General features: G+C 36.4%; 1 long non-coding RNA gene across 1 annotated transcript; it reads left to right on the forward strand.

Moving 5' to 3' along the window:
* The first annotated feature begins 43,634 nt into the window (after positions 1-43,634).
* Positions 43,635-119,249, forward strand: LOC117030891 (uncharacterized). The gene is made up of 4 exons (XR_004424451.1): positions 43,635-43,751; positions 107,598-107,766; positions 118,080-118,199; positions 118,833-119,249. It is a non-coding gene; the product is annotated as an uncharacterized LOC117030891 (long non-coding RNA).
* Positions 119,250-121,896: the final 2,647 nt, after the last annotated feature.

The following is a 121,896-nucleotide window of genomic DNA, read 5'->3' on the forward strand; positions in this document are numbered from 1 at the left end:
AGTTGCTGAAAGCCAGACTTTTAAACCACTGATTTTCTGGACAAGTAAATTTTCTGTTGATACGTGAGTTTCAAACTCCAACTCTTCTGTCATTCTAGAAGTCAGCTCCCTGCTCCAGACTGCATGCTGCCCCAGGCAAAATAAAAGACAAAGGTTATCTCTTTTAACTGGCCAGCTCTTGGTATTTATAAAGCTGGTTGTACTCCTGCAATTGCTCTGCCATGGAAATCTTATTTATATAAGAGCTATCACCAGCTCACTTTCACCAGCTCTCTAGTTATTTGCAGAGGAAAAATGTTAGCTAGTTTACACTTTATAGTTTCTCAGAAGTTTTATGGTGAAAACACATTTTGCTGTAAGTACATTCCTCTGTTTCTCTGGGTTTCAAACATAACACTTTAGATGTGATCAGTGGCTTGGACCTAGAAGCGCTACGCTGTCTGCTACTCCTGGCCAGTGAGGCCTGTTTGCTCAGCAGCCGGAGGCCAGTTGCAGAGCCATCCTGAGTTCCTCCAAGCTCACGTGGACTAGAAACCCAATGCATTCTCAGTTGTCCTCATTTTGAGTAAAGCAGGATCAGTTCCCTCTGTGCCACCGGTGGGAAGTGGGTCTGAAAGTTATGGACAGAATTGAGAGGGAGACAAAGTAGAAAAAGACTTTTTCTCTTCTGAGTAGTTAAAATCCTGCTAATCAGAAGCTTCAATCAAACAGAACTTCCTTTCATTTCAGTATCAAGTGCTAAATCCTAACAAGACACATTTATTATAAAAGCAATTAAAAAAAGAAAACCTGACAATGCCATAGTTTCTATTAGAGTGTAAGAATTTGAAATCAGAAGTGGTCTTTATTCATCTTTGTATCCTTCTCACCTAATACAGTTCCTAGAGTATATTTGTATTTAATATATTTGTCTTAAAATTTATTTTTATTGTCATCAAATAAACACATGCTCGTATTTTTTTAAAAACCTGACATACTTTCAAGATTTATAATGAAAAACATCAGCCTCCAGCTCTCTCTCATTACACCCTTGTTCCAATGTCTAGCAACTTTAAAATATTTTGACGATTTTTTTCTGATACTTTGTATTTCTAAATAATACATTAATGCTGATTTTTCTTCACATCAATTTTTGAGATTATTTATTTACCTATTATCAATTTTAGAAATGGTCTATTGACCTATTATAATATATGAGGATTTAGTTGCGTGTAAGCTCCATTTCTCCTGACTTTTCTATCCCTATTCTCCCTTTGAGCACAGTTATGCCGTAATTTTAAGTACTCATTTACATTATTATGTTCATGTAAATATTATTTGCTGCTGAGCCAAGTAGTGTGCTATGATTATATTTTTGCTTGTATGTTTTGTTTTCTTGCTCAAGTTAATTTGCCTGCTTTTGTGTTTATTTCTTTTCCTTTGTTGAAATTGTCTATCAGTTGTTTATCTTCTCTCCTTGAGTGTTGGAAGAATTTATTTTTATTTAATTTATTTCTTATTTATTTGTTTGTTTGTTTGTTTATATATCACTTCTAACAGAATATGGCAGAAATGATGGGATGTCACATTCCAAATAAAAAGGCTATCTATGTTTCCTACCTGGGAAACTTTGTCTTGGCACTTGGACACTCTCTCTCTCTCTCTCTTTCTCTCTCTCTCTCTCTCTCTCTCTCTTTTACTCTTGCTCTTTACTCATGCTTTCTTTTTATTTCATGGATACAATATCTTCTTGTGTCTCTGAGTTCACTCCAGTTGGTGATTCCAGGTATGGGGACAGAGTGGAAGTTGTAAATAAGCAACTGAATCCAGACTATGAACACACTCTAAAGCTAAGGATATTCTGTCGATAGTAAGAAGATCAAATGATATAAGTCATGTATAGTCCTTAGCACTTTAAGAGTCATGTACATATAATATGTGTAGTTCTTATGTGCTAAGAATATTTACTACATAAGTGTTCCAGAAATATTGGAAGTAGAGAAGAGGGAGAAGAAGGAGACATTGTTTTAATTACTCAGATAAGAAATAGTTTGAACAGTAGCATTGGATATAAAATAAAAGGATGGATCCGAGACATCACAGAATAGATGGAAAAACATCTTGTGTGTTGATTAGTTTATCTGTTGTTTTCTGATTATCTGTTAATGTAATCTATTTAATTAGATCATTAGCTTCTTAAGGGCAGAGAGGAATCCTGATATAAGTTGATTATTTGAAGTTTTCAAATTAGAGCCATGCATTAAGTGTCATCAGTATTTATCTCTTACATGTCATCACCCACCGCTATCCTCTCCTTACCTCATTGCTCAAGCCCTTGCAGTTCTTTCAGAAAACTGAGCTCATTAAAACTCAATTATTATTTTTTTAACCTTGAATGAGGGATATTCAATCTATGCCATTTTTCTCTAGTTACTTGGAGCATTGGAAACAGAATGCCATTCATGGAGTAGGACTTACTGGGAGGAAAAGAGAATAAATGACAAGCTAGTGAAATATTTCCACTATCAATACCACATTAAAATCCACTGCTTCTTCAAAAACAATCATCTATTCCTCTCTTTGAAAAGAAGTATTTTCTCTTAAACCAGAAATATAATAAGAATACTAAGTTTCCACAAATTAAAATTATGTTAATTATATAACATCTAAGCAGTTCATGGAAATCAATGAAAAAATACTCTCTTTATAGCCCTTGCAGGGATCCATATTAATTGCAATTAGACATACAACATAGGTTTGCCTTTGCCCTTCATATATGCCATCTAGCTCATACCAGATAGTGAAGAATATTTTGGACAGATGCTCAAGATACCTACACAGACGTTAGACAAAGAGGGAAGAGAGAGTAACATTATTCTCTGTAGCATCACCAGCATCATACTTCATGCTAAACCCCTAGAACACTTACTCAAATGGTCTAATTTCCTACTGGGTAAATGTGTTAAAAGCATATATGCATGGTTTTAGAATGGATAATTAAAAATAGGATGCACCATTTCCTCCTTCCCTCTCTCCCTTCCTTCCTCCCTTTCTTCTTCCAGTCTCCTCTTCCCAGCTCTCTCTCTCTCTCTCTCTCTCTCTCTCTCTCTCTCTCTCTCTCTCTCTCTCTCTCTCTCTCAATTGAGTAACTGTTATGTTCCATCCCCTGGAAAAGGCACAATTAGGAAGACAAAGCCTCTGTTATGTTAGCTTCTGACCTGGGAATAATTTCTACCATTAATCAGGCCTTAGGAACTAAATTTAAAGTAGTCTCTCACAATCTAAAATAGAGTTCTGCCTGGGACCCGAAGGCTGGTAACTTCCATGTCCAGCCTGTTAAGCTCTTTATTCATGCCCACGTATTATTGTGTTTTGTCTGCTTTCCCTCCAATCACCTCCTTCGGCTCTACCTGACTGTGATCTCCTGGTAGGGTGAGAGACTAACTTTCATTTGAATCCCTTTTTCCCTGCCTTCTGTTCCTCAGCTTCCATGCCTCTCCTAGCCAGAAACATTATTCTTCATGTTGTTGGGGCTCCATAAGTATTGTTAAAATAAAAATTCTAAGTAAACAAAATTTACCACCAGAGGGGATCAGAGAAATTGCTGTAGGAGTTTGAAGAAGAAATTTCACACAGCTGTATTGTGGAGCAAAATCAAGGCATGACTAGGTAGAACACTGGAATAGGTGAGCTGGAAACATGATTGAAAATCTGTTCCCTTTGGGGACTCTGAGGAAATTACCTACCTTCTCTGAGCATTGTACCCTGGTCTTAGTAAAATAGGCATAATAGTATCTTTCTTTTTCTACCTCTCTGGATTGCAGGAACATAAATTGGATAACACGTGTGAAAGCAACCTGAACTTCTTGGAAGTCAGGGGTGACAGACCCAAGGTGTGGTATTACGATTTCTTCCTGAAATCTGGCATTTAAACCATGACTTAAGTAACATTATTTGAAGTTAAAACAATTAATACATTTCATTTATGATAATCTTTTAATTGCTAGAACCTACAGGCATATAAAACATTGGTTCAGATGACCATTAAAAATGGGGTCAGATGTTTTTTTTAATCAAAGTAGTTGCCTTACTTTATTAGTCAGGAGAGGGTAGGCTTATGCTGTGGTAACAAATGAGCACAGAATCTCAGTGGTTTAACACCTCAGGTTATTTCTCACTAATGTAAAATCTGCCTGGAGAGGTCCAGGCACTTCTCCAAGGCAGCTGCCAGGGCACGGATATAGCAGTCCATTCTACTTTGGTCTCGGGTTCCGCCATCACAAATTGAGACTTTCTCCATGATTGCTGAGACAGAGGAAAGGGAGATTGGAAAGACAGGCAGAGCTTTTCACAGACAGCCTGGAAGTGCCACATCACGTTCCTACTGCTATTTTATTAGTCAGAACTAGTCACATGACCCTCCTTCCCCTTGAAGTGCTGGAAAGTGCTGTGCCCCCTATATCCACAGAAGAATAAGAGAACTGGGTATCGGGGAGCATTAATAATGTCTACCCATACTACCATACTTACAAATACTGCTGAAGCATGCTCACAATTCCATAGATAATGGATGTAACCGTAGTAAAGATGAATGGCAACCCAGCAATAACAATTCATTGTAGCGCTAGGGAAACTAAGGGTTAATGCCCAAGATCATGAGGGCAGTAATGATGAGTCAGGACTAGAATCCAGACCCCCAGCCTCCCAGTCCAGAACTCATTCTACTCCAACAGCATTCCCCAGGTGCTTTCCCTGGGAGGTTAATAGGTATGTCTTACATGCAAAAGTGATTCTATGGTCCAATGAATATGCAAAGGCAGGGTTAAACGTTAGGATAAATTAGGTTAAAGAGGTTTTTTTATAGCAGAACTTCTCAGACACTTTAACACAAGAAAATACATTATGAATCTTAAAGTGCCAGAGTATTCAGAAATTACTGGCCATTTTTGAATGCAGACAGGAACTATCCCCTTCTACTCCCCTACCGCCCATATTTATTTTCTTCAGTGTACCTCGTAAGTGAGAAATACTGCACTATCATATTGCACTTGCAAAATTGCTACACGGGCAAAGTTAATTTTTGGAAGTAAGCCTATCAATATTGATTGATAAATACATATTTTGTCTCTCCACCCTTCCATAGACACCCGTTTCTTTCATACCCTGATTTTCAGAGCCATATCCTACTGACGCATGTTATTGTTCTTATATTCATATATATCTCCACTCATATGACAACTATTTACTGAGCATATATGCTATGCAAAGTATGATATTGATATTGGATATTTAACGATGAGCAAGATGTAATCTCTGTTTTTATATTGCACATAGATGAAAATGGGAAACAGTTTTCAAATAAACCATGTAACAAAATGTTCTAAGTAGTATTATAGACAGAGAAATGATATTCCATGGAAGCATAAAATAGATGTGGCCAAATCCTGCTCTTTTTAGTGAATTAAAACTTCCACGAGGTTTTCACAGGAGCTATTATTACATCTTTCCTATCCTTTATTTGAACAATGATATCCTGGATCTCAGTGCTGGACTTTACTCTTATACCAGCAACACTATATCTTATCTACTTTGGTCTACTCGGACAATTGGACAATGTAGTTTGGAATCTTGGTTTAGTAACTCCTGAAGTAGTTTTCCTTCCCTTCTCCTGTCATTTACATTTTCATCCAAGTCCCTAACAATGATTTTGCTCAAAGTAGGGCCAATGACCCAGGTGGAGAACTACTCCAGTATTAGAAAACTTCATGCCACCAGAGAACTATCTTCTGTCCTTAAACCAATTTTAGCCCAAATTAAACCTCAAAAGAAATAGGAAACCTTTAAATTGTTCCAAAGGGGCCATTGCCCGCCAAACACTTTTCTTCTAGATTTTTATATCAGAGAAGAGAATCTTTATAGATGTTACTGATCGTTATTTTCATCCCCTTTTCTAAATGATAATTGAGCTCCTACTAGGTACAAGACCTGGTGACAGGCATGCTAGGGACAGTCAGTTTAATCCCCATAGTGACCTTCTAAATTAGGTATCCTTAGCCTCATTTTACAGATGCAGAAACTGAGGCAATGAGAATTTACATGCCATGCCTAGGGACTCATATCCCATAGGTAGACGCACTGGAACTGAATATGGGTTTATCAAATTCCTAAATCCAACAAGGTTTTATTTATAACATACTGTGCCTTCTCCTGAGGCCTCACTAGTCTCTGAATGTAAATATGCCAACCATTCTATTGATGCTTGAATCCTTTGCCTTATTACTGCCAGGTCTCCTCCAGTTCTGTCTGGGAGTCCACAGGGATGTCTTACATGTATTCTGCTCCAGTGGTTCCTGACCCTATCATCACTAGAATGATCTGGGAAGATCCTGGGCCCCACCTTTGGAGAATTTTTTTTCTATAGATCAAGAGAAGGGCTCAGGAACATATTTTTAAAGAAAGTGTCCAGATGATATGATGACAAGTTCGGTTTTGGAACACTGGTTTTTCACATGTCGTCATATTCTGGGATTGGCAAGTGAGGCCCAGATGGAGAGTAAATATTCAGCAAAGTGTCCTGGGATAAGGAAGTTCAGAAAATTAAATAAAACTTTCAGCCCTCTCTTGGTGGTCCCTGCTACCATCTTTCCTCCTGGGAAGTACAGTCCAGGAATGAAAAAACTAAGCTTTGGTCCTTTCTCCTTCTTTATTTGCTAAAGAAAGATAAAGAACCATGATAACTACATCTCCACATTGTATTTGGAATATGAACACACCACCCTACTTCACTCAAAAGTTTAGCACGAGCCACCATCATCTCTCCATGGGGCTACAACATTATCCTTTTAACTTGGTCTCCCTGCTTCCATTCTTATCCCCTGGCTCTAGTCACACTGACCTTCCTGCTCTGTATTGAACAAGCTAAATTCACTTAGGCCTCATTATTTTTATCCTTGTAGTCTCTGGGTGAAATAATTATGGGATAATTCACTTGTGTTTGTTTTTTCCATATTCTTTAAACTTTCTCACCCTCTGCGTTGCTTCTCTAATTTCGAGTGGATAATCAATCTTTGTAATGCCTTGCTTCAAGTATTTTCAAAGGATAGAAAAGACAATCCGCTGAAGAAATTGTGCAAAGTGTTTTGGAGGCAGCAAGAAAAGGAAAATTATCTTTGAGGGGCATTATATCTAAGAAGAGATAATTCCTCCATTGCAAAGGTCAGAGATGTTGGTGAGACTTAAGAACGAAGGTTAAGGCAAGCCTCTGAGTAGATGGCTTGGCGGTACTAATGGTAGAAAAGATACCATATTTAAAGAAAGTATTACAAGCTATGCCAGTGGTGTGATATGTTGTGCCCATGATAGACTGGAGATTAAAATGCTTTGTCTCCCACTTTTGGGAGTACCATGTAAATATCCAAGATCCTAAACACTTTGGGAGGGGGAGAGTTTCCCAAAATGACAGATAAAGAAGTGCACAGTCTGTGGGATATGGTGCAGTGTATTGACAATGGATGTTGATAACAGGGAAGGGTTGACTTTGGAATTAATTTAATTTATAGAAAATAAAGTCACTGTGTTTTGCATACCGGAGTTTGTCATCATCAGTATGTACCATAGGAGAGAGATGGGAATATTGATAAAGAACATCTGATTTAGCACTTGGAGTCAGATTGGTTGTTATCAAAGACACCCTGGGAGAATGAGCCAGGGACGTTCACATGCAATGCTATTCTGTCTCTCAATATACTTGCAAAACGTTCTGTAATTACAGGCAAACTGTTTTACTGACAGTAGTGCAGACCAGGAGTAAATTTCTGATTAAGTGCTACTTCTAAATCTAATTGGCAAGGCTTTATCTGATAAATATTTTATTTAAGGGGTATTTTTGAATAATCACAGTCTTGAACTTGAATGTAATAATCTGATCTACTTAATTGGTGAAAATATGTTTCATGCTTTCTCATCTACAGCAGGAGACTGTGACCTTGAGTGCAAGTCTGTAGAGTTTTAAATTTTAATTATTTATTTTTGCATTGCATAAAACAATGTCTGACACTAGTAGGTGAATGGCAGCACTGAAAAAGGAGATTGATAAATATTAAAAGAGAAGGAGAAAAAATATGTGAAAGAGCTGCAGATGAAGGAAGAAGATGACAGTAGAGAAAGGGAGAAGAAAATAGAGGGAAGATGCAAGGAAAAGGAAAGTGAGGAAAGGACTGTGAATATTTGACAGGGAGAAGGAACCAGGGAACAGGCCAAACAAAGTTGTTAGTCAATTTCTCCCATTTACCCATCAGATCAGAACAGGATGTGGCTCCCAGGGACCTTTAAGCTACACACGAGGACAGTTCTGCCTCTCTTGGGAAGGGTTAATCTACGTAGTGAGCATTTTGATAAAGCCTGGAGGAGACCCGCATGTAATTCTTCACTGACGAGTTTAGAACCCTTAGTGCAGAGTACACAAGATTCAGGAGAACATTCTTACTTCTTATCCTGTTGTTTAAATATTGGGCAAGGTCACATTGTGTTCAGGAAGAGAGAGGGGCTTAATCTATGACACTCCTCAAGAGCTGCAGCACAGAGCTGAGCTGTTCCAACTGGAAGGGTATTCCAAGGATATCATTTTTATGATTGAGCTTGATTAGAAACCTTAAAGATATGGCAGGTTTTCTCCTAGAAATATGAAAGTTAGTCTTCCCTTTTGCTTTCTGGGAAGACTGGCTTTTCTCTAAACACAGTATTGACTTTCCTCTATTTCTCAAGCATAAACCCAAACAATTGTATCTTGTTTGCTTTTCTCTTTTCATTTTCATCATCCATGCCATTAGGAAATTTCAACAAATCGTGCTGCTAAAGTGGACGCTTTCATGCTAATGGACATGAGGAAACATAGCCAGGAATTGGTTCATATGGCCTTGGCAAAGTCACTATAGAAAGAAAAGAGGAGGAAAGATAGGTATTTATTGGAATCACACAGAGGAGTAGCCAAAGAATGCCATTGGGCAGATGTGTTTCAATAGTCTCTTAGAAATGAAATCGTTCCAGCCTGTCAGTGTATTACATTTCCTTAGAAATGTACAACAATGCTCTTTAGGCTAGGCCCCTTTACAAATGCCACTCTTGCGTATAAACATGTTTTTCTTATATTTGAAATTGTTCATTTCTAGTCCAAGACTGAAAAATGTTAAGAGATATTTGTGTCCAAAAGTGTATTCTCTCTTCCTTTGCCTTCTTGAACAGGGAATACTGAACTTGTAACAATAATTTTCCTGATAAACTGGAACTCTACTGTTGAATGTGATGATAATTTGTGTTGTATGAAGTTTACTGTCTTCTTCTATGTTAAATAATACATTGTGATTTTTTAAAAAGTTCTCTCTCTCTCTCTCTCTCTCTCTGACTCTCTTACCCTTAGTCTTATTCTATTAGGTTGGTGCAAAAGTAATTACGGTTTTTACAATTATTTTTAACCTTTTAAACCGCAATTATATTTACACCAACCTAATATAAACCTGTCAAAGCTTATGGTTTTGGTGCATAAGCTTGGTGTAGGCTATTTCAAGGCGTATTTGGAGGACTGAGTTTGTGAAAAACAAGACCCAGGGAAAATAGAATATTGCTTTATCTAAATTCACACATTGCTTCTTAACCACTGCAGGAAACTCTCTAAATAGTCAGTTATTACTTTTAATCACAGAGGGTTTTTATAATTTAAATTGCTTATCAAACTACTTTTTTCACTTTCTGCCAAATTATTACCTTGTACCAATAAAAACTTTTCATCCCAGAAAAATACACTGGTCAACTCCTGAGCTACTGTGTGTGTGTGTGTGTGTGCGCGCGCGTGCAATCACACTACAGGGAAGTTTATTTTTCAATTGATCCTACTTTTAAAACAAATAAAAAACAAGTTTTGCTCAAATAAATTGAATTCATTAGGATGTTTTTGACTTAAACTTATTTTTTAAGACCACAATTTGAAAATAACTTGGGATATAATCAATTTTGCCTTTGTATTAGGTGTGGCATGAATGCCTTCTCTATACCAGTCACAGACATTCTGGAAACAAGGCTGATGTTTAGCAGAAGGAGATTGGAATGACATCAGCTACAAGCTGAAGTTTTACTGTTTGTCAGCAGTCATCAATGACTGTCCTGAGACTCAGTTGATTCTGTCCCACAAACACAAATGATTATAGTTATTATAATGGGTTATTATATTCACAGTCTCTTAATGTCAGCTGTTCTTATGTACTGACTATGACTAAAGAGTAGTTTTAAGAAATCGTCCTGTATTTTAACGGCCTCACATGATATTCCCTCCTCACCCATGTTGTATCATAACATGATCCCCCGTTGCCATGTGTGTTTCCAGTATAAGGCCACTATACCTTGGCTCCAATTTGACCAAATTCAGCTGCTGCTAGAACACACTATGACAAATTGGAGAGAGTCTATAATCAGTGGAGGATTTTTGTGGCTCGCAAAGGCACCCCAAAATGCCACTAATGAATATTCCATAAGCAAAAAGGTTTTTTTCAGTTCCAAATGCTATTAGGGAAGCAAAGATTCTGTCAAAAATACTTACTTTACTAAATACTTTCAAACTTAGCAAATGACTTTAGAGATTAAGCAGAAAGACTCCAAGCAGGAGTGCCACTTACATCCAAAGTGGGATGTTCATGTACAAACTGACTTCAGATGAAACCTCTCAAAAGCATACTTATCGTCCAAAGGAAATGAGAAATTTGTTCATATTTTCCAAAGGCTCAATCTCGAGATCCAATCAAATTTGTTTATATTACTGGAAGATTTCTATTTATGAAAGGTTGGAAAGTGTTTCTGCCAGTGATTAGGAAATAAATTGTTCACCGTTTGGAAAACAGCTGGCTTTCTTCTCAGGTGGCTAGATGACTTTGTATGCTTTGGGGTTTGCTGCAAAAGTAGAACCACATCAAACAATTTGATTTCAAACAGATATTTTGGAACATTTTAGAGCTGATGGGGCCTCTGAGAGTACCTAGTTAAGAAGCATGATTTTAAAGATGAGAAAACCAAAGTCTAGAAGTGAAAGAAACACATCTCAGTTTATGCTGTAAGTTAGATTGATCTAGCTCTTCTGAGTGTCAGTCCCTCAGGTATTCCATCACATGGATGTATCATCATTTTCTCCTCATCTGTAATTTTGTCTTCACTGTGTTAGCCACTATCCTTGCTAAGGTCTTTAATATCGTCCATTTGGATTGTCATAGAATCTTATTCTTTTTTCTTCCTATTTGTGATTCTCTCTCCGAGTGACCTATCTATATGATATATTAATTCGAGACTGCTTTTCTTTTAATATTTTCAGCTTATGACTTAGCAGCTTGCTAGAGCTTAGCCAAGTCACTTTAAGTCTCGAAACCAGTTTATCCTTCTTTAAAATGTGGCCAATAACACAGCCTTCCAGAGATGTAAGAAGTAAAGGAGATGAGGTATGGGAAAGACTTTCACAAACTGCAAATCATTATATAAATATTAGATATTTTATTCTTCCTAATTTTTATTACTAAATATTCTATCCTGTTATGCTAAAATTAAACAAAAAAAATCCCTGAGCGTTTAGATTCAACACATCTTCTTAGCTTTAAAAGGCCACTGCAGTATTCTGATTCCAGAAGCCCTTCATGGCACTATATATTCCTGATCCTCTCTGATTCAGCTCATCTGTTCAGTACACTCTGATTACTGACCCTATTAAGCCAATTTCCACTTGATAATTCTCATCTTAAAAAATACTCCCCCTTCATCTTCAGCTACCACCCGTTTCCTTTGCTTACAGTTAGAGCACAATTCCTCAAATATCTCTATTAGCTGTCTAAACTTTCTCGCCTTCTTTTCCTTCAGAAGCATTTGACACAGTTACTCACTTGTTCCTTTCTGATATGCGTACCTTCCTTCCTTGAAATCTAGGGCAACACTCCTCTTTTGGTTCTTCTTATGATCCAATTCTTGCTCCTACTTAGTCTTCTTTTTTAAGTCCTTCTAATCTTGTTATATAAACATTGGAGTGACTCCGAGCTCAATGTTGGAACATCTTCCCTATCTCATGTGCTCCCTTGGTAATAAGCTCATTCTGTACATGACATTAATTATCACTTATATGCTAATAAATCCAACATTTACCTCCAGCCCCAACTTGTCCTGTAAACACCAGACTCACATATTCACCTTCCTTCTGAACATCTACATTGAGAAATCTGATAATAATTTCAAACCTAAGATGTCTAAAACCTCCTTATTTTTTTTCTCTCCAAATCTGTTTTTTTTCCTCAGACTTCCCCATCTCAGTAATTGGAAACGATATCCCTCCCCTTATTCAGGTCAAAATTGCTTGAAGTTATCCTGACTCCTCCCTTTCTTTTATGTATCACATCAAGTCTGTGTTAGTTTCATGGGGCTGCTGTAGCAAATTAACTCAAACTGAGTACCTGAAAACAACAGAAATTTATTCTCTCACAGTTCTAGACGTCCAACATCAGTTTAACTGAGCCTAAATTTAGGTTTCAGAGGTTCCAGGATAGAATCTGTTCCTTATCTGTTCCAGCTTCTGGTGGCTCCTGGAATTCCTTGACTGTGGCTGCGTTGCTCAAACCTCTGCCTCCAGGGTTATACTGCCTCCTCTTCATTTTTGTGCCTAGTGAAGCTCCCTCTTATCTCTTTTTTATCACAGTTAGTATGCTTAGGATTACATTTCCCACCTGAATAGTCCAAGATTATCTTCTCATCTCAAAATCCTTAACTTAATCACATTTGCAAAGGCCCATTTTCCAAACAAGGTAACATTTTTAAGTTCCAGAGACGAGGACCTGATATTTGAGTGGCCATTATTCAACCTACTCTAATATCCATCAGAAAATCCTAATAGTTGTGTTTTCAAAATATATCCAGAATCTAATATTTCTTACCACTTCCACAGCAACTACCCAAGTCCGTCATCTCTCACCTGGGTTATTGCAATTGTCTTCTCACTGGTCTTCCTGCTATAGAGCTTGTCTTCAGTTAATTGTCAACCCAGCAGTCAGTCAGGGAAATCCTTTCAAAAGTTAAATCAGAACCTGTCACTGTTTCTACTCGTAACATTTCAAGGATTTCCATCTTCCTCAGTGAAAGACCCAAGGTTTTAACCAGGATTTACAAGACTCTCTTTGGTTTGGCGTCCCAACACCTCTCTGACTCATCTCTTATTACTAATTCTTCTAGGTTACTCAGTGAAAACTGGTAGACTGCTGCTTCCTTGCTACTCCTTGGAGACACCAAGCATGCTCCCCACTCAGGCATTTTGTTCTGCCAGGAAGGCTCCTCCTCAAGTAATCTTCATGATTTGGTCCTTCACTTTATTTCAGTTTTTACTCAAATATTATATTTTCATAGTGATTTTGCCTGATCACTCAATTTAAAGAGCAACGCTCCTTCCTCTATCACATTATAATCCCTTACTGTGCTTTATTTTTTTTCCCTTTAAAACACTTATCACCACATAATATATCATATGTTTGTGTGTTTATTGTCATGCTCCCACAATACAATTAAGCTGCATGCCGATTTTGCTTCTTGACTGGCATATGGTTAGCAGTCACATTGTTTGAAAGGGCCTAGAAAACACTATCAATGTGACTGTAATATATAAAATAAGATACTTAAGTATACCCTACTAAAATGCTTTCCTCTTTAATCTATACCAAAGGATAAACTATGCATATTTAACAGAATGTTATCCTGAGATTCCTTCTGTTTTATTATTGACTGATACCCCAAAGTCAGAGAACAATACAAGAAATTCTAAGTGCTCGCACATTCTTGAGTGAGATGGTGATTGTCTATGTAGATCCACAAAAGTAATCGTTCAGAATCGATTTTGTAATTCCCAGTTCAACAAATTCCTCAAAGCTTGAAAGATTGGGAGGCATTTTGTTGGAGATAGTGGTTATGGAGAGGGCTGTTGGACTTGAGCAATGTGCTACTTTGCCCTACCCAATCCCATTCTTCTCAAATAGGGTTGGATTGGGGGCATGGAGGGGGTTCTTATCTTTCATCTCAAGCCAAGGAAAATGGCTTCAAAAGAATCATGCATGGAGCTTGGCTTGTGTCCTGGAGTTTGTGGGATCCAGAGACTGCTAGTAGCCTGATACCCAGAATACTCTAAAGATTATGACTTTCTAGTATCTTAGAATAGCTGTATTGTGAAATAACTTCACTTCTACCAATATTAAATCCTAGATGTGTTTTACTGATGATTCATTTTGGACTCTATTGATGGAGCCAACCTGTGGTCCTTTGGATTCTTCTCTAAGGAAAGTCTAAAGAGGTCATGAAACCCCTATCCCAGGCTAAGCTGAAAACCCTTATATTTTAGGCTTCTATAAGAGTTCATTGAATAATTTTGGATGGTTTATAACAACAGCTTGATATCCACTGATCTGTTGGTGATGAAAAACAAAAGTAATCCGTGCACAATGTGACAATTGTGACATATTTGGTTGTTATAAGGTGTTAATGCCAACAGAGAGGTGACACAATGAACTCTTCCTTAGGAGGACTGACAAGGTATTCCTAAGGAAGTAAGCTTCGACCTGGGTTTTGAAGAGCGAGGCAGAGAAAGGAGAGTGGCATTTGGAGTAGAAGAAATACTGTGTGTAAGGGGTCAGAGGAAAGAAAGAGGTTGTAACATTGACAAAAAACTAAGAAGTATAGGGTGTATGGTTGTGGGGTTGAGAGAGTAATAGGAGATGAGGTTAAAAAGAAGCTTCCTGGAAAGAGTCACAGATGAACATGCCATGAAGTGAATTTTTCTCATAGCTAAGTTCTAGAGAATTCATCGGTACTATTGCATTAACCTCCTAAAGCATCTTCTGCCATGTACTCCTAATTCTTTTGAATCTGTCAGTGCAAATACAACAAATGACATCTTTTTGTTCAAATCAAGCTTGTTATATAACCCTCAGGATGAAACAGAAAAAATTTTAACATGGTCCGTATTATCCTGCTTGGCCTCCCTTCTGCCTACTGCTCCAACCTCATGCATCCCACAATGCTCTCTGTTCCCTGTACTCCTCCCACAGTGATGCTTTCTTTTATTTCTTTAATATATTATGCCATAGAGCTTCTGTTGTTCCTTCCGCCAGGAAGTCACTTTCTTGTTGCTTCCTTCTCCTGACCATTGTCTCTATGACCCTTGGCACCTAAATTGACTGCTGTATTTCCCTCCATGTCTTACCCGTATCATCACCTCCTCAGGATGACACTTCCATAAAATTTCAAATGCTCATAACGTAGAGTCTCACTGCACCATTTACATTTTCCATAGTTGCCATTGCACATTAGTAGTAGTACAATTTCTGTAAGCTCCCTCAGGAAAACTGACGTTTATTTTCCTGATCACCATTGCATCTTAGTGCCCAAGGTACAGCCCCAATACTTATACATACTAGGTGTTCAATAAATGTTTCTTGAATGAATTAATAAAGTATTCAGTTGCACATAAGGTGATTATGGGCAATCATTTTTGACTCTTTAAAACAAAAATATGAAGTGATAAATGTTGGTTAATCTAATATATCCTCCGAAATCTGATTCTGATTTTCAGTATCCACATTTAAAATGTTTCTATTGATAAAAGTGAACCAGCATCTTAAAATGACTAACCATAGAGCTGGGAGCACTTTGGGCGGAGCTGGGCCACTTGTTAACTCTCTAGTCTTTATTTCCTGTTTAAACTTTGTGGAACTTCCAGGGAAAGGATTCATTTATATTGAGGCCATCTAGGGAAGGCTCGTTTTTGTTGTTGTTGTTTTGCACATGGACTGCTGAGTGTATGGGCTCACTGCTGTGGTAGTTTTTCGCTTTTTCTTTTTTCCAAATGAACGCTCCTTTTGGCAGACTATCTAAAAGGCTATTTTGTCCAATTAACACTATTCTCCTTATGTAGGAGGAAAAACATTAAACTGTGCCTAAAGTAATCTTCATGAATCAAAATTGAGTGCGTTGCAAAATACATAATAGAGATGATCTGCTGTGACAATAAAAGTATATACTCCATTATGACTTTGAGTAATTCCAGATATTTTTGTGTGGCATTTTTATGAAAGTGCTTTCTAAATTACCAGTGCCAAAAATAGTTTGCTTTATATAAAGCTCCTGTATATATTGCACCTGAACCATACAAAAAAGAAAATTGCATTGGTTTATTATGGCAAGTTTTGTAAATAAAATATAACATATGGTTTTAGTAATTGAATAGAAGACTTTTTATTTCAAAACCTGAACATAATGCTAAGAGTCCAACCATCTTCTTTTTAACGAGGGGAAAATGCCATCACTTATTGCTAATTCTTAATATTTTGTGAAATTTAAATATGTGACTATTTTAATTCTGTAATGGTTTTAGTTCAAACAGTATGTCCTCTCCTATTTGTGGTCTCTTTTCCAGAATTGTAAAGGGTTCATAAAAATAAAATGGAACAAACTGAGGCCACTATATGATCCTTTAACTTATTCATGTGGTCAACAAACACAATAAAATTCCTTTAATTAGATTACAGTCTAAGAGTAAACAATTGAGATTCAGTCATCTAATTAACTGACATTCCCTCTTCCAGTCCCCATTGCTGGCTGCAACAGTGCCTCTAGAATTTACTTTGCATACTAATCACCTTGGAAATCTTGTTAAAATGCAGATTCTGATTCAGTTGGTCTGCAAAGAAGCTAAGATTCTGCATTTTTAACGAGCTCCCAGGGGACTCAAATGCTGTTGGTCTGTGGATCGTATTTTGAGTAGCAAGGAGCTAGAGAACACTTGAGACCACAGGGCCACAGAAGACTGAAGCTCTTTTTACTTTTTACTGGAGCTCTGAGATCTTCTGGGTGGACTGTATGGCACTAAATGTTTGTGTTGGAAAGGTGAGATCGCCTTGTACAATGTTTTCTAAAAGTCTCCACAATTTTTTTTTTTTTTTTTGCTTTTCAAACTTGACTTACCAGGGCTGGTTGCCCTGATTCTATTAATGGCACCACCATTCTTTCATTTATAAACACTTGAAAGTTCTAAGTTTTCTTTGACTGCTCCTTCAGCCTTTTTCTCTGCCTCCTACATTCACTCCTATGGCAAGTCACATTGCTAAGAAGCCTGTGCCTACCATTTCTGTCTCCTTCATTTCCCCATCGTTAATCACCATCAACATTTAGAGGAACTTGCGATATGTTGGGCTCTACATGTATTACCTATTTTAAACCTGAAAACTACCACGAGTCAGGTACTTTTACATTTTTTAATCCATTTTATTAGTGAGGAAACTGAGAGCAAAGTTTGTTAGTTCACATTAGTGATAAGTAATAAAATTGGGATGTAAACCTAAGGCTTTCTGACTAGAGGCATTGCTTCTAACCAGTGTACTTGTTGCTTTCCCATTCACAGCTCTTCCCTTAATTAATTTTCACTAGGATCTAAGCAGATTTATTATTGCCTATCATAACCTTAACTGCTGCAGGTATGAGATGCTAAGGGTATTAAAAGTATTTACATCATTGTCATTGAATCTATTATACACACCAGTGTCAGAGTGTCTTCCAAATGCTCATTTCTGATGATGTCTCATTGCTTCCCCCAAAGTCTCAGTTGCCTTTGAGCTCCCATGCCATATGGTCACAATCTACCTTTCTCCACAAATTTTCCACTCCAGCATAATTGAGGTGCATTTACATCTCAATGCCTTTTATCAGGGCTGTTCTCCCCCATCTCAACAATTAAAATTATATCACAGAGTCAAGGCTAACATATTAAACATCGTCTTCTTCATGAAGTATTTATTGGTTTTTGGACTAAAAACATTCTTTAACTTCCTTACTATACGTAGCACTTTTACCTTCTTTTGGCACTTCTTGTAAAAGAGGCAAAGAGCGGGTCATGATGTAACTTCTTGTCAAAACACCTGACTTCAAGACAGATTCCTAACTCAAGGCAACTCTTTGGGCCAGTGTGTGCAATTGTGCCTATGAGGGAGAGAACAGGGGCTACAGTCAGTCTAAATCTGAGTCCAGCAATCTTTCTCGTTTGGAATTCTATGAAAGAATCAAGCTCTAACGCCCCAATGTATCTGTTGTGTGCAGTGTATGAATGTACCTGCTCTGCATCTCTAATCGTACCATGTATGTACCATCCTTGGGAGAACTGAGAAGAGTCACTGAAATTATTTTTGGTATTCTGTGGTTCAGATGAGGAACTCTGAGACAGGCTGGGAGGTGGAGGTACACTTGTATAATTCATCCATCTGGAAGAGACACTTTATTATAAGTTGCACAAGGGCACTATAGGTGTAAGCAAAGGCCTGGGGTGCCAGAGCAATTTATAAGGTTAACCACTGTAGAAACTCAAGGGCTTACTATTATTATAGTTATTATTGGTATTTCTCCTGGTGAACTCTAAGTTCCTTGAGACAGAGGCTGTGTTGTGCTCATTTTGGTATTTGCCTGTCATCACCCTCTCTGACCCTACACGTGTATTCAAACACCTCATTCATACCCCATCCTTTATAACTAGTCTTTTGTATTTTCCTGTGGCTTTAAAAAAAAAAAAATTGGTTTTCCTACATCTGTGCTTTTTCTTAAGGTATTATAAATTCTTTTCAAAATTTGATAGGACAGAAAATAAAAAAAGAAGGAAAGGTAGGCAGGAAGCAATTATAATGATTGAAAAAATATTGCTGTCTTTATGTAATTTCTACTGTAGACTTCCCATGCAAAGGGGATTAGAGAGCATTGCCCTCTGGCACTTGGGCACTAACTATGATTATGTTTCTCCTCATGGAATAATGGAATTTCTGCAGAGCTACCCAGTTTCACAGGGGTACTGGGAGTTATAAAGAATTATTAATAGGTGTGATCCCAACGGACTGAGACCGAGAAATTGCTTGTTTCCTCTGTTTCTGGGGCTAAGTGCTGGATATTCTTTTACCACACTGGGTGTAGAGGAGGGTGAATCTTAACAACAACAACTTTTTGCCAACCTTGATGATGGGCCTCAATTTGGATTTAATTTAACTTTGACAAAAAAATGGAACATTTCTTATAGTTTGTGTATTTTAGAATACCTTATATACAGAAGGTGCCAAAAAAATGTATACACATTTTAAGAAAGGAAAAAACTGTATTAAAATTGTAATACTCAATATACACTGATAACAAAAGATGAATATAAGTCATGTGTACTGTGTACATGTTTTTGTCATCCCCGGAATATAACAGAAATAAGGAAGGAAATGAGCAATGGAGGCTGAGTTACCTTTATATCTCTTGTAGTAATTTAATTGGTTGCTAAATAAATAAAATAAATTAACTTGTTTACCATTGGAGAAGCCTATACCGATCTCCTTTTAGGTTTCCTCCCTTCTTTTAGACAAAAAAGCCAAACACAGCCCTACTATCTGAGTCATTGTCCTGAAATGCTGTAATTTCTCATGTAGCAGATAACAGAACAGCCCCACTTGAAAAACCAGTCATGCCTGGTTCTTCCTCTCTCTGCACTCTGAAGCCATCCTTTCTTACTTGCTCATTGGCTGGCTCTTCTCTCCATCGCTTCTGGTTTTTGATGTCTGCTTCTGATTCCATGATTTTGAAAACCCACTCAAAATTCACTCTCCAGTGTCCTGGATGCAGATTTCTAATGAATGCTGAGATCTTATATTTCCCAACTCTGCTATTTTTTGCATCCCCTTAAACTTTGAGTCAAAGACTCCACCAACTTTGCTCCTCAGGACCCCACAGCAGGACTATAGTTAGGGAAAGGTATTTATTTAATAACTACAAAATCTGACAATTAAGTTTGCGAATTCATCCTAGAAAAAGTGCTACATACCTCAGTGCTGAATATCACTACGGTCACCTTCGAAGTACTCCGGTGGGGAAGCTATGCACTGATGCCAGTGCCTAGTCTGTCTTCAAAGCAATTTTGGAACTCTTTTTCTGGAATGGCCATCAGAGCTGTCGTTGTGTTACCCTTGGTATCCTGAATGTCATCAAAATGTTTTTCTTTCAATATTTCCTTTATCTTCGGGTAAAGAAAGAAGTCATTGGGGGCAGATCAAGTGAGTAAGGAGGGAGTTCCAACACAGTTATTTGTTTCCTGGCTAAAAACTCCCTCACAGACAGTGCTGTGTGAGCTGGTACATTGTCGTGAGGTAAGAGACATGAATCAATCGTTGGTGAAAACTTCAGGTCCTCTAACTTTTTCAGGCAGCCTTTTCAGCACTTCCAAATGATAAACTTGATTAACTGTTTGTCCAGTTGGTACAAATTCATAATGAATAATCCCTCTGGTATCAGAAACGGTTAGCAACATCATTGCAACAAGTTCGCTAACCTAATTGTCAGAACTCATATAGTGTTTCTTATTTCTCTGCCTATTGTTTTTCTTGGTACAGATGCTCATCCCGGTGTTAAAACATGTGTATATTTGAAAATCAGCAATATGTAGAGGAAATATTTGGGTAGTCAACTGAAGATTTGCTTTCAACCAGAAAGCTTAAGAATCATGTATTATGAATTATACTTTTAAGGGAGGGATCTTCCTCCCCTTCTTTTTCCGTAAACTCTAATATTAAAATGTCCAACACCAGAATCTCCTGTGTTATATAATTCCTTGCGAGGCTAACAATCTCTGGTTGACACGGTTTGCTAATATCACTGTTTTGTATGATAGTTCACAATTCTTTGTTGATAAGTCAAATAAGAATCACTTCATTCAGAATCTGAACTTCTGTCACTTTTAACCACTGATGCTAGTTCTGTATCCCAAAGCAAGTTCTTCTTTCAGATGTTATTGTTTCAAATGGTTGAAGAAAGTTATAGTTCTTCCCCTTATTTTAACCAAAACTCAATGTTTCAGTTCTTTCTACTTTGTACTGTCCTTCATATAACTGCTTCTTCATATTTGATACTAAAAGTATTGCCTTCCATTTACAGGCTCTAGAATTGGTCTACCTGGGTTGAATCCCTGGTCTGCGTCTACTATCTTTATCTCAGGCAAGTTGTTCAGTGTTCTAGTGTCTGTTTCTTCATTTGTAAAATGGCAATAAAAGTAATACTTACCTAATAGGTCTTGTGAGAATTGATTGAGAATGTATATAAAATGTTTGCACTCAATTAAAAAAAATCAACCCAATGCGTGAAGTATAGTTCAGACGAGTTCAGGACTAAAAAATGAAAATATCACTTTTGGTATACAAATTTTACTATTATCCAAACTTTATCCAAGAAATAAAGATTCCATTGGCTAATTTAGGTGTTTCATTATGTTATTAGGTTATATGGCTCTTGCAGTAAACTGAAAATCCTAGAAGAGTTCTTGTTAAACCAAGATTCCCTTAAGCTGTGGTTAGACAATTAACTTTTAGAACCAAAATGCAGGACTTTACATTGATTCTTATTACATTTAGCCTGTTTTTGTTCATTGTTTCAGAATTTTGAGTTTTCTGTGGAACTCAGAATATTTCCTATTTTTCTTGATTACGGCTAGCCACTTTAAACTAATACTGGCCCCTAGTTTTGTTTATGGCATTGCTTTAATGTTCTTTAACTACAAATGAAGACACCAGAAACCTTTAAAGGAAGGGCTCTTTTTCCCAACGAGGCCCTGAGAACACTTATCACCATAAAACTCATGCAAGTTTATTGTCTGTTAAATTTCTCCTCTTATAAAACGTTCTTAAAGAGTGTAAGTAACTGCTTTCCAATCAGCAAAAAGTCGTATTTTTCCAAATGGTGATGCTATTTGGAATAATCGATTATTTCCAACTGGTCAAAATGTCTTCTTCAGATGGCTGCTGACGTAAATTTGACTGATATTCTTTCTACAGCTCTACATTAGAGTGTAGTGCAGGTATTGCTCTTAGCAGTTCTTTAAATAGGGAGTTATAAAAGCAGTAACTTGATTTCTGATGTCTAGACGTTCTTTCCCACATGACTCCATCAAGGAAGGCTGAGACTCAGGCTGTCCCAACCTGCATAATTTATATAGTTGAGGCCTATTTTCACTGTCAAGAAGCCAAATCCCTCAGGCAGCCTTGCCAAGGAACTGTTCCACTCATTTTTTTTTTTTCATCCCCCAGGCCTTTATTCTAACATCAGTTTCCCTTATTAACAAAAAGCAGGAAACAAGCTCCTATTTGGGACACAATGTCTTTTTCATCAAGTTGAATCCTCAGAAAAAAAGTTGTCCCTCTTCAAGTTGTTAGCTTTCCCAGGAAGTTGACTACTTATATGTCTAATGCTCATGACCTGCTATTTAAGTATGCCTTCAAATGCATTTGTTTGGTTCAAGTGACTGAATTGATAGCGTTCCTGGTAAAAATTACATCTTCCTCCTGGGTCAAATATTTCTAAATGGCAATAAAATTTGAAGATCGGCAGGGTACTTTCTCCGTCTAATTACTTCTACACTAGCCTTGTGAGGGGTGGAAGTGGGAGGAGGCTAAAAGTGAGATCCCCATATTTCAGTTAAAAAAATATTACAGCATAATTAAAAATTATTTTTATATGATAGGTCATATGTTAACTCATATATATTTTTTTTCCTTTACTCGAGACATGTGGGTGGTAGAAAGAAGGCTTGGCTGAAAGTTAAAAGACCTGGGATTTTGTACTGGCCAAAGTATAGTTTTGTGAATTTGATCTAATGAATTTTCCTTCAGGATTCCAGATTTCCTCATAGGTAAAAAGAGGAATCTGGACTGAGATAAATTCTACAGCTCTTCCCAGCTTCAATACTTTAGATGATATAGGCTGAGTCTTCACGTTGAATGAATACAGTACAGGGAGTTTAGAGAGTGAAAAAAAGAAGGAAGAAGACATTTCATGGCATGGAAATGTTTTCAGATTATGAGGATCAGGAATGGAGGAGAAGAAATGGGTAGGTTATATAAACACAGATCAGCTTTGCCTGTAGCGTCTACTTTTATACAATAGAAGAGCAATGAGGACTTTTATGCTTAGAGATATGAGGAGAGGGTATATCACCTACTTGCCTTCCAATCTTTTTCCTTTTCTCATTTCCCACCCATCAGAGAGCTCTGATTTCTGTACCTGAACAATACGACTAAAATACGGTGAAATGCTGGAGGTATAGTGAAGGTTCTGTGGTGTACTTGATGTTGAGAGCAGCAAAGAGCATGGAATGGCTGGTGCTAGTTTTCCATGATTTAAGGGACCTTACAGATAATTCAAAGTTATCATGTTTTTGCTGCCAAGGGAAGCCCTTCCAAAGTGTGTTTTTCTTGTGGTCACATGGTATAAAAGAGATGATGTATGTGGCTTTCCAAATCTTCCAGCACCATTTATTGAAGAGGCTGTCTTTTCTCCAATGTATGGTTTTTGCTTCTTTGTCAAAAATTATCTGTCCATATTTATGTGGGTTTATTTCTGGGTTATCAGTTCTATTTCATTGGTCTGTGTGTCTGTTTTCCTGCCACTACCATGCTGTTTTGATTATTGTTGCCCTGTAGTACAAGTTAAAGTCAGGGAGTGTGATACTTCCAGCATTCTTCTTTTTTCTTAGGATTGCTTTGGCTATTCGGGGTCTTTTGTGGCTCCATACAAATCTGATGATTTCTTGTTCTATTTCTTTAAAAAATGCCATTAAGATTTTGATGGGGATTGTATTAAATCTGTATATTGCTTTGGTTAATACGGCCATTTTAACTATGTTGATCCTTCCAATCCATGACCACAGAATATCTTTCCATTTCTTTGTGTCTTCTTCAATTTCTTTTTAAAAATGTTTTATAGATTTCAGCATATAGTTCTTTCACATCCTTAGTTAAGTTTATTCCTAGATGTTTTATTCTTTTTATTGCAATTGCAAAAGGAATTGTTTTGTTTTTGTTTTTTTTGTGTTTGTGTGTGTGTGTTTGTGTGTGTGTGTTTTAATTTCTTTTTCTGAGATTTCATTGTTAGTATATTGGAATGCAATGGACTTTTGTACATTGATTTTGTAGCCGGCAACTTTACTGTATTTGTTTATTGTTTCTAATAGCTTTTTGGTGGAGTCTTTAAGGTTTTCTATATACAGCATCATGTCATCTGCAAAGAGTGACAATTTAACTTCTTCATTCCCAATTTGGATGCCTTTTATTTCTTTCTCTTGCCTGATTGCTCTGACGAGGACTTCCAATACTATGTTGAAAAACAGAGGTGATAGGGGACAGCCCTGTCATGTTCCTGAGCGTAGAGCAAAGGGCTTCAGTTTTTCACCATTAATTATGATATTAGCTGAGCGTTTGTCATATATGGCTTTTATTATGTTAAGGTATTTTCCTTCTACACCTATTTTATTAAGTGTTTTAATCATAAATTTATGTTGTATCCTGCCAAATGTTTTTTTTGCATCAATTGATATAATCATATGATTTTGGCCTTTATTTTGTTTATGTGATGTATCACATTGATGGTTTTGCATATGTTGAACTATCCTTGTGCCCCTGGGATGAACCCCACTTGGTTGTGATGAGTAATCTTTTCAATGCATTGTTGCATTTGATTTGCTAGAATTTTGTTTAGGATTTTTGCATCTGTATTCATCAGAGATATTGGTCTGTAGTTTTTGTTGTGTGTGTGTGTGTTATCCTTACCAGGTTTTGATATCAGGGTAATGTTGGTCTCATAAAATGAGTTAGGGAGTATTGTCTCTTCAATTTTTCGGAAGAGTTTGAGTAAGACAGGTATTGGATCCTCTTTGAAGGTTTGGTGGAATTCACTAGTGAAGCCATCTGGTCCTGGACTTTTGCTTAAAGGGTTCGGATGACTGATTCAATTTCCTTACTGGTGATTGGTCTATTTTGATTTTCCAGTTCTGCATGATTCAGCCTAAGAAGGCTATATGTTTCTAAGAACTTGTCCAATTCTTCTAGGTTATTGAATTTGGTGGCATATAGTCCTTCATAGTATTCTTGGATGATCCTTTGTATTTCTGTGGCATCCATGATAACATCCCCTCTTGCATTTCTGAGTTTGTTTATTAGTGTCTTTTCTCTCAACAAGACAAATAGTAACAAGTGTTGGAGAGGCTGTGGAGAAAAAGGAACCCACATACACTGTTGGTGGGAATGCAGATTTGTGCAGCTATGGAATGTATTTTGAGAAGCTTCATTGATTTCTGAACTTTGACCCCTCATTTGTGCACCATTTGGCTCAATTTCAATTTCATCATAACTTTAAACCTATTAAAATTATACTTTAAGGAAATCATTGATAAAAATTTGAGTTGAGCTCTTGAGTTGAAATGCATTTCAGGAATAATGACAAAATTTTACAAGTTGGCTTCCCAGGAATCTGTTCATTAAAAAAAAAAAAAAAAATCTATCAGATAGTATAAACCCATGATCTCACAAACCTAGGAAAATGTTACTGCAATTCCGAATCTCAAATTATCTGTGGAATATGACACTTCATAATCCTGGGTCTCCTTGAATATGCTACATGTTACACTAATTGTAGTCTATTTTACTGATCATCATTTTAAGTATTCTGGGCTCAACCAGAAATAACACACTGTGACAAGTGTACTTGCATTTGCTGAGGCATAGCATAGCACTTAAACGAGGAATCAGTCCAATCTGATTGGTGGAAGGAATAGCCAAACAAGTTGGGCATCACTGAGCTTCACTAATTGGCACCCGGTCTAAAGTTTTTACTTTTTAGTTTACTGCTGCTGGCACATGGGTCACGTTTTGAGTACCACGAGCTGTGGCAAAGTCAAACAAGTGACTTTAATCTCTTCTTCTCCTGAAGCTGGAAAAGTGCCAGCTGAAACTGGTCAGTTTTTTGTCAGCCTTGGCAGCTTGGGAGATGATAAAGCAGAGAAGGTTTTTGCTGATGCCAGTTGTGTGGCCCAGGTCACATGTGCAGAGACCTTTGTGTTTCTTGACAATCAAAGGAGTGCTACCACTTAGGGCCACTGAACAGGTGGGCCTGAGAGCCACTGATCAGGCAGGTAAACCCTGCAAATAGAGAAAGAACAAACAGAAGACATAGAACATATAAGTCTCAGAGGAATGCAGACAAATATGTATATATATATGCATACACATACAAATACATATATATTTATTTAATGTAAATATATACATATTTAATGTATATATACACATATATACATATATACATATGTATATTTGTAAATATATATATATATATTTACATATTTAATGTAAAAGATACTCTATAAGGAGTCAAACAAAAAAACACCCCACCTTTTTATATTTATAAACACTGAGAACTAAAAAAGTACTAGTCAAATAAAATAAGAGGAGGATCATGGCTGAGACCTTATTAGGGCTTGGAATGGATATCTCAAAACAAATGAAAAATACCAAGAGATGGAAATTATTATGGAAAAGAGTCTTGGAGAATAGATCAAGGAAACCAAGCATGTTAAAATAATGAGATTTCCAAAGGAGGAAAGAGAATAATTGAAGGAAAACAACATATAAATTAATAATTTATTATGAGCATAGAAAAGTACCCACTGAATTTTAGATGGTGGCTGTGAGAGGAGATAGGAAAAAGGTTTTGGTAAAAATATAATATGCTTACAAAGAATTAAAAACCAAATCAGCTCACGTAGTGACTCTTACATACATACATACATACACTCCCACAGGCATACTAAACCTCAAGGTTTAAATCACATTTCAATGGGTAGTGAGTGTTCAGAATCCTCTCTTCTTAGGTTTTAATGCTTTGGGAGACAATAATTTCACAGTTTAGAGCTTAGGCTTTCAGAGCCCAGTTACAGGATCCTAATCGAATTCTTACTTACATTGGCCCTGGGACAAACCACTTAGCCTTGCTAAGCATCATTTTCTATATTAGTAAAATAGGAATCAGAGGGTGGTTGTGAAGATTGCTTAGCTCTCATCATTATTATCTATTGTCGCCATGAAGAAATGGAGGATGTCCTGGGAGAAGTACGAGGGTTCAAAGGCAAATCATCTCCCTTTATCTTAGTATCTTAGGAAGATTTTTCAGGTGGCAGACTTAAAGAAGAAAAAAAAAAAGGATGTTTATGTTAAAATCAAATAAAGCCTCAGGACTACCAAGATGAAAAATAGGGGTAACTTTTGAGAAAATAATGCAAAATAATGCAAAATTTTGCTACCTTAGCACACTAATGATAAAACAGCCATATTTTACTAGATGGAACAAAAACTTGATTATTGTAATTTTTAAAAATCTTTTGAATATATATCATATTTACCTATATTGAGTGAGCTTTGAAATCAGATAGGCTTGATTTTGATTTTAACTCTGCTACTCCCTAGGTCTATGAGGTTAGCAGGTAATGCACAGAAGTGTTTCTAGACTTCTAGAAGCTGGCAATGACACCAATGACTCTAAGGGACCACTTGCTATCCCAGTCAGTGTGCTAAGGGCTTATGATGCTGTCTCATTTAATCATTATAATAACCCTACATGGTAAATTCTGTCGTTACCACTGTTTCGTAGGTAAGGAACTTAAGGCACTGAAAAGCCAGGAACTTGCCCAAGGTTTTTAACTAGCAGGTGAAAATTAGGATTTGACTGCAGAAATTCTGATTCCAGAGCATATGTACTATAGTCCATGTTAGACTTGGGGGGAAAAAAAGAATATGAAGAAAACCATGTAAAAGAAGAAAGCATATTATGAAGCACCATTTTGTGGCTTCATCTTTAAAACTCTTAACTGCTGGCAAGGCAGAAAAGACTGTTGAAGCCTAGTCTAAACAGGAAGACTTCATGAAAGAAGTGACTCAAACTGACGCCTATCGGAAGAACCAGCATTTAGATAAGCAATCAAAACAGCGAAATAACATGATGTGAGTGGAAAGACACGCAAGAATGCACTGTTACCACTTGTGGGGATAGATCTCAGCAATGAAAAGAAACAAGGCCTTGCCCAATCAGATATTTTGACCCAAGTTACAGAGAGCCAGTAGAAGTAGGCCCAAACTAGCCACTGACATTTCCTCCTGTCTTAAAAGGAATGCAATGCCCCGATTCAAGTCGTAAGTTTTTCTGGCTAAGCTCTCAAGAGTAATAACAATAGTTGTTGCGTGTGCATATTTAAGGGACAAACAACCATTTCTCCCCAAATGGGAAATTATTTAGAAATCATACAGTAAGGCAATGGAAGGATCTGAGCCAGGGTGTGCCAAATCAAACTTCAAGGACTGTTTCGGTATCAAAGTTTACCTGTACTTTTCCCTGGCAGAAAAGCTGTTATTGAGATATATGAGCCTGGTTGTAGAAGAAGGAGTTCTACCAGTTCTGGGGAAATCATGACTCACAGTAATTCCGTCCTCAGGAGATGTTGGCAGAAATCAAGCGTTACTTCACAACAGCTGTGAAATCTGCCTGGGATACCCCTGTGAATGGTCAGTGATGAATGGCCAATGGGAACATGGGGCTTTGATTTAGTTGAAAGTGTTCTAACTGACATAGCACACCTGTGAGTACTGCTCTGTATTTTAGGGATAGCAACAAATGTTTTTGATTCTTTGGTCTCTGAACTTCTTAGTTATATTTATTGACTGGGTAACTGAAACAAGACGACTTTGGCATAGGAAAGCATTGTTGAATTTTGAGGATTTTTTTTTTCTTTCCAAATTTCAGAGCCAAAACCATCACTTCATTTGGAGCACCAAATGAGTTGAATATAATATTTAACCTGACATTGATCTTTAAATGTAAAAGTTGAAACTATCTGTGTCTTTGTTGACTCTACAGTCATGCCAAGTGTTGCCACCTTCTTGAGATGCCTTGGGTTTCAATGCAGAGTAATTTGTGGAGCAGAGTGTCATTAGAAATGTGTGGTTTTGCTTTTAAACTACATGACTGGACTCCTGAAACTAGAATATGATTCAAATTCTTATTCATATCTGTCTGGATCGTGCCATTTTCATAAATTCTATCAAGAGTCAATAAAAGTGCACAGATCTTTTGGTTCTTGAATTAAAGAATTTTAGGACCTTAGAGATTTTAAGTCCAATTTCCTTTAATGCCATTTTCCCCTACTTAGGGTGATAGTTGAACTATTTAACAACTGGGATGGCTGCACATTGACCAATAAGAGACAAGAAAAGCATTTAGGCTAACCATAACGTAGTAACAGACAGTAAGTTAGTTTATTGTCTGAACATCAGCTATCTGGTCTACTCCTCTGGTCAAAACAATCCCAACAATTAACAGCAAGAAAATTAACATCCAAAGAACTTACATATAATACAGTGAGTTTACGTAGCTAGTTGTTAGCTGATGAGTACAGGAACCATGGTATTTTAGCTTCCTAACGTGGAGAGGTCCAGTGGCTCAAGAAGAGTTTGCTTGTATATCCACGGTCTACGACTCTGTATAATGATAACATATGAGCCAGTGAGGACTGTGATTATGTATTTAGTCGTTCATTCACTAAATATTTATTAAGTATCAACAGGTACCTGAATTTTGAACTAAACCTTGAAGGATAGGTCAATAAGCACATTCCAGATAATTAATACATATTGGTTAAGTGACTTGATTGTTGAATGACTACATCACCTATTTCATAAAGGTTAGGGAAGGTTAAATGAGGAAGCATTTGTAGTACCTAGAATACAGTAGGGCCTCAATACGTATTTATTAATTTATTTAATTTCTCCATATTATTGTATTTTTTCTCAATATATATCTCAATTTTAGCACATTCAAGATATTTCTTCAGCACACAGAGAATTTTGAATAGATCCTCTCTCTCTCTTTTTGGGTGTGGGATTCAATAAACTGATTTATGGTTTCAATAAACTGACATTCATATATTTAAACTTCTACTTTAAATTCCTATATTTTAGATTTTTATCATTCAGTCAATTAATGTTTATTAAACTCTTACTCTTAGCTCTAGCATTTTCTAAACTTTGTGAAAAACAAATATAAAAGGCATAATGATGTCTTTGAATTACTGCCAGTCCTGAGACAAGTAAAATTTACATGTACGGCTAGTGTAACACTTTCTAAACTGTGTACTGCAAAATGCTGGTGGGTTTGCAAGATGTTCATGGACAAATAAGTTGAAGGAACTCTGAGTTAAACATTTTTTTTTTTAAATTATAGGGCTTCAGTGACCTTTTAATATCTTGTGAAATTCTAAAGGCAATGGTAAAATTATATTATGCAGTGTTTCTCAAACACATTTGATTTTGGGTCATTTATTTTTATCAGAGTACCTATTCACATATATCAGGACACTAGTATTCCACAGAACTGATTTTGGGAAATGATTTAAGGGCCAGGAATAAAAACTACCTGGGCGCTCATCATTTTTCTACCACCACTCTATGACATTAGTGAAGTTGCTTAACTTTTCTGTGCCTCTATTTCCTCAACTCTTAAATGGGGGAAATAAGAACAACACCACCATCCTCTAACTACTTTATAGAAGAGGACGTAGGAACACAAATATGAAAGTAGTTGTGAAACGTTACATTGCTATACAATTGCATGCCCTTGTCAGTCAACTGGAAGAAAACAAAGACGATCTTTAGAATCATACTAGAAATTGTGATTCTGCTAACGCACTTCCTATGAGCGATCATGAAAATCTTTAAAAAATGCTTTTCATCAAAAATTTAAGGAATAGCAAGGATTGCACAGTTTATAAATTTATCAATGTCTTCATAAAAATGATTCTGTTTTCTGCACTATTACTCTAGCTACTTGATAGCATACCTTCAGAAGTAGATAGCCCATAATTTCCAAATAGTTTCACACAAAATTGTATGCGTATGTAGAAACAAGCAGCATGTTGTAATTTTTGGATTGCCTTCGTAAAACACTGTTAAAGTGTTTCACTAAATTCCCAATGTATATGCAATTACAAGATCTTTTTTTGCTATCAAAAGACAATGTGTAATAGTTTTTAAATTCTTTACAGAATCATCAAATAAGGCCAAAATAATTATGCATCAGTCCTTTGAAATACATGTGGAAATATTCAGTGAACAGTTTCAGAACAGATGTTTCTGGTTCAGTATGTTACAGGGAAATTGCTTATCTTTATTGTTACTATGGGTTAAAGGGTCCACAAAACATTACAGGTGTCTTGACTTGGGTTTTTAATTGTCTCTGTGATTTTCCTAGAATGCTGTCATAGCCAACAAGGCAAACCAGGAAAAGGATGGTGTACTGTTTCCCAAAAAATTAAGAGAAAGAAAAGGACATAAAGAAGGCTAATGGGAAGGGTCAGGAATGCTCAGCGACTAGAATGAGTGTAAAGAGAGTAGGAAGTTCAGCCTTGTGCTTCTCCCATAGTACAGAAGGCAATGCTCTTCTGTGAGAGGCAGTCAGGATGCTTTAAGATTTAGGATGAGTTAGATAAGGATCCTGGCTTTTTCACTTTCTATCTGTATGGTCTTGGGAGCAAGTCACAAGATGCTTGAACCCTACTTTTCTCTCTTGTAATGTGGGGATTCTATTATTTACCTCAGAGGTTGAAAGAAATATTAAATAAAAATCAATCAATCAATAATAGTAGCTGGTGTATAGTAGGCACTCATTATATATTCACTTCAGAACATAAGTTGGGAAGAGTTCTTTCACCAACTCATGGTAACAATATTCTCATTATTTCTAACCCTTATTTTATACGTACCATTTTAATGAGAAACCAATCTCTTTCAAATCCTTGGAAGCAACTGAAAAAGAATGTAGCAGTGGTGTTTACTATGAATACTCCAAACACTTCCCTTGCACACATGGGACCTCCCTCCAGATCATATCAGGAAACTATTTGGTTCTACCTTCTGAGACCACCAGAAGCTCCAGCTGGAGCAGTCTTCTGTGGCTAATTTTCCCTGGAGTGGGAGCCCAGAGGAACCTATTATACATCTGCTCTGCTCTCTGTTCTGAATACCTAGTCTCTTTATAGTGTAGCTCTAAGATGTGGACTCAAAGTCTGAGCCACATGCCTTGAAGATCATCTGTCTTTGTGTGCTTTTTCCTCCCGTCTCTAGCCAGGGACACCTGACCTTCTCAAAGCTCTATGAATCACTTTTTAAAATTCTGTCTGTAATCCATGTCTACTTAAGTATTTTTCATTAAATCAACCAATCCAGAAATGAGTTAATATGTTTCACAATGCTGAAAGAATCCCCAAATCTTTGCTATCTAACATATTAAATATCTTTATATATCTTTGCTATCTAACATATTAAAGACTCTTCATATTCAGCTACCCCACTGATTTATTGAAAGCAGTAATAACTCACTGGTAACGACCAGAATGCTGTATCATGCAATAAGTCAGATTGAGACGACTCTGATTCACTACAGATCTGAGCTCAAATTGTAGATTCACTAGTTACTACTTTTATGACACTGACCAGGACACTTGGCTTCTCTCAGTGTCACTTTCCTAATCAATAACATGAAGATAACAGTATCTGCCATAGAGTTGTTATGAAATTTAAATGAGAAAATGCATGTAGAGGGCAAAGGAAAATGCCTTGGTAATAGTAAATCTTTAATTACTGTTACCTATTCTTATAATCATAATTATTATTTTATTTTTATTAAAAATAAAAATGAGGCATAGGAAGACAGTCAAATATAAAATTGGCTTTGGATAAGTTGAATTAGGGAAAGGAGACGGTACAGCCTAAATCTGAAATCAATTAATAAATAACATATTTTGGGAAAATAGATCCAGTTTTGGAAAAGAATTCAGAAGATGCAAATTGATATACAATGAGATGTAGTCAGCTAGTTCCCAAAAGAATTCTCCAGTTTTCCTTTGTATCTCCAGTGTATTAAAAAAGCACTTTTAAACAGAGGACTGTTCTCTAATTCAGCCACTAGATATATTTTGCTCACTGAGTTATATCAAAGATAGTTTAATTTGCATTTTGTTGAATTTTTTAGGTTAAAAATTACTTCAGTGACTTTTTACAATCCTCCCCCCCTTTTTTGGTATGTGTGTATAAAAATTGTTTTTCAAGTTATTTGTCTTTTTTCCTGGATTTAAGAAAATTTAACTTTCTATTGGTGAAATTTGAGAAGTGAAATGAGGATGTATTTTTACTTTTTTTATATTTATTGAATGTGTTAACATAATCAGAAAATTCTTTAACTTGGTTTCTTTTTAAGTAGATTTCATTCAAAATATGCTGCTTTTGAAGTTAAATGTTAGTCTAGCTGCTAAATTGAACATACCTGTTAGTGTGTCTGAAATGCCACCTTTATAAACTTTTGTTCTTTACTGCAACTGAAAATGACAAATTTGTAAAACTTGTTCGATACTCTCATATACAGTCTTTTTCTTCAAATCCCACAACTATTTAACTAAATCTAAAAGTTCATAAATATTAACATAATGTAATATTTTCAAGTTTTCCATAGTTAAGTGACAGTGTAGATACATGATCCCATAATCACAGTTCCTGGATCTCTAATTATATAATGATTGTGGTTAGTGAAATGGAGATTAAAACAATTTTTTACACTGCAGCTTAGAAATTGAATGCTTTCATAGATATTCAGTGTTGCAATATGTCCAAGGGTAAAGAAAGCTATTTGGACATTATGTACTGAGAATAAGACTTCACTGAATATCTTCAGATATACTGCAGCTAATTTTTCTGTATCTAATTTCTTTTAATTCTCCAGTTTGCTGTATCTTGATAAAGATACAATCAAATATCTAATTTTGCTGAAACTGTTCTTATGTGATAATCATAAGTACGTCAGACCAATTTAGGCCATGTTAAATCCATAGACTTTATTTTTTATTCTACATTTTTTTAAAAATGGAATCCCTAATCTGGATGTATACTGAAGGTGTTTTCCTTTTTTGCCCTACTTCTTTCACTATATTTATAACCAATGTGACGAGAACTTTGGGAATTATATGATTTGAAAGATATAGATCTACTTTTTTCTAATTTCACATTGTTTATCTGTGGAAAGTAGGAAATAATCAGTGAGTAATGTAGTCATAAATATAATCCCATCCTTATAACAGGAAGTGCCTAAAATTATAATCTATGTCACTTTCGCAGGGTTTTTGTGAAGAATTTTAAAAGTATTCTATTGTCAATTGGCACAACCTCTTTTAAAAGTAATTTGATCTACGTATTAGGAGACACAAGACTTTGCATCTTTGTAAGAGACTATTTTTTAGTCTCTTAGAAATCTATATCTTACATAAGAGCAAATGATACTTGCTCAAATATTACTGTGGAATTACTTACATCAGCAAAACTTGGAAAACATGAAAATTCCCAATAGTAGAGTAGTTTAGATGATCCATGTGCTTCAATTTGATGAACTATACCGTCTCTAAACATGGTAATCGTCCAAATTATTACAATACCTAGAACAATGCCTATATCAATGAGAAAATGTTTAATGTTTGATATGGATTCATGTTCACAACTATAAAACTATTTACATAGAGAAGAGAATATGATAATTAAAGATAGGTATAGCGAGCGTTTAAGTTATGGAATATACGTAGTTAGCTTTTGTCCCTTCCTTCCTCTCTCCCTTCTTTACTTCTTTTATTATTATTAAATGTTATTTGTAAAATATATAAAAATTAGAAGAGAAATAAAAGTATCATCCTTTCTCAAAATATCTGTATTAGCAAAAACAAACAAACAAAAAACCCCTTTCTATTATACCTGCACATGAAGTGGATAATTGATTTTCTTGATAATATCAGACAGTAGCAACTTTTCACCTCAGATATTAAATATTGATGTGAACATACAAATATATTTGTTTAAATTATTCATATAGTTATGTTCATTTCCTAGGCCAGTTTCCCTGGATAAAAAAGGCAGCAATCAGGAAACCATGTGCTATTCTGATTAAGCAATTGATCAGGCAAACTTTCTAAATTAAAGGTTTCAAAGAGTGCATAATGCTAAATCAAACTGGATAATACAGTAAATCCAATTAATGAATTAGTCTCAGAGAAGATAATCATATTTAAGATTGGTACATATTTTCCAGACCAGTCAGTAGGTACTCAGTCTAAGTACTATTAAAAAGTATTTTGAAGGCTATATTCCAAACATCTGCAATGTCTTATGCTAAAATCTCCTAATTCTCTATATTTTGTAATCTTGTTAGAAATCCCCAGTTTGGCAGCAGGACATTATGGGAAATCTGTTTAATACGGGAGCCAACGACCTACATTCTAAACCCAGTCTGGCACACACTGTTTCACTGACCTTGGGCCACATAATAAATCTCTCTGGAACTTGGGTTCTTCAACTGTGAAATTAAAGAGATAAGTCTATAATCTCCCTGCAGGTTTTAGGATACCAATATGCATTAAGAGGACTCCAAAAAATAAAGGCCTTACAGTATTTGAATCTGGTTTTTCCCATGGATGAAGTAAATGTTACCTATTTAGTTCACAGAAAGGACTCTGGGACAAAAAGAGTCTCTCCTTACAGTCTTAGGAATGAAAAGTTTCTTAAGGACTTTAGCTGATCAAGGCATATTATTTTTCAAGAGACTCATTAGTTAATCAGAATGTTAGCAGGTGTGAGGTTTCTGATTCAGCTGATTTCCTCTCTTTGTCCGTTAGTATGAGTTTGGGACTCTGAGATCCCCAATGAATTTTGGTGGTAAACAGAGACCCAGGGTAGAAGGCATTGGCAGGCTGATAGCAGACCTTCTGATGTTTAAGGAAATGACATTTCATAGGGAATGTGATTGGGAAGAAGTGGGAGCAGCCAGACAATCCAGTTCTTTCAAAAATGTTCATTCTACCAGCTCTTTTTCAGTCTAAGAGAAAAATCAGCGAAGGAGCCTGGTAATTTTGAGGGATAGCCTCTGAATAGATCAGATTAAGAAAAATGAATTAGGAATTTGTAAACATGAAGGCCTTCTCAGGAATTTTCAAAACAAGAAAGATATACTTAATTAGGTAAATTGTTTGTCTCCAAAATAAAGTCACATAATTCTTTGCTTGGCCAGAGTAATTTTCCTTGTGTTTTTTTCCATCCCAAACTAATATATCGCTTTGAATCTTCCGGAATACGTTTTATTTCCAAATTGTTTGAAATTGTGTTGTAGAAACATTCCCACAACTTGCCTTCTTCCAACTTGGCTTCCTTGTAAAGCAAACAGCCCATTTTACCTTAAATGACTGTAATCATAAATGCTTGGTAGGCTTTAAAGAACAGCCGGGTTGTATGAGAAGGTAGTAATTATTCCCCAACTACTGTTTTCTTTTCCTAAACCTTCATGGATAAAGCATTTAAGAACCCTGATAGAAATAATAGATTCTATGAAATCTTTCTTACTTTGCTCAATATGGTATTAACCAGGCATTCTGGAGTCAGGGAACGTATTAAACTTTTAGGATTTAATTCTCTCCATTTATGCTTTCATTTCTTATTTATCATCTACCTCTAATTTTTAAATTTACCTGAAAACCAGACCGGAAAGCAAACTGAGAACTGGAATTTCTGTTCACTGGAAAAGGTTTCACAAGAAAGTTTGAATTGCATTTAATTGCTCCAGCATTGCTGTTACTTAAATTTATTGGGGGAAAAAGATCTAGGTAAGGTAAAAGTCCAATCACCCCACCAGCTGTTTTGTTTAAACAGAAGCATAGAATTTAAATGGGTAAATTATAGTTTATTGGTTTTTCTCATGGTTGATTTGAGTAATTCAAAAAGGATTTTCCTCCCTAAATTACATTATATATGAAATCTATAACATTACCAGATAATTATATTATTTTCTAAGTTTCTGTCTACATATACAACCAGCTCAACTAAAAATTTACACTGCCTAAAATGAATAGTACTAGACTGTTATAATTAAGAATCACATCCAACTATTTAAAGGATAAACTTTTATAGAAAGCAATTCAAACCAAATTCACAAAGGCAAATTTCAAAACTATATCATGAAATCATTCTGTTTTTGTAAATTTACATTCATATAAAATATTTGAATAATAGGATTATGAGTGGTTTTAATTTTGTTTCTGTATTCTAAAATGTCTGCATTGCAAATATATCAATTTTGTAATAAAGAATTAAAATGTTCTTTCAAAAACTAAGTAAGATCATTACAATGCTTGTGAATTTTTTCAGCTATTTTATATTTCACTATATATAGTATAGTCTTGAATAAATTAAGCAAGCAGATCAGGGAAAGAAAAGTAGCAATTTTTATTTATAAATCAAAATAGTATTTGTCACTTTCATAACTTTGTAAATGCACTGCTGCATCTACTGCTCTTTAGTTTTTTAACTTGTACTTTTTAAATTCTTCACAAGCATATTTGATATCAACACCTTTATTACCACTAGGCTAAGTGATCAATACTGCTGGTCTTTTGACTGAATGAATGATGTTTCTCCTAGGACTTTGATCTAGGAGAATTAAGTTGTAGTTCTACACAAGTTTCGCCAAATGTTTTCCCCACTGATCAAGATGGCTGTCCCTACAGGGGTGGACCATAGGGAAACGATCTTCTCAGAATAGGTCTTTCTTCTACTTATCATGTCATGTACTCCTATGTCATGAAATTATTATGCCAGCTACTTTTGGTTTTGCACTTCTTTTTAAACAAGATATGCATTTCAAATCCAATGAAAAGTATCCCTTTAAAAAATGTTTTCTTTGGAAATAATTTCAAACTTGTAGAAATGGTGCAAGAATAAGAATAGCATATTGGATATCCAAATGCCCTTTGCCTAGATTCACCTATTGTGAACATTTTGCCCCATTTGCTTTATCATTTGCTCTCTCTTTTCCCCCATATGAACCTAGGTTGCATATACCATGTCCCTTCACTCTTAAAAACTTCAGTGTATATTTCATGAAGATTAAAATATTCTCATATGATCACACAGCTTCGGTAAATTTAACTTCAATACAGTATTTTTTATTTATCGCATGAATTCCAATTTCGTCAATTGACTCAAAAATGATCTTTATACACAGTGAACTGTGGTACGTCAGTGTTAGCACACTGATCCTCGTTCAGGAGGAATGAGGAAAATTATCATAAACACAATCAAATGAAGCTTTCTGTAATATCTACAATGACGATGTTGTCTGCTGTATTCCAAGGTGTTGCTGTTATAAGATCCATATCGGAAACTTGGGTTGAGTCCTACCACCAGAAATAGCTGTGTGCTTCCTGAATACTCATGGACATTGATCATGCTTTCATGTTTACCTTGGCTACCAAGAAGTCTAAAGCCAGAAGTAGGTGGCAACTCTTGCAAGAACATGTAGTGGTTTGTTTTCCTTTGTACTATTACCAGATTTATTATTTGTTTTCTCTTACTGTCTTAGTCAACTCAGGTGGCCATAACAAATTACCAGAGACTGGGTGGCTTATAAACAACAGAAATATATTGCTCAGAGTTATGGAGGCTGGAAAGTCCTAGATTAGGAGGCCAGCATGGTTGGGTTTGGGTGAAAACCTTCTTTCAAGCTGCAGATTGACAACTTTTCATCATATTTTCATATGGTGAAAAGAGAAAGAGCTAACGTAGTGATAGATTAGAGCACTTCTTATAAAGGCACTAACCTCACTGAGAAAGGCTCCACCCTCATGACCAAATTACCTCCCACAAGCATTACCTCCAAATACCGTCACACTGGGGATTAGATTTCAACATGCATTTTGGTGGGACACATTCGGTCTGTAACACTTACTTTCCTTTTGTTCCAATTTCCTCATCTATTTACTTTACCCTTAATACTAATTTTAAATCTACCTTATTTCCTTCTAGAATAAAGACCAGGTATAAATAAACAAATAAACGGGCTGAATACATACATACATACATACATACATACATACATACATACATACATACATAACTGTGGAAAGAAAATGTCGTGTATATAAAATTATAATTAAACTTAAGACAAAGAGTCTCTGTGCTCTAACTAGATGTCTGTGGGTATCATCACTTCACACACCCCTTTCTCGATCAGCTGTTTACATTTCCAACAGAGAGTCAGGTGCCCAAATCACATCCTCTCAAAAGGATATCCCTCTGATTGTATTACCAATCTCAGGATTCCGGCTACTCAAGCAGAGATTCTAATTGTGGCCGACCATTGACAACTCTATGAAGACACATATGGGTGACATAGATGTGTAGGCATACCAACTCTACTTGACAGCTTCATTAAACATCCAAATATCCTTTACTCAGATTCATCTATTGTTAACATTTGTCGGAAGGTTTGGTAGCATTTTGGTAGCATATTATTAATGAATTTAATTCACTTTCAGTCTAGACCTCTTTAGGTGCCTGGCATTATTCATACCCTAAGCTGCTCAATAAAGGCTGAAGTCACACATGTCAGTCAAGGGTAGGAAATAGAAATTTTTTTCAGGCTTCCATAACAATGACTTTTGTTTTCCTTTTTCATTTGAAACTTTTTTCATTTTGAAAATCCTAAGTGAAACTGGTTCTATCCCAGAACACTTTGGTAGTAAAAAATTAGAGACTACTGGGTCAGGTATAAAAATGTGATACTTAGAGACATTTTTCTAGAGATTTCTTTTCTAAACACCTTGTCTTCAAATAGGTCAGGATGTAGTGCTATACGTATGTGGGAAGCCCCAGGCCAAACTACATAGAGTTACCTCTAGAGGTAAAACGGGTTTGAATGGTTTTATCGATTCCTCACTTGAGGATGGATTTGACAGTTTAAAAAATATAGCCATACTCATGACTTTGCCTGATTTTCATAGCAACCCAGTGAGATAATCACAACATAAATTATGATGCTTATCTTATAGATGAGGAAACTGTGGCCCAGTGAGTTTTGTGGAAGAAAAAGAGGCCGCGCACTAAACCTGACAAGCTCAGGGGAGGCCTGCCCGGTGGGCCTTACAAACTCAGAGACTGAAAGTAACCACATAGATGCTCTGAATATAAAAATTCCTAATTAAAAGCAAGTCATGGCGGGTAGTTACATCCTAGGCCTGTGGCTTCCTCAACGAAGGCCAATCTTTACCTTAACTAAGCTTGTCTATTGTCTTTTTGGATCTAAGATAACATACCATTTAAATGTCAGAGTAATCTTCTTTTCCAGACCCCTCAAGGCACAACCTCTGGCACCAGAGCACGGGGAGAACACAGGATCTTTCATGGTTATCTTGTTCCCCGAATACCATCTCTGTGCTGTAAATGTCAATTATTAGCTATACTATACCACCAATGTACTATACCACCAATGTACAATAAATACGTATTTATCCGTTCTGTTTTTTATCCAATCCCAGAGGTTCCCCTGCTTTGCTTTCTTCTGCCTCCTTAATCTACCCCCAGTGAATTTCACCCCCAGTAACCCACCTGAGGCCTCCTCCTTTGATTCTAGTGTATAAAATAAGCTGCAAAACTGCCACTCTCTGGGGGCTTTTTCTCAAGCCATTGCAATTTTGCTTCCCGGCAATTGTCAGTTTGGCTCAAACAAACTCATAAAAATTCTCTATAGATTTGGGCGTTTCTTACATCAATAGTTTAAAGCTGCCTAAGATCAGGAAAGAGCTGCCTGCACTCTATTTGTTCTATTGCAAGCCCCAAACCAAACTCCTCATTTACCCATTTCACTGATGGCATCACCATGCTTCCAGTCTTCCAGCATAAATAGCTCAATCTTCAATTTTTCCTTCTCTGGAATTCTCCAGGTTTTGTGAAGAAGCCAAGCCCTGTTGTCTCTGCTCCTAAATGTCCCTGCCATCTGTTCCTTCCTTCTGTCACTTCATTACCCTCTGACTGCTATTACTGTGTTACTGTGAACCTGAATTATAGTAATGCTTTTCTAACTGTCCAGCCTGCTACCAGCTTCTGTCTGATTCCAATACAAATCTGTTTGCAGAGTGATCTAACATACATAAAATCATGACCCTCTTGCTTCGGAATCTACAATGGAATTTTACTGTAAGAAAAATTTTCAGATTGCTCAAGCTGCCAAGCAGAGTCCTCACCTATTTCTATCCAACTTTATTTATAATTTTATTTTCCACTACAGCACACATTTTCAACACGTAACTTATATTATAACCACGATATTCTACTTGCTGCTTTCCAAAAGCACTATTTATTCTTAAGCTACTCATGCCATTCCCAAAACCCATCCTTAAGGATATAACTCAACCATGCCTCCTGCAAAAAAAGCCCCTATATTTCTCAAGCTGAAATTCATCTCGTTCTTCCACATAACTCCCATGACTCTTGGTTCAACTTCTATTTTAAAATTCATTGGAATCCAATCTTTAATAATTATTCCTGTGTGTCTGTCTTCCACACCAGACTAGCATTCTATAAGAGCAAGGCCCAAGTCCTTATTCTTTGCCATTCCCTTCATCGACTTCAGTGTTTTGCATTAGTAAGCATTCCATAAATGTTTGCCGAGTTACATTGCTTGAGGACCTCAGGACTTTGGGTTAAGTCACCTATTAACTTCTTTAACAATAAAGTGATTGAGACTCAAAGAGATTTAGTAAATTTGAACCCAGGTACATCTGACTCTAAAACCTATTGTGTTCTCTGCCAGGTTGACTTGATAAGATGGACGCTTGGGAGGGGATCAATAGAGGTGCTAACAGACACAAATAGAGGATGGACTATCAGGTGCTAATGGGCAATTTCTATTTAATTTATCATTTTGCCTTTGGTTTATTTTTTGAAGAACAAAGGAAAGTATATCCTGACAGGAGAAATAGACTTCGAATCAGATTTCGAACTCATATCTCATTAAGCCTCTGCTCTTTTCACCATATAAAGCCTTTTCATTTCCAGTTACACATTGTGCAGCTTGTCTGGGATCTGGGGAGAAGGGGGAAGGTAAACATAGGGAGAGAGGTGGCTTTTTATGTAATCACTTTCTTTTATGGAATGAACTGTGGTTTGAAAGTTTGACTTGCATCTTTTAGACCATAAATCTGAGTGGGGCATGCTGTCTTGGCAAAAACCAGTAGCAGTGTGCTAAGTGTTTATTGCCAAAAGCAATAGCATCATGACAGCAGATAATTATGAACAGGGCTAAGGAGCAGTCCTGGGAAGAGATGGCTCAGAGAAAAGAAAGTGGGGGCTCTGCTGAAACCCATCTGATTCTCAAACCCTTGCCTCCGATGCACCTTCAAGCTCAATTCATTCTCTTTCTTAAAGAACAAGAGCAAAGGGTTGGAGTAAAGAAACCCCTTGCTGGAAGCCAGAATGAAATGATGACCAAGAATGAGAAGGGTTCTTTTTTTTTTTCAATACTAAGCTAAAAGCGTCTTTACACCCCAAACCTGTAAAAACTATTGGTATTTCAGTGCAGGTTCCTGCGGACCCTTGTTATTTAGAATTTTTCATCCAATTTTTGCTCCTGATTTCCAGTGGACACATTTTATTAGGTGTGATTGCTGGATCTTGCTGTCTCTTTCTCTTGGTCTGGAGTCAACTTATGAATGAGGGCAATTCAACCTCCACAGCATGGTTAGAAGAAAAAAAAATCTAATGAATTCAGGCTGTGAGGGAAAAATCTGCTCTGGGTCTCTTTTTCATGGGGAAGGAAGGAGAAAGGATGCAGTCAGGCTACTACCTGGCAGTGTCTGGAAGCAGGGTGCTTCTGGGCGTAGGATTTCCTGCTGGAGTTAAAAAGGCTCTCTGTTGCCTAAGACCCAGATGGCATTGTTCTTTAGGCAAAGCTACTCTCATAAGGCCGCACCCCACTCCTGCTTTCAGTAGCCTTTGCCTTGGTGTTTCAATGCATAGTTCATCTCAACAAAACATTCCTGTTTACAGAGCTTCATTGATTCTGAACCCATGCCCTTCCTATGAATAAATTTCCCCAAGAGTTAATGAAGCACATCTACTACCAGAACATTTTGTGGATCTAACCTCATGAGGGATTTCAGTATTCTAGCAAGTGAATTGTCCACAAAAATCAGGACTGACCGTTTGATCTGCAGTAAAGACATTTATTCAAGGAGGATCAAGACTCTCTTTAAAAGTATTACCTACTTTTTTAGAACATTTTGAATGTAACTGTACACGTTCTTTGATGGCCTGAGGTCATAGTTAAAGCTGTTGATTTATTGCATGGCACGATGCAGTGATTTTTTAAGGCAGAAGTGAGAGGCAAAATATTTAGCAATGGTACATAATGGAACTAACCAATCAGAAGGAATGCTGGCCGTGAATAACCCAAGTGGTATAATTAGTGAGCTCTTTGAGATTATCAGGCCTATCCTTGGGGGTCAATATCCTTAAACTAAATATCCCCGAGCACTCTGGAGTTTATCAGGTACCTACTTTATTGATTTTAGCTAATTGAATCCTCAAATGACATTAAATACAGGTAAAAGTATTTACATTTTAAAAAGGAAAAGGATTTAGAAAAGCCAAGCAATGTGTTTAATGTCACACTACAAGTAAGGGGCCAAGTTAATATTTGAACACTCCTTGCTGGTCTGACACCAATGTCACCTACAACAAACTTTCTGTCTTGTTCATTCCTCTTGTCCTTAATTATCTTCTGTAGTAAAAGTACACAGTCAAGCATATTAAGTTAGTAGTTTTATTTGAACATCACACAATCCTCTCTCCTTTATAATTTCAGTAAACAAGCATTGATCGAATACCTACAATGTGCCAAGCACAGAACAACCAAATGGCCCATGGAGTGAACAAGCCCTGAATACTGGTTTCATTAGTACCATGTTCTATATTCAACCTACTCAGGTAATCTTCACCACTTTGGCCAAATATGAGTGCTGCAACCTTTTATACAAGGTAAAATTGTTCTTCTTTGGCCTCATGGAGATCCATTGGGTTGTTTTTCAATTTCATGTTTAGTGAATGAGACAACTAGAAGGCTAACTCTGGATAAGCAGATTATTGATACAAGTTCTACCTTGTTCCCTGCCCACCTTCATGATTCCCCTCAACCTAAAACACACAATAAAGGAGAATGTGCTGGGCAATCTATATCCACTGGTACCAAGAGAGTGAGAGATAAAAGTCTCTCTGGGCCTTAATTCTTTCCATGTATATTTACTGAATGTAGACTTTGTGTCAGACACTCTTATGGGAACCAATCCTGATCCTTATTTCAGGTCTCACTGTGCTACCCAATCACTGTTCTTTCTATTTGAGGCAGCATTTATACTTGAGTATTTCATATGACTGCTTCAAGCCTTTTCCCCACTTTATAAGCCAAGAGCAACATAAAATCTTTGAAACAGAGTTTACAACCTTGTTTTTCTATTACTAATAAGGCATGCTGTTCTCATCATAGGTCTGATTTGGCTATTGACATGGTGACATTTTGGAATGTTTTCTCAGAGAGCCAACAGTAAAAAAGGAAGCAACAACAACAAGAAAAGCACAAAGAGTTCAGAACAAGTTGGTTCCTCCCAGAAAGTCTACATGAAGGAATTTTCTTTCTTCAGTGCCCTAAAATCCAAGAGTTTGGCACCATAGAGCAGGTCTGGCTATTTTCTGAGAAAAGTTACTGGGGAAACCTGGGAAGAAGAGGAGCTTGACCCTCTCATTCCTTCTTTTAGCTCTTCCATGACTCCTTGCCATCTTTTGGGTAGATATGAGCTCCTTAGCAAGACATAGGAGGCCTCCTGATTCTTTAACTCTTCATCCTTTCAGAATCAGCTCAAGAATCACCTCTTCCAAGAGTTTTCTGGATATCCTCACCCCAATAAAACTGGCCGGTACTTCTTTGTGTTCTGACTCTACTATGCAATAACATTTATCATGTTGAATTTCAGTATTGACCTAGCACTTAGGCTCCACAGTCAGACTGCCTGGGATTAAACCCGATTTCCACACTAAATTATTTGACTTGCAGCAAATTTCTCAATAGCTTTGAATGTTTGGTTCAAAGACGTTAAATCTGCCTACTAGTAGAATAAGAATTGTAATAACAGTATCTTTCTAACAGGTTTGTTATAAGGATCAAACAAAATAATGTGGATAAAGTGGCTATCATTATCTTATATCACATAGTGTGTGACATATCGATCTCAACAAATGTTATCTTTATAATTATCACATGCCTATTTTTCCTACTAGACAGTGGATTCATTAAGTGCAAAATCTGTGTCACTTACTTTTGTATTTAGTGTCTGATGATGTTCTTATTTAATTTATGGATAAAAGCTTCATATAGTAGGTATGACTAATTACAGACTGTATTAGTTAGGATAGCACTTTCAAGTTGGCTCAAATGGTAAAAAAGAGAGATGCATTATGGGGAATCACATTTGGTTGTAAGGATAATCAGCCCATTATATGATAGGAAAGCAAGGAGAGACTACAAATTCTATGGACAGTTGTTTTCTATAGTGTAGGCCCTTTTCAGAGCTAGTGCTGAAGGCTAATTACAATTGACTAGTTCAACTTGTTAAATGATTCCAAACTTAATTTTCCTGGGAAGGTTCTGATTTTCTCCTAGACCAGGCTATACCTCTAATGCAAGCCAGTTATCTTGTAAATGTATATAGTACTAGTAATACTAATACCACTATAGTAACACTACAGTGTTACTATAGTAAGAGTAATAGAAGTATTAATAGTAGTAGAATCTTTATTGATCACTTATTATAGGACAGCCATTTTTACAATTATTTCATATGAATTATCTCATTTTATTTTAATAAGATAAACTTTGTCACAGAGAAGTTAAGTAACTTACCCAAGTCTACACAGCTAGTAAAGGGGAAAGCCCTGGCCACTGGATTAAGGATTGCTGTTAGCCAGCAGGTAGGAGTTGCCTGCATTAATGAAAACTACTCCTCTACTGGGACAATGACTCAAAGTTTTGACTCTTCCATACTGAAGCACAGGCTTGGAGTGAGCCAATGGACTTAGGTTCAAATATTGCCTTTGACACTTCCTAAATGATGGTTTGGGTAGCCTGTTTAACTTCTCTATACTTTAGTTTCCTACCTATAAAAGAGAATTATGACGGCCACTTTAAGGGTTATAGTTTAAAATTAACTTATTTTATGCAAAGAACCTGATATAACAGAGATACTCAATAAATAGTAATCAATTTTGTTATCATAAATATTCACTTCCATCCAAACTGGCTTGTATATATTTGTCTTGTCTTTATAGAAAAGAGGTCCTGATGTTCACACATGTGGATCAAATAGAAAAAAAAATCACTATTATTTTTCTACTTACTCTTCATCTTACGAGTATAATATCTTATATATTGTAATATCTTAAATAAACTATATAGAGCAACAGATATCACTATGAAAACAAATATCACTGAGAAATAAAAGAAACCAAAAGCTAAGCATTCATCAATGCTTGTTAGTTCAGAAGAATCATGATATTCTTTAATTTGTTTTCTAGTGGAATGGCCATATCTATCTTTCCTTATAATGACTTAGGTACTTATTTCTACCAAATACATTTTAAAAACAATGCCATTTCTTGATGGGAAATAGGAGACTATTGTTTTGAAAAGAAAATACTGAAATGCTGATATCACACTCAAAAAATTACATGGCATCTACTCTTTGTTTTGAGAACACAACATATACACACTGGTCTTTGTTCCTTTGGTTGTGCTCTTCTCCTTGCCTCTCCTCATGTCTGCATATCTACCCATTACTCTAATCCCTGTTTCAAGTTCTATCCTGCAGGTCTACAGAAAATAATGCTAGTTATCTCTGAGTGCCCAGCCCTTTCTGATCAATCCCTTTGCCAAATTCATGTAAAACTTAGTCTTTCCAATAATTTATGTTACATCATGCTATTTTGCAAAATCCATACAAATAAAGCTGATTGGTAAGAAGAGCATGGAGTTTAGAATCCAAATCCCTATTGTTCTGCTTCCAGGGAATTAAACCGAGTCAGTCTTGTTTACCTTCCCCATAACAAACTCAGTGTTGATGCATTAGAGACATTTAATAAGGGTTTGTTCAATCAATAATTATCACAAAAGGTAATAAACATGCGGCAGTAGCTGACACAAGTAGATGCTGAAAGAATTAATCTGTTTCCCAATTTTATAATAGCCATGCTCCTTACATGACTACACAAGCTCATGGATCCCTGATTGGGTATTGAGCTGGACTCTATATAGGCTCCCAATTAGGCTGGCCCTGCATTCTAAAAACTGAGCATCTAAAACCCTACTTCTAACTGCTTTAAAAAGTCCTTAGTCAACCAATTGACTCTGATTTTGGATATTAAAAAGCAGTCATCATGAGTAAAATGCTACAGATTTTTTTTTTTTTTTTTTTTTTTAGAGATAGAGCTTCTGGAGGAAAAGTGGGCAAATTGTTTTCCAAAGATAACTGTTCAATACATTCATTTTACAATGTGACCTTGATGGATGTCCAACAAGAAGCAGAGGTTATGCCTTCTCCCCACTCTTTGAACCTGGGTGAGCCATTATAACTGCTTCAACCAATAATACATACCAGAAGCGACATTATGTCTTCCTAGCCTGGCTCTGTCCCTCTTGGGACATGCACCTTCAAAGCATTAAGTCAACATATAAAAAGTCCAGTTATCCTCAAGTCCCTATCCTGAGTAACATGAAGAGGCCACACATAGAGAGAGAGCTGCCCAAGGAGCCCCAGCTACGACAGCCTCCAATGTTCTAAGATCAGGTATCAAAACATGTGAGTGAAGAAATCCTCACTCCCAGCCCCGGCCAATGTCTAACTACAGCCTCGTTGGAGACCCCCAAGTCAGAAGGCCTATACGGGCTGCTGTAGGATTCCTGGCCCACAAAATTGAGAGAGAATAAATAATTACTATTGTTTTAAACCACTAAGTTTTTAGGGTGATTTGTTGTGCAGCCATGGTAACCAGACAGGACAATTGGGAAAAAAACATTTTTTTTCTTTAGTCCAGTTAGGTCCAAGCTGTCAGACAGATGAGCCATGTCTTAGAACATTCCATCCCTTATTCTAAGTGACCACTGTGATGGGCAGGCAAGGACTCTGCCCAATTTGTGAGGTTTCCGTTGATTCTGGGGTTGTGGCAACGGAAGAAATCTAAGACAGTTCTGTCCTAAAAAACAAAACAAAACACAACAAAACAAAAACCATGGCTCTGGAAGAATAAAATATACTTTTTTCTTAATAACTTTTCCAGTAATTAAAGTTTTATTTCCACATCCTTTTTAGTAAGTATAAAAATATATTCCAAATCATTCTGTCCCTCAAAGTGGGAAAAGGATCGGGGGAGGGAAAGCAGAGACCATATGTCTCCAAATAAATGTAATTACTGGCCCTGTCTTCACTGAGGTCACACACCTATACTGTGGAGGGCATAGGATGGTGGAGGGAGATTTTCACATCTGGATTAAATCAAATAATATTGGTTGCAGCTTGCAGACTGCAATTTCTTGCCAATTTTCATGTTATTAATCCCTTGGTACTATGAAAGAAAAAAAAAATACGGTCTAAACTCTTCATAAACTGGAATTGGGCAATAGCCATGGTGGACAATAGGTAACCCAGACTTGCTACATGTTAACAAAGCTCCTCTGTCACTACCATAAGATGAACCAAACTGTGAGGTCTATTCAAGTGGAAAGAAGTAAATAGGATGATGGTTTTGCTTCTGGCCATGAGTGATGTGACTGAAAACAAAGCGTGCAAATCATAAAGAAGCTGAGAGCAAGAAGTCCCTCACAGTCCGTTGGGGGGAAACAGTGTTGACTGGTCACTGAGTCTATTTGGAATTCCCCTAGAGGTAATGCTTTCCTGAGGGTTTCATTCTGGGAATGTGGACACAGCATTACTGATGGATGATTGATTGTAGGCCTAGAAATAAGGGGAAAAATTGAGAAGGGCAAATGGGGAAACTTTTTTTTTTTCCATGTGTTTTACCCAGCCAGTAAGGAGAGTCAGGAAAAGAGAAATCATGATTCTCAAACTCAAATTGGGCTCTTCCATCAAGAGTTGGCATAAACTCTTACAAATCTAAAGACAGAATTGACATGATGGGGAAACAAAAACTAGGTCCTGCTTTCTATCTCTTAGCTCCAGTGAGTAAATATCTTTGGTTTATGGTTATTCAGCGTTTTGCTTTATCCTTAATTTAGAGTCATGTTTAAGAGGAGACATGAATAAAAGCACTGATTTGAAAAGTGTAGGCAGGGGATATGGCAAGGGCTAGTGTGTTCGCTTGGGACAGCAAGAGCAGGAGAACTAGGACTATGCATTGATCTGAAGAGACCAGGAAAGAGAAGAGTTATGAGGAACCAGAAGGAAGTTAGCTAGCTGCATGGAAGGAAAGGCTCGGCAGGAGCTACAGGTCTGACAATTAAGTTCCCAAGGTGTTGCAGCGATGTTGCTAAACTTTTTTTGAGATCAGAGGGATTATACATTTTGAATTTGTACCAACTGGACAAACAGTTAACCAAGTTGACTATTTGGAAGTGCTGAAAAGGCTGTGTGAAAAAGTTAGACGACGTGAACTTTTCACCAACAATTCATGGCTCTTGCATCATGACAATGCACCAGCTCACTCTGCACTGTCTGTGAGGGAGTTTTTAGCCAGTAAACAAATAACTGTATTGTCACACCTTCCCTACTCACCAGACCTGGCCCTCAATGACTTCTTTCTTTATCTGAAGATAAAGGAAATATTGAAAGGAAGACACTTTGATGACATTCAGGACATCAAGGGTAATATGAAGACAGCTCTGATGGCCATTCCAGAAAAAGAGTTCCCAAATTGCTTTGAAGGGTGGGCTAGATGCTGGTATCAGTGCATGGCTTCCCAAGGGGAGTACTTCAAGGTGACTGTAGTGATATTCAGCAGTGAGGTATGTAGCACTTTTTCTACGATGAGTTCGCGAACTTAATTGTCAGACCTCTTATGTCCTTGGTAGTAGAACACAGGCAACCTGGAGAAAACTGGCAGGGAACCAACCAAGGAAGTGAGTATTTTCCTTATTGCCTCCCTGCCTCGGTTTCCTGCTGGTGCCTCCCATTGGCAGAGCATAACTGCAAGCCAGAGGTTAAGGGAGCCCACACTAGAATCCCTTAGGTTTAGGCTCCCAGAGAACAAACAAAGGAGAGAGAAGTGTGCAGCCTGGTCTGGGGAATCAATGGGAGACCTCCAGCCCTGTGTTGAATATTGCCATCAGTCGCTTCTATGCTGTGTTTCTTCAAATCCTCTAACCCTAACTTTTCCCACTTTACCTTCAGGCACTCAATTTTCTCCGTTTGTCCTCCAAGAAATACTCAGTGATCAGAAAGTCACAGCTTCAGTTATTCCAACAAATACTCATGAAACAAGGGCAAGCTAAGTAAGTAATAGCTCTTGCCCTCCTGAAGCTCTCACATGCTTGAGGGGGAAACAAGCCTGTGAACAAATAACTGCAATCCAACATAATAGGTGCCAGGCAGGATAGAGTTGGCACTAAGCACTATGAGAAATAAAGAATGACTTACTTTTTCTTTTATGGTGAGAGGCAGGGGAGGTCAAGAAAAGTTTTACAGATCAGGTGACGGTTAAAGTGGGACTTCAAGAATAATTAAGTGCCATGGTCCTAGGGTCTTTATTTTAAGTCTTATTTCTAATTTGTATCTTAAAACTCCCTCCCTTTTTATGGTAAGCCGCTTCTAAGATGGCCTCCAATAATTTGTATCTCCTGATATTATGTCCTTGTGCAATCTTTTCCCTGTGACTGTAAGCTGGACCTAGTGGTTTGCTTCTGATGGACAGGATGTGGCAAAAGTTATGGAAGGTCACTTCTGAGACTAGGTTACAAAAAGAGTCAGGCTTTAGTCTCTCTGTCTCTCTCTGTCTCTCTCTGTCTCTCTCTCTCTCTCTCTCTCTCTCTCTCTCTCTCTCTCTCTCTCTCTCTCTCTTTCTCTCTCTCTCTCTCTCTCTCTCTCTCCTTCTCTCTCTCTCTCTCTCTCTCTCTCTCTCCCCTTCACCCTCCTCACTTGCTGTGAGAAAAGCCAGCTACCATGTTGGAGATGCCCATGTGGCAAGGAATTGATGTCTGCTGGGCCAAGACCCAGTGAGGACCCGTGGCCTAACAAGAGCCACGTGACTGAGTGTGGATACTCCCCTACTGAGTCTTGAGATGACTGCAGCCCCAAATGATACTTTGACTGCAGCCTTGTGGGAGACTTTGAACCTAATGATTAATAAATAGGCACTATTTTAACCTGCTAAATTTCTGAGTAATTTGTTATACAGCAATATATAACTAATAGACTTCAGGATGATATTTCAGGTATCATTCATTAGGCAGAGAATGGAAATGCAAATATACTGTTGAATTCAGTCTGCTAGTATTTGTTGAGGATTTTTGCATCTATGTTCGTCAGGAGTATTGACCTCTAATTTTCTTTCCTTTTCCTTTCCTCTCCTTTCCTTTCCTTTCCTTTCCTTTCCTTTCCTTTCCTTTCCTTTCCTTTCCTTTCCTTTCCTTTCCTTTCCCTTCCCTCCCCTCCCCACCCCTCCCCTCCCCTCCCCCCCCTTCCCCTCCTTTCTCCTCTCCTCTCCTTTCTTACTTTTTCAATCTTTCTTCCTCCCCCCCCCCTTTTTGTAGTGTCTGGCTTATGTATCAGAGTAGTACTGGCCTTTGGAAGTGCTTCCTTATCTTTAATTTTCAGAAGAGTTTGAAGATTGGCATTCTTCATTAAATGTTTGGTAGAAATCACCAGTATAGCCATTAGGTCCAGGACTTTTCTTTATTGGAGATGTTTTTCATTAGTGAGTCATATGATTCAGTGTTGGTTTGTTCCTAGGAATTTACCCATTTCTCTTAAGTTATCCAATGTGCTGGTGTATAATTTTTCATAGTAGTCTTTGATAATCTTTTCTCATTTTTGTGGTATCAATTGTAATGTCTCCTCCTTCATTTATTTATTTAAGTCATAATGTGATATCTTTTTTTTCTTAGTCTATCTAAAGGCTTGTCAATTTTGCTTATGTTTTCCATAAAACAGCTTTTAGTGTTGTTGATCTTTTCTATTGATTTTCTGGTCCCCTTTTATTCTGCCCTGCTCTTTATTTTTTTCTTTCTTCTGCTAACTTTGGGCTTAGCTTGTTCTTCTTTTTCTAGTTCCTTGCACTATAAAGTTAGGTTGTTTACTTGTGATCTTTCTTTTTTTTTAAATAGATATCTATTGCTATAAACTTTCTTCTTAGAGCTATTTTTGTTGTGTCCACTGTTTTCAGCAAACCAGGATACATTTAGGTCTGTGTGTATTTATTTCTTCATAAATCTTTATTTATAATATTTTAAAATAATATAAATATTATTTATAATTCTTTATAAATTGTTATTTATTTATAATTCTCTGCTTTTTGGATCTGTGATTTCATGTGTTTCATTATTTCTGGAAAATTCGCAGCCATTATCTCAAAATTTGTTGTCCAGTTTTATGTCTTTTTTATTATAATTGTTATTTTTTATGGCATTCCAATACACTTATGTTAGACTAGTGATATAATCCACAACAGTCGGGTGCTTTGTTCTATTTTTTTTCACTCTTCTTTCTTTATGTTTTGGTTTGGATATTTTTATTGACCCATTTTCAGTTAGTATAAATTTTGAGGTCAATATCAGTTGTTACGTGCATCAGTAGTTCATTTATTTTTATTGCTGAGCATTGACCTATTTTTCTAATTGATGTAAAATTAGTATACAGCATACTATTAGTTACAGGTATACATCATAGTTATTTAACGTTTATATTCATTACAAAATGATCCCGCAATAAGTGTAGTTACCATCTGTCACTATAAAAATTTATTAAATATTATTGACTATATTCATTATAACCACATGACTTATTTATATTATCACTGAAAGTTTGTACTTCTTAATCCCCTTCACCTAATCACTCACCCCCTAACACCTCCTCTCTCTAGTAACCACTAGTTTCCTACATTTATGACTCTGTTTCTATTTTGTTTTGGGTGTTTCTTTATTTTGATTTTTAGATTCTACATATAAGTAAAATCAGATTCATTGATTTTTTTTTCCCCTCATCTATCTTAAATCTAGTGATATGCACCATAAGGTGTTTTTTCATCTCCGATATCATGTATTTTATGTTAACATTTCTATTTGACTTTTTGTTACAGTTTTTATCCCTGTGCTAAAATTTGCCATCTTTCTATTCATATTGCTCAGGTTTTCAACTAGATCTTTTAACATGTTCATCATAGCAATTTTAAAGTCCCCATCTGATAATTCTCATATATCTAATAAGTCTAGACTTACTAATTTCGTTGTGTATTGACAATGAGTTTTTTTCTTGCTTTTTTATATTTCATGGGTTTTTGTTTGTTTGTTTGTTTGTTTTTTATTGAATCATGAACATGACAGTAGAGACCAAGATAAATAATATTTACATCTGGAAATGGTTACATTTCTCCTTTCAAGTCACTGGTATGATGGTTGAGACAACCTAGATAGGAGTTGATTTAGGTGTGCGTTTTATTGTTGCTTAAGTTGCCTTTAATGCACAACAGTGTTCAAATTCCTTTACCAGAAGGCTGACTTTGTGATTCGGTTGGGGTTGGGATACCAGAGAGTTTTCCTCAGGTTGTGTGTTTCACACTTAGTTTTCAGTCATTTCTTTATACTTCTTCCATGGGTATAGATCCACACACTTTCCCTTTCTCCTGCAGAAAACTGCTGTTATTTTTTACTCAGTAATAAGTAACATTGGTGGGAACATTGATTGTTCTCTGTTATCCTAGACCAGCTTCCGTCTTAGATAAGCCCTGTATGTCTGAGCTTTGGGTTAGGGTTTTATCATCACCCCTGCCTTCTGATCAATAACAGTAAACTTCTTCTTCTAAGTGTGGTTGGGTTTGGGTGAAAAATGTTTCACTCTCCCCCAATGGTAACTCCTGTCGCCTTGGTGTCAACCTGGGCCAGGTTGTCTTTCTATATTTCTACCAAGTACTGAAGATTTTACCTTCTGTCATTCTACCACCTGCAATTGTCTTTTCCTGTGTTTTGGAGATGACAGTAGTTTTTTTTCTCCTTTAGAGTCTCACATGAGAAAAGGTTCTCAAAAGAAATTTGGAGTTTCTTAACTCTCTTACATCAGCAGCTGATCACGTTTTGAAAGTCTGCATTACCAAAGTGGCTTCTATCTTTTAATAGCTTGTGCTACCCTTAATCTTTCACATTAGTAGGTTCACAGAAAAGAGCCTGAGAGTAAATGTGAACTCCCCCTATGTCTAGACTCTAGCTATTCTAGACTGATACTTGACCTACATTTGTCCTTCAAAAATTTATTAGCATTTTAGCTGATTTCTTCTTGGCCACTTTTATGGTGACCACCCCTTTGACCCATGTTCTGCTATAGTTTGCATGTACCATTTCTTGTTAGAGGAGCTTTGCTTTCTTTGGAATCCAGGTTATTTGACAGCTTTGCAAGCTCAGTGCTCCAATAGCTCAAGAAAAGTGATGTGGATGTACTTTATCTGAACTTTTCTCATTTTGGGGTTGGGAGTGATGCTCTTTTCTAGGCAGAGAGAACTTCATCTTAAGTAAAAGCAGTAATCGAACAATACTTTCTTGAGGGTCCCCATGTGTGTATCACCTCCCTTTCGATTTCAGAAAATACAAATATTGATAGAATATTTATCCTCCTTTTGAGGACATTAAATTTTGTAATTTAGGTAACTTCATGAAGAGCACGACACTTAATTTCTAGGAATATTAATTAGTAACATGAGGATTTTTTTTAATAAAGCCAGTGAAAAAGTAAAATTAGACCGAGATCAGAGATGGAATCATAAGCTAGACGAGATCCAGTCATAGTATCCGTATTTATGTAGGACGTTGCTTCAAAGAAAGAAGAATTTTAATGCAATGTCATGTAAACTTATGGGTGTTCCTCTTGCTCTCAAATATCTGAGAATAATCACAAATTCTTTTGTTGAATTTCAGGTATAACCTATTCTATTTAATTCAAAATGTCCTATTGAGTGACTAAACATCTCAGTGGCCAGTGCCATAAATTCCATATCCCAGAAAAATCCCTCAGTTCCAGGCAAAATGGGTAGGTTAGTCACTCTATGACAGAGACCTCAATATTGGTGTTACTCGGGAGCTTGTTAGTCATGCAGAATCCTGGCCCCATCTCAAACTTACTGAATAAGAAGCAATATTGTAATAAGATCTGCAGGTGATTCATAGGCACATTAGCATTTGAGAGGACTATCCTAAAAACAAGAGTTGAAGATCTGCATACCTGAAATCCTAAATTTCTGAGATATTTTAGAAAATGTTTTCCAATGTCTTTATTTTTCACTCTCTTTATACAACACTAGCATTAATCAGTATATGGACAGATATTCATATGTGCCCCTCCAGGACTTAGTTTATTATAATTATTCTTTGGAAGCACAGAATGTCAATTGGGTATCAGCTGTTTTAGATCCACTAACTTTCTGTGTGTGTGTGTGTGTGTGTGTGTGTGTGTGCGTATGCATGCGTGCTTTCTAATTCCTTTTTTTCAAGATATTTTTAATTCAGATATATTTAGGTCTCTGGAGAGTGATAATTAAACTAATCAAAACACATAGTAAGCAAATCACTGTGTTAAAGAACTAGCTAATTAATAAGACTAGGAATTTTCTCCTGTATTTGGATACTTTGGGGTTTGAAAACTGTATCATTGAACTTATATGGACAAATGGCTGAAATTATTCTAGTCTACTTCTGACTTCTTTGGGGATAACAATACCATTAATTTTCATTTTTGTGCAAATGATTATATGATAATTATATTTAAACATTCATGAAACACGTAATCAAAATAATATAATTTGCATATAATAAAAGATCTTTGTTATGTAAGTCCTCCCAGTTCTACATGTAATCTAACTGTTCAGATTCCTTCTTCCCTTTTGGAAAGCAGAATCCATCTTGCAGAATAGTAGAAAATTTAGTTTTTCATATTTTGATTTTGTCCTCTCTAAATACTTTTCTTCCACATTGTGGATTTTCCATCTCTGCTCTCGGATCCATGGAATACTCTTCTGAACCTCCAAAATTTGTTTAAGTTGGCATAAAATCCTAGAAAAATTCCAGCAAGCCTCCCTGTGGTCACCATCCAGAAACAAAGCCCAGATTCACTACTGGCCCATTACCTGAAACCTTGACTGCTAAGCAAAACTGCAGGGTTGACTTCAGCTCAGGAATGAAAGTATGGCTTTGTGGAGTAATTAGGGTTTCTGGCCTTTGCTTCCCTTCATTCTCATTCCAGTTTAACTAAGGTATTATACAGCATGACTTTGTTAGACAAACACCCACATTTCTTTCCAAGGAAAATGGTATTGCCAACATAATATAACATTTGAATCAGGACAGACCCGAGTCTGCCTTTACACTGCCATTAAGAGCTAAATGACTTAGGGAAAAGTCATAGGAGTTCTATGAGCCTCAGTGTCCCTATTCATAAAATGAATAATGATAAATATTTTGCAGCGTTATTGTGAGAGTTAAATGAACAGCGCAAAGCATAATGCCTCAGCATATGCTAATTTTCTCTTTCTAAATGTCACCATGGTGGATCTCCATGGTATTTTTAGAATGATAGTACTTGCAGAACTGAAAATAAAAATAAAATAAATCTATAATTCTGTACATATGGCTAGGCATATGTATTTAAACATGTTCATGTGTTTTCCACAACTATAATTTATTTGCATAATTTTTTCCTAGTCTCCTGCCCAAAATATTAAATGTCTTTGGGGAAAGGATATAAAACAACACATGCTCGGACTTGTCCCAGGCCAATTCCTTAATTTTTGGACAGACTGTATTAAAATACCATTGTTTTCATGGAATATATATACATATAAGCGTACATGAACACTCACCCCAGAGCCTTACTTAGTCTTGAGTACTAATCAACATTCTTTTCATACATAACACATGATGAGTTTCCCCTTGACACGATTTAAGACAAAGATTCAATTTTTACAAAGATTAAAATACACATTCTAACTTCTGTATATAGAGGACAGCATGATAAAGGGATTTGGAGTCATACTCTGTACTTTCTGCTGATTTTGCTATGATCCTAAAACTCCTTTGAAAAATAAAGTCTATTCACACACACACACACACACACACACACACACACTACTTAAAAATTTGTTCTCTCAGAGTTCTGGAGGCCAGTAGTCTGAAATCAAGGTTGTTGGCAAGGCTACACTCCATCTGGTGGCTCTAGGAGATACTCTGTTCTTTGCCTCTTCCAACTTCTATGGCTGTGGGCATTCCTTGACTAGTGGCCACATCACACCAATCTCAGTCACTTCCGTGGTCACATCACCTTCTCTTCCTCTTTTTTTCCATGTGTTTCTTATAAGGACACCTGTCATTGAATTTAGGGCCTCTCTGGATAAATCAGGATGATCTCTTAAACTCAAAAGGCTTAACTTCATTACCTCTGCAAAGATCTTTTTTCTTCTCTCTCTCTCTCTCTCTCTCTCTCTCTCTCTCTCTCTCTCTCTCTCTCTCTCTCTCTCTCTCTCTCTCCTAAATAAGGTAAGATTTATAGGTTCCAGGGATTAGAACATGAAACAATCTTTTTGGAGGTTACTATTCAGACACTACAATGGTCATTAACTCACTCTTGTCAATAGACCATAGGGAACGTCCACTCAAGGATTTCTAGGAAAGGTTTTCTCCTTTATTTCTCTCCTATTTACTAAAAGGGATGCAGAAGAAAAGAAAAACAAACAAACAAACAACTTCCTTTCTACCTTTTCATGCAGTTTTAAGAGGCAAGATGAAAGGAGCAACAGCAGCCATCTTGGGTGTAGCAGGTGTTAAGTCTGAAGACTTGGTTGAGCTACTGGAACAAGTCTCAAACTAGTCACCTCTGAACTTCATTCCATCTGAGTTTAATCAAATGTCTTTATGGTTTAAATGATTGTCATTGTGAATTTTGTTACTTGCAGCTCAAAGCATACTGACTACTGAAATGGGAAAATACAGACATAAAATTAGAAAAAAGAGAACTTATGTGATATCCACAAGATTACAAGTTTAGAACCCAGGAAAATAAACAATCATTTCAATTGTCAAGTTGGATAAAGAGAGAATAGTTTGGGTTTTATTCTGAAAACACAGATAGAAAGAACAATATTTATGCTTAGGAATAAGAATGGAAAGAAATAGCCTGTTGAAGGTAAGAAAAGTTGGAACTAACTCTAGACTCTAAATTCCATGAAGTTAATTAGAACTGTATTCACATGAATGTTCACATAAATTACATTAAACGTAAAGTAGCTGCTTATCTTTCTTCCAAACTTCAAGATCACATGGGCAAGTTATGAGATCTTACCGTGTATGTAGTAAAGGTATATATTCGTCAAATTGAAAAACACAGACTTTTATTATGTGTAGCGACATGTGAAAACTATTGTGCAGTGGACAGAGCCTGATGTAATACTGCATAATAGGATCTGGATTTGACACACATCCTATGTAATAAAATGCCAATCTTCTGCTTCTATTCCAACCACCACTGACTCCCTTAGTAGTAATGAAAAGGTGGCTTAGACAAGTTCTCTGACGCACACACAGCCTGACATGCAGCCAGGGGAAGCCTGTGAAGATTATGAAATAACCCTCCATTATGAAGTTCATGGAGTCATCCTCTCAATATTATTAAGTGAGCTTTAATTTTGATTGCTGTCAGATTTCACAGCTTTCAGCAGCTGCAGCTCCCTTGAGATAGGTCTTTTGAAAATTTCTTTTCTTTCTTTTTTTTTTTACATCTATAAAAACAGAACTTCATTTTACTGGAGCCATGACAGATCTATTTTGCAGTCAGCAGGTCTTTGACTTAAGTAGATGAATTAGCTCCCTGGTCCGACAGTCGGGCTGTCTTTTTTGCTGCCCTACCATTGTCCTCATTTTCTGCCTCTCAAAGCTGTCTTCACTCTTACACCCATCTCCAAAAAGTGAAGCAGTGTTCCTACCCAATGTTAGAATAATGAGGGATTCTCAGAAGCTCTGTTACAGCATCATGAAACGGCTTTTTTTGTGGCTCCTTCCCCATACCATGCCTAACAACTCCAATCACCACCCCGATAATCACCTACAATGTACCCCTGTGGTTTTGTTAGTACCTGAAGAATAGACCCCAACCAGTATCAAGTTTCAGGGCAAAGGACAGACAGCTTCTATTTTAGAAAGGTATTATAATACTTAACCAAGACCAATGTTTTGCCTGAATAACTGGCATTTACTGAGCAATATTCATATCTCATTTAATTACCCTATTAGCAGGGACCACAATTTCATCCATTTTCTACCTGAGAAAGTTCAAATCACTTAAAGTTGCATCATATAACTAGTAAATAAGGGAGATGAGGTTCAAATTTAAGTCTGCCTGTGCTTTTTATTTCTATACCTCCTCACACTATTGAGATGTTTAGTGGAGCTACCTTTACACTACAGCTCTGCCATCCTGAGCTCTAATATAGATTACTCCCAGAGAAGTCCCTACCTAACCAAACCATCATAAATGGGAAATACATTCTGCTAGGACTGAGGTAGCAATATGGCAGTTCAAGTTGGCAAAGGTGACCAGCTCCAGTTATGCAATTCAAGTTCAGCCTCTGCCTACTTCATAATAGTTATCGCATGTTGAAAGAACAGGACCAGAAATAAAACATGTAGGCAGTTTGGGTCAGGGTGAAGGTAGTCCCTTGGTCTGGAAGGGAGTGTATAACTCCACCACAAAATGTGAGTTTTGAAGCTCTGGATATGAGATCACAACTGGAGAAAGAAGGAAAAAATGCAATCCCTGAAAAAGGTATCATGTGTTATAGGGCGAGGCAGGTAGATTTCAGTATCTCCACACACAAGCAATATTAGGACCTAGGATCTCACCTGGGTTTCAACAAAACAGCTGGGGAATAGAATCTAGATGGGGAAGACCCCACACACTTTCTTTTTGACAGTAAAGCTTAATTCAGTCCATTTGTTTTAATACAATGACGATGTCCTTTTGGGTGATAATGGTGTGCCACACACTGTGCTAATCAAAATACATGAATCATCTTAGTTTGTTCTTATGATACTACCACAGTGCTATAGGTTGGTGCAAAGTAATTTGCAATGATTTTCAACCTTTTAACATGCAAATATTTTTGCAGGAACCTAATAGTATTTTTAAAGAAGCTGAAGTTCAAAGGAATTAAATTCCTTTACCTCCTTCTGGTACTTGTAGTTGAATTTTCGTTCTGATTTAAAAAGATGGCAGAAAGTATCACACTTAAATGATATGTGTTCATATCTAAATTTGTGTTCAACTATCATGTACAACATACAGACAAAAATGAAAGACTGGACTCCAGCAGGTGTTCCAAATGTTAGTCCACATATGGAGATAGTTTGTAATAGACATGCCTAAATAGCTTTATACAGTTTTTTTTGTTTGTTTGTTTGTGTTTTTTTTTTAAGTAGCTTCAAAATTTTGTCTCTCCAAAATTCTGGGAATGTGGCCTTCTAAACATAGCATGGAATAGGAAAAAGATAGCATGGTAGTAGCCCATGTAAAAAACTCAAAGAATAAATAAATGTTAAATGGGTCTGTGATTTGAATAAGCTTTAAAATGAATTAATTAAATTTGGACTTCTTAAATAAGTAGAACAGTATTTTAAAAATATTTTCTCCCTAGAATATACTTAAAAAAAAAAAAAAAAGATCCCTAAGGAGAACATCTTTAGTATCTTCTCAAAAATCCTAGGCTTAACTGAAATGAAAACTTGTTTTAATCAAACCTACATTCCTTTTCTTTGAATCCTACACACTCAACTAAACCAAAATGGCTGGCCTAAGTGTCACAGAACCACCTTATATGGTCCTTGTGCTTCATGTGATGCACCACTCACTAAACATTCAAAGAAAATTCTAGGAACTTTTCTGGTGCCTTGGGAGCAGGCTTTAGTTTACCACAAGTTCAAGGATCCATTTCTTTCTTGGGGCCTTTCTATAACACCAGCCATCCCCTCTGTGCAGTTATGAACATTCCTCCAAGGCCAGGAGTTCTGGGAAACTCTCAGGATGTCAGCAGCAGATTCTTGAACAAAATCTTCTGGGAGCAGGGGCTATGATTTTCCAATGTCACTGCCACTGCATGAATCTTAGCATCTGGGAGGTGCTCACTGTTGAATTCTATGTGTATTAGTATGTGTTAAATTCGGGGAAAGATGCTGTTTCAGCATGACATTTAGCACCAGTAACTGGTTTTAAGGAACAAAAACCCATTCTATTGAAATCTTTTATTAGAAAACATATCCCACAGTTTATACAATTCATTCCAGGCCTTTCAGCCAGTGAAGTGTTTATAAGTTTTAAGTTGGGTAAAATAGAATCGTTCAGCGATATGTCAGTCTTTCCATTACACCCCTTCTTTTTTTCACCCCAAAGTAGCTCAAGTTTATTAGTGTGTCCATAAAAATTAATATTCCACTGAAACCTGGCACCAAACCATAAAGTAAATGTTTACATATCCCTTTAAATATTAACTCAGTTGTTTCTACAAAATGATAGACCTGCCAGGCGTGAAAATTCTCAATTCATAGCCTTTCTCAGCTAATTCAGTTGGGCTATTCTTTCAATGACTAAATTTAGCTAAAAAAATAGCACCTGAAATGGACAGGATGCCAGAAAAGGGCCGAGAGAGAACTTTATTAATTATCCAGAAGCTTCCAACATGAGGTCATCCGGAAAAGTGGAAACTATCAAACTAGGCAAGTATAGCCAAGCAGGAGGGTTATTTGTACCCAAACATACATCCCTGGTCTCTGTCAACTGCGTGTCAGCTGTCAGGGAATAGCTTGAGGGCCCACCGACATGTGGCTGCTGTGGGGGGTGTGCTTGGGACAGAGTCACAGATGGAGTGCTAACTGAGCTCCCAGCTTATTTGGCTGACCCAATGGCTGGGAAGCCAGACCTCCACCAGTGCTTAGGCCTTTAGGTCTATTGCAGGAAAGCTGACAAAACAATTCTCTGGATGAGAGGGGCCAGAGAGGACAGGGGAATGGAAAGTGTAGTGAGCTCAAGAGTGAAGATAAAAAAGAACTAAAGCGCCAGAGTGTCTTCTTTTCTCAACCCTATCCTGGTTCTGCTGAGAATGAATCCTTGTTCTGAGTTCTTTGTCTCCTTGACTCCTCCCATGCCTTCCTCTCGATATCTATTATAGTAAAAAGACTTTATTCAAGGTCAGCCTCCTTCATTTACTAGCTGTGTAGTTTTGAACAAGATACTTCCTTACCTAAGTATTCCTTTCTTTATTTACTGAAACCAGATCATTTGTTCCCTGGGTTTGAAGATGGGACGTGATTAACTGGAAAGGAGAAACAAAAAATATGTATAAAATCGAGTTTTATTACTTTGTGAATGATATGTTATATGAATGTGAATGTTTGTTATAATTCATATAACCACTTAAATAAACCACTTAATTCAAATAAACACTTAAAAATGTGTGATTGATAAGTGGATCAAAATGGTGGCGTGAGGTGAGCCTTTGGAAATCTACCCTGGAGTTTACAACAAATTGAAAAACTATAACTCCACAAAGGACTCCCTGAACAGCAGACAGGCAAGACGAAGAGTCTCACTACTGAATTCTCCTAAAGGTGGGCAAATTGCGTGAGCAGGGGAGGAGGGAAGGGAGAAGTGCGGAGACGGAGCCACATGGGCGCAGGACGCAGACGTAGCTCAGTTCTCCAAGCTTGCTGCATCCCAGAACTACCACAGCTGCAGGAAGGGAGGAACTCGGACTGCTAAGGCTCCGTTTATGGCCCGTAGGGCTGAGGGGACAGCATATAACCTGGGTGAACCCAACGATCTCGGCAGAAACCTCGGAGCAAAGACTGAGGGAAGAAAGATCAAAACAGTAGTTTAAGCCCTCACTGCTAAGTATAGAACGGAAGCCTTAGGCACTCAGACTAGCCACCCCCTCCCTACCTTCCCAGAGCTCTCCCCGCCCCCATCTGCCCAGTACTAGAAGCGGAACAGTAGCAATGTCAGATCAAAAGAACAGAACATTTGCAGTTCTGAGAACTGTGGTCCACAGACATACATTTGCAGCCCAACTAGTTCCGGCAAAGGGGAAGTAGCTGTGGAAGCAGGACTGGCTGTGGTGGTGGTCACCGCCATTGCTCTGAGCCACCTCTCACAACTCAACCCGCTCCTGTTCCCAACTATCTGGACAGATCCCTGCAGGAGTAAACACAACTGCTGAAACACATTGGCTCTCGATTTGGTGCAGGAAGAGCTTTGGAACTTCAAAAGTTCTCCTCATCCTCACAGGGACGTGGTGCCCTATGACCCAGGCGAACTGTTAACAGAGGAGAAGCCCACCTTCCGGGGATGCCCCCATTGTTTGAGAAGCTGGAATAGTGCAGAAAACATAACACTACAGTGTGAGAGAGAAAAAAAGGCTGCAGTCGGAGAAAAAATAAAGCATTCTACAAACACATACTGGAAAACAAAAGAAAGACATCTTCCTATCAACCTGTTGCAGAAGCCACTCCTGTAGATGTCTAGGAAGAGAAATAATAAATCAGTAATTGCCATGAATAACCAAGGCAACAAGGCAGCTCAGAAAGAAAGTGGAAAGCCTCCAGAAAAGGAACTTAAAAATATGGAAATATGTGATTTAAATGACAGAGAATTCAAGATTGCAATTCTGAAAAAACTCAACGAGATGCAAGAAAACACAGAAAAGCAGTTTAATGAACTCAGAAACACAATCAAAGAACAACACGAACATTTACCAAAGAGATTGAAATTTTAAAAAAGAAGCAAATAGAATTTCTGGAGATTAAGAACTCAATAGAAGAAATTAAGAATGAAATAGCCAGCTTAGGTAGTAGAGTTGACCAGATGGAGGAAAGAATAAGTGACATTGAAGATAGAAACCTGGAAATGAAGCAGATGGAAGAAGAAAGAGACTTGAGACTTAAAAAAAAAAATGAAAGAACTCTACAAGAACTTTCTAACTCCATCAGAAAAAGCAATATAAGAATAATGGGCATACCAGAAGGAGAAGAAAGAGAGAAGGGAACAGAGAGTATATTCAAATAGTCGATGAGAACTTCCCAAACTTGTGGAAAAAAATGGATCCTCAAATCCAAGAAGCAAATAGAACACCTAATTACCTCAACCCCAACAGGCCTTCTCCAACGTACATTGTATTGAAGCTGTCAAAAATCAATGACAAAGAAAGAATCAAGGCAACCAGGGAAAAGAAGACGGTAACCTACAAAGGAAAGCCCATTAGATTATCATTAGATTTCTCAGCAGAAACTCTACAAGCCAGGAGGGCATGGAACCAAATATTCAAACGATTGAAAGAGAGAAATTATGAGCCCAGAATAATATACCCAGCAAAGATATCCTTTAGATACGAAGGAGGAATAAAGACCTTTCCAGACATACAGAAGCTGAGGGAATTTTCTAATGCACGACATGCACTACAGAAATACTAAAGGAGGCTATTCGACCACCATCAACAGGGACAACCTGTGGCAACCAAAACATTAAAAAGGGGGAGAGTAAAGGCCTGAACCGGAATATGGGAATGGAGAAAGTAGGCATGCTGAAGAAAATGGAATACTCTAAATATCAAACTTTCTTTTACATAAACCTAAGGGTAACCACTCAAAAAAAATCCAGAACTGAAACATATACTGTAATAAAAGAAGAAACAAAGGGAAACATCATAGAATACCACCACACAGAAATAATAGACAACAACAAAAAGGTAAAGAAACAATGGAGACACAGTCTAACCAGAAAACTAAAGATAGAATGATAGGAAATCCTCACATATCAATAATCACCCTAAATGTAAATGGACTGAACTCACCAATAAAAAGGCACAGAGTAGCAGATTGGATCAAAAAACTAAAGCCAACCATATGCTGTCTCCAAGAGACGCATCTCAGCTACAAAGACAAGCATAGACTCAGAGTGAAAGGGTGGAAATCGACACTCCAAGCAAATGGTATCCAGAGAAAATCAGGTGTAGCTATACTGATATCAGATGAAACAGACTTCAGGGTGAAAAAGGTAACAAGAGACAAAAATGGATATTTCATAATGGTAAAGAGGACTATACAACAAGAAGACATAACAGTCATCAATATTTATGCCCCCAATCAAGGAGCACTGAAATATACCAAACAACTACTAACAGAACTAAAGGGAGAAATTGACCAAAATACAGTTATACTAGGGGAACTAAATACATCATTGACAGCTATGGATAGGTCATCCAAACAGAAAATAAATAATGAAATAGCAGCCCTAAATGACACGTTAGATGAAATGGACATAATTGACATTTATAGAGTGCTTCTTCCTAAAACATCAGACTGTACATTTTTTTCTAGTGTACATGGAATATTCTATAGGATAGACCATATATTGGGACATTAAACTAACCTCAGCAAATTTAAAAAGATTGAAATCATACCGAGCATATTCTCTGATCACAAGGCTTTGACATTGGATATCAATGGCAAAAAGAAAGCAGGAAAAACCACAAATACATGCAGACTAAACAACATAATTTTAAAGAACAACCGGCTCAAAGAAGAAATTAGAGGAGTGATCAAAAGATACATAGAAATAAATGAGAATGAAAATACATTCTACCAAAATTTTTGGGATGCAGAAAAAGCAGCTTTAAGAGGGAAATATATATCATTACAGGCCTATCTCAAGAAACAAGAAAAATCCCAAATACATAACCTCACATTACACCTTAAAGAACTAGAAAAAGAAGAACAAATGAAACCCAAGGTCAGCAGAAGAAAGGAAACAATAAAAATCAGAGCAGAACTAAATGAAATAGAGAACAAAAAGACAATAGAAAAAATTAACGTGACAAAGAGCTGGTTCTTTGAAAAGATTAACAAAATTGACAAACCCTTGGCTAGGCTCACTAAGATAAAAAGAGAGAAGACACTAATAAACAAAATCAGAAATGAAAACGGGGAAGTTATCACAGATGCCACAGAAATATAAAGGATAATCCAAGAATACTATGAAGGACTATATGCCACCAAATTCAATAACCTAGAAGAAATGGACAAGTTCTTAGAAACATATAGCCTTCTTAGGCTGAACAATTAAGAACTGGAAAAGCTAAACAGACCGATCAACAGTAATGAAATTGAATCAGTCATCCAAAACCTTCCCAAAAGCAAAAGTCCGGAACCAGAGGGCTTCACTAGTGAATTCTACCAAACCTTCAAAGAGGATCTAATACCCATCCTGCTGAAACTCTTTCAAAAAATTGAAGAAGAGACAGTACTCCCTAACTCATTTTATGAGGCCAATGTTACCCTGATACCAAAACCTGGTAAGAACAACACAAAAAAAGAGAATTACAGACCAATATCTCTGATGAATACAGATGCAAAAATCCTAAACAAAATTCTAGCAAATCGAATGCAACAATGCATTAAAAAGACTATTCATCACGACCAAGTGGGGTTCATCCTAGGGGCACAAGTATTGTTCAACATACACAAATCCATCAATGTGATACATCACATAAACAAAATAAAGGACAATAATCATATGATTATATCAATTGATGCAGAAAAAGCATTTGACACAATACAGCATCCATTCATGATTAAAACACTTAATAAAATAGGTATAGAAAGAAAATACCTTAACATAATAAAGGCCATATATGACAAACCCTCAGCTAATCTCATAACTAATGGTGGAAAACTGAAGCCCTTTGCTCTCTCTAGGTTCAGGAACATGACAGGGCTGTCCCCTATCACCTCTGCTTTTCAACATAGTGTTGGAAGTCCTTGCCAGAGCAATCAGGCAAGAGAAATAAATAAAGGCATCCAAATTGGAAATGAAAAAATTAAATTGTCACTCTTTGCAGATGACATGATGGTATATATAGAAAACCCTAAAGACTCCACCAAAAAGCTATTAGAAACAATCAACGAATACAGTAAAGTTGCCGGCTACAAAATCAACATACAAAAGTCCATTGTATTCCTATATACTAACAATGAAATCTTAGAAAAATAAATAAAAAAAACAATTTCTTTTGCAATTGCAGCAAAAGAATAAAATACCTAGGAATAAACTTAACCAAGGATGTGAAAGACCTATATGCTGAAAACTACAAGACATTTTTAAAAGAAATTGAAGAAGACAAAAAGAAATGGAAAGACATTCCGTGTTCATGGATTGGAAGAATCAACATAGTTAAAATGGCCTTATTACCCAAAGGAATATACAGATTTAACGCAATCCCCATCAAAATCCCAATGGCATTTTTTAAAGAAATAGAACAAAAAATCTTCAGATTTGTATGGAACCACAAAAGACCCCGAATAGCCAAAGCAATCTTAAGGAAAAAAGAACAGTGCTGGAGGTATCACACTCCCTGACTTTAGCTTGTACTACAGGGCAACAATAATCAAAACAGCATGGTATTGGCAGAGAAACAGATATGTAGACCAATGGGACAGAATTGAGAACTCAGAAATAAAACCACATAAATATGGACAGATAATTTTTGACAAAGAAGCCAAAAATATACAATGGAGGAAAGACAGCCTCTTCAATAAATGGTGCTAGCAGAATTGGAAAGCCACGTTGAAAAGAATGAAAGTGGACTGCTATCTGTCACCATGTACCAAAATTAATTCAAAATGGATCAAAGACTTAAGCATAACCTGAAACAATAAACCGCATAGAAGAAAACATAGATACTGAACTTATGGACCTTGGGTTCAAAGAGAATTTTATGAATTTGACTCCAAAGGCAAGCTAAAATAAATGAATGGGACTATATCAAATTTAAAAGCTTCTGCACAGCAAAAGAAACCATCACAAAATAAAGAGGCAACCAACTGAATGGGAGAAGATTTTTGCACAGTGTCTCCAATAAGGGGCTAATATCCAAAATATACAAGAAACTCATGAAACTCAACAACAAAAAAACAAACAACCCAATTGAAAAATGGGCAGGCGACCTGAAGAGACATTTCTCCAAAGAGGACATACAAATGGCAAATAGACATATGAAAAAATGCTCACATCACTAATCATCAGAGAAATGCAAATAAAAACCACAATGAGGTATCACCTCACCCCAGTGAGAATGGCTATCATCAACAAGACAAATAGCAACAAGTGTTGGAGAGGCTGTGGAGAAAAAGGAACCCTCATACACTGTTGGTGGGAATGCAGACTGGTGCAGCCGCTGTGGAAGGCAGTGTGGAAGTTCCTCAAAAAATTACAAATAGAATTACCATATGACCCAGCAATCCCTCTTTTGGGTATTTACCCAAAAAATCTGAAAACATTTATCCATAAAGACAAGTGTGCTCCAATGTTCATTGCAGCTTTATTTACGGTGGCCAAGACATGAAAACAACCAAAATGTCCTTCGATAGTTGAATGGATAAAGAAGTTGTGGTATATATACACAATGGAATACTATTTGGCAGTAAGGAAAGGTGAAATGGGACTATTTGTGACAACATGGATGGATCTTGAGATTATAATGCTAAGCGAAACAAGTCAGACAGAAAAAGCAGAGAACCATATGATTTCACTGATATGTGGTATATAAACCGAAAACAACAAAAGAACAAGACAAACAAATGAGAAACAAAAACTCATAGACACAGACAATAGTTTAGTGGTTACCAGAGGATAATGGGGGTGGGGGGTGGGAGATGAGGGTAAGGGGGATCAAATATATGGTGATGGAAGGAGAACTGACTCTGGGTGGTGAACACACAAAGAGATTTATAGATGATGTAATACAGAATTGCGCACCTGAAATCTATGTAACTTTAGTAACAATTGTCACACCAATAACTTTAATTAAAAAAAGTGTGACTTTTTAATATGCAAATTATACCTCAATAAAGTTGATTTAGAAGTTGACCAAAATGATCAACAATTTGGACAAATAATATTTTGAGATTGATTTTGTGTCTGTTTTGTGTGTTTGTTGTGATGGGAAGGAGATACTCAAAAATAACTTCCATTTAGGATTTTTTTCTAATATGGTAATGTCATTAATGGTGATGTCATTCATAGAAATAGAATAGTCAAGAGAAGAAGCAAGTTTTGAAAACATTTAAATTTTTTAAATGTTTAGTGTTATTTGTCTATGGATATCTAAATTTAAAAAATGTCCAATAAATAGTTAAGTATCTGGGTCTGGAGATCAGCAGAGATATCTTGGCAGAATATCTAGATTTGAGAGCCAGAAGTGCTCTCAAATGATAATTAAGCCATCGAAGAAACGGAATCACCGTTGGTGATTTGTAGTGATAAAATAAGAGGACTAGGAGAGAACTACAAAGATCACATGATTTAGGGCATGGGGAGAGAAAGAGATGTCTGCTAAAGAAAGTTTGTGTAGTTAGAGAGCTGGGGTAAAACAGGAGAGTAAAATGTCACAGAAGTTAAAGTGTCACGTATGTTAAAGAAAGTGATACATATCACATCAACTAACGTTTAATTTAACAAAGCAAGTCACATGGCCCATGTGGCTCAAGGAGGCAGTGCAGTGCAATTCTATCAGGTGCTGGGAAGGAACAAAACAGAGATATGAGTGCCACCGATTTCTATCACACTTGTCAGGAAATTTCCTTCTCCGATTTTCAGTCCCAATTTTATTCCAATCCTCCATGGCTATACCCATTTTACCGGATTTCATGATTATCTGGTCTTTGGGCAAATCTACTCCTTTTTCTCTCTATTCTTTTTTGCTAACACTCTAACCTCTGCCATGCTCCAGCAGTGTCATTGCTTTTGTCAATTTTATTGAATTGGTCATCCACTGTCATCTTAATTATTTAGACTTAAAAAACTTACAAAGTTCTCCATATACTAATTTTAGTAGGGTTTCCATAGAGAGAGGATAAAAATACATGGCTCTAATTTTTATCTTTAAATGGACACTAAATAATTACATATTATTTGTCTTTTATACTTACTGCTTTCTGTATCCTGAGTTCTTTGCCTACTTCCAAGATGTGAAGATATTTTCCTAGAGCTTTATAATTTCAACTTTTCAGTTTAGATATGTTAAAGTTTCAATATTTTTCCATGTGAGATACAGACATTGTTGAAAAGCCCTTCCTTTTCTCATAGGACATCTTTGTCACTTTGTGAAATATCATTTGATGTATAAGAATGGTGTGTTTCTGGGCTCTTTATTTCATTCCATGATCTATTTGTCTATTCTTATGACAGTACCACATGCTTTGTAGTAGTACTTGAAGTTAGATAGTTTAAGTGTTCCAACTTTATTCTAATAGTAAAACATGCTATTAGTAGCAAGGAGAATGACAACAATTAACCATCAGAGGCAAGGTGGGAATAACTGCAGTGGTGAGCAGAAAGATCCTAATGACCTCCAAAAGATCCTGATCCATAACGACTTATGGATATGCCTTATAGAACATGGTGTTCCTACAGTCAAAATAGATGGGCAGCCAATAAAAGCCAGCCACCCTAATAGTATGTCATGATTCATGCATTGCCCAGTTTCAGATCTCAGGCCAGTTCTAATACCCAGAACCCATCAGTTGAAAGAGTTCAGGTTTTCTTAGTGGGGATTCCCCCAATTCTTCCTCCAAAAGACTTCTTTATAATGGGGAAAGGGAAAAGTTTAGATTTTCAAGGCGTTTTGAATACAGGTCCAAGCCAACATGAATACTGAGGAAAGCAAAATGCCATTGGGTCTCTCCTGTTAGAGTAGAGGTATACGGGAGCCAGGTAATGAATGGAGTCTTAGTACTGGCTTGTTTCACAGTGGGTTCACTTCATGCAAAGGTGTACTCAGTGTTCATTTCCCTGGTTTCTGAATATATATTTGGTATGGACATGTAGCTAGCTCACATTAATTCCTTGGCCCATGGAGTAAAAGCAATTATAATAATAATGTTACCACACTAGCTTAGAACCATATGTAGCTGCCTAGTCAGAATTGGTCGTATTAAACCCAGAATAGAAACTTCCAGGCTGGCTTCCCAATATAGATGTCTATTTTGAGGTGTAGTAATTCAATCCAGACTCACTATTTAATCCCTAATTTCTTTATTTCTCAAAATCTCTTTGAGTACAAACCTATTTATACATGAATATCATGAAATAGTTTATCCCATGGTTATTTTGAGGTCTAAACAGGAAATTATTTATCAAGAATTGTGAAGGGTCTGAGACTTCACCCTACTTGTAAGCTAACACATTAGCCTACGTCAGTTTTCATAGGTGCTGGCAGATGATGTAATAGTTTTAGTCCAAAAATTGCGTGATTCATGGCATAGCACGTAGCGTGAACTATATGTTTGCATTGGTTCCCCTTGCCCTCCAAGTTCCGTGGGCGTGAGACAGAGTAGCCCAGGTAGATTCTGCATATGTAGTTGGTTTCCATCACAGTTGAGAAGCCTCAAACATAGAACACTCCAATTTAGAGACCCCAAGCAACCTGCCTGACATGTGTCTTGAGAGAGACAATATCTTTATTATACTTGACACTAAGCAAATTTGCCCTCTGCTCTACAGGGAGATATTATCTTTATCTAAGGCTGTTCACTATACCAATATCCTTGAAAAAATAGTCTCAAAGGCAAGAGGTGCAGAAACATGGAGAATTGTCTCCCACCATCAAAATATCCTTCTCTGTCAAATTTTGATAGAAAAAATTGATACATTACATAAGACACAAGGGCTGTTCATTGACTTTGGATTAATTAGACACTATTAATGTAGTGGAATCTTATCTCTATCATCTCAGCCTCCACCATTGACAAAAAAGGCAGGTACATGTTTCACATTAATTTCAGCATTTTCTCTAGGATTTTACACTTTTTCTATTCATATTTTTTCAAATATCTTCAGTCTAAATGTATTCCCTAAAGCAAGGCAGGGATTGCGTGTGTAGCTGAGACCATTTTGTTATGTCCAAGATAGTTCCCATTGGGTTAACATTGGTGCATTTTTTTTTAAATTTTGATTTTTGTCATGTCATTCCATTTGAAAGCTCCACCATCAAATGAGGGAGAGATTTTCCAAAGGGGCTCTCAACTGAAACTCCACATTTTTTTCCCAACCCGTTTCAGCCAAAGGATAAATTGGCATCCTTTCTGATGTGAGGATGTTATGGAAAGAACATCAGACTGAGATCCAGGAGACTCATGTTCTAATCCTATTTCTTCCATTAGCTCGTTGTGTACCTGGACAAGCATATCGGGCTTCAGTAGCACCAAAATAGAATCACTTATTAACAAATCAAGCCAAAAAAAATGCAAGAAGTTTTGCCAATTTCAAATTACATATCTGGCTTCTAAATTTCAAGATGGATTTCTTTTTTAATAAGCAGAACAATATTCTTTCAAGTGAGAAGCACATCACTTTACTGTAGTCCTTTTTTCAAGCAAAGATAGATCAAATAAAAAATATAGACATTCCAATATGTTTTCTAAGTCTACGACTGTGGAGTGATTCAATCTTGTATACCATATATATTAGGCCAAAGGCAGAATATACAGAAGCTTTAAATCAGAAAAATTCTCAAATTTTATATTTTATATGACATAGTTGGAGTTTTTTTTCTTTACTTTGAAAATACTACATTTCTTATTTCAGAATAAGATTAAGTATTCATCTTCCCTTCTTATTCCCACAGTCGCCACTCTAGATTGGCTTAGGGTTAATCATGAATCTCTTAATTGATTTTCTAGTTTATATTTTATCTTGACCTTCAATCTATCCTTACAATTTAATCTTCTTAAAAACTTAAACCACCTGTGCCTATTGGATCAAGTCCAAACTATCCATTCTGGCATTTCTAATCTAGGATTATCTTGTCAACTTTTATCTTATTTATACCACAAGGGAAGTCTCATCCTAATCAGATGAATATAAGTACACTTATATATGCCTCGAATCTGAGATTTTTATCTCAACCTCAGTGGCTTTCTGACTTAGAAGTTTCTCCTCCATCATCTCCACCTATCAAACTTCAACCTATTGGCTCACTTCTATATCTACTTCCTCTCTGAAACATTTCTTCATTTTTCTCAGATCTCAGCAAATCTTTTAGGCTTTTTATAAACGTTTGTAGGACTAGGACTCTAATCTGAACCACATACAGTTTTTAGTTTTGTCTTCTTATTTTTCCTTAGGTTGGGTTTTTTGAGAACAGAAACTTAACCGACTTATTTATCACTCCGCAAAGCCTTTGACTCCCTAATTTTTCTTGATTTGATTGGTTGAACTGTGACTTGGTATGACTGTTTGTCATGCCTTTTGTGCTTCACCATAACTGAGTTGGAATAATCCTTTGTTGCTCTTCTACATCATGGATGCAGAGTGATGTGGCTTTAGTCAGTTGGACGAGGAATTGTATCCTAAATTTACTCTGATATCTTTCTTCACTTACAATATCAATCATTTGGATGAAGATTAAGTAACAGAGTTTAGATTTGGTGATTTGAAAGTTATTGGTCGGTTTTGAATTTGTAATTTCAGTAGCGTGGTAGGGAATCACTCTAGATTAAAATAGATGAACTAGAAAACTGGTAGGGTATATACTAATATATTGATATAATCATTCTATTGAATAAATTCATTTTTCAACTGAACTATTATAGTGTTCTCTAATAGTTCTTTGGATTGCAAGTCCTGTCTCTTACACCTTTCACACTAGTTGATGAGGTAGTATTTATAAAACAGAAATCAACAGTATCACTCTCTTGCTTGGAACCCATTAATGGTTTCTTACGTAGTGATTGCAGGACAAGATCCTAGCTTGTAAGCATGGCTCATAAGGGACTATCATCTGCTCCCCAGTGTCATTTCATACTACTTTCTTCCTCATGCTTATTTCTATTAAAATACCAAACTGCTCTTGATAAATAAAACAGAAACTAATCAAGAAAATAATCACCAGAAAGACAGTGAGACGTTTCATATCTCCTATGAATTATTTTTACCCAAAATATAGAACATAGATCTAATCAGTATCTTTAAGTATGAATTTGGGGAAATGTAGGGTTGAAAATGTTTGTGGAGCTATACCATGAAGGATCAATCATCAAAATCTAGACTGTTGGTTTATTCAACATATAAGTTACAAGGGAAAAAATAAAGTGATAGAATTAAATTAATAGAGTCAAAAAGATTGAAGACATATTAATCAATTGTAATACATGGACCTTATTTAGATCCCAATTCAAGCAAACGAACTATTAAAAATAAAATAATATTTTGATAAATCATGGGGCAATTTATAAAGCAAGAAATTGCTTTATAAATCAGCTAGTGCTATTTGGATTATTTTAGAGTTTACATTTTTTAGATACATGTACAGAAATATTTACAGATGAAATGGTATGATGTCAAAGTCTAGCTTCATCATAATTTGTTTTTTAGGAGGAAAAAGTTGGTAAATAATTGGAGGTAAAGATGAAAGAAGGTTGCTCAAGAATTGGTATTTATTGAAGTTAGGGGATGGGCTTACATTCTTTTCTCTGGTTTTGAATATGTTTGAAATTTTCTGTAATACCAAATAAAAATTAAGCAAACATTAACAAAGTAAAGAGTGTTTTTATAAAAGTGTCTTTTCAAAATCAAATTTATAATAAAATGTAATTACTTGAATGTCAAAGTTTAAAAAGGAGTTTTGCTATTTAAAAAGATTGGAAGCAGCTGGTCTAGAGTTTACTACAGTGTAGAGTAGGAATGGATCAAGGAGGAGACGACATAGTGCTACAGCCACTCCCACTGAGATAGCCTAATATGTGTCCTGCCCAGAGCCCTGGAAGCCTAGGTATATCTTCTCCTTTATATAGAATCATAGCCTAGCCTGCTCTGAATTATTCCATAATGTTAACCAAAAGCCTATAAGCTGTAACTTCGAAAGCCTCAAGGTTCAGACTTTCCTCTTACAATGTCTTAGATATTTTCATGCATTGAATGTACGTATATTAGTAAAACCACTGTTAAATGGGGATGTATTTCCTTTGACCATAGATTACACTCCTCATAATTGGTACTAATTAAATAAGAGTACATGTTCCACCAGATTCATTCACAGGATATTTATCATGCATAGTTTATAATGTTGAATAATTGTCAGTTAGTTAAAAGAGCAATGTGTTATTAAAAGGAAGAAAGTAGGTGATAAAACAGTAATTATATAATTAACCTTAAATGTTAAAGTAGATTTGTGTGTGTGTGTGAGTGTGTGTGTGTACATGACTGAACAACATTTTCAAATGTGGATTACTGAATTTCCATTCTCCTCTCCCTATCTGCACACACACACACACACACACACACACACACACACACACACACACACACATTTCCTTGTACCCAGTGGCCTTCTCCTAGACCAGGAAATTAACATTGCCTTTTCACTGCTTTAAATAGTCTTACATACCCACAAGACGTGGATTCAACAGTCATTTTTTAATTCAGAAGGGCATATTTAGATCTTCATCACAAGTAGGAATTACTATAACAGATAGGAATGAAATCTTCATCTTTTCATGTAAAACACCCGAAGACATTCCGTGTCATAGGCAGCTTTTTTATTCACTAGAAGCTTAGAATCACTAAAAGTGATTCTGATGGATCTTCAGAAAGGGAGGTCCTGAATCTCTATGTGGACAAAAGCAGAGAGGGGAGTAAAGGGATATCTAAAGAAACTATATAAGAAAGATGCTGCTTGTAAATCCCATTTTAAGCTCAGAGCTGGTAGTGGTGCATGGTACCCAGATGGGACAAAAAGGTTCAAAAACCGTCATAAATAGAGTACCTCATTGGTGAGCAAAATCATGAGTTATGGGAAGATGTTACTAATGTAAGGAGTACTCAGGGTTTGGCTGAACTAAGAGGAGATGGTTATTTTAGACATCTTGACAGACAAGAAAAGAGAATGAGGAGACAATGGCCTCGAGTGGTCAGGGAGATAACCAGGAAGGAAGAATGATGCATTGTGTTAGAAAGGCAAAACAAATCTTTAAGTGAATAAGAAACTAGAATAGAAGCCAGGAGGATCAGAAACAGTTTATAGAGTTGGCCAAATCAAGCAATTAGGGAGTAGATGGGATTGTGACCAAAAAATAGATGCTAGGATGGGATATCAGGGCTTGATTGGAAGAGGCGGCTTTAGAAAGCAGAAGATAGGAAAGGAGATTTAAGTAACTCTGTCTTAATGCAGTGGTAATTGATTCCACATTTCTATTATCCTAGACTTGGCCTGTGTTTTAGTCATGATAACTGGATTTCTGCTTCGTCCCTGAGACTGTATCTTTACTGGTATACCTTCTTGAGGTAATTGGGGCATTGATTTGTTCTGTTATTTTTTAGTACCATTCTTGATAAGCTAAGCTAGTGAGCATCATGTGGTTTGGAATCTTGGCCTGAACTGGATCACTTATACATTGCTGATTGAAATATAAAATTGGATTGCTACTATGAAAAATAGTTTGGCAATTTCTTTCAAAACTAAAAATGAACTTACCATATGACCTATCCATTATACTCTTGGGTATTTATCCCATAGAATTGAAGACTTATTTTCACACAGGAATTTAAACACAAGTGATCATAGTAACTGTATGTATAATAGATCTAAATCTTGACATTTCCTAGAGTCATTTCCTGGTTTGGACCTTATTACTAACCTAAGACTTTGGTCTCAGAATAAGGACCAATCATGTTGCTTGCTTGCCTAGATTGACTCCTCAGAACCTCTGGGTTCTTCACCATCCAAATTTTATCCTAATGATGAATATCAAATATTTGGTTGCAAAACTCTAGGATATTGGAGTATCCCTGGAAACCCAGAAAAGATCAATTTAGGACAATCTAAGGATTTTGAATTAGGACATTTCACTTAAAAACACCATGAAATAGACAATGATTTATGGACATTACTTTGAAGACTCAGAAAAGCACTAAGGACTCAGTAAGACACTAAGTAGCCTCTACCTAAATGGCTCTGGATACACAATCACAAAGAAAAAAGTAAAAGAAAATAATTATAATAAATAATTCTGAAACAATTGCTTGTGCCAGTCACCATGCACCCATTTTTTACATACATAGTCTAATTTAGTGTTAGCAAAAATAAAAAACATTATTACTATTCCTACCTCACAGATGAGGAAATTGAGGGCCAAAGGTTGAGACTAGTCTAAAGTCTATAGTGAGTAATTCTTAAATGATGCAGGACATGGAACATCTAGAAATATCCAGAACAGAATGGAAGTTAATGAACCATGACATGAAGAGAGGCCGATAACTTAAATATGACAGTATGAGTACATACAGTTACTAGAGCTCACATGTTCTCTATCTTTGCTGATGTCAGAAAAGGGAAATAAACTAAGCTTTAATGTAAGATGCTGGTATCCAACAGAAGGCTGGATTCCCCAGCAGGTAGGTCTGCAGGATGCTGGAATGGATAACTAAAAGATGTTTTGGGCTTTCTACATTCTTTTGAAGAAATTAGTTTGTGTATGATCTTTTCTCAGAATAAGAGAAGATTTTTTATGCATATATGCATATACATGATGATATGAGTTACAAACATTCACTCAGAATATATTAATTTTTAAAAAACAATGATGTGCTAGGTGTTATGATCAGTAATTCTGGACATACACTGTTGATTACAATAGATTGGGCCTGGCTTCCTATCAGACAATTGAATAAGCAATGCTAATGAAGGGTGCAGGGAAATAAGGAGGGTGCTGAGGGAATGTCTCATCTAGTCTAGTATTCCTAGGACTAGGCTTCCCAAAGAAAGTGCTCTCTAAACTGAGGTCTAAAGGATGATGAATAGACATTATTAGGTAGAGAGGAGCAGGAAAAGTACTTCAGGTGGAATACAAAGCAAGTGCAATGTGGGGATTGTGCGGCTTCTGAAAATCCCTTCCAATGGTGGAATTTCTAAATCAATCCATTTCTTAGGTCTGTTATGCTGTCATAATGTTCCTGGAACCATCGCCCTCTTTCTGGGTTTTGGGTAAGCCACTAAACCACTCTGTACCTAGTTGTCTCATGTGATGAGTGATAATTCAGGGAATGTCCCTCCAATGCACGTTGTGGGACTGATGTAAACCCATGACAGTGAGTGACGGGATGGGTCAACACTGGGCATGGACTCAGATGACCTGGGTACAATGCCTGGCTGTGACACATACTGACTTGATGATCTTAGAAAAACATCCAAAAAACCAACAGCCAAGAACAGGGACATGAAGTTGAGCAAAGAGAGCGTGCTATTTCCTGACAAGAAATAGGGAACTCCATTCCAGCAAAGAGGAAGACTTATTCCTCTGAATTGTTTTCAAACTTTATTGGCATCCCATTCAACTGGGCTTGTTAAACAGATTGCTGAACTACCTCCAGAAGTGCCAATTCAGGAGGTATAGGGTGGGGCCTGAGAATTAGCATTTCTAACAAGTTCTCCAGGTGCTCCTGATGCTGCTAACATGGGGATCACACTAGAGAACCTCTGTTTTAGACTGTGCTGTCTACTAAGTAATTTTCGAGCTGTTCCTTTTTAAACCAGTGAATGCAACTATTTCTTTACTCCCCATGACTCTTCCTTTCAGATGATCTCAACTACCACCAGAAAATGCTGCAATGTGAAGATATGAACAAGCAGATTTTTAATCATTTTAATATGCCAGTCTCTATTCCAAGCTCTTATCTTGGCTGAGTCTTTCCTTTGGTCATTTTTAAAGTAATGAAGTAATTGGCCAAGTCATCAGAAGCTCCAGAGGATTCAAATCACTAAGTATAAGTGTTTATTTTTGTTAAGGGATAGGAAACCACTTCTAATTATTTTCTTGAGAATCTAAATGATAAAATGGAGCTGTATTCAAATGGGTATTTTATCTCCTCTTGGCTGCTTTTTTATGTCATTTGACAATTCCCACTTCCACATAATGAGAATTCACAGGCTTATATTTCTTCACTAAATTATATCTTCTTTTCATAGTTTTTTCTTTTCTTCCATCATGCAAGAATGACTTCCAAAAGAGTGACTTTTCAGATTATACCATTAAAACTACTGGCATAAAAAAAAAAATCAAAACCCTAGGCATGGTCAATTGCTAATTCTCCATTAGAAGCACTATAGTCTCAACATCAGTGCAATTTATACTTATACAACCTAATCTTAGGACAACATCAAATAACTTAAAAAGGATTGGGTTTGGACATCACGTGTCTTCATGTCTGCCTCTCCTGGGTAACTTTAAGTTGCTTGTATTCTCCTAACATTTGGGAGACATGACCAATGGGCTTACAGGTCAGAGAGAGGACAGTTGGGAGACGAAGATGTAGCTTAATATGTACTATGTAGAAGAATAATAACATCTCATTGCACCCAGGAAGCCTTGAAGCATTTGACAGTTAATTTAGGCAGAGCTGGAGATACAACTCAGGATTCCTGGCCCCTAATTTTGCTGCCTTCTGAGTTTCTTTGGTGTCCTCTCATTATCTCTTTCTATGTCTCTCACCCTGCTTGACGCCATGTTCCATTGCTCCACTTATTTTTCCTGCCTGGCACCACCCAACACTGTGATTACCTTTAATAACTACTTCAAAGGTACAACACTGTCAAACCCGTTTTATAGGCAGCTCACAAATTTAACAGCTTTCAAGACCTAGTAAAATTAATCTTTATTGGCCTTATAAGGCTAAAATTGGATCTCGCTGAGTAGAGAGTTTTCCTTAATTGTGCCTGTCACCGAATAAGTCTCTCAATTCAAATCAAACCTGACTTGGAAATCTATAATTATTTATTTACTTCCCTTTGTTGCATGGCGAGATTACAACCACCACCAAGCTCTGGACTTCTCTTCTACTATAATAAATAGGGTATGCCTTCTTTTGCCCCTCCAGGAGATGAGACTGTGTATTTGTATAACACACTTTAACTATTGTTCAGAGTGACTAGAGTTCTGAGAAACTCCCCATGATGGACATGGGGTAAAGTGAAGAAAACATTGCAAAGATTCAGGAAGAACTCAGCCTTGAGTAGGAGGAGGTCTCACTAATATTAGCAGAGTAAAGATGGTTTTCAATGTGACCTAGTTTACAACTGAAGAGAGGAGCGTATTAATTCACTAGTTTAATTTAATATGAGGCTTCTAACAAGTGCCTATAGTCACAGTGGATCACTTCCCCCATTAACAGAGATTTTTCCATTTCCCAACGTCTTCTCTGTTTCACTTTAGGGTACAACGACATGGAGACATTCTCTGATGAAATAAAGTACTTTATTTACTGGTTGCTTAAATCTACCACGTGTATACACAAAAAGTGGTAATCTAATAAATAAATCCTGACAATGTAATTTATACTCATATGATTGGATATCTTAGTAGCATTAGGTATCTTAATAACTAAAATCAGTAGAAATCAGTAGGAAATCAAAACAAAATTTTCTAGCCTTATTTATGGAGAAAAACCTTACATATATAATAATTAATAGTTTACAATGTTTCTTGCATATTATTCAAACTAATGTCCATCATGATCTAATATGTGAGAGGAGATTATTATTATTTTCATTTTACAGACTAGAAAGTTTTAATGCTTGTTCAAGATCACACATCTAGTTTGTAACAGATAAAGTTCTTAAAACCACATTCTCTTGAAACTTCTATGCTTACAATATATACAAAAATATCAGAAGCATGAGGCTAAAATGGCTGTATTCTCATAATAACATCATCTTTCTTTTCCTTCCTTCTAATTTGATAATATCTTTTCTGTATCTTTGCCAATTTGTCATTCCCTGCCTGACTACTAAAAGTGGGAATTTCTCAGAGCTCAGTCCTAGCCTGTATTCCCACCTCGCTTACACTCTGCTTAAATAACTTTATCCATTCACATCGATTTTAAATTCTACCTATGCATCAATCACTCATAAGTATTTTATTTCCATAACATTCTTCTATCCACATATGACTACCTTTCTTATATCTCCACGTGCCAGTGCAAGTTTAATGGGTCAAATATTGACCTCTGAGCTCTTATTTTCTACCCACCTTCTACCTCTTCACAGAAGCTTGTTTCTTATCCAATGTTCCTCAAATCTATAGCACCATCATCTAACCAGATGCCCAGATTTTAAACTAGAAGTAATGTCTGTGACACCTGTACCTCCTTCACTTCCTACATCAAATCACATAAACAAATCATCTTGATTATGTAACAGGTCTTAACTTTATTTCTCAACATTCTCACTATTCGCATTCTAAATCGATGGTATCAGTTCTTTTCAACTTGCTCCCTTGAGTCTAATTTTAACAATGTAAGAGAATGATCTTTTAAAAATGGAAATTAGACCATGTCACTCATCCTCGTTTACAAACCTTCAGTGGCTTCCTTTTGGCTTTTGGAAGACAAATTATTGGCATAGGGACCCTTTCAGGCTCTTCTCCTATCAGCTCTCATCCAGCCCTCATCTCATGGCCCTCTTCCCCTCTCTTCCACTATACTTCTAAACTCTGGCCTTCTACATTTATTCCAGCGTGTGAACTTCTTTAATGGCTCCGAGCTTTTCTGCATGCTCGATCCATTTCCTGTAGTGTTCATGGATCTCACATCTCACCATTCTTTAAGTTGAAGTTTAAGTGTCATGTATTCAGAAAGATCTTTCCTTATTCTCTTCTCTCGATCCTTTTATATACTTCCAAACATCCTAATCTTTTCTTTCATATAGTACTTGTAACAGTTTTAAATTATTTAATTATTTGTATGATTATCTGGTTTTTTTGTTTGTTTTCTGTAATTCTCAGTAGACTATACATTAATGAGAGCAGAAGTCAAATCTGTGTTGCTCTCCTCTGAACAATAACCTAGCATAATCCCTGGTGGTATAGATATTGACATTATTTATATTTGAATGAATAAATAAACAAGTGTGTAGAATTTATTACATATTGACCTGACAGTCAAAACCCCTAGTATCTATTTCTTATTCTGAAACCAACAGCTCATATGATCCAGAGCAAGTCTTCTCTTTTGGGTGCTGGGGTTTCCTCATCTGTATAAAGAAGAAGTGAGAGCCTGTATTTTCTAAGTTTCCTTTTATCTCCAAAATTCCCTAGATTTGTTACTTTAGGAAAAAAATATCCAGCAAGCATGGTTGGAGTCTCAGAACACATTGACTGGGTCTCCAAGTGAAGGGGAATGGGTTTATTTGTACCATCATGACATTTAGGCAAATTCTGTTAACTTTTTTTTTTTAATTTGGCAACAAATTTAGGATTATATATCTTGTTTCTGCTTCTCTTTTCTATGAGAATATTTAATAAGCTAAACCTCATGCTCATTAATCATAGACAGAATTGTGTGTGTGTGTGTGTGTGTATGTGTGAGTGTGTGTATGTATGTGTGTTCTCATCTAGGTCTCCATCATAAAGGTCACCTTGGCCCAATAGTATAAATTTCATTCTGAAATTTAAACGTGTCATCTCTTTAGTCTATGTCTTCCATTCTTTGTATATCAAGTTACAGGCTATTGAGTTAATTGGGATGAAAAATTATAAAATAATCCAAATACTTATTTTATAGGCCATTAGTGGTCATGGCAAGGAGGAATCTGTCATGTTGATTTTTTATTAGAGCCTGTCAGGAAGACAATACAATAAAATGGACACCCTAGTCCTTATAAGTAAATATTCGAACAAGCCAACACCACTCCAAAGACAAACACTCCTTTCAAATTACCAATGTTTATCTTCCTCTGTGTTTCCATTCCTACATGTGGTATCCTGTCTTACACAAGTCTTGCTCTCCTTCTATTATAGATCACAGATGTTGCGCTAATAGTTTTATAAACTACTTCTTACTTCTTGCTTTAAAATTGGTTCCACATTCACAGGACATTTTTGGAAACTTGTATGAACTCAAATATTTATGATTGCTGCTAACCTCAGAATTAAATATGGCCTTCCCTTAAAGCACGAGGAGGCATTTTTTTATGAGGTTCTGGAAACTTACTGGCTCTACTGTCCAAGAAGCTTGGGATCATTTTTCCTAAAATTATCTGGTAGTTGGGAAAACTAAAGGCCAGCCCTCCCACAGAAAGAGAGGAGCATGAGCAATGAATGGCATGCCTTTGGCTCTGCAATTGACCCACTTAGGCTCATCTCCAAGGGCTCAAGTTAAATACATGACATTGTTTTTCTCTTTCCCTTGTGCTTAGGACCTGGGTAGAAAAATAGGTGTATTTTTGCCTGTACTGAAATTTCCTAGCGTTAGACATTCATGTTGAGCTTTTATAGACTGTGTGTGACTGCTATTTATTTTTTATTTTGCTACATTTCCTTTGAAAAGTTGTTTTAAGTAGCAAGGTATAGGATTAAAAAAAAAAAAACAAAACATATATTTTGAAGCCAGGTAGAACATGTTAAAATCCTGGTCCTCCCACTTTTTTGCTCTAAGCCTTAATGTCTTCATTCATGTGTTGAGGACAGTGCTACACACTTCACCAGGATGTTGTAAGAGTACAAGGAATAATTTTCTAGATGCAGTGCCTTGGGATATAAAAAGTGTTTACTAAAGTGTTGCTATTATTATAGTTATTATTTGTGGCCTCCAAGATGCAATTTTCTACAGAAATTCATGGTTCAATGATTTGTTTGTAGAGTGAGGAGAAATGACGGGTGTTTCAACAACTGTTGGATCAGTGCCTCTTGGCGCTTTGGTAATAATAACTTAAGCACTTTAACAGCTGTTATGCTATCTCTTTCTTTCAATTACTTATCAAACACAGTTACAATAAGTAATGTGCTTACAGTCACTCAACAGGTAAAGTAAGTATTATAGCCAGGAATTAATCAAGATTTCTTGAGTTATGGTTCTATGACCTTTCTATTCTGACAATAGATGTGTTTTTCTCCTAACTAAGAGAACACTGATAGCTTTCCACAGCTTCTAAAGTAGAGCTTCATAGTGTATGCTGAATAAATATGTGTTGGATAGATTGATATTTTTGTACCATGACTCTCACAAGCTGGGAGGTTTGTTAAAAAACTGAAAAGTGTATATTCCAACTGTATCTGACAGGGGGACAGATGGAAAGGGATTGCTGTGGAATATTTCCCATTCTTTGAAGGAAATATTAAGGCCAGAACATCTACATCACAGCCATAGAGATTCTTAGTTCCATAACTAATGACATCAGGAACTTTGTACCTGTAGACCGAGGTATTAACTAGACCCAATGGATAGGAAATACGAGAACCAGAGATGAATCACAAATGACCACAGATTTCTAGCTTATGCAACACAGAGCATGATGGAGGCATTAACTGAAAAAAAGAAACATAGTTAAGAGGACCAAATTTAGGGAGTCTCATAACAAGTTTAATGTTGCGAATCAACATGAGATTCTCTGAGTTGCATGAGTGGAAATGTCTATAGTTTGTTTGCAATATGAAATCTAAAGTCAAGTCTGAGAACAGGGTTTTAGAGCCAAATTTGGCAATTGCTGAGGCCACATTGTTTGCTGAAACAATGGAAAGAAGTGCTTTTAACATGTAGATTCTGAATGTGTATGCAAAGACAAATATATATTACTGTATGTAAATAGAAATTAGAGAGGAAAGAGTTGATATATAACTATCAAACTTATTTTGTATAGTAAATACGAGTTTTATAAAACAACAAACTTAAGTTTGATATGTGCTAAGAGGCAGTGTAGCATAATACCTCTCAGTGTAGACCCACAAGCCAAACAGCTAAGTGAACATCCTGAAAGACACTTACCAGCTTGGGTAAGTTATTTAGGACCTCCATCCTTTGGTTTTCTTCTCCATAAAAATAGGGCTAATAATAGCTCCTATCTGACAGGTGATTGAGAGGATTAATTGAGTTATTTTATCCTTAGATATTATTTAAACAAGACCTGACATATCATAAGATCTTGACAAATGCTAACTGTGATTGTCATGGAAATATGAGCAAAATGCTTTGATGCACCAAAAAGAGAAAGTGTATTTCTTCCTAGGAAGGTCCAGAAAGGCTTTCCTCTTCCTGGATGGCTGCTCTTCCTTGCTCACTTTATCTGTCGGCTCACTCATATTTGTCCCTCAAAATACACCCAACATGTCATTTTTTTCTATAAAACATTCTGCTTTCTCTGATTTCCTTCTTTATCAGAATGAGTCACTTTACTTTCTATGCTGCTTCTAGATCCTGAATCTCACCATCTGTTGAATTGTTCTAAAAATAAGCATTAATAACTTTGACTTTCAATAAACTTTTAAAGATAAATAAGAAAATGTCAAACTCATACAAACAAAATCACTAAATGACTTAACTAAACAGTTCTCAAAAGAAAAACTATTACTCACTAATAAAGATATTTTACCAAACAGGTAACAAAAATATAAAATTAACAACATATTGAGACACAAATATTAAGTAATTAGATTACACATCTTGTGTTTTTGAAAAGAGTAAAATTCTTCATTGGCATGGGTATATACCCAAATGGATCTTACATAAATTGCAAATGGAGAAGTAAACTGTTACATATTTTTGGAGGATAATTTTGACAACAGTTTATGAAACTAAAACTTACAAAAATGTTCTTTTAATTCTATTTCTAGAAGTTTTTACTAAGTAAATAACCAGATTTGTTTGAAAATATGATTGTCCAAAGACTACAGCATAGCCATTTTTATTTATACAATTATCCATAAGAAACTTGAGAATAAATTCTAAAGTACCCATATATTAGTTATCAGCCATTGAAAGCCATTAAGATCTGTATTTTTTGACCTATAAATGAACTCAATGTCTTTTAAAGTATAAAAGCTGTTTTAAAAATATCACACTTATTAAAATCTCACATTGGTAAGGACTAGGTATATATATATATATATGTTGGGGAGAAGTAGGGAGTTCACATAAAGATGTGAAAATACACGTAAAGATTATGTCTAGCATGGTATTGCAGGTGATTTTAATCTTTCTTCTTTATATGCACATAAAACCACATTGTCTAGAATAAATTTATAGTGCATTTATAATTGGAATATATTATTATTATGAAAAAATGAAATACATTACCAAATAACCAACTGGATTAAAGATAATGCATTTCTGTAGTTTCCAATGGCATTAGCTAAATACTTGGAAATGGTCATCTTAAGACCTCCCCCTGTGTAATTAGAAACACAGCTGCCAAGGCTTGCACAAGAATAATTCTAGACTCCAGATTATGTTTTTCCTATTTTCTTTCTGTCCTTAATTTTTCCAGAGTCTAAGACAACAAAACACCATGAATTATTAGCCCATGGAAAAATTTCCAGGGGAAAAAGACCATTTTTAAAACCTTCATTTCTTATAAATAATTTACTTTTTGCTAAGACCTAAGTGTTCAAAACACCCATGATTTATCATTTAGAATGCCAGATCTATTTCCCATGGAATGGTGGATACATTTTTCAGATATGTTGTATGTGAGGCTAGATTATTTATCACAGGTGTCAAGGCTTTTTTTTTTCTTTTCCCTTTAAAATTGTCTAATTAGTCAAAAAGGAAAGAGGAAAACTGTTTAATTCATTTTAGAAACAGGATACAGAGGCAACCTAAACAGCTCAGTCTCAAGATAGACGTGGTAGAAGCTGCCAACAGTGAACGTGTAACCGTAACACATTTCATTTTGGGTGGATTTTGTTAAGATAGCTTTTCCTAATGGAAAAATATATAGATTGCTAAGTTACGTATGAAATAGCATCTTAGAGATGACATAATTTTAATTTTTTATTTATTAATTCACATATGGCGTGAATGCCCAATAAACAAATGATGGTAGAGTGCTAGCTTATATTGAGATAATACCTTTACATTTCTTTCAAATATTCATTAAATATTAACTGCCATTTAAAATATTTCCATCATGTCTCTTCGCTATTCCTTTGTTGCAAGACAACTGTCTTTGCCTTATTAGGCATTTTCCTTTGGATAATGATGCTGGTTTTGCTACTGCTGTTAATAGCAGTGGCAATCAGCACCACAATACAAATTGCTACATGGATGTGTTGCTTCCTTCATGAGAAACACAGTAACTCTATTTTTATTATTTCCATTTTATAGGTAAGGAAATTTATCTGTTAAAAATGTATAGGTAGCAATTTTTAGAGATGGAATTCAAGACGAGGTTTATCTGATTTTGACTTAGCATGGCATGATACTGTTGTCTTTGCCAACACATTCTGGAATAAAGAAAATGTATTTCTTTTAAGCAAAAATAGAATGTAAATATAAAATGATTTTTTATGCCACACGGTATATTCTTGGTTCTAGAGTCCCATGTTCTTCACATTGTTCTAAAAATTCATATACACCTGCACATATCAGGAGTAGAGAAAACTAATACAAAAGGAGACAGCTGTACTTAAAATATAAAACACCAGCCTAGAAGTAACTGAAAATGGTGTCCAGTTACTACAGATGGGCCTACAAGCCTAGTACTTTAGTCTTTGGGCCTTCTCTCCTGGCCATACTGAAGCCCCTTTAATATGCCATTCTCAAACACACTTGATTTTCTCTGCCCCACAGGAGAAGTCATCTAGAAATATATATCTCTATGTATACGAGGTGTGACAATTAAGTTCGCGAACTCATCGTAGAAAAAGTCCTACATACCTCATTGCTGAATATCCCGATGGTCCCCTTTGAAGTACTCCCCTTGGGAAGCTATGCACTGACACCAGCGCCTAGTCTACCCTTCAAAACAATTTTGGAACTCTTTTTATGGAATGGCCATCAAAGCTGTCGTTGTATTACCCTTGATGTCCTGAATGTCATCCAAATGTCTTCCTTTCAATATTTCATTCATCTTTGGATAAAGAAAGAAGTCATTGGGGCAGGGGGGCAGATCAGGTGAGTAGGGAGGGTGTTCCAATACAGTTATTGTTTCCTGGATAAAAACTCTCTCATAGACAGTGCTGTGTGAGCTGGTGCATTGTCGTGATGCAAGAGCCATGAATTGTTGACAAAAAGTTCAGGTCATCTAACTTTTTCACGCAGCCTTTTTAGCACTTCCAAATAGTCAACTCGGTTAACTATTTGTCCAGTTGGTACAAATTCATAATGGATGAATAATCCCTCTGATCTCAAAAATGTTAACAACATCATTGCAACAAATTCGCGAACTTAATTGTTAGAACTTCGTATATCTATATTTCTATAAGTATATATCTAGGCATATATACATATGTATCTATATTTCTAAACTAGTCAATATGCCATGCACATGGTTTTTAATTGAAATATACTATGTACATGAACATGAATTTGTTAAGTGTTTTTCTGGATATATGTAATATCCTATTCATGCTTCAGCAAGATATTTTTATTTGAATTTCTTGGAGGGGCTTCAGAGTTCCTGAGGAGCTCCAATATGAAGAATTTTGTGTGATAAATAGAAATGTGAGGTGTTTTTCTTTTTCTTGGCAATGTCATTTCTAATACTCTTTCCCAGTGCTAGCTATACTATGGTTTATGTTGCTCTTTCCTTAAGTTGTGGGCGTACTTAATTCAGTAGTAAGCAAAAGAAATCACCTCTTGATCATTTTTTGCTCCTTTTTCTTAATAGAGAAATTATGTTGTACTCTCTTCTTTTTTCCTTCACTTTTTTCCTTTAAAGATAATAGTGTATCTTTATCTATAAAAGGTAACTGTAAAAAATGAGAGCTCCTCATCCATGTATTCTGAAACGGTATCATTGTTGTAGTGTCAAAATATGTGCTTGATTTTAAAGTTCCATTAAAATAAATAAGTTTTCCTTTCACATGCCAAAGAACTGTTTGTGTCTTGGGGACTGTGGTGGACAGAACTTAGGGAGGTCCCCATGTTCATACCTTGTTTGTCTGGAACCTACAACTTGCTCCTAACAGATAACATATGGCAAAGATGATGAAATGTGATGGGATGATGTCACTCCTGAGATGTGACAATTTGTGATTGTTACTCTGTGAGTGTGTGTGTATGCACGTATATATTCCTCTTGCTATGGCACACGAGAGATACTTCTTGACTTTTCCCCTTCTTGGTTTGAAGAAGTAAACTGCTTTGTTGTGAACTGCTTATAGAAAGGGCCAGGTGGTGAGAAACTGCAACTCTAGGAGTTGAGAACAGCCTCCAACCAACAACCGGGGAAAAAAAAAATGAACCTCAGTCCTACAACCACAAGGAGATGAATTCTGCCAAAACCTGAGAGAGCTTGGAAGTAGATGTTTCTCTATTTATACCTTAGATGAGGCCATAGCCTGGCTGACATCTTGATGGCAGCCTTATGAGAAACTGAGCAGAAGATCCAACTAAACCATTCTCAGGCTCTTGATTCATGAAACTGTGAGATAAGTGTGTGTTCTTTCAAATTAACTAAGTGTGTGCTAATTTGTTTCACATCATTAGAAAAGTAATACAGGCCCTGAACACCAATTTGCATTTTACTTATTTGTGTCTACAAATGGTGGCTCACATGAGTCCAGTGGATAATCTGCTGGATAACAGAGAGGTTATTTTACTGGAATAATTTTCAGTCATTTGACTGGAACTTATAAGGAGTTTCTTCGAGTCAAGGAAAACCAGCTTGAGTCTTTTAAATAGGAAAAGAGATACTTTTTTGATAACTTAATTTATGAATATAATAATCTCACATCTTCCTTTCACCTTATGATATGGTCTCAAAAATTTTAAGTTTCTCCCGAAAGTGTTTTAAAAGCTATACTATGAGAAAAATCAACTAGTTATGTGCTTTTGGGAAAACAGGAACACCTCTTTCCAGTTTATTAAGATCCTTATTTTGATTAAATAATATCTTTATGAAATAACATATGGAGTAAATATATTTTAATATTCTGTAACTATGAAGTTAAAAAAATTGTAACTTGTGAATAAATTCATAGGGGTAAAGGATTCACATTTCTTTTATTAAAAAAGAAATACATAGGACAGAAGTCCTTGTCCTGGGAATACTGTCTGCACAGCTTTAACAGTCCCGGACTTCTCATAGGAAGCCACATTGTAGATCTCATGAGACTCTAATGGTGGTTTTTGGATTTTTTTTGGTGGGTGTCAAGGGGAGCATAAGCAGTCATGTGCTGAGTGAAAACAAAGAAATTAAACAGCGAAGACTGAAGAAATATTTTAAACAGATACACATATAAGCATTTTTGCTTTCATTCCTTTAGTTTGGAAGTTGCCTGACTTTTTTCCAAAATGTATCCTTTTGCCCATGATCTGGATTCTAGAACGTTCTATCTATTGAGCCATCTTGATCTATCACTTAACATCTCTTCCCTGGATACTTTTTTTCCCCTTATTGGTTCTTCCCCTTCATCACATTCTCTCTCCCTTCTCCATAATCTTTCATCTTCCAAAAATCCTTTTCCAGCTCTGCCCCTGCCTCCTTCTCTAACTGTTAGTCTATCTACATACTTTCAGTTTCAGTTAAAATTTCCCTTATTTCCTGTATGAATTGGTCTTTAAAAATCTCTTCCTGGTCTCTCTACTTTCTAATCCACGCTCCACCCTGCTGAAGGAGTGACCTAACACACAAAGGGGGGTGGGGTTCGTTGGCTCCCCTTCACCTTCTAAACAAGTCCAGTATGTGTCATGTAGATTTCTTTGTGCTAGATTATCTGTCTATTTGGCAGCTCTTTCTCTGCCATTCTGCTATACACTTTTTCAAAGTTTGTGTTCTAGGCATCTATGTACTTACCTCATCTGACCGATCAAACTGTATGCTCCTTGACAGTAGGAGCATATTCCTGAGCCTGAGAATAGGTGCTTATTAAAACAATGAATGACTCACATTTTGAATCTAATACCGGCCTGGCATGAAAAAGATCAATACGGTTTATGTAGCCATTGAATCTGAGTAACAACATCATGGCATAGATGTGGAATTTATTGGCAAAACAACCACTCCAAGACTTTAGCAAAACAATATACATGCTTGCTCCACAGAATCAGTATGGTAAATGTTGTGTCTTGGGTTAGATTTCTATCACCTTTCACACACACCGAGGCCACGTACCTATTCTCAGAGCTGTTCTACCTCTCATGACAGTGCCCCTCCCTTGGTCTCTGGAGCAATGAAGCTCTATGGAAAGTGTCTTTTTTTTCTTTTCTTCATGTTTTTCTTAAGGTCTAAGTACGAAGTCAGACAATTAAGTTCGTGAACTTGTTGCAACGATGTTGCTGACCTTTTTATATATCAGAGGGATTATTCATTATGAATTTGTACCAACTGGATAAACAGTTAACCAAGTTGACTATTTGGAAGTGCTGAAAAGGCTGCATGAAAAAGTTAGATGACCTGAACTTTTCGCCAACAATTCATGGCTCTTGCATCATGACAATGCACCAGCTCACAGAGCACACTGTCTGTGAGGAAGTTTTTAGCCAGGAAACAAATAACTGTATTGGAACACCCTCCCTACTCACCTGATCTGACCCCCCAATGACTACTTTCTTTACCCAAAGATAAAGGAAATATTGAAAGCAAGCCATTTTGATGACATTCAGGACATCAAGGGTAATACAATGACAGCTCTGATAGCCATTCCACAAAAAGAGTTCCAAAATTGCTCTGAAGGCAGACTAGGTGCTGGCCTCAGTGTTTAGCTTCCCAAGGGGAGTACTTGGGAGGTGACCGTAGTGATATTCACCAATGAGGTATATAGCATTTTTTCTAGGATGAGTTTGCGAACTTAATTGTCCAAACTCGTAACTTGTCTTCTAATTAGAGAGGACAGGACCAAATAATACTTAAACTCAGAGAAAGAGACTATGTTGGGTATTAGCAAAATAAGCCAAGAAGCAGACCAGGCATGCCTGAAAAAATGAATACCAGGACCTAAGAAATTCAGTGCATATGTGGACATCACGGTTAGACAAAACAGACTCTCATGTGACAGCTGCTTTTCATTATATACTGCCATCTCTGAGGCTTATTTTTTGTTTTTATTCCATTAGAATCAAATCTTCTCTGTTGGGTTTGAACATACAGAATTTCATAGTCTGGAAGGGTTTGACTATGACCCCAAGTGCTGTAATCAGTTCTATGAGTACTAGAAGCAGTTGTGTTTCTGAAGCTTCTGAAGACACATGCTGGACATTGGGGTATTGTAGAATAATCTAGTTGGAAAATAGATTAGAAATATGCAGCCTGTATGTTCTAGGGTAATTTTCAAAGGCTAGATCATATAAGTACTTGTTAGAAAATAAGATTCTTGTTCTTAGAAGTTTGGTCATCATTGTAATAATAGTAACTACCCGAGGTTCTTTGGTGGCAGCGTTTAAGAGCATGAGCTCAAGAATCAGACTAACAGGGTCCAAATTCTGGCTTTCCTATTAATAGCTGTGTGGTGTAGAACAAGGACAAGCAACTTAATATCTCAGCACTTTGCATTTTCTCATTGTAAACGGGAATGAGAGTGCCTACCTCATAAGGTTATTGTGAGGATTAAATAAGATGATTCATATAAATCCTACAGTACTTAGTAACCACTGAATATATGTTGACTATGTTAACTGTTTTGATTATTAGTTACAATTTTTACAGATGAAGGAATGGAGCATAAAAGTTTAAATAAGTTGCCAGAGATAAATAGGGTTTGGATCCAGATCTTTTTAGCACCAAAACCTTTGCAGCGTTAAATGAAAACATCCAATGACATATTCAGCCATATGTTTCATAGTGCCTTGCTGTAGGAAACCCAGGTTCAGGCTCATTATACCTGCTTCTCTTCCCTATGGAAAGCTGTGGGTAGCCTGAGTGGGGTTGCATGGGAGTGATCTAGAGAAAGCAAACCCATCACTTTTTTCTTGGTTTCTTATGGCTGAGCCTCAGTTGGTTAGTAAAAGAGCCAGAGGACATCTTATGAACTGGGGAACATGCAGGGGTACTATTAAAAATATTTAGTAATTGGTTTAGCATGGACACCAAACAGTCAGAATGGACACTGTGGCTAGCCCCGGGTCGGGACTGTGGAATTCCCTTGCTACACCAAGTTTGTATTCTGCAGCTGCTGGATTGTTGGGAGATCTGTGGGCTGGCTTGGGGTGGAGACTTACAGACCAAAGGCAGTATTTCAAAATCTTCACTATGGTACAACTATGCAGTCGGGTGCCAACTGACGGTCAGCCCTGGAGGTATGGTTACTGGTTTATCTTCCAGTTAGGGACATTCTAGTGCTTTTATTCAATGGTGAGTTTTACGGTGAGTGATACTCATTTCTTGGCACATGAGGACTACTTCAAATCCAGAGTCAACTCTGATTCCACGGCCTGAGTCCTTATTCCTATGTCACATTACCGCAACCACAGGATAATAAAAGCATTTAGTCAAATACCCTGACATGCTTCATGAAGTGGTATTCTCCAGGTCCCTTGTTGTCTCCACTTCATGAAAAGAGGGAGATTGAGGGATGAGCAGGGTGTACATAAGCAAATGGGTCAGAAAAGTGTCTGCATGGGGCAAACTTGGCTCCATGTTTGTTTATTCTTTCCTGTCTCGCGCAACAAGAATTTTAAGTAGGTTTAATTTTCCTTTATCCAATTTTCTGCTTTCTAATTGCCACCATAATTTTCTGAGGGATGAAAATGGTTTGTGACAACTCACACCATTAGAAACGACATTGAAATGATCCACCGGTCCCTTTAAAAAGAGATCTAAGTACAAAACTCTGGGCAATTCTATAGAGTTTACATAAGCAGACAGTTTTTTTTGTTGTTGTTTTGTTTTTTTTTTTTTTTTTACTATTTTCACTCACCTATTTTGTATATATTTTTAAAGCATATTATTCAATAGTTAACATTTTGCTATGATTCTCCTCTCACTTAAATTTATATTTTCTAGCAGTGTCATAGTAACTAAAATAATAGAATTTTCATTTATTTCTTAACACGTCTACTTAGTCTGTATCTCAGTTTCCTATGGGGTAATCCTTGTATCAACTTCATAAGTTTGTTGTGAGTTTTAAGTAAAAGTCCATGTAACTTATTTAGAAAACTTACATGAACTTACATGGCTGGCATTCATTAGTTATTATTAAATTTTACTTTATAATAGATTTCCAGTCTAGTTTATAAAATGAAAGAAGAGTACCCTTAGATTATTCCTTCAGCTGATAGCAGGAATCTTTACATTTACATTGGGGACCTCCTTGGATCTCTGATTTTAAGATGAACCCCAAGATGCCAACTCTGGTTGTGCAAATTTTGTGCTGCACAGATCTAGGAGGCACAATTCACATACATCTGAGGCTTAAAGCAGTTTCTAGTCAGAAGCTATCTGCTGACCAGGTCTGCCATTCCTACCGACCCCATTGATTAGAATGGATAAGTTGGAAAAATGCCATGAAGAGTTCTTGTTTCTGCATTTCAGTTCTCTTCTTTTCCATTCTTTCGAGCTTGCTGTCTCCACTTGCAGTTCCATTGCCTCCTTTTTGGTTATTATCACTCTTGACTTCTGGATTGACCCTTGTTCAGACTACGTGCTTGTTTTATAATGGATTCTACCTTTCAAATGCCTTTGACTCTATATCCTGGCTCCCAAACATATCCCATCCCACACATATATCTGGATCTAGTGCTAATACTTGGATATCCTTCTTGCCTGGAAACAAAATCCACATTCCTGCTTTTTCATCTTTACCAAGTCCCTGGAGAGAGCCATATTCCTTAGAATTTATGGCTCTTATGCTGCTCCAATCTAGAGAAAGGCATCCCCCATTGCTACATTTCATTCTTATTAACTCAAGGCTTCTCCAAGTGTGAGCCACAAGTGTTTCAGAATTATCAGGGAGTAGGCCACATGAATATGAATATTAAGGTCCTGGAGATTCTTTTGCACTTTAATTTATGAAGATGATGATTTAAAACTCATTCTACTTTACCATCATATTGCAACTTTCTCCTATTTTATACCATTGCCTCTCTTTTCAAAACTCCAACATCCTTTCTCACCGATCCTCATCTTCCTACCACCTAATATGTTACCCTATCTGCATTAGTGTTCATATGCTTTGTCTTCTTTCTGTTACTTTGAATGGACACTTCTTGCAAGGTGTTCAAAGAAGATACAAGTTTTATAAGTTTTTGAAATTGATTCTCAAAGTTAAAATAATAATGGTATAAAATATATGTCTTCTTTTATCTAGAATTTCAGAATGAAAAGTAAGACAAAAGAAGGAAGTGAGAGTGTCCCTTTGAGGGAGTTAGTTTTATAGGAAGAAATGCATAATAGAGAGATACAGCTTATGGAAAACTTTGATAAAATGAAAAAAGTATTTGGTAAGGCATAAACTATCAAAAAATGAAACAAAACGCAGAAAATTTGAATATATTAACAATTAAGTAAATAGAAATATTGATCTCAAATACCCTTACTCATCATACTTCTCAAAAGGTGCTGGAGAAGTGCTTTTAAAGATGAGTTCTACTAAACTTTCAAGAGAGAGATAAGCCTTACCTTATAAAAATTATTGAAGAAAATGGAAAAAAAAGTTGCTTAAATCATTTTATAATGATAATAGAAAATTGATTCCAAAACTAGGTAAGGTGATTAAAGAAATAATATTGTAGTCCTATCTCACTGATGAATACAGTATAAATATCCAGATAAAAGTCTTGGCTATTACAGGAGCCAGTAGGCAGCACCATGCCTCGGGGTGTCCTGGGCTACCCCAGGCCTGGTACTGGTGGTAGCCATCCTTGGTTCGCGGCATAGACCCCTCTCCTTGGTCTATAGCAATCAAGGCTCAACTATATATAGGCAGTGAACTACCATGGATTGCTTTGTAGCTACTACCAGGTAGTCCCTGAACAGTCACAGGCAGTGGCTGACCTGAGCCTACCCCAGAGTCCCTCCCAAGAGGCCCCAGAAGCAACCTACCTGGAGGTCAGCTTCAGACCACAGCTGAGCACCACACAATTAGCCCTACAAGCAGCACACACAAAGGGCAATCCCATCAAGCACCAGAGCTTGCTGGGGCAAATCCCGCTCTGTGGGGTAAGAGTCCCTGCACAGCAGCTCGTAATCTATGAATGTGGACATGGCCAAACCCCCCAGTCAGTCAGCCTGAGGGTCAGTCACACCCACTGACAAGCCAATAGCAGGCAAGGCTCAACTATAACAGGGGGACACATACATCCCACACAAGGGACACTAAAAACACCCGGCACAGGTGACCAGGAAGATGTGCCACTGGGCCCCAGAGGGACACATTTATAGTGATGAAGTACTATGCAGCAGTTAGAAGTAATAAACTAGATTGATGACAACAACAACATAGCTTTAAGTGGAAATGTCTTGGGTTTAAAAAAAAGAAAAAAAAGAGAATTGAAAAAAGAGCTACAGAATAAAAATTTTTATATAGATTAAAACATAAATACACGTAAAATAATGCTACATATTTTGCATGGAGTATATATATATATATACTCCTTGAGCATTTCAGAATAGGTCACCCTTCCCTACAGGGGTAGGGAATTTATAGTGGGGTGAGGATGAAAAAGAGTATAATAATAAAATAAATACAATTACATAAAATAAGAAAAGGGCTTTATTGGAGTAACTTAGTATCACATGCAATGAAGTAAGGAGTGTGAGTTACTCTTTTCTCTGTACCTGCTGTCCAAGAAATAAAGTCGTCTGAGAAACCAGGATATTTTGCCCAGAATAATTTGATTGCAAAACTGTGATCCACTTTTATTTCTTGCCATCAGGATTTCTGAGTTCAGTCTCTTAGAGAATTACATATCTCTTATGCCAAAGAATATACTTTTTTTCTCCCAAAATATATGGAATATCCATTATTAATAGCAGTTGAAGGTATACTTTAGAGAAACAAATAACTAACAAAGTCCATTTTTACATGCTATATATCATTTCTTCCCAAATGTTACACTTTTAAAGATGCTTATTTACTCATGGGGCTCAAACATTCTGGCTGTTAAAACTACGTAGTATTAATATAAGGCTACTTGGTAGATGCTAGTAATAATATATAACCTTAATGTACTAGTTTTTTAGTGTGTGTGTGTAATCTCACATATATATGTCACATATATAAATCATGTATATAAAAATCACATATGTAAAAATATGTGATTTTTATATATCATGCACCTTGAAGTTGTGTGGAACTGATGTAGTGCAAATTGTAGTCTGAATATAGACATGAATATACTATGTAATTTAAAAGACATTGGAAGTATGGAATAGAAAAGTTATTTTTCTGCTCTTAAACTGAGCCCTTACAAAGCCTGCTTGCTGTTCCACAGAATTAAGTGCCGAGTTGTGTATTACAAAATGAAACATGTGCTAACTTTACAGAAGTTCCCTTGCCAAGTACTCAGGATGCAGGAAACCATGGGGAAACTTTCAGGCAACCTTATATAGTGGAAAGAAATCTAGACTAATGTTGTATAGACCTGCCTTGGGATCTCCATGCTGCTTATTTCTAACAACTTGATAAATCACATGATATTCCGTTTTCCTCACCTGTAAAATGGGGAATAAGTATTTCTTAGTTGCAAGATAATTGTGGTATTCCAATGACATAGCAAACTTCAGGTATTAAAATGTAAGGGAAACTAGTAGTGTGGACCCTGAGAAAGAAGACAGCTACTAAGAGGGTCTCCTGGTGGCTAACTGTGCTCAAATTAAAAAAAAAAAAAAAAAGTTTCTACCAGGTATTTTTACACAGGGGCCTCTCATACAAACTGTACTTCAGGGAGAAGCCTGCACTAAGCTCTCAGCCTCTGGCACCAAACTGCCTTCCTGTTCTATATTTATGCCATTTTAGCCATCTCTTATAAAGCAGTTCCTGGAATCCTGTTTCAACCAATAGCACTGAGACTTTCCCTATCTAATTGGAGCTGTGCAGCCATAGTCCTCCATCAGGATCTTCACCAACCAACCAGAGTGGTTTCATTCTGACCAATCAGAACAGTGCTTTTGGACCAATCAAACTGGGAAGATTTGGAGTCCTCATTTGCATGAGAACAGAATAATCAGGGACTAGGGGCAGGGACTTGTCTATATATGTCAGCTCCCCTCTGGCTCAGGGAGCACACTTTCCCTTTCCACCAAAGACTCAGGATTGTTTCCTCAGCTGGAGCTGAAACACCAAAAATGTCTCCACAAGGGAGATAGGGCTGGAGCAGATGGAGCTGAGCAGAGCTCTCTAGTCAGAGACGGGTCTCGCCCTGGGCCCACCTTGCAGCCATGCTGTTTTGCAGCCATGCTGCTTTATAATTGATCTGTAGCACTATTGAGCTGTTGTCGCAGCCTGTGCTGTATCACAACTGAGCTGTTTGCACAAAAGTTTCCTTCTTTTTCACACCCCAAATTGGGGATTTCTGGTGATGTTCAACTGGCACCAATGACCATTGGCTGACAGTAGCAATCATGATTGTTTACCCTCCCCTAACCATGTCACTTCACAAACAAATAAGTGAAAAACAAACAAACAAATGTGAGAATGGAAGAAAATCACTTGGAAAGTAAGATAGAAGCAGAAGAGATTCTGAATAAATTTTCATCCATTAAGAAGTTGATGAAAAAAATTATATCATCCAAGAATTTAGCACTAATCTCCATCAGTTTCTTTCCAGTGTTAAGCTTTGTTCAGATAGAAGCACTGAAGTTGAAGTTCACTTCCAGATTCTGTAAGTTTGGGGTCTTTAGCCAGATCAGAGTCAAACATCTCTCATCTGAAGAGGTGAATATTATAGTATGGAAGGAAAAACTGGATGAAAAACTTATAATTTTTCTTCCATACTTAGGCACTTTTATGAGATAAAAGTAGGGCTACTCTTGGAAACAGGGACATATATAGTCATCCTAGATGAAACTCAAGTTCGTGTTCCCTAGGCCTCATTAGCTTACAGCTTAAATCAATTTCCAAACATAGTAGCAAAGTTGCATTTCTCTAATTCAATTCTAACACAATTATGAGAATCATGGGATTAGTGCTTTTTGAATTTTGCTCCTTCCCAGTGAATTTATGAAGTCCTCAGAGAGTACCTCTGGTGCTTGTGAAGTCGTTCCTCTTAGTTAACATTGGTATTTTTGCCATTTCCTCAGGCAAGTGTACTGAATGTAGGGAATGTAGCAATTTCCATTGCCATGTTCTGGTACCAGTTTTCACTTTACTCAGAAATTCTGAGTCATGCCTCTAGTCGTCACCTCTGATGTTTTATTGGCTTCTCCTACCTTTCGGCTGTGAGCATGTTAGCTTTCTGCCCCTCCTTTTATGCATTCATAATATTCCTGTCATTTTGTCATCTTTTCTTCAGTTTATTCTTTATTCTCCCATGTCCTCTACAGGTTATAAGGCATCACATTCAAGGTCTCACTAGAAATTTTAGTAGAATCACTTTTATTTTTACCATTGTTTCTGCTCAAGACTCTGGCATAAGCTTTTGGAGAAAAACATTGAATGTGTGCATAGTATGAATAGCTCAAGCATCATTGCCCTAAAATGAATTCCTCCACTCCATAAGTGGGCATTCATCTTTTAAATAGTTTAAGTGCCTTATCTCTGATAGACTGATATTTTCATAACGATTCTTGGCTCTTTATAAAGATACAATGGTGTGAGAGAAAGTACAAAGACGTAAGGAAGATATTCTCTAAAGGAGGAAAAGCTTGATTAAAGACATAGCAGCAGGAATAATTGAGTCCATACTGTAAAATTTCTAGGCTGTTCTCATTAAGGGATACATTTTAGGAAGTAATTAAAACAGGAGTTGCCTCAATTAACAGTTATTCAATTCATGTAGAATTTTGAAGTGGAGGCAGTGGAAGAAGGAACCATTGCAGATTTCTGAGCAATAGGTAGTCACAGACTGTTATCTTTACAGAGTGGCTTAAAGAGGTTAAAACTGTAAACAGAGAGAACAGCTGGGAATATATGAGTATGAGATGATATGAATTTAGACTCTAGTGGTGGTAGGGACAGCAGGTAGGGGTAGGAAGGAGAATGAAAGACACTTTAATGGAATAACTGACATAGCTAAGTCCTGGGGGAGGGGTCCGGGTGGTGAGGGGAAGGAATTCCAAGTCCATTTCAGGGAGGTCAGCAAATTGAAATTCATGAATTTCCTGTTTAGGGTGTTTCCATTAAGGTGATCTTCACACTGAGGAATCTTATCTTAGAGTTGTTCTCTCACAACTTTACTGTCCTGAAAAAGAGAATCAAGCCCAGCTGAATGCAGAGGACTTCAGGATCTCCTTCTGATGCCGAGATTTATGCTTATAAGCTCTAGGTTCTCTCGGCTCAAGGCTTAAATGTCAGCTCCACCAGTTATTTACAGTGTGGTACTGGCAGAGTTGATGTGAGCAATAAAGTATACAAACCATCAATAGCTTCCAGATTTTGACTCCCAAAAAACTGGAAAATAAAAGCAGAAAATGGGAAGACAGATGGTGACATCAACATTGAGGGCAGAGTGGCTGGTTTTGGCTCTGTGGTATTTTGAATATGTGGCTTTGTGGTGCAATATCCAGTAGAGAAACATAAAGGAAGGTAACCATCAGAAGGTCAAGATTGGAGACAAATATCTGAGTTACTGGCACTGCTGACAAGCATTTCTCTTCAGAGTTCTATTCCTTAGCACAATGGAAGATTGTTCACAAGCTCCTAATTAACCTGCCAACTAACTGAATTTGAAGCCATTATTTAGGAACAATCAAAACAAATACCTTTTTATGAAGGAAAAAGTAACAGAGGAAAATGGAAGGGAAGCCGGAGGTAAATAGTCTCGTCACCTATCCTAAGAGAGAAAGTACCTGTAGTTCTTTCGACAGAACATCCAACCTTGAACACAGGCTCTTGACTGCACGACTGTGTGAGGGGTGTGATTTGTAAATCACATCGCTGATTGCCTGAACTATCCTAGTCACCCAGCCATTTTTGTATCTGTCATGTTTGAGCATCTTCTACTTCGTGGTCTTCCACTGCATCTGATGTAGTGCTTCCACACGCAGGATAGCTTTGTGATATCAGCTCTGTGATACTGACTCGTGTATTCCTTTAATGTTTGTCTAATCACTGCTTTATAAAGGCTAACTCCAGAAAGAGAGATGATATATAACTTTCTGACTTTGGGAAATATAAGGAAATCCCATCATGTAGTCAAACAATGCTTCTGGTTTCCCTCACTTACTCCACAGACGTCATTTAGCTTTCTTCCTCTGAGCCCTCCATACGTGTCTTGGGGAGTGGGAAATGAGAGAACATGTTCCCTGGGAACTGCCACTGCCTTCAGTTGGTCACAACAGTTTTTCAAAATGCCAGCTCAGCAAAAGACACAGGCTTCAGAGACCACAGCGCACGATGTAATACTCACAGCCACAGTGAAATTGGCTCAAATAATTTATTTTGAAAAATTCCAGATTGTGGCCAAGGTATAGAAAAATTGCTACATAATTTATAGGTCCCACTTAAGTCTTTTCCTTATAAAATTAAATTCCACTCTTTTCCTACTTCTTGCAATAGCGTTTCCTGGCGCTGCTGACAAGCATTGCTCTTCAGAGTTCTACTCCTTAGCACAATGGAAGACTGTCCACAAGCTCCTAATTAACCTGCCAACTAACTGAATTTGAAGCCATTATTTAGGAACAATCAAAACAATCTTGACTCCATTTTCCAGATGGATTGTTCCAAGGGCCAGAGCATAGCTGGCCTAAGAGAAATCAGTTATGGTTCACACGAAGGAAAGCAAAGTGTGGACTTTGGGATGATATAATTCTGGAAGCTAACCCAAACATTTTTACTATCTTATTTTTACTATGCTCCATGTCCAAATCACTGTTCTCTTAGCTTAGCTTGTTACATTGTTGGCATCTTCTCATTCTTCACATCTCAGCTTGATTGTCATTGCTCCAAAGAGGCCTTCCCTGACCAATCTAGTTAAAGTAACACCTTTCTTATTCTCCCTCTAGTTATTATCATCATAATCCTGATTGTATTTACTCCAAAACATTTTCCTTTAAGTATTTTATTTATTTATATTTTATCTACTTTTTAGCTTTTCCTTTCCTCTAAGAGGCAAGTTACCTGAGGGCAGGATAGTAAGCACATCTGTTTTATTTTTGAGAAGAAGAATAGGTAACGTTATAATTCTCAACTTTTGGGTTTCAGGGTCTCTGAAAAGTTATCGAGGATCCGAAAGAGCTTTTGTTTACATGAGTTATACCTATTTATAATTACTGTATTAAGAACTAACATTGTGAAATTTTAAAATATGTTTACTAAGTCATGTAAAAATAAGAATAGTAAAATCCATTGCTTCTTAACAAAAATAATATTTATTTTATTAAAGAAAAATCTATATTTTCCAAAACATACAAAGACAATTAGCACAACGAGTGGCATTGTTTTATATTTTTTCATACCTCTTTAATATCTGGTTTAATAATAATAAAAAAAGACCTTCTGCATTCAATTTGTTGTGATATACTATTTTGGTTGAAGAACATAAGAAAATCAAAATGTTGCATACAATCTTGTTTGATATACCAAAAATTGACAAGTGGTAGTTCCTTAAACGTTAGTTGCAAAATGGAGATCATATCAATGAACTTCTCAGAATCTGTTACATTACAATTCATTGGTCTTGTACTTCGAAAGAATTTTTTACCTAGGAATGATTTTGTAATATCATGCATTGACCATCTAAATTAATATTGGTTAACTGTTTTATGCATATCTCTCAAATGCTGACACAGTTCATGATCGGATACCAAAAAGTTTCGTTTGTAAATATCACCACTAATCTCATGAGAAAAATCTTCAAATATTAGGAAGCTATCGAGTTCATAGTGACCTACAAAGTTTTCAGTATCCCAGGTTTGTTTATAAACTTAAATTTTATGCCTTAATTCATTTGTTGTATTAAGACTTATTTTTTTAGATCTGTTTTAGGATCACAATATAATTGAGGGGAAGGTACAGAGACTTCCCATATACTCCCTGCTTACACACATCTGTGACCTCCCAATATACCATCCCCCACCAGAGAGGTGCATTTGTTACAATTGATGAACGTACTTTGACATATCATAATCAGACAAAGTCCATCGTTTACATTATGGTTCACTCTTGGTGTATGTTCTGTGGGTTTGGACAAAAGTGTAATGGCAGGTATCTATCAGTATGGTATCATACAGAGTATTTTCACTGCCCTAAAATCATCTATGCTTGGTCTATTTATTTCTTTCCCCATTCACCCCGGTAAACACTGATTTAATATTTTGTTGAGGATTTTTTAGCCTATGTTCATGAATCTATAGTTTTCTTTTCTTCTAATGTCTTTCTCTTTGGTTTTGGTATTAGGGTAATGCTGGCATCACAGAATGAGTTAGGAAGCATAATCTTTGTACTAAACTAGTTTGTTACTTGTGAACCATGTTAAAGTCAGTCCTCTTCTCCAGCCATTTAAAGGTCCAGGCCAATAATCCAAATGCCTATTGCACTCTTAACTTGTAGTTCAATTCAGGATTCTTTAGTATACTTTCTAGCTATCATACCTCAGCTAGGAATATCTCAACCCATCGGAGAAGCTCCAATAAAATTTTATCTCAAAAGGGTGTTATTTGAGCTCTCTATTCCTTTCTTCTCAGGAGGCTCCTTGATCAATATGAAAATTTACCAAATCTTCCTCAAGGGTCAGCTCTATATACCAAGGAGTATTGAGGGGGCAGCCTTTGAGTAATTGAGAAGCTGTATCAAACACTTCCCCTACTAGGGATGGGCAAACTCCAGCCTACTGGCAAAATATGGTCAGTGCTCTGTTTTTGTATGGCTTATAAGCTAAGAATGTTTTTAACATTTTTTTTTTTAATTTCTAAATGAAAAAGAAAAAAAAAGGACGGAAGGAGAAAGGATGGGAGGAACATGGAAGAGAAACAGCAACAAGGGAGAGAGAGACCTCACATGGCCTACAAGGCCTTAAACATTTTCTGGTACTTTACAGTAAAAATTTGCTGACTTCTGTTTTAGAGAATTGGGTTAGAAGGAACCTTAAATTTACAGAACTATGAAGAATCAGTTAAGTGACATTCCTGGAAAAACGATCTATTCAAACATGATTTTTGTATGTTCATTTTCAGAGCCAGACGTTGATGGCATTGCTTTTTAAGTTCAGCCTCACTCAACCATCCTGCTAAAATTTAACAATGTATGTCTGCAATGTGAATCATTTAGGAAGGTTCTATGCCAAAATATCAAAAACAATGCCCCCCCCCCTTTTTTTTGCATAGAAATTTTTCATATGCAATTTTAAAAAGACTTTTGGCCTATCTGTGTTTTCTATTTTCTTCAATACATATTTATAATTTACATTATTTCAAAAAAGGAATTGTGTTTAGTTCCAGGTAACATGAAAGATAGGAAGATCACACATGGTATGCATGTAGAGATAAGCCTTATGAAAAACAATTTCAGGAACTAGGCAAAATTTTTCTTGGAGAAGGAACAACGTAGAAGAACCCATGATAGCATGTCTGAAACTTCAGAAAGATCCATCAGAGGAGAAAAGTATTTCACTTATTTTATATGATTAAAAGGAGAATGATTAAGACAGAAGGGAGAATCCACAGGGAGACCAATTTCTGCTCATTATAAGAGAGCTCTTTCTGAAAATTAGAGTAGGCCAATATTTGTTCCTGTCTTGGAAGACATTAAGAAATACATTCAATAAATAGTTGGCACGCAAGTTATAAAAGGCATTTGCTCAAATGATATGGGGCCATATAGGAGTCTGAGTCTTCCTTCTATAAGCACACACCACTCTTGAGTATTTGAAAACACTGCTGATATAAATAATACATCCTGCACCTATCTACTCATGCCACGTTGAGTCTGTACATCAACAAACACCGTGCCCAATTATTGCAAATGTTTTTTCTGATCATTAATTTATAGCTGGAATTAAATCTCTGGAATCAAATTCATAAGTTAAGAATCAAACAATCTGATTGTATTCTTCCTTTGCACTAATAGGAATTCTTTAATAGAAACCTGGTACCTGAAATGCTTCAATTCCTACCCCTACAGCAAGAAAGAAGAGAGGGCAGAAGTAAAGGTATGAAAAGAAAGCAGAGGAACATCAAACAAGGGCAATGTGACATAGCCAGGGCTCTTTTCCCAGAACTAAGACGAAATTACCAGGCAATGATGTTTTTCCTCCAGGAAAATCAGTCCTGTCTTGCTTTTTTCCATTGTTTCTGTTTTTGTGTTTTTTTCTTTCTTTTTTTTTCTTTCTGATCTTTTTATTTTTTATTTTAAAAATTTTCCTGGTCATGGTTATTTTAAAAGTGATCCAAAGACAGCAGTAATATATCCAGATGGCAGGGTTAAAGCAACCTGGGGAAATTAACTAAGCAAGTTGTGGGATCAAAGACAGCTGCTGTTTTGGTATAATTAAACACTTTTAGGAAAAACCAGGGCTCAAGAGGCAACTATTGGCCTTCTACCTATAAGTCAGAAGTCAGACAGCATATAAATCAGCCTCATGATCTAGGGACACAAAGAACCACTGAAACAGATCTTAAGATTTGTCTCCTTTCCTTAGCCTGAAAAGCTTCTTAGGATTAAATTATAGAATGTTGAAGACACTTACATGTCTCTGGATATCACTTACCTTCTCTGTGCCTCCTTTTCATCTGAAATAAGGTTAGAATTGTTGCTCACCTAATGTCCCTGGGATCCTTGAGGATTTAGGAATATAAGGTAGTGACAAGAATCATTAACTTATTTTTAATATCTCTGGACATTTAATGGAAATCACAATGCCATAAAAGTAATCACTATTGAGTTTGATTTCATTTGGAATTTATAAATGACTTGAAATAACATTAATTATTTAAAGTTGATGGAAACTACTAGTAGCTGGTTATTGATAGTTTTAAAAGACTTTCTGGGATGAGATGGGATGACATTGGTAACAAAATATGGTCATGATAGAGTGAAGCCCTCTATTAAGTAAAAATAAATAAATAAATAAATAAATAAATAAATAAATAAATAAATAAATAAATAAATAAGTAAAGTGGGTCTTGCCTCATGAAAAGATAGGAAACTCCAGAAAAAGGCAATATATAATTGTCCCTCAAGTCCTCACATTCTTTAGTTTTAGGTTACTGATTTCTGTAGCCTAAATTCGTCGTGGTTGTATTTTAAATTGTTTATTTAAAATTAATTTCCCGGGATAAACTTGTGAAACTCACCCTCCCATGAAGAGGTCAATAGATGACATTTTTCTCTCCAGAAGCAGTAAATTTTCAGGTCTGCTTCTTTGGCTGCATGGTAGGTGCAATTTAAAGGATAAAATAGCATTTGGAAATGTGAACATCAGGCCTTGATTTTGTTAGGGCTTTCCCTCTCTGTGGGGCACTATTCATTCCCTTAAGCAAACGAAGAAATCTTTTCTTTATGTTTCTTTTTTACAGCTTTTTTAAAGAATAAAAATGTTTATTTCAGTCTTTCTTCTGGGTAGTGAGAGAGAGGGAATTGACAACTAGAGGAAAAGCAGTGCCCACCTTCTCAAACTACAGATGTTTTTGTGGCCAAAGTGCAGTCCCTTTCTTTCCGTAATATACTATTTTAGGTCGTCAACATCTGCCATTGGTATTATTTTAATAATTGGTTTCCTGGCCTCCAATCTTACTATCTTATTGTTGCTGCCAGATGAATCTTTCTAAGGCACAGTTCTGAAAATACTTCTTCGTTAAAATCCTTCAATGGCTCCTCATTGAATAGAGAAAGAAATGAAATCTCCTTAGCTTGGGATTCAGGGCATGGTATATTCTGGCCTTAAAATTCTTTTCAGATTTTCTTGCCATCACAGTCCTCTCCACTTTTAACTCTAGCAATAATACCATATTTAATGTCCTCCATTTTGCCATGGAGGCATTTTTTACGCCTCCCAGCCTTTGTGCATACTGTTTCCTGTAGCTGGAGTTCTCTTCTTTTCCATTCTTTAGAAACAAATTATTAAATATCTGGGAACCAGCTTAAATATCTCTCTATGAAACATAAGATCTTTTCAGCAATTCTGCCTCTGCACTTCTATAGCATTTTGCACGTATTTTAATCAACTTTGCATTTTATTATACAAACCAGTTTATCATACTTGTAAACTGCTAGAAATCGAGAATTACGTTGTTTCGTCCTGAATCTGTGCAAAGCCTTAACAGACTCTCTAAAATAATTTAGTTGCCTCCAAAGTGGTCAATTGCTAAATTATCTTCTGAAGATTCTCCCAGATAGATACAATGATTGTAAAAAGAAAAAAATATATATCTTCCTGTTACTTTAGAACTAAAAGGTGAGAGTTCATTCAAAATGTTCATGTTTAAAATACGCCCCCACAATCTTTATTAAAAGATTTTCTCAGCCATCTTAGCTTTACCAAGTTTCCAAATGGCATGACAAATAATCTAGTTTTTTATTTTTTTTTATTTTTCCAGATCAGTAGCCTGGGTGGCTGCTACTAGAAAATCACCCCTATATCAGATACTTGCTGAGGGTCTGAGCTAAGATTCTGCCTGAGTGCAGGAAAGAACATGTTCCCAATCAAGAAAAGTAGATCCCATTGCACTTCTGCCGGAGTCAAGAAAGAGAAGCCTGGAATTCTGGGTAGGTCTTACCGGAGCTGTTCACATATGTCAGGTACAGATGAGGGTCCTGAGGGAAAAGAATGTGGTCAGTTACTAGGAGGGACATGGGAAGGGAAACAAGCTGGACACTTAAATACAGGGTAGGGTTCAAGAAATAAATGAGACTCAATGTCAAAAGAAATGTCCATTCCTTAAGTGATAATTATTTTCCCATTAAAACCATAAGAATTTCTATGTCAGGACATAGAATAATGTCTATCTACGTGAGCTGAGATGGTTCCAGACAAGGGAAAACTCTTGATATTTAGCTAAATTATGCACCTTTATTGTGTTAAGATATATAACTACCATTAGATTTTAAGAAATATTGAAAATGGTTTACAGACTCCTATTATAATCTTTGTAGTTTCTTAGGAGCCCGCTCTCTAAGATTTAAGGAAATTATTAGAGTGGATCAATCCCAATTCTTTGACCTTTATTTTTGCAATATGAGCAACTTAATATTTCCCTCAGCATTACTTTGTCATCCTATTACCTTACTCCCAGAAAAGAAGGTCTTCATTTTAAAATCTTCTATTCCCTCTTAAGCCACCCATATATTAATGACTCGAGACTGCTAATCCACCCTATTCCTTCATGAAACTTAATGCTGCTATCTGCACCTATTTGAAGATAAAGAGGTCCAGATCCAGGCCTCACAAACAATTATTTTTCAAGGGAGGCGTAAAATGCACAGTATGACATGAGAGTCGCATGACAGCAGCTGAGAATAAGAACTTTCCAGACTGCTGGAGAAAGCACTCAGTGGAGGGAGACCAGAGTGGTAGTTCCTGTCAGCCATGATTTAGGTGTTTTGCAGGATCATCCACCATCTCTTCTGCTCACGAATGATCTGTGCTTAGTGAGCTGATATTTTCTCTTTTTATTTTTATTTGTAAACACAATACATTGCATACTATAAAAATTCTCAAACTATAAAAATATCAATTAAAAAGTCTATTCTTTTACCCTCCCCTTAGACCTCCAGTTTTACAGCCAGTCTCAATTCAGTATGTATATTCTTCCACTTCTTTTAGTCTGCATGTACTAAAATGTGTATGCATGTTTGTTTTTTTATCTACATTTTTTTTTCATTTTAAGTATGAAATAATTCTATTTTACAGACATCATTTCATATTAATTGTCATATCAGGGATTTACATTCTCTTCACAGTTTTATTGTTGAAATGAACTATAAGTAGAAATATTTTTGTGTGTTTTCCCCCCCTGGAGATTTGACTTTCTGTTTAATTCCAAATCATAGGCTTATGTTTCTCTGTTCCTTAACTGCAACCAAAGACTGATTTCATTATTAACATCCACTCTTACCATTTTTTACCATGTTCTTCAGTGAGAATTAACCAGCCATTAAGATAAAGAACAACTGTAGAGCATTTGTCTGTTAGCAAGTTAATATTTTGGAGGGCAAAATTAAGCCTGAAACTTGTAACCCATATAAAAAATGATGGTTTACTGACCATAATATCTGCTTTTATTTTTTGTCTCTTCTTTTACCCCTTTCTATCTTTTCATTTTTGAATATCACTTTCTTCTCCTTCTTGTTTTTGTCTTTCTTTTCTTGGTTGTCTTTTCCCTCTGTGTTTCTCCCTCAACTTTTTGCCTTTGCTAATTCTTCTACCCTTTCTTAATCTCCTCTTTAACTGTTCATTTACAGAATTGTAATATTTTTAAAAACACATTTGTCATAGAGGCTTAATTAAATACACTATAGCATATCGACAGAATCGAATACTATGTAATCTTTAAAATTTATGGAAATACTTTTTAGACTATAGGAAAATGTATCTAATACACTGTTAAATTTTTTTAGACAATCTACAAAGCAGCATCTATGTATAGTAAAATCCCATTTTGAAAAATAATTCTATTTACATGGATGTGGGGTATTATAAAGCAGTTAATAGGTTTTATCTTTGGGTGGTAATATACTTATATGGTTTTATGTTATTCTTTTTCATTTTTTTGTTATTTAAAAATTTTTCTTGTTTAGTATATATGGCATGTCAAGTAAAATGGTTTTATGAAAGAATTTCAAACACATTTAATGACTGTATTAAATGAAATTATTTTGCCTTTTCTAAAATTTCAGCAAGATAAGTTATACAGTTAAAAATGTATGGTAAAAGGAGAAAATTAAATTAAAATTATAATTTAAATAAAAGATAAAATGACTTTTCAATCACTTAGAAAGCTGAAGAGAAAAAGTACAAGAAGGAATTCTCCCATGCGTGGGCAAATAGGACCTTTGAGTTGAGGTGGCCGCCACAACCAGGAAGAAAATTATTCTGTTTTTGTTCTAGGCTCAAATTGGTCCCATGTGGCCTGAGGCCCACCAAGCTCAGCAGAGTCAGTGCAGATGGAACTTTGGGGCAGAGCCCTGCATACACTTGTGCATTCGGCATCTTCCTGAGGACAAAACAAAGTACATTTATATATATTTTTTAAATATTTTTTTGTATATCTATTTATATTTATACATATACATATACATATACATATACATATACATATACATATACATATATATATAGCGTGTTCCCCAAAAATAAGACCCAGCTGGACAATCAGCTCTAATGCATCTTTTGGAGTAAAAATTAATATAAGACCCAGTCTTATTTTACTATAATATATGACCGGGTCTTATATGATATTATAATATAATATAATATAATATAATATAATACCAGGTCTTATGTTAATTTTTGCCCCAAAAGACACATTAGAGCTGATTGTCTGGCTAGGTCTTATTTTTGGGGAAACATGGTATATATACATATATATATAAATTGTTTTTCATTAGTTTGTGATCTTTGATTGAATCCCTACTTCCACTACCCTGAGTTTCCTGCCGGGAAAATAAAAACTCTGTAGACGGAGGGAAACCACATGAGTTAAACATGAAGAGGCTGCCATCTTGTGGCCTTTTAGGACACGCTGCACCTGTGGGCTTGGTTGTACTGTTACACAGCACAGCTGGTTCCTATTAGACTTGTTTCAGACTATAGTCTATAGACTATGAATACAAATCCTATTCATGTGTTAGTGTAGGATTGGGTTTTTATACAGTCATTTTTATGACTTTTTAAAAAGAAGGTCATTTGAGTGAGGGCATGTGGCCCATTTCCGGCAGTTTTTCCATTAACATTATTCTGAATGACCCACTGTCTTCAGTCATTGGAGGCCTTCAGAAATTCACAGTGCACCTTCCTGTGAATGTTTGCTGCATTCTGAGGACTGTTCCCAGACAAACAGGGAAAGCACAGCTACACAGAAGGCTCTCTGTGTATTAACCTAACAGAGAAAATATTGTAAAGATCTCTTAGAGGTTCATAATGTGCAAAAAATTTTATCTGGAAACTCTGTTCAAACACACACACACACACACACACACATACAATTCACCTATTTATTTGTTTTTCTAATGTTCAAGGAAAAGGCCTGGTGGGCTTCAAATTGCCTTGTGTCATTTTATCTGATGTACTGATGGCTCTTTGGTCAAATAACGAACACTGAAATTGCTAAAACAAACTTGAAATCTATTCCAGTGCAGGCTCCTTAGACATAAGAAGCACTATACATACCAACTGTCAACAAGTGCCTGAGAGCTACAGTTTCTGGAAACAAAACACTTTAAAGAATTGAGTTTGTCTTTCAATGTATCTCTGTAGCTAACCATCTTAGGTGAATTCTAATTCAATTCTGGGGAATTTGTTTTCTCACCTACCCGTCATATACATCCCACTCATTCTCCTACCAAGTCTCCTGCGATCCCATGTTTTTAAATGTCCCCTGATGTGTTGCCTCTTCAATCATCTTTCTCTTCCTTTTATTTTTATTATTTCCTTCAGCAACTTCCCCTGAGTGTGTAAATCAATGAAAACTCCCTCATTCCTCAAAATACAATGAAACAAATCAAAATAATAAAACTAGTTATGCTCATGGTATATTTCTCTTAAACCACCATTCCTATTCTTCTTTTTTCCTTTCCCTGAAGACCTCTTAAAGGTATGATTGTCCTTTCTTCCTTTTTGTGACTTTGATGATGTGACTCAGATTGAGAACTCAATTGGATACATATATTAATATTTTAAATCATCAAAGTAAAAAAAGCCATCCAGGAAACAAATGTAGTTTGATAACAAAAGAGGGTTGAGGGCTGAAGATTAAGAATTTTCTGAATATAAGGGGTGGACAGAGAGAGAAGCAGAAAATGACTGATGGAAAGGGATCAAAAAATGAAAGAACCAAGAATTCAGTGTCATTGACTGCCAACAACAGTAGTGTAAGTAACAGCAAAAATAACACCACTAACAATAATAAATATATTGACTGTTCTCTTTATTGACCAGCCCTCTTTTATGTATTTGTATTCTTTCATTTAATTCTTATAGCCATCATCAAGATAAATATAGTTTTTTTTGTGTGCAGTTGAGGAGTCTGAGGCTCAGAGAGTTTTTATTATTTCCCAGTTATATAAAAGCCAGAGGCAGAGGCAAGATTAAAATTCAGTCCCTTTTGTAATACTTCATATGCTCCAAATGAGACTTTATACATATAAACATACATATATATATATATATATATATATATATATATATATATATACACACATATTTAAATCTATCTCCTTTCTTCTATCTCTCTCGTGATAAATGCCCAAAAACTCTCAAGATGAAAACTTTCTTTTCTTCTCGCCTCACTTCCTCTGGGTTCCATCATACTTCTGCAATACGGTGATTCCCAGTTGCAATACCTTTGTTCTCCTTTTTCATTTGTGGTACAAATCAAGTTTCCAAAAGATTACAAATCCTGTAGATAACATCTTTCATTCCCAATTCAACACTCTGCCTCCAAAGGTAGCATTCTTAAAAACCATGATAACCTTTTCTTTTTAATCATTTATTTTGGGGAAAAAGAGAGAAGTATATACATTTTCTAATGCTTCTGTAATAAATCCCACATGCTTAGTAGCTTAGACAGCACAAATTTACTATCTTACAGTTCTGGAGACCAGAAGTCTGAAATGGGTCTCCTGTAGATAAAATTAACATTTTACTGGGGCCATATTCCTCTGGAGACTTTAGGCATTTATATTCCTCTTTGGGTTTGCCCTTACCTTTTTCACTTTTTGGGGGCCATCTGAATTCCTTCCTTATCTTCAAAACTAACTAACTCAGGCTGAGTCCTCATGCTGCCTGTTTCTCTGTCTCTCCCTTTCCTAACTCCCTCTTCCACTTATAAGGACCCTAATGATTACATTGGGCCCATTGAGATAATCCAGGATAGTCTCCCCATCTCAAATTTGGCTGTTAACAAACTTAATTCTATTAGTAATATTAAAGGCTCTTTGCCATGTAACCTAACATATTCATATGTTCTGGGGATTAGAATGTAGACATTTTTAGGGGACCGCAATTCTGATTATCACATGGAGGTAGAGAAGACTCAGTAGAATAATACAGTGAGCTCTCTTATTCCCTTCACCATCGTGATTATTCTCTCCATATATTTATATTTATATCTACACATATTCCATCTACACATATTATATGTGAAGATATAAATATATGCATATTATATGTGTGGGTGATATTCAGAGGGTGCCAAAAAATGTATACACATTTTAAGAAAAGAAAAACCTGTATTAAAATTGTACTACTCAACATATACTGATAACAAAAGGTGCATACAAGTCATGTGTATACATTTTTTGGCACCCCCAGTATGTGTGTTATATCTACACATATATGTATTTTATGTATATTATTTATGAAATGTTTCAAAGTAAGTGGCAGACACTATGACTCTTTACACATCAGAATGTAGCTCTTAAGAACAAGGACATTCAGTTATAACTGCAGTGCAATTAGCAAATGTATAGTAATTAGTAATGATACAACAACAACTAGCATTCACATTTCACCAATTGTTCCAAAAAATGTTCTTCATAGCAACAAAAGAAAAAAGGAAGAAGAAATTCAACACAATTGCTATCATTATCACAACAGCAATCACAAGCACTCATTGCTGACTTTTTTGAAGAGAAGAGTATAGGCTGGTTATTTTACAGAATGCATCTCAATCGAAGCTTTTCAAAATGTTTTCCCTCATGATTAGACTCAGGTGATGGAACTTTGGTTCCATCAGGTGATGCATTTCTGGCAGCAATACTACATAGGTGATGCTGTCACTTCAGTGCCTATTGTGGCAGGCACATGCTATCAGATTGTTCTGTTACTGGTGATGTTCATTTTTATTACTTGACTAGTGGTGTTTGGCAGGTTTCTCCACTATACAGTTGCCATTTTCCCTTTCACAAATAATGAATAGTCTGTGGGAGATAATTTGAAACTGTAGATATGCTAATTCCCATCCCATTAAACATTCACCCAATGTTTTTACATCCATCCTTGATTCTTGCCTGGATCAGTTATTGGTAAAAGTGGCTACAAAATGAAAACTTGTTGAAAACTTTATCATTCTTTTCTACGCTTATCAATGAGCATTTTATTATAAGCGTATACCAGTCTTCAACTCACAAACTTTCAGTGGCTACTCACGGTTTCCAGAGCAAACTGCTAACCAAAGTTCCTGAGAACAATGTAGCACCACAGGGATGTAGGATGTAATGTTCTACGTGATGCAAGTCAGCACCTAAAGAGACTAGTTGACCTGTCAATTTTTATGGTTCCAAGTTGCACTTTGACCTATGTAATAGCAAGAAGGGTCTTCAAAGGGGAAAGGAATAGCATGACCTATTATCAAGCTGGCCCACTTGGTCATGTAAGTGACATGAAGGAGGAGGTATGCCTGTGCTAAGTGGGAGAAAGAGGAATGGTAGCATTCAGGCCATGTAGTGGATGTCCCTGGCAATGAGGCATTAAGGGCATATGAATCTTGGAAAGCTATGACGAACTTTTCAAACTCCTCAAAATGAACATGAGTCCCTTATTTATGAAAAGGAAACCCAAATTCATTCTTTTTGACAGTTTTTTTTTTTTTGGAGATATTTCCCCATGACCATATTCAATCATAATTTAGAGTATCCAAACAGAGGTCATGGCATTTTCATCTATATCAGAGGTAGATACTTTGATTGCACTGCAAGTTTGATTTAGTGTTAACATCATGAAGTGCTGGGGTTTCACTGATTCTAGAATAGATAGGCCTGGCTGAGGACTTGATTATGGTGTGAAGTGATCAAGGCTCATTAAACCTCCACTAATTTTACACTAACTCTCAATGCTGTGCTTAGTCACATGACCCATGAGAATGACACAATAGTATGCCCACCATCAAGATATACATGACTCAGTTGGAAAAAGTGGGGAAAAAATAATGAAACAGCTAGCACATTTGACGGGGAACAACCTCAGAGACTCAGGACCTTTGCGAAGGAACCACAGCTTAACTGAGTCTTGAAAACTGGATTGGATTTGAATTGGAGGAGAAGAGTAGGGAGGGTATTCTAGGCAATGGAAACTGCATGAACTGCCTGTGGAATGCAGGAATGAAAATGGCACTGCTGTGGAAAAATTAGAGCAATAGCGACTGAAGAGGAAGGTTCATTTTAGAGAACAAAGAGAATTATTTGTAGAAGTAAGATGGGGCTAGCTAATAAGAACTGTTGGAGTCTAGGCAAAGGAGTTTCACCTTATGATGACAGATAGTGGTTCTTGATAAAGATAAAAATAGCATTTCAAGGTAATTATATTGCATAGGTTTGCAGGATGGATTAGAATGGTTGGAGACATGCGGTAGGAACATTGCTTAACAAGCGCTGTAAAATATTTTGTAAACTAGAATGCATGATACAAAGGCTTATAAATGTGAAGGAGAACCAGAAACAGACCAAAATCCTTTGGAATGCAAAAGGCAGAGTTTGTTTAAGAGATTATAGAAGAAGAATCCAAGTAAGTTAGAGGGATCTCTCAGACTGACAGCTAAGCTCCACATCCAATATATTTCTGGCTCCTGGCAGACAGTGAGCCCACACAAAAATTTGTTACATCTTTTTTAAAAAAGTGAAATGAGTATGGTAGATATTCAATTAATTCACAATTAAAAGATTCTCATATTAAACCTATTTACTATTGCAAAAGGCTTAGAAATGAGTTGTAGAACCCAATAAAATATGATAAATTAGCCTGAATTAAAAGTGAGCAAAAAATATAGAAAAGATTATAAAAGACTGGATATAAGATGGGACCATAAATAAGGCTAGTCATTCAAAGTATAAGGAGCCACACATTCAAGATGGATGTGAGCCAGAAAATGTGGCTCTAAAGTTTCTTTCTGGCAGCTAATGCCAAAAGGGAAAAACTTGGCAATTAAATAAACTAGTGTTATCAGGTAAAACCATGTGAATTACCAAATGGAATTTTCAGTAATCTTGGTTTAAGTAATCTAAATTCAGCAGGATACTCTCCCATTACGTGTACTTCAGGGGAGAGATTTTTCTCTGCAACAAGTCTCTCTCTCTCTCTCTCTCTCTCTCTCTCTCTCTCTCTCTCTCTCTCTCTCTCCCTCCACCTTTCTCTCTATACACACACACTCTACCCACAGATATACACAGAGAGAAAAGTGCTAGAGCTCATAGTCTAACTTTGGTTATGTTGTCCAGTTTTGATGGGTGATTCAATACTACTCCTTTTCATACACAAAAATCCCAGAAAATATACCCTTGAGATAAAAATATAGAATTTATTTTTGTAATCCTAGGTCTTGTGATGGACTTGATAAAATTAAGAATTTATAGGTAGACAGGGTGAGAGAGAAGGACAATGGGATTCTCTTCTAGATTTTTTTCTATGATCTGAAAACTCAATCATAAGCTAGTGTTTGACCTTGATTGTCATAGGGCTACACCATGAAATTTCACTGAATCTGCTCCAAGCAGTTATCGAAATTTGGCTGGCAGATAATGTTGCATACCTGAGGAAAGATGAGAAAACTCATACAAGTAAAATGTGAAGGAGATCAAGTACCAGTTGAAATAACATTTAGAAATAAGAATGCAATGTTGTTTGTAGTAAAGTACCATGACTGCTTAATTAGGTCCTGCGGTCTTAGAAGAGAGAAGAGTTTATGTGCAAACCATGCCAAAGTGAGTTCGCTAAAAAAGAAAGGGCTCATTAGAGTGCAACGTTCCGGCTTCATGTTGTTGTCTTCGTGATAATCAGGCACTTCACGACAAGGCTGTAGTGGATTCCTGCTTTTATAAGCAAAGCCACTACAAAGTCTTGGACTGTTTTCATTGTTGTTACATCCCAGCCACCAATCCCAAAGGACTCCATCTTTCTAGTCAGAGAAAGTGAAATTACAGTTTGTGCATAGAAAGAAAGAATGTTTTATTTTAGCAAAGGGGAGTTTTATGGACATTCAATAATATCCTTATGAGCAAAAAGCCGGCAGAAAAATGACCGTGATTACGGTTTGAAATTGAATGGAGAAACAAATACACATATTGGGTTACATCCAAACATATTCATTATATAAAAATTGAAAGAAAGTTCATGTCTAAGAAAGCAGTAAGTCATAGTAGAAAGGTCATAACTTTAGAATTATACTGGTCTGGATTTGTGTTCTGGCTCTGGCACTTATTAATTATATGACCTTGGGAAAGTCAAACAATTTGTGTCTGGCTCTGGCACTTATTAATTATATGACCTTGGGAAAGTCAAACAACTTTCTCATCTGTAAAATGGGAATAGTGATTTCTAAGGGTTGATGGAAGAAATAAGAAGACACACTGCTCAACACACCTCATATAAAGCCAGACACGTAGGAGGTAATCAAATCATGATAACTTTACTAACTTAATGGTATTTTGGAGATTCTGGGAGTATAAGAAAGATAGTGTCTTATCTTCAGGAATGCAGAGTATAACAGAGGAGTCACACAGGTAAATAAAGAATTAAGGATTCATGTGATAACTATTATAGTAACAACATGTATAATGTTCTGAAGGGGCATAAGCTAAACAGTGATTAATGATTAATTCTGTTCTGGATAATTGGGGAAGGTTTTCTGAGGGAAATGACATTTGGGCCAGTCTTAAAGATGAGTAGCAATTCAAATTTTCAGCCTGCACAAAGATAAGAATGTATGAAAACTCTAGAGTAAGGGGTGAATGGGGACAAAGCAAAAAAAAAAAAAAAAGTGAGGTCTGACAATTAGGTTAGATTTTAAAAGGCAAGGTATATTTTGCTAAGGATTTGGAATTTGTCTTTAGGCAATGGGAGTTATGGAATTTTTTTAAATCAATTTTAGGCAAAGGAATGACGTTTAATCTGCTTTAGAAGGAAGTTTAACAACTCCTTAGAAGAACTGGAGAATTTAGAGACTGAAGACCGGATCATTTGGCTGTTGCCATGGTTTATATGAAAAATAGTAAGTGGACCAAGTTTTCCGAGATAGATCAATGGAACCTGGTAACAGCTGGATATTAGAGGACAAAGAGCGGGCGTTTTGATGACATGCACGTAGTAGGTGTGGTGGTCTAATCATCAATCAGACAGAAGAGGAAGAGCAGTTTTGTGGACACAATGTCGAATTTCAGTTTGGATGGGCTAATTTAAGGGCTGAGGACCCATCCAAGGGGAGGTGTGTAATAAACAGTTGTACATTTTGGTGTGGAGCTCAAGAGTCAGAGATGAAGATAAAAGGTGAATGAATATAAATCATTATAATGACAACAGTAATGGCTGCTATTGACTGAGTACTCGTGGTGTGCCAGTCACGATGATAAAAGTTTTAACACCTTATTTTATTTAATTTTGTTAATATCTTCCTGTTTAACCTGGGGAACCTCGGAGAAACTAAATAATTATGCATACAAAAATGGGCTTCATTCCTTAGAGGAAAAGCCTATAGGATCAGCTGAGAAGTTCTTAACTAACTCTGCCGTTTATTGATGTATATGATTGAAATGTCTAAAAATAGACCTAGTTGATTTTGGCCCTGAAACTCAACAATGTCTCATAAGAACCGGCTTCCATTTGATACCTGCTCTGCCTTCTACAGGTTTGCTCTGATCAGTGTACTCTGATCGTATGCTCACTTCCTCCCAATGAATTTGAATGGAAGAACGTGATGTCCTGACTTGCTTATACCTGACTTCACGTGCATCCTTGTGAACCAGCCACTGTAGCCAAGACGGAGGATGGGGTTATGCTTACTGATGAAGGCCTAAAAGGGCCTATTCTTGCTTTGGAAATATGGGCGTCGATTCTTTTCAAACTTTAGAAGAAAAAAAAGTTAAGTTCTTTTGGGAAAGGAAAGGAGCTGCTGAAGAGACAAATAACAATATTCACCAAACACAGGAACCATAAAAAAGGATCAAAGATGGAATTCTGGAAAGGCACCATATTTAAGGGACAGGCTAAAGAAGTAATGTCATTGCAAGAGAAGGAGAGTGTTTGAAGAAGTAAGAGGAAAACCAGAGAATTTCTCAGACACCAAAGAAAGAATGAGTTTCATGAGTGCACCTGAAGCTAATTATGCTAAATTTCCTCAGAAAAGTCGATTTGATTTAGTTCTTAGGAAGCGATTAAGTCATAACTAAATTTATCTAGCATGATTTTAAATGAATGGAAATAGGATTTATTCTAATATGATCATAAAACCTTGCCTGATGTTTTACAATAATTTTCTCATGCTCTTGAAATAATCTGACTCATTTTTTCCTTTAAAGGAGGAAATATGAAGATTCTGATCCCAGGTATGTTGGCATGGTCTTTGGTATGGAGAGTCCTCTGACTTTCTACACTGCAAAGGCGGTCTCTGTGACACCTTTGTATGGAACATAATCTCCAATGCCACCCTCGAGGCCTTAGAAGTCACTCAACCTATAGCCACACACTTCTTAGGCACAGAGAATTCTCTCCAAGGTTAAAGAGGCAGAATAAACTCAAATTTTTATCTACTGGATAGAATTATTTACTGAAACTAAAGATACAATGTTGCTTTATGTAAAAAACCATAGGTTTGCAGGGAGAGGTGTGTGACAGACCTGAGTTTGAATCTGACTTCTGATGCCAGCTATGTGACCTTGACCAAGTTCCTTCATCCTTTTTAGGATCAGTTTCCTGACACTAACATGGTGAAATTAATACTACCTTGAAAAGTGTTTACACCATTGAATAAGACAATATATGCATATTAGCTAGCATGACACATCAGAGTTGTTCCATAAATGGCAGTTATAAAGTCTCATTTGTGTGTCATCTTTATAGTTGCTATTATTATCTGCTATAAAATTGAGGTCGTATAAACAGTGGCTAAGCACACATGAATGGAAATCAAGTTGCCCAGGTTAGAATTCCACAACCATTTGTGTTAATAATTGTAAGTCTTTAGGCCACTGTACCACAGTTTCCTTATCTGTAGGGTGATGATTATAATAGTACTTTCTCAAAGGTTTATAAAGAGAATTAAAAGACACTGTAGACATATAATTCTCAGGTCTGCTCCTGATGTTCAGTAAATGAGCAGTAAACATTAGCTTTGATTACTATTGCATAAGATGATGGTGGGGGCATTTGCAAACTTAATAGACTGTCTCAGAGATGTTTCACTTCCTAGGACATTTTTTATTACCTGACCTCATCTCATGAAAGTGCAGATGAATTTCTCTTTGGTTATCTTTAGACATACAGTCTCCTTAAGGACACGTGATTTCCTGGTGGATCCACACTCACCTTTGTGCCCAGAACTTGATATACGATGTGATCTGGATAACAATAGCCACCTCACAGGACAGTTGTAAAAAATAAATAATATGACATTTTGTAGCCCTCCTGATCTAGATAAGATTTAAGTGGGGTTCCATGATACATTCCCTGAAATTTCCAATCCCTCCTAGGTAAGATAGAGTTTTGCATTCTCATGGTCCACTCTAATGTTGAGCTTTTTGCTTTATCTGATTTGTTCAGGAACATGAACACTCTTGCCTTTTCCCTCAGGCTGTTGTCAATTACGTGATGGTTTTCCCAGAAACTCAGCCCCCTTTTTGAATATCAGAAAAGAGAAAGGATGAGGGAACAACGAGAGGGGGTTGAGAGAGATTCAGTAAATACAGGACACTTAAGTGTGGAGTGAAAATCACTGAAGATTTGGGAGAACAGAAGAAGTCTTCATATGGCAGTAACTTTAAAAGTCTCTAAACAAAAGTCCTCATAATAAGAGCCTTTTTTTTCCTCATCATTTCACCTTTCAATGTATACCAGCCTCAAACAATCTAGCTGATTTCTGTCTTTATTTCTTGCTCTTATCTCTTTAGTCTTTTACAACTTCATCCACCATTCTCTAAAGTAATTTATTTTGCTCTTTCTTCTTTTAATTCTATTAACATATACCCTAGGATTTTTACCTTCTCCAATGAGTTTTTTTTATCAAAGGAGTTTTCTGAACAAATGTTTTTATCTTGTTACCTATGAGCAACACTTAATGAAGTTCAAGCTTATGTACTTATTAAATATAGCATTTATATCAATGGAGACAGTAATTATCATTATCATGTTTTTACCAAAGGGGAGGGCACTGGTCATGGAAGGGAGATATGATTGTGCAGTATCACTCCATTGCTTACTCACATAGGAACTTTGGACAGGTTACTGAGCCTCCTTGTTCTCATATTCCTCATGTATAAAATAAGGTACAACATCAGTATCTACATCAAATGGTGGTTGTATGGATTGCATGAAAGAATATATAATTTATTTAACACTGTGCCTAGAAAAACTTAGCATTTAATATATGTTAATTATTATTATTATTACTCATGAAGTACATGCTAGTTCAGTAAATACACTTTCAAACACTCACAATCAGTTATATTCATGACTTTCTTTCCCATCCTACTACTGAATGTTTGGTACAATGGTCTGCAAAGAGGAGTTTTTTCACTAGTGGATCAATTGGGATACAGGAAAAAATATTAGGGGATATATGTGTGTGTGTATGTATATGTATACATATATATAAAACTCGTAATAATATATAAATATTATGTATAACATTTAATATCTTATTTCTTATCTTAGTATATAATATAAATATAATATACATAGTCTTATATATCTTATAT

The sequence above is a fragment of the Rhinolophus ferrumequinum genome, chromosome 11, assembly GCF_004115265.2.
Source record: "Rhinolophus ferrumequinum isolate MPI-CBG mRhiFer1 chromosome 11, mRhiFer1_v1.p, whole genome shotgun sequence".
Taxonomy (NCBI): Eukaryota; Metazoa; Chordata; class Mammalia; order Chiroptera; family Rhinolophidae; genus Rhinolophus; species Rhinolophus ferrumequinum.